Genomic DNA, 118,377 nt, shown 5'->3' with positions numbered 1-118,377 from the left:
TTCTCTCTCCCTCTCTCTCTCTCCTCTCTCTCTCTCCCTCTCTCTCTCTCCCTCTCTCTCTCTCCCTCTCTCTCTCTCCCTCTCTCTCTCTCCCTCTCTCTCTCTCCCTCTCTCTCTCTCCCTCTCTCTCTCTCCCTCTCTCTCTCTCTCTCTCTCTCTCCCCTCTGCAACCCCCCCCCCCCCCGATCACTCCTAGCGCCCCCGAATCTTTTCGCCCGAGTAGTCGGTTACTCGGAAAAAGCGGTGCTCGAGTGCAAAACGTCCTAAACGAGTACGTTCGCTCATTTCTAGTAGCAAACAAACTAAACAAAACTGACAGAAAATAAACGGACCTGAATCAGCAAGACACCAAACACACAGCAAGCTGCAACAGACAATGATTCTTGACTGCTCACTCTGGACACTAGACAGACACTGACAGGAGCTGGGTATATATGTGCGCAAAGACCCAGGAGATTGGCTAGCAGAAAGTCACCACACTAAGCAGCTTAATCATTCACCACCTGTGTAGCTGTGCTGCTAGAAACCATAGTACTACAGGTCTAAGCAGCACAACGTAACCCTTTACTGAAGTACAGTAGTGTATTAGAAGAATGATAAAAGATGCTGACATTAAAGTGCCCTAGTGGGACAAAAATGAAAAGTTAAAGTATAAAAAAAAATAATAAAAATTAAAATGTCAAAACCCCACCTTTCCCCCTTTTTTATTTTTTAAGATTACACATTTGTAATGACCCAGACAAAAAAGTTAGTACATCTATTTAACCCGCATAGTGCACGTCATGTAAAAGAAATACTAAAAAAACAGAATACAAAGTGATCAAAATTTCGCAAGGATCATCAAAAAATGATTGCAAAAAAAAAACCCTTTCACATTACCATTAGGGAAAAAAAGAAAACTGTTAGTGCAGATCTAGACAAAAAATGCATCAAAAAAAAAAGTTAAAGCACAAAAAAAAACCTATATAAATTTGGTATTGGAGTAATAGTACTGGCCTACAGAATTAGGGCTTATATTGGCCACGTATCACGCCGGCCTATGTACGTCGTCTCTCTCTGCAGGGGGAGAAGGCTGGAAGAGACGGGAGCAGTGCTCTGAGCTCCCGCCCCCTCTCCACCAACTCTCCGCCCTCTGCACTATTTGCAATGAGGAGGCGTGACGGGGCGGAGCTAATTCCCAGAACTTAGCCCCGCTGCCTCTCATTACAAATAGTGCTGAGGGGCGAAGAAGAGGCAGAGACAGGGCGGGAGCTCAGAGCACTGCTCCCGGCTCTTCCAGCCTCCTCCCCTTGCAGAGAGAGACGCCGTATATCTGCTGGGCGTGAAAACCCGGCCGATATACGGTCATCTGAATGCGCCCCCTAAGTTAACATATTTATACTGCAGGATGAACGCCAGAATTGTAGATTTTGTTGATTCTAGAAGGAAAACAAAAAGCAATTGAAACGTTATGTATTCCCAAAAATTAGATAAATGAAGACGAGATTTCTTCCTGTAAGAAACAAGCTCCAATAGAGCTCCGTCGATGGAAAAATAAAAAAAAAAATTCAATGGCTCTTGGAATGTGGCAACTTAAAAGCAAATGTTTAAAAAAAATGGGGTTTTTTGTGTACAAAAATGGCAAAACCTAAAACTATCAGTTTGGTATCCTCAGAACCATGCTTACCCAGAGAATGATGTTATCACATTATTTTGCACACTGAACGCTATAAAAATGAAATGCAAAAAACAATTTGCAGAATAGTTTTTCCCAATACCCCTAAAAATTGTTATAAAAGTTATACAATACATTATATATACCCAAAAATGATGCCCTTGAAAAATACAACTTATCCTGCAAAAAACAAGCCCTCATATGGCTGTGCCAATGGAAAATATTAAAGAGTCATGGCTCCAGGAATGTAACGATGATTAAAACTGAAAAAATAGTGGTCATTGAGGCACAAACGGGCTTGGTCACTAAGGGGTTAAGTCACTCTTGTTTATTTACTTGCATTTTAGCCTGTTATGTACTAAAGGTAATATTCCTCTGTGTAGCAGGCAGGGATTAATATTGGTAATGTTGTGCTTGATTGTAAAATGGCGTTTTCTCTTAAAGGCTCGCGGAAAAGTCAGTGAAGTGATTAAGAACGCAATTGTTCACTACAGGGATGATCTGGATCTGCAGAATCTCATAGACTTTGGACAAAGAGAGGTAAGCTAACCTGTGAAGGAGCAGTCTTATATATCACCCTTGTACAGGTTTCTGGTTGAGTTTAGTTGTATAGAATCGTACTATATCCCAATACAAAATATCTTGTAAGTTAACCCCTTCTCGGCCATCTCCTGAGGTGCTGGATATTTACCGTCCTCTCTTCCCCAGTCATAGCTAGCTTCCAGCTTCAGGGAAGTTCCAGCTATTAACCCTTTCCAATCCACTGTCTGACTTCTTCCAACATTCTGATTGGAGCCTGTGCAGCTCCGATGTCAGAAGACATCCGATAGGGTATTCTTACTGTATATAACTGGCCGCTCTGTTGTCGGGGGGCCTCTCCAGCATGTCACGTACTGCAGTACTGGCTCTAGTCGGCAGATGGCGCCATTGTAAAATAGCCGAAAGAGAGAGCCCCCTAGGAAACCTTGAATCCAAAATTGGATTGCAACGGGTTAAGTATTAGTATCAGGTCCTACTTCATCCGAGGATATAATAATATTAAAATCCAAAACTTTATTCCAGAAATATGTTGAAAAAACGGCGGCCACCACACCATACTTCTCTGACGCATTTCTGGTGCATACCCGCGCCCCTAGTTGTAGCCGGGTCTTAGTAGTGAGACTTCCACTGCTCAGACTTTTATCACCTATCCTATGAATAGCTGATAAGTCTGTCTTGGTACAACCACTTTTAAGGGGTTTTCCTATCACAACAAGTTATCCCTTATCCACAGGCTATGTAACAACTTGCTTATTGTTGGGGTCCAGTGGTTGATAAGCAGAGACTCTGTATTGCATTCATATGTCTTAACCCCTTAACGACTGCCCCATCAGGAAACTACGTCCTGCCTAAGTGGGCTTTAATCCTAGAGGACGTAGTTTTATGCGTCCTCTTTGGATTAAAGCCCTGCAGGCTCTGGACGTGACAGCTCCATGCTGTCGGTGCCCGCAGGTAGCTGTCATCCCGGGCTGCGGGCAGTCCCCCCCCCCCCCCCCCCCCCGGCTAGCGCCAATCGCAATAAAGTAAATAAAACAGTGTAAAATGGCAGATATTCAGCTGCCCTGATGAATCGGATCCATCAGGGCAGCTGAAAATACTCACCCGGCTTGTCTGCGGTGTCCCCCGGAGATCTGGTCCTCCCGGACCCGCCCGCGGCCTTCTGCGCATGCGCGCCAGACGATGACGTCACGCGCAGAAGCCCGGGAGCCTCGCGAAAAAGTTTTTAAAAAGTAAAGTTTCACCTCCCCTCATGGATCTGATCCATGAGGTGAGGTGAAAATACTCACCTCTGTCCTCCCCGAAGTCCCCGTCTGCGCATGCGCGCCCGATGATTGACATTGGGCGCGTGCACAGAGGGGCTCGAGCCCCGGGAAATTTAAAATCCCTCTGCTCCAGGCTGCCATGTGTAGCCAGGAGCAGAGGGATGTCACTGGGGACATGAACACTGTTATCCAATGGATGACAGTGATCATGTAAAGTAAAAAAAAGTGTAAAAAGTAAAAAAAAAAGTTAAAGCTTGCGTTTCATCTCCCCCCACGGATCATATCCGTGAGGGAGGATGAAATGACGTACCTAAGGCCCGTGGGTTTATCCGCGGACATTACCCCAGCTTCTGCACACGCGCCTGTCGCCAAAATGGCAGGCGCATGCGCAAAAGCTGTGGTAATTTAAAATCTCCCTGCTCCTGGCTACAAAACTTAGCCGAGAGCCTGGAGATTTCACAGGGGGCCACGGTGAGCGGTTCCTGATCACGTGTTCGCTGTTATCCAATGGATAACGTTGTATACGGGCTGCGGGTACCCGGGTCATCGCTAAGCGCGGTGCGGGAAATACAAACAACAAAAAAAAATATACTGCCCATGACCGCCTGTGTGAGTAGGCAGTTATGCACAGTACATTACGCGGCCGTACGCAGGGTCACGGCCGTCTCACAGCTGGGATCTGCTGCGGGCCTCTGCAAGCGGATTCCACCTACGGCCGTGTGAGCGTTATTCAGACCGCTACCTGTAATCCGTATTTTACAAGAAGCCCCGGGAACGCTTGCCTTCATGCAGTTCCAGGAGCAGCTTGTTGAGCGTCTTCTGTGCGAGACCGCCGCACCTCAGCAAGCTTACGGAGACTCACAGAGCGCCACTTTTTACACCCCATACCCGCTACTGAGGTCACTAAATACCCCCAAAAAGTATGAGAGGAGGGGGGATACACGGTTTTATTGCCCCATGTACCCATCCAAACCAGCCTCCGTAATTACCCCTGTCTTTGGAAATACCACACAGTTCACATTATTACTTTTATCTAAGATCTGGGGAACACCGAAAAGGTCGCGGAGGGGGGGGGGGGGTATTTTTAGGGAGTCAATTTTTATTCCGTACAAATGAGCAATGGGGCCTTGAATTTATTCAGTTGTGCCCTGCAATCCAACGGGTGTTCCCTCCATTATAGACCTTGCCATGTTTCCTGTAAGTAGATTAGGGCCACAAGGGGTATGTTTTTGAACACGGGACAAACGATCCATTTTGGGGTGAACGTCTTCATTCCTATGTACACTGTACAAAAAAAACCAGTTTTTAAATTGACAAAATTGCCAAAAAAATGAAAATCGTAATTTTTTCCTTCTGCTTTGCTTAGATTTATTCAAATACTGTGTCAAATACGCAGTACACCCCTAGATGAATTCGTTAAGGGGTCTAGTTTTTAAAATGGGGTCATTTGTGGGGGTTCTTTATCGTTTTGGACGCTCAATGGCTCTACAAGTGGGCAATGGGGCCTGGAATTTATTCCGTTGTACCCTGAAATCCAACAGGTGCTCCTTCCATTATAGGCCTAGCCATGTGTTTTTTAAGTAGATTAGGGCCACTAGGGGTATGGTTCTGAACACGGGACAAACAGGGGTATCCATTTTGGGGTGAAAGTCTTCATTCCTATGTGTGCTGTACAAAAAAAGCAGTTTTTAAAATGACAGAATTGCCAAAAAAACGAAAATCACATTTTTTTCCTTTTGCCTTGCTTGAATTCATTCAAAAACTGTTGTATCAAAATGGGCAGTACACCCCTAGATAAATTCGTTAAGGGGTCTAGTTTTCAAAATGGGGTCACTTGTGGGGGTTTTCTTTGGTTTTGGCCACTCAAGAGCTCTACAAAAGTGCTATGGGGCCTAAAACGCCTTCAAGGAAAATTTATGTTCTGAAAACCACCGACTACTCCTTTCGTTTTGGGTCGCGTTGTGCATCAGACATAAGATTAGGGCGACAATGGGTATGTTTCTGAACACGGGAGAAACAGGGGTATCCATTTTGGGGTGTAAATCCTCACTTTAAAATGACATATTTGCAAAAATATGAAATTTTATTTTTTCTCCTCTAAATTGAATTAATTCCTGAAAAAAACTGGTGGGGTCAAAATACTCATGACACCCCTCAGTGAATACATTAAGGGGTGTAGTTTATAAAATGGGGTCATTTGGGGGGGTATCTATTATTATGACACTCATGAGGCTTTGCAAACTTGCCTTGGTGCAGGAAAACAAAGTGCTCCTCAAGATGCTGAAAAGTAATGTTAAATTTGTACGTCCTCTAAATGGTTAAAAAAAACACTATTTTTTTAAGTGTGCATTCAGAATAAAGTAAACAGATGGAAATATATATCTTATCAAAAATTTGTACAGTATGTTTGGACATATTTGAGATATTACGGTTGAAAATGTGAAAAATGACAATTTTTTCAAAATTTTCCCAATTTTGCCGCTTTTAATAAAAATACACAAATTATATCAGTCTCTTTTTACCACCTAAATGAAGTACAACATGTGTTGAAAAAACAATGTCAGAATCACTTGGATATGTAAAGCCTTTACGGAGTTATGCTACGTTGAACGACGCATGTCAGATTTCCAAAATTTGGCTCCGTCACTAAGGCGCAAACAGGCTTCGTCACTAAGGGGTTAATAGACATTTTGTCTTGTGTTCTTTCTTTACCAGTTTAACTGTTGTGGGGGAATCTCATATAAAGACTGGTCCCAGAATATATACTTCAACTGTACCTCAGAAAACCGAAGTGGAGAACGTTGCTCTGTACCGTACTCCTGCTGCCTCTATAGTGAAGATGAGGTAGGAATCTCCCTACGTACATTGTGAGGACTTTGTATCATTAACAAATCAATGTAAGGAAAAAGAATCTCATTGCTTTGCAACAATGAAAAAAAATACATCCCCGTACACTATTTACAATGCAGTAGCGTATAGTAGTTTTGTTCCATCTGAAGGCCACGTCTAGTGTGTGTCATGAACACATCTAAGAGGACATTGCATATTGTGTGTAAGGATCAGACCAAACATATGAGGTCAGAACATGCTCAATTAACCCACATCTGACCTCTTTACTTTATGAAGACCATGTTTAACCCCTTCCCGCTATAGGACGTACATTTACAGCCAACACCTTCCGGCAACACCTCCGATCAGCCGCATGCTGTCAATTCTCACAATGGCAAATAAATCCCACAAACGATGTTCAGTGGTCCCGTACGTCCCCACCGCGATGAGATTGCAGGGAGTCGTGTGGGTGTCATGGCAGCCGGGGGCCTTCTGAAAGGCCCAAGGGCTGTCCTGGCAGAATGCCTATTAAGCCATCCCCATGGGGTGGCTTGATAGATTGCCTGCTGATACCAGTATGATGTAGTGCTATGGCATTACATCATACTGTAGGAGTGATCAAAGCATCGCAAGTTGTTGTTCCCTCTGGGGACTAAAAAAGAAAAAGTAAAAACGAGCTCAATAAAGTTTTTACTAATTCTAAAAAAAAAAGTAATAAAAGTTAAAAAAAAAAAAATTGTTGCCATATTTATAATGAAATAATCTAAATCATAAAACAAAAATACATATTTGGTATCACTGCATTGATAAACGTCCGTTCTATCAAAGTAACGCATTATTTACCCCTCGTGATCAATGTCGTCAGAAAAAAGGGGGGGGGGGCCCAAGAAACGCACTTTTTTGGTCACCCGGTCTCCAAGAAAAATGCTATAAAAAGTGATCAAAAAGTCATAGGTATTCCAACGCAAACTACAGTGCGCCCCACAAAAAATAAGCCCTTGCACAACTACGTCGACGGAAAAATAAAAAAGTCATTGCGTGCAGAAAATGGCGGCAGGAAATAATTTTAAAAAATTAAATGTCTTTGAAAAAAAATAAGTAGTACAGCAAACAAATAAAAAACTATATAAGTTTGGTATCGTCGATGGATAAATAAAGGAGTTACAATTTTTTTAAAAGGGGAAGGAAAAACAAAAAGGGGGGAAAAAAGGCCACGTCATTGTCGGGTTAAAATATCCAAAGATTTGCAGTTGCCTTTGCTGAAGCTATTTTGCAAGGCCTTGCTGCAGGTCGCTAATGTAGCATGTGCAAATGTATGTACACTTGTAGTAATGTCTAACTATTTGTAATCCTAGGGCCTTCAGGAAAGTCACTGCGCCATTTAATACACAATCCAGACAACATCTCAGTCATCTCTTGTTCCCACCAAGCAGTAGGGTGAGGACACTACACATATCAGGATGTGAATAGCAATAGATGACGGGGCCATGTTCTGTATCTGAAAGGCTCTTTACTGTGCACAAGGAGGGCATCATTGGTTTTATGAATGTCAGGAGTACTGTGTAAATGCCCGTATGTTCTCTTGTAGGCGGTCGTGAATACCATGTGTGGGTATGGTGTGCAGACTCTGAATTACTTAGAAGCTGGAGAGTTTATACACACTAATGGCTGCATTGACAAACTGGTTAACTGGCTGCATAGTAACCTTTTCTTACTCGGAGGGGTTGCACTAGGTCTGGCTATCCCACAGGTAACTTATATGTACAACCTCTTACTTATTCACTCACTCTGTGGATATGATTTTATATTAAAGACAACTTGATATGAGTTCTTGGCATCACAATTGTCTTAATGTCTTAATATAATCTATACCACGAAGCTTTGGTGTTTTGGAATGTCCTTTAGGCCAGTTTAAGATTGGTTTGAGTTGGCAGTTTACACACAGAGACCTTTAGTGAAAGTTGTCCTCCCATCACAGGAAGTGACGGCACATCGTTAGGATATGCCATCACTTTCTAATCCGTGAAGGTTCAGCTGCCAGGTTTCCCACTGATGCCGAGAACGATAAGATATGCAGCGTTGCTGTAGCCCTTATTTAACCCTATCTTTGTAATTCTTGTCTGTGTTCTTTTCTTTCTTTCGAAAAAGCTGGTTGGAATTCTCCTTTCACAAGTTCTGATTAACCAGATCAGAGACCAAGTCAAACTCCAAAGTTATAACCAGCAGCACCGGTCAGATCCCTGGTACTGACAGAAGGGTGGGCGTTTACGCCCAACACTACTCTGAAGGGCAACAATGCAGCAGGCAAGGAAAAGCCACACAGGAACCGGAACACGGCCTGATAATGGAGCAGAATGCAGCAGAGACAAAGCAGCAACAGAACATTTTTTTGGTTCGGAAACATAGTATTGATTGTCGTATTTCGTTGTTACTGATATGAAGGACTTAAATCAGCTCTTGAATACAAGCCTGTGTACTATTAGAATGATCTCACGGAATAGATTACATATTGAAAGGGATTCTCCCACTTGTAAGTTATTGATGAACAATTCTCAGAATAGGTCATCAATTGCAGATCAGTTTAGGTCTACTGCTTGGGACCCCTGGTGGTCAGTTGTTACCTGGGTCAGTGCCTGTGTGTATCAGAAGCAGACAGCTCTGTACATCACACAGTGGCCGCGGCTGGTATTGCATGCTGAGTCTCATAGACTCGGCCTGCAGCTCCAGCTGGCACCACTGCACAATATACAGAACTCTCTATGGAGAAAAATGGCTCCATGCACACTGGCACTGGTGAAACAGCTGATAGCTGTGGGTCCGGAGGGCTGGACTCCCACTGATCTGTTAGTGATGAGGATAGTTCACCAATGACTTACAAGTGGGAGAATCCCTTTAAATCAAAGACCGTAGAGCTTTTAGAATGAAAGTGTTCTTGACTTGCTTGTAGTGTAATTTTGATATTGGTATATGCTTTGCTGCTAAGACAAAGTATTAAGGGTATATAGATCACTGCCTTAAAACTCTATATTCTTCTAGGGACCGCATTCAATGAGTGCTGCTCTCCAGTGAAAGTTGCTGAATGACCAAATATAACTTAAAAATTAGTCACATGAAGATGTGTGCTTTGTACTTTTAATCATTTGTAAATGCAGAAATTCCCTTTCTGTAAGTTCGAGGGGTTGCATGAACAACCGCGATGCATAGACAAATGAGGAGAAAACCAGTGAGGTGACTTTTTCCACTGTTTCTGCTCTGCAGTCTATGGGTGCACCTCCATCAAATGGACAAAGTAGACGCATCACCATTTCTGGAACACTGCCTAATTAAAGTAGCCATATGTAAGGGCTCGTTCACATCAGTGTTATTGACTTCTGTTCTGCTGTCTCATCAGAGGAGCAAGCAGCCCAACAGAAAAAAAAGTTCCCTTTGAGTCCCCATTAGCTTTAATGACCTTTTCTAAACTTCTGTTATATTCAGTTCCGTTCCATCTGCTTAAGGCTAACTGAACGCAGGCAAGCGCGAAATCGGGCCTAGAATCCCGTGCCAATGTCGCGCTCTTCAACGTGCGTTTTACCCACGGATGCGAGGAGATTTTTAGGTTAAAACTTCTCGCTTCTGTCAAATTCTGATCTTTTCATGCACAATAGGGGATTAGAAGTGTTTCCCATTGATTTCACATTCGAATGCGACAGCCATGTAATATATCTAAGGTCCTGTTGAAATGAAAGAGTGATGTGTTCAGAGGACCGCAAAAAAATAGAACATGCCAAGATTTGTTGCAGCATCGCTGTGAGCGAAAACCTCACTCGTGTGTATGGCTCCATTCAACAGAATGGACTTGATATTCGTCCAAGTTGTGGGAGGGTCATAACGCACAAAACTCGTGTGAGATTGGCTCTTGTGGGAAACTGGCCTTAGGGTGGGGGTTAATGATGAAATAAAAAAATAGCAAGACTCTTTAATTTTTATTATAGTATGGGTGATGGAGCTGAAAGGAAATGTTTCCATTTGGTTCTGTTTTTGAGCATGGGCAACAGGGAAGGAAGACAAAGCAGATCTATTAGAAACTGATGTCTAGGAAGCAACATGGAAACCTACTGATAGAAATAGTACCATTTTTTACAGCTTTGTCTATTAGGTCCATTAAAAAAAATGGAAACTTTTGTTTCAGTTTGGTTCCGTTTCATTTTAAAAAGGAGCCGTTAGTGGACAGCAAAATGTTGATGTAAACGAACCCCAAGTGACGGAGCCGGTACTTTGTAAACTTTATCATGAGTTCCCCTTCAGCAAGGCAGCATTTTACTGGTGAGTGTTGTTCTGATCGGATTTATCTCCTATGGTTTATTGTTTCTTGACTGTTAAATTATTTTCTTTATGTGCACAATAATCAGCGCTCACGGTCAGATTTTATTGAGCCTTTTAAAAAGTAGCCACAGATTTGTATCTACAACAGACACTAGAAAAGTAGACTGTTCTCTGAAGGTGATAACTTCATGGTAATCACTATCTTTAAAGTTAGTATTTTGCCACGTAAAACTAGGATTTGTGAAATTGTATGACATTTACCATAGTGTAACTAAAATATAAGTAAGTGTGAATGCACTGTATTCTCTGTAATTGTCGGGATAAGCCGTGAGATTCTGGAAAGTTAGAAGGAGCCAAAAGTCCCCCCTTCCCCACTAAAGCTGTGAATTACATACAGCCCTTTGTCATTTTGGTGAGACAAGATGATTTTACACTATTGGAAAACAATTGAACTACTGAAGATCATAATGCTGATATTTTATTGTTGCCTACAAAAGTACAATTGCTGTGACGATTTATTCCCATAGAATTAAATGTGAAAGAAAGTGATTAGAGAAACGTTGCTACATTGTGGATACGATAAATCACTATCTATGCCTTACCCCATAAGAGAGGACAATAGAATTTTTTTTTTCTGCAGAACCTGTTAATTTTGAGGGGACCTACCAACAACCTAATGTCTGTGGGGACTCCCTAACTGGTAAGGGGGCAACCAGGTTAACTATTTTGTCATTTTTGCGATAATCCGTGCAAAAGACGTTTGGCAACTTAAGTAGTTATCAGTCACAGTGCCTTTCTGCCCAGTCAGCCTATCAGTGTGTGGCTTAGGGTTTTTATTCCAGCTCCTCTGTCCAGAAGACACTGGTTATACTTCTGTATACTAATCCTAGCTTGACACAGTGGAGTGTTTCCTTTTGGCACTTCTGATCTTTGGCTTGCTAGTAGTTGTATCCTCACTTTAGCCTACATGTCTGTCTCTGTTTTTCTGTCTTTCGTTTTGTGTCACCTGCCTTCCCTTTTTGTGCCTGCTGCATTTGGATCGCCTGGTTCCTCTCACCACCTAGGGACTTACAGGGACTCTATTTAGGTTCCAGCCACTGTTGCCCTTTTCAGGGTGGATATGCTGCTGTTATGCAGGATCAGTGTAGGTAGTATTACTTTCCTGTCTCTTGTTGTGTACTTTGTTGGTTACCCCATGTCTTATTCGTTCCCCGTCTTGCCCTTTCTCTTGTCTTTGCTGTATGCTGTTACGATTGGACTTTACTATTGTTACATTATCTCTCTCATCCCCATACATCCTATTCAATAAACCACATAGCTTCAATATCCATACATATTTATAGGGGAATTAGTGCTGGTGGTTCTCCTGACTGTAGTTACAACCCGACTTGCCTTAACAACTGAAAACTCATTTAATTCCACTTAACTCCCATTTTTAACACTATATATGTAATAAAGAGGCTGAAATATCAACAGCATGGTTCTCATACTATAGAGCTGCTAATTAATGAAATTAGGGATGAGAATTTTAAAACCTGTTTTTAGCTTTTCATTTTGTGTAGTGTCACTATTTTACTACTCAGGAGAATTAAAAAAAACTCATCTGAGCTGAGGCAGATTGGCCATACAGGGAAATCCCAATAGGCTGGTCAGCTTATGGCCAGTTTGGTCAGGCAGGGTTGGTGTCAGCCCCTGGGCAGGTGCCAGGGCCCGCTGCACTCCAGTGGGCTTATTACAGCTACATTGAGGTTGATGCGAGATGGAGCAGTCGCTACAGAATCCGCTCTCTCGTTGGCTCAGCGGGCACAGGTAGCAGCTGAAGGCTGGCTGTGGTGAGACCTCTTATTACAGAAGACTGTGTGGCTGTGTTGCATTAACCTGTATCATCATCGGGGAGCTGCGGCATCTCTTCCAATTTAAACATCCCCCTCAGCTCTTTATCACAACTCTGCAGTGCGCTCAGCTCATCCAGGCCCAGAGGAACAAGCAACGAACGGATAACCTCTCAAACCACAGATCCAGCCTCAGGTAATACTTGTATGGGCCTGTTAAGCTAGTGATTTGGACCCACCTACAACATGAGGCCCCTTTTTAGATTTTTTTTCCAGGGTCATTTTTAGTTCCTAGTCCAAGCTTGTCTGTGAGCAACAGCTTTATAGCATGAAGGCCAAACAACTCCCTGTATCTCAGCTTCACTTCAATGTGACATCTTTAATGGAGCCCCCACCATTTCTAATACTGTTTCCAGAGCGTCATCCCGACGGCCCCATTACATATGGAGGTTGCCCTCTGACCCAGGTAGGGACAGGAAGAGTTTAAAAGCACCTCCCTTTCCACCCATGCTTCAGTGTCTTCCTGTCCCTACGGTGGGACAGAGGAGCAGCTCCAGAGCTGCAGGAGATAGGAAGCTGCGGAGGCAAGAAGACTTACCGCAAAGAAATACTTACCGCACGCTGTGCGGCCCCCCTGGAGGGGTAGAGGTCGGGGCCGCACACTCAAGAGTCCCTGCATCCCCGACCTGCGCTGCCGACGGAGCCGTCAGTCGCCCAGTAGCGCTGGTCTCCCTCGCGCGGATCGCATGTTCGGGCCGCCGCTGCTGTGATGGGATAGTTCCTCCTGGCAGGGGAACGGCAGCGGCGGCCTCCCTGGACCTCGGGCGCATAGCGGTGACGTCATCCGGCGTGGTGACGTCACGCGCACAACGTAGGGGGCGTGGCTACCGGCGAAAACCCGGAAATGGCGCCAAATTTGAAAATCCTCCCCATAAAAGCAGGCTAAACTCCATGGAGGTTCCTGCTGACTGCCAGACAAGTGTATGTGAGTATGTCTACCCGCGACAGCTCAGCACGTGAGGGAGAGATTGACACCCTACCAACTGTAAGTAGGCTATACGCCAAAACATGCGCAAATGGTCACTTGTACAGCGGATGCATATATGTTCCCTTTCTTGTCTCCCCTCTCCCCCACTTTCATGGGTAGATGGATAAGGAGGGTCCAAAGAAAATGGACCCGAGGAAAAAATCGAAAAAATGCGTCCTCTGCAACAAAAGGCTCGAGGAGAGCTATAAAAAACCCCTATGCGAGGAGTGAGTGTATTACCGCAAGTAATGCTCCTGAATCCAACGCTTGCACTGCTATAACAGTGAATTGCTCTGCCTTCACAGATGCACGGGGAAAATTCTCGCAGAGGAGAAAGCAGCATTCAAATCCGATATCCGCTGCATGATAAGGGAAGAGCTGCAGGCTTCCATGGCGTCCCTTCCCCAGGCCCAGCCAGGTCCGTCACGGGTCCCTAAAAGACCTAGACAGACCGAGTCGGCGAGTTCGATCTCCGGTGAATCGCTGGAGCTCCTATCCGAAGGGGAATTAGAGGACCCACCGGTTCCCATAGAAGACGAGAAGAAATATTACTTCTCATCAAACGACATTGCGCACCTCATCAAGGCGGTGAGGGAAACAATGCAAATTGAGGAAGATAACCCGCCGAGAACAATCCAGGATGAGATGTTTGGCGGCCTCCGATCTAGAAGAAAGATCATGTTCCCAGTCAACCAGACGCTGCAGCAAGTGATCATAGATGAATGGCAGGAACCGGAAAAAAGGATCACTGTTCCAAAAGAGATCCGAAACCGGCTCGCATTCGCTACCGAGGACGTCCGCCTGTACAGGGAAACCCCCAAGGTGGACATCCAGATCGCAAAAGTGGCCAAGAAGACCCTCTTGCCCTTCGAGGACACCTCCCAGCTATCCGATCCGATGGATAAAAAAATCGACGGATTAATGAAGAAAGCCTGGGAGGCAACATCCCTCACCATCGAGGCTAACATAGCCTCAACCTCAGTGGCTAGATCCATGGCGCTCTGGCTAAACAGGCTAGAAGCCTCCATAAAGGATCGGGCCCCCAGAGAGGAGTTGGCCAGCTATCTCCCCCTCTTAAAAATGGCTACCGCCTTCCTGGCTGACGCATCAGCGGAAACGGTAAGATACGGGGCAAAAACCGGAGTCCTCAGCAACTCAGCGAGAAGGGCACTATGGCTGAAGACTTGGGCCGCAGACATTACATCCAAAAATAAGCTCTGCGCCATCCCCTTCCAAGGGGAATATATGTTTGGGCCCGTCCTGGACAAAATCCTGGAAAAAGTCGGCGACAAGAGTAAAACCCTGCCTGACAGACAACCTTTCAGGAAACCATCCTTCCCGAAGAGGATGCGCCAGCCTCCTCCCGAAGTTAAAGGGAAAGGGAAGACTGGAAGATGGTCGTACCCCAAGGGAGGTCGGGGTAAGGAAGTCCAACCCTCCCCTGAACAAACAGGGGGTAGATTAGCGGGCTATCTAAGCCAGTGGCAAGGGGTAACGTCTAACCCCTGGGTACTCCGAATAATCGAAGCAGGGTACCAAATTGAATTCCACTCGCTACCCCCTAGGAGATTCCTTATAACCTCCCCGGGGTCCCTACAGGAACAAGGGAACCTCATAAAAGGCGTTCAGGAACTTAAGGACCTAGGGGTCATTACACAAGTCCCCGATTACGAAAGGGGTGAGGGATTCTATTCCCCCCTATTTCTAATAAAAAAACCGAATGGTTCCATTAGGACTATATTTAATCTTAAAGCCCTAAATCAATTTATCTCGTACAAAAAATTCAAGATGGAAACAGTAAGATCCATCGTCCCACTAATAGATCGAGATAGTGTAATGTGCACCATAGATCTTAAAGATGCATATTACCATGTCCCAATAACGGCAGCCCATCACAAGTACCTGAGGTTTGCTCTGCGGGAGGGAGACAAGATCCAACATTACCAATTCACGGCCCTTCCATTCGGAATCTCCACCGCCCCTCGGGTATTCACGAAAATCGTTATAGAGATGGTAGCCTACTTCAGGCGGAATCAGATCCGCATATTTCCGTATCTGGATGACTTTTTGTTGGTGTCAAGGACGGAGAAGACCATGCGTATAGACCTATCCATGGTCTTATCCACCCTAAACAGTTTAGGGTGGATAGTTAACAAGCAGAAGTCCGACTTGAACCCTGGTACACAAAAGGTGTACCTGGGAGTATTACTAGACTCCCACATCCAGGAATCCCGGCTTCCATCATCTAGGAAGGAAGACCTCACCCAAAGAGTAAAATCCTTCTGTCAGGCTACGGCGGTTTCCATTAGAGAAACAATGAAGGTGCTGGGCATCCTGACGGCTTGCATTCAGATAGTCCCATGGGCACAGGCCCATACCCGGCAATTACAAGGATTTATCCTTGCCAACTGGGACAAACGGCAGACATCCCTGGATAAGAAGGTGAGCCTGTCCGTCCGAGTCAAAGAGTCCCTACGCTGGTGGACCTCACAGAGGAACCTAAGCAAAGGTACCTCTTGGTCACAAGAATCTACCGTACCCATCACAACAGATGCCAGCAAAACGGGATGGGGAGCCCAAGTAGCCGACCAAAATCTACAGGGGATTTGGGACCCCCAAGTAGCTAAACGCTCATCCAATTTCAGAGAACTAAGGGCAATCTGGGAAGCCCTTCAGGCGGCAGAACCCCTTATAAAAGGAAGGCATGTCAAAATCCTAACCGATAATATGACAGCTCTGTCATTTGTTCGTCACCAGGGGGGAACGCGACACCCGCACCTGCAACGACTGGCAACAGAGATACTCCGCTGGGCGGAATCCAACGTGCTGTCCCTCTCAGCGATCCACTTAAAAGGGTCCACAAACGTCGCTGCCGACTTCCTGAGCAGACAGAGCATCCATCCAGGAGAATGGGGACTGAATCAGCGAGTCTTCGACCAACTAATCTGCCAGTGGGGAGAACCGCAGATAGACCTGTTCGCCACGAAGAGAAATTCAAAGTGCCAGGACTTTTACTCGCTGAACCCCAGAGACAATCCACGCGGGGTAGACGCCCTGTCCCAAAGCTGGGACATGGACCTAGCCTACGCCTTTCCTCCCTTCCCACTGATCCCCCGCACCCTCAGGAAAATCCAAACCAGCCGGGCGTCAGTCATACTAGTTGCCCCTATGTGGGACAAAAGGCCCTGGTATCCCCTGCTAAAAGCCTTGGCGATCCAGGGTCCATTCCTACTACCAGCCGTAGAAGATCTTCTCCTCCAGGGCCCACTAACATACCCAGGGGTCGAGAAATTGAAGCTAGCAGCATGGATGCTGAAAGCATGATACTGCGTGGGAAGGGACTCTCCCATAATGTAATTACTACCCTAACAAAAAGCCGTAAACCTATCACGATAGCCATCTACGATAGGATATGGAAAAAATTCACAGAGTTCTGTAAAATAGAGCCAGGGAAAATCCCAGGAATTGACATTCCCGTAATCCTGGAATTTTTGCAGGCAGGCCTAGAAAAAGGCCTTAGTCCTAGAACCCTTAAAGTCCATACAGCAGCACTAGGGTCCTATCTAGATTTTCCCTTGGCAGAACACCGCTGGGTGCGTAGGTTTCTCAAAGGGGCAGAACGGCTTCGACCCTTTGTTAGAGAAACCTTTCCTACCTGGGACCTAAATATAGTCTTAACTAGCTTTTGCCAATCCCCCTTCGAACCCCTCTCACAACTCTCCTTGAGGCTGCTCACACTAAAAGTTACCCTTTTAGTTGCCATAACATCGGCTCGGAGAATAGGGGAATTGCAAGCATTACAATGTATTGAACCATACATGGTAATACAAGACGACAGGATTACCTTCAAACTAGACCCAGCCTTCCTTCCGAAGGTAGTGTCAAAATTTCATAGGGAGCAGACGATCACTCTGCCCTCCTTCTGTCAAAATCCCCGTAACGAGAAAGAGAGAGAATTTCATAACCTAGACGTTAGGAGAGCTGTTCTAGCGTACCTAGAGGCCACCCGCTCTTTCCGTAAAAATAATAACCTCTTCATTCAATTTCAGGGGCCGGCAAAAGGAAAGACGGCAACTAAGAGCACCATCGCGAGGTGGATCAAGACCGCCATCCAAGAGGCATATAAAGCCAGGGGTCTCGACCCTCCGGGAAAAATTAGAGCTCACTCCACTCGCTCTCTTTCCTCCTCTTGGGCAGAAAAAGGCCAGGCGTCTGCCGAGCAGATCTGCAAGGCGGCGACCTGGTCGAGTATACATACATTTACCCGACATTACAGGGTTAACGTCCAGTCGGACAAAGACCTGAGTTACGGACGTAAAGTCCTTCAGGCAGTAGTCCCACCCTAGGGCCACGTATAATTTGGTATACTCCATATGTAATGGGGCCGTCGGGATGACGCTCTGGAAGGACACGGATTACTTACCGGTAGTCCCTTTTCCAGGAGTCATCACGACGGCCCATAGTTCCCTCCCCTTTAAGAATAATTTATGTTCTTCAAATGTAAATATGACCGAATAAAGGTAAAATTTGGTTTAGTAAACATTGTCCACCGTAATGATTTATAAGTCACTGAAGCATGGGTGGAAAGGGAGGTGCTTTTAAACTCTTCCTGTCCCTACCTGGGTCAGAGGGCAACCTCCATATGTAATGGGGCCGTCGTGATGACTCCTGGAAAAGGGACTACCGGTAAGTAATCCGTGTCCTTTTGTTTTTTTGAGACAGAGCTGTTTTTGGGCACGGGTGTTACTTCTGTCTCTGAGTGCACTATAGCTATGCCCTTGCAGACTGGTATTTTCAGGGTTTGGAGTTTTCCTTTATTACGGACCAATGGACCAAATACCATTTGAAATAAGCTTAATTTGTGTTCTAATTCTTCAACACGTGCCTCTGTATGTTTAGCTGATATGCAGTATTGTACCTTGACGTTTTCTAATGCTTCCATGAAGTATGTGCTTATCCAGCGGGACTACAAAATAAACAAATCATTTCAACTAAAGGCCCCAAATCTTTCCTTTTTGTTCTGTGTATTTTTTTTTGTGTTACAAAACAAAGTTGCCTATTGTGTTAGTTTAAAGCTATGTTTGTAACTTGGAACATAAGGCCCCCTGTCCACGGGCGTTGCAAAGTCCCGTGGCGAATCTCCGCCGCAGGAGCCGGCAGAGGAATTGCCAGCCACGAGTGGAGAATCCCAATGATTCTCCGCTCGTGGACACGGGGGGCTGCGCTTTCCATAGCAGCGCTATGGAAAGCTTCAGACGGCGTGATTTGCCTGCAAATTTACTGCCAGCGAAATCGCGTCCGTGGACGGGGCCTTACTATTTAAATATTCCTTCTATTTGGACTATACTTTCTGTAGAAACCTAATTACTGATTGACATATATTCCAATATGGTGTAGTAGCATTATTTACCTCACTGGTATATGCTTGACACATGAAGGTGTTTACTATAGAGAGTTAGAATAGGATGCTCCTCCATATTAGGGTTTCTACCTGGAATTCCCAAGCACAGCTTTTACATCCAGTGTGAAACTCTGACAAGGATAGATACCGAGACATAGACCCAAAGGTCTCCATCTCATGTATTTATCTGTATGGGGCCATTCTGCCCAGTAGTTGTTTGAATGGGTATTGCAATCTGTGATGGAACCCTCACTGGATGAAGCAGTGCAGTGTGAAAAAACCCTAACGCAACCTTTAAATGGACACTATCCATTTTTTTAATACCTGATGCAAGTCATAATGAGGTACGTAAAGTACTATAGCTGATAGTCTAGTTGGGTGATGAACAGCATGCAGCTTTTGCACTGAAGGAAGTGGCGGAAGAAGTAAAATGCGGCTAAGTAACTCCTACCAATCCCCACTGCTGTGCTTGACTATTATGGACATATGATGTCATCAGTATAAATATGACATCACCTGATTGGAGAGGGGACAGTTTAGTGAGTGAAAGACCACTCAGCAAATTACAGTAGTCAACGTGAGAATTGGAGCAGGGCAAAAATAGAGTTTTTGCTGTTTATACGGTAATAAAAGCGCAAATTCTTGAGATATTTTGAGGTGCAATTGACCTGGGCATTCAAGTAACTGAATATAGAGAGTAAAGAAGGATCAGAGTCAAGTATACCTCAAGGTAATAGGCATACTGCCCAGCAGTTATGGAATCACTACACTCTGAAATGGAAATGTCAGGATTAGGTAGGTTATTAGATGGTGGAAACAAGAAGTTCAGTGTTTGAAATATTTAGTTTCAGCAAGAGAGAGGACATAAAATTAGTGGTGGTTTGCAGTAGTGCAAGGGTTATAACTAGAGAAGAGAGTATGATTGGGTGTCATCAGTATAGAAATAGTAATATAGTATGTAAGGCTGAAAAAAGAAAAGTCCATCCAATTCAGCCTATAAACCCCCCTCCTCCTCCCCAATGTTGATCCAGTGAATGGAGAAAAAAAACTTTAATGAGGTAGAAGCCAATTTTCCTCATTTAGGGGGAAAAAAATCCATCCTGACTCAAATCTGGCAATGGGAATTATCTCCGGATCAACAACCCTCTGAAAAAGAAATTTGATATCTGTCAAATAACAGCTGTGAGGATAGAAAAGAGGAGAGGACCGAACCCTAAGGAACCCCAAGAGGAAAAGTAGAGACGGCAAATGATATACTGAATGAGCGGTGGCAGGGAAACCATGAGAATACAGAATCCTGAAGCCAATACAGCAGAAATCGTTGAGCTATGGTGTACAACTCCACAGAGAAATCCAGAAGAATCCGTGGGGAGTAGGAGCCATTAGAACTAGTCATCAGGAGGTAAGTTGATGCTTTAGTAATGGTGAAAATGCTGGAACAAAAAAACTCCAAAGCTGATTGTATTGAAAAGTGTTTTTATATCATTGGTCCAAATTATGCAAATAATATTTTCCCAGAAGACAAACAAGTTGACTGAAATTCAATAGAGTTTTTCAGTAGCAGTTCAACCTCTAGAGGGCACTAGCACCTCACAGAGAGACAAAATGCAGGTTTTCTCTTGAAATTGAGGCCTGCTCTTCCTCCCGATCCTGCAGGTTTAAAGAACACTACATGAGTCACACAGGATGAGACGGGAGGAAAAGCAGGTAGCTGGCAGCAAAAACCAAGGGCAAGGCAGGACAGGTTTAAGTCATGTTATGCACTTTCCTTTTCTGCTGTCTTCTGAGCTTCTAGTGACTTCTTACAATTTCACTTTCCCTCTTTTTAGGAAAGCCTTTTCAAACAGTTTGTTTTTATTTGTTTTTTTTTTCTTTTTTAGAAAGCCAAAGCCAGAAGTAGATCTAAATGATCTATAAAGGAAGGACTTCTCCCTTCTGCTGCACCAACTTCTTACTTTGTTCAAAGAACTGCAGAAAACTGTCTTTAAAAATAAAGAACTCTGAATGAAACTACCCTATACTACTTTAAAGGGGTTGTCTACTGCTAAGTCATCAGTAGTTGATGGACAGGTGGCTGCTTGGGCCCCCCACCCCATACACTTGCTGATTGTCCACCCTGTGTCCAGCAGAGCGGCTCGGCTGTTGTCATAGGCAGACAGGAGAGAAAGTGCCAGCCCCAAGTTAATTCTTATCATGACATATCCAGCCTGACCAGAGGAGAAGCAGAAAGTACTATAACGGCACAGCGCTCCCATTAATTTCAATGGGAATGAAGCCAGCGTCCCACTTCCTCTATCTGCTTGTGACAACGTCCAGCCCGCTGTAGTGAACCGGAAGATCAGCGTAAAAGAGGAATCGTCTTTTTTTTTTTTTTTTGCTCCTCGCAACCAATCACAGCACAGCTTTAATTTGTCAAGAGTAGAATCTGAAATAAAAGCTGCACTGTGATTGGTTGCTATAGGCAACAAAGGTAGTTTCTCTTTTACACCGGTTTCTAAATCAACACTGCACACAGTGGGGGAAAAAAATCAGTTTTTTTGCCATATATGGTGATGCTATATAAATCTGTGAATCTGTGATTATTTTTTTTTTTTGCTGTGAGTGCAGTGAGTTTTGCGAGAAAAAGCACTGCAAGAGCCTATTGAAATAAATGGGCCTGCGTAAATGCACACCACATATGCAGAAAACGTATGTATTCGCTGCGCATTTACACACAAAATCAATGTGATTTTGTGCACACAAATACAGTGAAAGTGCATTTCAGTAACACTTAACACTCCGTATTTGCATGGGTGAAATGCGCTTACACCCATGTGAGCGCGGGTTTAACCGCCAGAACAATACACTGTATGGAGGAGCTCTTACCATTAATTATTTAAGAAAACCTCACACATTACAGAAAAGACCAAAGGTTACTTCACAGCAGCCAAACCTATATATTCCCGGATGCACATAATATTGCTAGAGGTGATCTTGTATTTATTAGTATATTAATCACATCGACAAAACTGAGCGCTAGAAACACATTCCCAAATGAGGAATACTACAGCGAGGGCCTCCTGCCTGTGAATGGACTCCTAGGCACTCTATGCGCTGCTCAATGGTGCTTCTTAGAAAATCAGAAGCAAACCCAGGTACAGATGGCAAAGTTTGGCTTAACTTTCGGGGTACATGCATACGGACGTGTTTTCCATCAGATTTTGGGCGAAAAAAATTGGTGCAGAATCAGCCCCATTGATTTGGATGAGTGCATTCACATGGCCTTTCTTTGTCCAAGTAAAAACAAATTGCAGCATGTCCTATTTTCGGCCGACAGTAGTACATGTCATTGGGTGGTGTCCCGCACATCAGTCAGCACACAGGCGGGACGTCCATGTGCTCTCCCATCAAAGTTGAGCCTGGGAATCTCCGGTGCCACTTTTTACACATCCGTGTCCAGGTACTCATAGGATATATTTACAGGTCACTGATTTGCTGCAGACTTTGGTGCAGATTTCATCATTCGATTAGAAGGGCACAATCTGCTACAGATCCACACGAAAATCTGCGACAAAATCAGCAGCAAATAAGCGACATGTAAACGTATCCTAAATGTGCTCACATCATTATTTTTAGATAACGAAGTAGGTTAAGGGATGAAAATAACATCTATTGGTTTAAACAAGAGTGTGAAAGGGCAAGGTGTGTAAATAACTAGTACCAGGAGAAAGAAAGAAAAGTTATAGCCATAGCTCCTACGAATTATTATTTGACTGAAGACTAGGATGCTACCAGAATGGAAAGTAGGAGGGCGCCTTCACACTGGCGATTAAATCGCACCATTTCCCAGCACTGCGAGAAATCACAAAATTATGAAGCCAATGGCTCCATTTACATGCGCAATGTTTTTATGCTTGCGATGCAGCGTGAAGACAAAATCACAGCATGTCCATCCTTTATGCGATCTTGACCATTGACCATTATTTCCAATGGGGCCAACAGCAGCAGCGCTGGCCCCAATAGGAGAAGCTTGCGATCCTCTGCACTGCTGTGGCAGGGGACTCACCACGGCGAGGATTTTTGGAGGGGAAAAGTGTCAAATGACCTTATGACGGTCAAGTCAAAGGGCGACTACTCCCTACTAATCCTCCTTGACCTCTCTGCTGCATTTGACACTGTTGACCATGACCTCCTTGCTATGCTTCGCTCTATTGGCCTAAAGGACACTACTCTTTCCTGGTTCTTCTATCTCTCTGACCGTTCTTTAGCGTCTCCTTTGCTGGCTCTACCTCCTCTCCATTTTCTCTCGCTGTTGGGGTCCCCCAGGGCTCGGTCCTTGGTCCTCTCCTCTTCTCTATCTACACAGCCCCAATCGGACAAACCATCCGCAGATTTCGCCTCCAATATCAACTCTACGCTGATGACATCCAACTATACACCTCTTCTTGCAACATCACAGCACCATTCCTCTAAAACATCACCGACTGTCTGTTGTCTCTAACACCATGTCCTCCCTTTTGGCCTTAACATGCCACCTGCACCTCAGAAATATTTCAAAAATATGTCCATTTCTCACAACAGACTCGCTAAAGACACTCGTCGCCTTCATCCATTCCTGACTCGACTACTGCAACTCACATTTCTGCACCAGACTCTCCTCTCCAATCCAAGCTAAATGCGGCAGCCAGACTCCTCTTCCTATCCAGCTGCTTCTCAGATGCCTCTGCATTATGCCAATCGCTGAACTGGCTGCCCATTTTTAACAGAACTAAATTGAAACTCCTCACCCACAAAGCTCTCCATGGCGCTGCGCCACCATATATCGCCTCCCTCCTTTCGATAAATCACCCAGCCCGCACACTCCGATCAGCCAACACATTGATATTAAATGCCCCTTTAATTCGATCCTCACATGCTCACCTCTAGGACCTGTAGAGCAGCATCAGTCCTCTGGAACGCTCTACCCCAAAACATCCCGATGATCCCCCAACGCAAGGAATTTCAGACGTGCCATAAAAACGCACTTCTTCAGGGGGGAATACCAAATCTTCTGATCTAATCCCCCACCCCCACAACATGCCCCTGCCCCTCCCTATGGCTCCCCACACTTGCCCATCATGTACATCTCCTACTCCTGTACCTCCTTATCACCCCCTACCCATTTTGTTTTCTAACAATGAAATACCAGACAGAATCGTCGTACTGTTTGTGTTCCCCTGTGCCTCATCTCCAGCCCCTGCACCTCCCGTATCACCCCCACCCCATCTGTCTCCAAATAATTGTGTACAACATGTAATTATCATATTGTTTGTGTCCCCCTGTGCTTTGCAGGCAATGCCGAATAACTTAGCGCTGTACAAATAAAGATTATTATATATTACCTCACGTCGTGCCATTCCTCTGGCAGGTGTTGAATGGTCGATCTAGGGCAGTGTTTCCCCAACTCCAGTCCTCAGGGACCGCCAACAGGTCATGTTTTCTGGATTTCCTCAGTATTGCACAGGTAATGTAATTATTGTCGGTGCCTCAGACATTGCCACAGGTGTTCTTACTATAGGATATCCTGAAAACATGACCTGTTGGAGTTTGGGAAACATTGGTCTAGGGTCTCTAATGGGCATGCAAACATCCACGTTCTATTGTTACAAGATGTCAATTCCTACAACAACATTACTTCGGTTATCAGTAGACTCACAGCAAATCCTCATTTATATGCAATTTTTATGTCTCTAAGTGTTGTGGTGACATGGAGCAGTTGATGTTTCTGCGCCAGAGTTGCTGCAGACTAATCTGTTTTGATAGATAATGGGTCCATTTTCCTGGCCGACTCTTAGGAGCTTTTCCTTAACATGGAAAAAGTGAATATGGGCCAAGATATCTCTGGGTATATAGTCTGCCAGATGTTTAGGGCAGGGGAGTCTGTGCGCTCTATCAATTGAGATCCTGCATGGAACAATTCGGTAGCAGCAAATAATGCGTCTGCTCTGAAGCTGAATTGCTCTGAACTTGATATTATTGCAGCACGATCTGTCCTCTAGGTCTGCCACTTTATTTTGAAGTTTCTTAAGTTCTGATTCCAAATTATAATGTGAGTATTGTGTGATGATGCCAATTCTGCCATTTTTGTCTCCATATGGGTAAGTCTATTTTCTGTTTCAACGATTGCTGAGTTAAGGGGTTGAGTAAGTTGAGCAAAATTAGATTGGAAGGAAATTTTGTAAGGCTTTCAGCATCGTTTTCAGGACTGTATCCATGACTGATATGTCATTGACAGGAATACCATCATATACATCAATGATGGCGAGTGATACAGCTTTAGAAAAGGTTGGTCCTTGCATCTGTTTGTCCCTTTGGAGAGCTCATCCTTTGTTTCAGTTTCGCTGGGCTGGCCGAAGGAGAAGAGGACGCATCTGCCACGTGGTCGGGGAGTTGATAATGATAACCAAGTTGTTTCGAGAACTTTCGCGCAGCTTTCGTGGCATTTTCCCTTGGCTTTGTGAGCAAATTTGCGAGTTGTAGCTGCAAGTTCTCATCCACCAATGGTTCGGAGCTGGATCCTAGCCTTAACCCTTCAGATTTCACAAGCTCGGGTGATTGCTCAGCAGACTCAGACACAGGGTAGCTTTCACGTGAGCTTCTGGCTGCGCCATCTTGAAGGCAGAGAGGGGGCGGGAGCTCGGAGCACTGCTCCCGACTCTTCCAGCCTCCTCCCCCTGCAGAGAGAGACGCCGTATATCGGCTGGGCGTGAAAACCCGGCCCATATATGGACTTCTGAATGCACCCTAAGGGAATTTACCTTTTAGGCTGCCTTCACGCATGGCGAAAATGCAGCCGAATTTCCGCTGATGGAATCGCAGTAGAAATTCTGCAGCATTTATAGTACAAACTACCGTAGGCGCTTCTACGCTCACTGTTACGGAGCGTAGCTAGGCCTGAACGAGGGGAAAATTCTTCTCCCTCACCGGCAGTTCAAACTCCATGCTAGAGCGCAGGAGCCTGAAAAAAGAGGGGGGAACACAGCGTCTGCCCGAACTTTCTCGCATGATTATTCACTACGTTGCAGTTCCTATCTTTTTTCGGCTGTACAAGAGGTTGTGAAAATGAAACCACTGAAATCCCATTGAGATCAGTGGTTTTATGTTGCCCCATCATACAGCTGTGATTATCACAGTAGTATAGGGGCATGAAATCACGCTTGTCTGAATCCGCCCTACATGATGAGGAAAATTATGCACAAAAAGTCTGCAGTGTTTTTTATGTCTATTTATGCTGCAGCTTGAGGGCTTATTTAGACGACCGTATATCGGCTCGGTTTTCACGCCGAGCCGATATACGGTGTCCTTGTCTGCAGGGGGGGGGATGGAAGAGCCAGGAGCAGGAACTGAGCTCGCGCCCCCTCTCCACCCCTTGCCACTATTTGCAATAGGAGGGGGTGGGGCTACCCCGCTTAGCTCCGCCCCTCCCATTGCAAATAGAGGCAAGGGGCGGGAGCTCAGTTCCTGCTCCTGGCTCTTCCATCCCCCCTCCCTGCAGACAAGGACACTGTATATCGGCTCGCCGTGAAAACCGAGCCGATATACGGTCGTCTAAATAAGCCCTTATCCTGTGTAATTAAACCTTTGAAATACGACAGTTAAATCTCGTAGCATTTCCAAAAATTAAAAACGCAGCCGTATCCACACTATGTAGGTGCAGATTTGGCTGCTGCAGATTTCCAACATAATTGCTTCTGCTTTCCTATTGGCACTGCCCCACAGAGATCACTTTGTGTCTGAAGACGCCTTTAAGGATTAGGAGTCAATACACTGGGAATCTGAAGCCACACTTGAGGGCGGCTTTCCATCAGCAAGTGCGCAAAAGGCACGCGATAGCGCAACATTTATACGCCATGAACATCGCACTATTGCGTGAGTATCTGCACATTTTACTGTACTTTTCTCACTGACCGTGCCCTGAATTAAAAGGCTATTTAGCCTAATTAGTTCTGGTGTGTTCTTTTCCCCGTGAAATTGCGCAGCGTATTGTGCGCAGGTGTTGGGTGTTCATTTACGGAACCACTCCTCACCCCATATGGGGTCTATGGTGCGCAAATGCACACTAAAATACAGCAAGCTACAAAATGCACAGGTAAGACCAAGAATGACAATAAACCCATTGAAAACACTGGGTTCTATTCTCTGCGCATTGTGCGCGCAAATACGCCTCTGTGAAATTGCCCTGCATTTAATGGGTTCATTTATATAAGTGCATTTCGTGCGTGCAAAAAGTATGCAACATACTCTCTTTTCCTGCAAATTTTCCTACCAAAATAGCACATATTGAACTTAATTGCCCATTTCAATGAGTGGCAGCGTGGTTATACACACGATTTATGCACACAAGTAGTACAGTAAAACACGGTCATGCATGCAGAAATATACAATGCCCCTTGCACAAATCTACGGCGCAAATGCACGTGTTAATATGCTTACGCCCGTGTCGCACTGGCCTTGGGGCTCCTTCACACTGATAAAGGCGTTATCGGGCCATGAATCATGGCCAGATATCACATTTGCCAACATGCAAAAACCCCATGGATTAAGAAAATCTCTGCAGTGGTTGTCACAGCTGCAGCAGAGTATTGCAGAGTTCTCCCATTGCTTTCAATGGGACTGGTGCTGCTGCAGAAAGATAGGACATGCTGCAATATATTTTCCACATCGCATCATGGTGCCATGCAGGAAAACATCGCTAATGTCAATGAACCCATTCAAAGGAATGAGGTTCATATTTGTGCGTCTTGCAAACCACAAATCTCATGTGATTATTATGCCAGTGCGAATGTAGCCTGAGGCCGCCTGCAGACGGGCAAAAATTCCACGGTGGGATTTCCCATGAATTTCCGCCCGTGGAAGCTGCCATAGGATTGTGTTAACAAACGCAATCCTATGCAGACGCCCGCGATTTGTCCGTGCGAAATCTCGCGCGGCAAACAAACCGCGGCATGCTCTATTTCTGTGCAGGGCTCTGTGAGGCTCGCACAGAAATCTCACACCCTGGCCGCCGGCTCCGGTCTGCGCATGCGCCGGCAGCCAGCACATCAAACAACCGGGCCCGCGGGAGCAGGTGAGTACACGCTGCTCTCTGCAGGGGCTCGGGTCGGGTCTTGGTGCGAGAATTCTCGCAGCCAGATCCGACCAGGCCGTCTGCAGGCGGCCTAAAGGGAGCATTTAGGCGGCCTGCAGATGGCCGGGTTGGATCCTGCTGTGAGAATTCTCGCAGCAGGATGCGGACTCGTGCCACTGCACAGCGCTGCGGCTCAGGAGCTGGCCCGTCACCACTGACATTTCTGTGCTGGCCTCTGCGAGACCTGCACAGAAATAGAACATGCCGCGGACAAATCGCGGCTGTCTGCCTAGGATTGCGTTTTCTAATGCAATCGTATGGCAGCGGCTACTGGCGGAAATTCTGTGGGAAATCCCGTCGCGGAATTTCCATCCGTCTGCAGGGGGCCATACACAGAGAAACATTATAGTATTGCATTGGAAAACCCTGTGTGTTTTTGCCACAATTTTGTTGTGTTTGCGGAAAATACCTGCAAAGGCAGAAAAACCACAATAAATACACACACACGTTTTTTCGGATGCATATTTGCCATATCCAAGCCGCCCCATGTGAATGCCCCCCTGGTCAGTATATACAGTAATTTAGCTAGGACCTTGTCCAGTGCTTTCATTTCTACAACTCTTCTCACCTGGGTCAACAAAATCCTAAAGACTACACTTTACTGAGGGTTGTAGTTTCCTGTAGCTCTCTTGGCACCTACAAAAAACAACCCTCATCCAGCTATATGCATTTTTTAGAATGGGAGAAGAGATATTTGCCAGTGCTGTATGCAAGTGATAGCTGTGGATAAACTATAATATAACAACTGCGAAGGTTCCAGTCATTCTACAAAGTTATTTATATAAATGTTTCTTATTCAACAAAGAGTTAAAATATTGCAACATGCCTTAACTGTGAGGGTGGGCAGCGGGCCTGTGAGACAGGAGGAGGTACATGGGAAGGGATGCAGCGCAGACCACACACAGCCTCCTGCTTTTGGTCTTAATCCTGTATGCTTGGAGCAAGCAGGGCAAAAAGCAGCCAAAAGAAGGGAAAAGAAAAACACCCATGTTACCCCACACTGCCAGTGCTGAAGAAACGCGCTTTGGGTCGACTTTCACCCTCGCAAATGGCAAGAATGTTAGGAATCCTGCACAGCGAGCAGAAAACAGCCGTGCATTATTATAGATGAATGTTTCTTAGCACCAGGTACACAAGAGAACACGGGTTTAACATTCAGCATATTTCCCACAATGCATCATGCATATCATGAGAAATGTGCGTTGATGTATGTCCCATGCACAGAGCATTCAAACCTTTTGCAATTAGTAATCAGAGCGTCCGCCCTATTGTGGGAGATCCTTACATCTATGGCCGTACAAGCATCCCAATAATGTCATTGTCACACAAACTGGGTTCATGTCTCTATGATCATAGCAGCAAGGGTTGTTAGGCCGGGTTCACACAGGGCGGATTTGTTGGTTTTTCTGTTGCAGTTTTGCCGCAGAAGAACTGCTTCTGCGTCAGAACCGCTTCAAAGCTTATTTTTGTCTTGCGCATTTTCTTGCGTATTTTCCATGCGGAAAATCCGCAAGTGTTTTTTTCCGCAGCGCTTTTTTACTTTTGCAGCGGATTTTGCTGTGTCTATAGAGGTCTATGGATCAAAAAGCGCTGCGGAAAAGTCAAAAGAATTGACATGCTGTGTCTTGAAAAACTGCACCGCAGCTGCATTTCCGCACTGCGGCAGTGCGGAAAAAATCCATCCTGTGTGAACAGCTTTTTGCCCAAACCCATTTGTACTGCATTGCACTGCAAACTTGCAAAATTCCAGCATTTCAAATTCACTGCAGATTTGCCACAGCAGAAAATCTGCACCAGATGTTGTAGATTATGGTGTGGATTCGCCATGGAATCCGTGATGTAGCATAAATTGACATTCTGTGGATTTCCCAGCTCTGGTCGATTTCCATTGCAGATTTTCTTTGAAGCATTTCCTACAATCACATGCACGCTGCTTATGTTGTAAATGCTGTGAATTTATCTTTGGGCATTTCCAGGGAATGCCTCACTCATTGTTTTCAATGGGGCCGGAAAAAACATATGGCGTGCGAGGTGCGCGCAAGCGCAATGCGATGCAAGCTTTCCATTGAAAATAATGGGGAACCATTGCGATCCTCTGGGGCAGCTGAAAGCTACACTGAAGGATCGCTACTTTACCTAAAGTGATAGGAGGCTTTTTAAAGAAAAACACCTCACATCCGCACGTTCCCCAGCGTGTTATCGGGCCAAGTTTCACAGCCCAATATTGCACTCGCCCGAGTGAAATTAACCTAAGAGGCCCTCCGGTCCACAGCCTATTTAGAGTGGTGTTAGGCTGGCTTTCCACGGGCGAGTTGTCATTGTGAGATCTGTGGTGATAAAGCGCATGCGAAGCTCCCATGCCACGCTTTTCATAGGAGAACTATGGAAAGCGCAGCCTGACATCCAGGAGCGGAGAAGCATAGCGATTCTCTGCTCAAGTGATTAAAATTGCGGCAAGCCGCGATTTGCCGCAATTCTCCACAGTGAGCCTATCTTTAGGTGGGCTTATCGCTGAGACTTTTTAGTGCTTCCCCCTCCTCCCCAGCAGCGGAATATCGCTAGCAATATTCCTTCCCGGCCATGGACAGGTTTTAACCCTTTTCTATATTAAGGAAGTGAAACATTCGCAAAACTAGTACAGAAATATAATACATTACAATTATCATAAGCGTATAAACAGGACGGTACAGCGTGTAGAGGAGAACATGTGCATTCATACTGCGAGCACAAGCTAAATGACATGAGATAATGAACTCAATCAAGTGATGGTAGGCAACAGCCCAAGGCCTCATGTCCACTTGTACATACGGATCCCACTACTGAATCCTGCAGCAGAATCCATGTGTGTCCGCGGCCATGGACATTAAGATACAGTTTCTTACCTCTCTGGATCCAGCGGTGATTTCCTACGTGCCGGCCGGATTGTCTTTCTTCAGCATGGCGGATGCATCTAGGAGCGCCGGCTAACACGCCGGTTGTATGACATAGAATGATGCAGTTCCGCAGAGGAGGATGTCCGAAACCTTTTACCTCAAACCTCAGAGAATTTCTCTGCATACTTCCTTTTCCGCTAGAACTATTTGTCATGGGGAAGCATGGAGTTCACAAATTGGAGAGTGCGAGAACACAAGGTGACAAATTGGCAATTAATTTCCTGGCATAGTAAAGGCATTCCGTATGAAATATAGCCGTATATCTATTTTACGTATTTTTGCCCAATACAAACGCCGACAAGTGTCACAACGTTTTTTTTTTCCTCCCGGTGGCTTAACAACCTGTGTAAAAAAAAAAACACAGTAAAATGCAGTATGATGCGTGTAATTGCGTAATTACTGCATTTTTTTTACACACCCTATTCATATCAATGGGCGATTTATGCATAAAATATGTGCTAAAACGTATAAAATATGTGGCGCAAAAACGAAAGTGCGAGAGGCCCCATTGAAATATATGGAGGTTTAGTGCTGCATATTTCATGTGTGTGATATGTGATTGTTCCCAGCAAGAGAAACCACGTAATCTTGTAGATATGATACCTTTTAATGGCTAACAAAAATACATAATGTTACAGCGAGCTTTCCAACCTACGTAGGATTCTTCCACAGGCCTATGTGAGGGAAATACACAGCAAAAACCGCTTGTGTTACAGTGGTCTTATACATTCATTTGCAATAGCCCCTAAATGTAGAGACTGATACTGATGCTAAGGACTCTCTCGCAGGACTGTTTTTTTGGCAGCACACAACGCGTGTATCTTCTGCGCGGGTGCACGAGACAATACACAATGCATTGCATACTTGCTGCGTGCCGACAATCCCAGACACTATCTTGACGTGTGTGTGTGCGTAATACACGCTAACATAATGCAATCATTTTTGCACGCACATTTCGCACACTTTTAAGAATGGTACCGTGTATTACATGTGCAGAACCCACATGTGTAAGGCGCTCATGTGAGAGAGCTCTTCCTGGATTTGCATGTTAGATCTCTTTCCTGTACAGGCCTTTATTTTTAGTTCTAATTGTTCCATAAACTAGTGCTGTGGGGTATAATACACGGTGCTTTTCATAACATTCCCATTCGGTATGATGAATCTGGCGTGTGAGACATTCCATCACTCCTACACTTGGAACTACTATATATATTGCATCTCTGGTAGGTCTATCAGGGTGTTCCTGGCAACACACTTTATGACAGTTCACTATGTCTTGATGCCAGAACTTGCCAAGCTGCTTTTGAGTGTTGGCTAGAAAACACAGCCCCCAATGTTCCAGACATGTATGGGTGTGGTTAGTACTCTGAGGTGGTTAGTTGTCTTTTTTAAACATGCTGAAGGCATCATTTCTGGATGAGACCTTGAGTAGTAAAGTTTGCATACTTGGGGCCATTTTAATGGCTGAACTTAAAGGGAATCTGTCACCAGGTTTATGCTGCCCTACTTGAGGGCAAGCTACAGAAACGACGGCCACCCTGTACAGAGGTGTTTGCTTTCAGCAGTTTTCAGCCACTGTTTATCAGGTGCAGCACAAGCAGAGCGTTATGTAACTCATATTCGAGAGCGGTGGACCCCCCTCCCCTCCCCGTCCTCCCACTACTTTCTTCTTATACTGAGCATTGGGAGAAAGCTGTCAACCGGCACTGAGTGAGCAGAGGAGCTGACAACTCATCGAGGACACCTGAGTGCGCTTAGCTCTCCTGCAGCTGATAGGCAGTGATTTTATCAAAATTACTGCAGGAAAATAAGTGACACCGTGCTATAAAAAAGTGTCAGTGACTTCTTTATGCTGTCCTTAGATAACGCAGCATAAGGCCAGCGTCCGTGCGGAGAATCCGCAGCAAAACGCAGCCATTCAAAGGCATGTACTTTCACTTTTTTGCTCACACTCGCAGATACGGCTTGCGTATTGCGCGAGTGGAGGAAAAATCGCAGCATGCTTCATTTTGCTGCGGACTCCTCGCAGACAGCCTCCATTGAAGTCAATGAAGACCATCCAACCCTGCAGCCAATATGTGTGAGCTCACTTAAGCCTGGTGACAGATTCCCTTTAAGGAGGTTTTCCACAGAGGGGTAATTTTTTTTCAGTTTTTATTCATCTATTGGATACATGAAAAATGACATCTTTTGATTTCAACAGGAAGTAAGCATGGCATGTCTTTCTGCTGCATTAAGTTTCCTTGGCCGAATACAGTCGTTAGCGGTTTCTTTGTGCTTCTTCAAAATAGCTTGAACAGCACATCTTGAAATTCCAGTCAGCTTTGAAGTCTTTGCCTGGGAGATACCTTGCTGATGCAGTATAACATAACTACCTTGTGTCTTATTGCTGACTTGTCATGGTGTATGACCTGTGACATGCAACTGTCTTCCACAATCTCACCGTTGTTGCTGAGTTTGGCTGTTCCTTACTCCGTTTCAAGCCTCCTACACAGCTCTTTCTGTTCCGGTGGATGACTGGGTTTCAACCCACACATGAAAATAGTGAACATTATCACCTGTTTGGTATAATTGGTTAATCATACACCTGACTATAATCCTACAAAATCCCTGACCTTGTGCAGGTGTACCTATAAGTATTGATGCTGGTTTGAAGGTAAAGGCTGGTCACACCAACGATAGGTTTGTTTTAAATTTTTGTTCTCTTTTAGGCCGCCTGCAGATGGCCGGGTCGGGCGCCTGCAGAGAGCAGCGTGGGCACTCACCTCTCCCATGGCCCGGGCTCTTTCATCTGCCGGATGCCGGGCAGCCTGCGCATGCGCAGAGCGGGGCCAGCGGCTGGTCAGTGACGTTTCTGTGCGAGGCTCACAGAAATAGAGCATGCCGCGATTTGTTTTCCGCGCGATATTTCATGCGGCCAAATCGCAGCCATCTGCATAGGATTGCGTTTGTTAACACAATCCTATGGCAGCTTCCAGGGGCGGAAATTCCGCCCGTCTGCAGGCGGCCTTATTCATTCACCTTGCATTTTATTGACGGAAATAAACAATTAACACTTCTACTTTTCAAAACATTCTTACTTTGTAATATTTTTTTTCACATCTGCCTAAAACTTTTGCACAAAATGCATGGAATTTTAACAGCTTCCCGCCACAGGGTGTAACAGTACGTCCTGGTCAGAGGCATAACTTAAAGCTCCCGGGCCCCAATGCAAAACCTGTAACAGGGCCACCAACTATAATGCTTTATTCATAGTACTGGGCTCCCTATATAGAGAAGAGAGGCCTTATGGGCCCCCTAAGGCTCCTGGGCCCGGGTGCAACCGCATCCCCTGCATGCCCTATAGGTACGCCAATGGTCCTGGCAGAGGGCTACTTAACGCAACAGGATGTACAGCTATGCCCTGGGGATAGCACGAGATCATAAGAGATCCCACGCTATCTGGCATTGGGAGTTGGGACAGCAACCCCCGCTGTTATGCCCTTCCCTGTCGTGATCTATGTAGCGCGCTCCCTCTGTGACGTCATCGGACTCTCGCAATGTAATCGCAGAGAGCCCGGCAGATTGCAATGGCAACAGGACACCAGATACAGGTGTCCAGAATTGCCAGTGCCTATGATCGCTGTAACAAGCGATAAGGCATTGCAGGACATAGGTCCTGCAATGCCTTATCATAACGATCATAGGTGATATTGTACAAGTCTCTTATAGGGAATAAAAGATGAAAATAATGTTAAAAAAAAAGCAAAGAAAATCCTTTTTTGTGCTTTTTCCCATATTAGCATTTTTTAAAAAAATTAAAATCCCACATATTAGGTATCGTTGTATCCGTGATGACACGTGCAATAAATTAAACATGCTTTTTATCTTGCACGGCAAAAAGCGTAAAAAAAACCCTAATAAACTGCGGCAAAATGCTTATTTTTTTCATTTTGCCTCCCAAAAAACACAATAAAAGTGCTCAAAAAAGCCGTATGTATGATGAGTTGCAATGCAATGTTGCAAAACTGGGGTCATCGACTTAAATTCTTGAGTGTAAGTTTCAAGATAACAGGCACAGCAGCTAATTACTATAGGGCCCAAAAATTAAGGGGGCTTATTTGTACTCAGACATAAAGCGACGAGAACAGAAGGGAGCATGTAAAATTGAAAGTGGCCCAATGCATTATCTTCTCCCTTCTATATGCCATTAATTTTTGCATTATTCTCCTGCTGTCACATCTCTGTATTATCCTTGTACAGTGGCATCATGTGTGCATTATGCTGCACCAGCATGTGACATCATTGTATGTGTTCTCTCTTCTGTGCTGTGAGACCACAGGTACACGATGATCTTTTTTGTGTGCATTATCTGTGTGCTATGATACCATGGTTTGCATTACTTCTGTCCTGTGACATTAGTGTGCAACTAATCCCAATATTGTGACTTCACTGTACCGTGACATCACCGCAGCCATTATCACTCTCCTGTGACATCATTGTGTACATCATCCCTGTACTTTAGGGGGACCGAAATAATTTCATATTCTGGACATGCTGTTGAAGGTCATGTAGTAGTAAACGTTTTTTCAAGTTTTGCTATGCCCCCCCTCCCCCGTCCCCCTCCATGCTTACTTATTATATACCAGCTAAAAAATGAATGAGGACAAGCCCACCAAAAAAGCTAGAAGGAGCCCTGGGAATAACTTTTTTTAGAAGACTGGATAGTTATACCAGGGGTGTCATGTTTTAAAGAAGCAGGCAAAAAGTACCTCTGAAATTCTATTATTACAGGACCCCAAGTAGTTAAGCATTTGCGGCATGTGTGATGGGCCTGTCTCTGTCTATAATCTAAATTCAGCCCCCCTACCAATATTTTTTCTGACTTTTAGGACCTATACAGCTTATATTATGTATAAAATGTGTTTATTCCATTGATAATGTAGTTCAATGGTGCATGCATACTATCGTCTACAGCTTACAGTTTTCTCCCCTAGAAGGACTGCTTTCTAGGGAAATTTGGCACCTAGATGAGATATGGCACCCAGTAGGGAACAATTCTGCCTGCAATACAGAGTGCCATACTGTTTCGTAATGTGCATTGTCTTCTGAGATCTACAGTGAATTCTAGGAATTGACTAACTGTAAACTGCAGATTATTAAAAAATTTTCAAAAATAAATTGCAATACTTATAAAAAGTTTACAGTTACTTAGAAACAACCTCTCAGTTTGCCATCCCACTGCATTTGGTTGATCATTGTGGATCTCTACTTTCACACCTCCAACAAGCAGCTGATTTTGTTAGGGAAAGAAGCAGATCGCAATGAATGTTCCTTGTAGGGAGAATGTTTTATTACATGGTTTCCATCCAGTAGAACGGGGGTAGATCAGCTCTGCGTTCTGACTCGATAAAGTCCATGAGCCCTAATATGGCGTGTAGATAGAGGCTTTCTTCATGTGACAACCCCCTTTAATCAACACATAGCAGAAATCCCATGAATAAATGGTCATATCTGGTTCATTATAAGATTATCGAGCTCCTCTGGGTTTTCACAATACTTGACCATATAGCTCCTGTGCTCTCACAGCCTAGTGTTATATGTACCAGGGCAATCAATCAGATCTTTTCATTCATTCATTCATTTACCTCTACTAGAAAAATGAAAGGTGCACTCTGGTTCCTATGAAACCAAATACCCTTATAATAACCAATATCAGAACCCCTGTTGTCATGAAGTACAGGGAACTTCTCAGTTGAAGTCGGTACCACCAGAAATAAGTCAATCCTTTATATTTGTTAACAGATATAAAGCAATGAATTGAGAAGGGTAGTCTGCAGTTGTGGTGGAAGTGCCTAACAATACATGTACTGACAAGGCTAGTGTTATGTGTGGATCTTCTCTGAAGCCCTGCTTTTTCTCAAACACTGACCTTAACAAAGGAGAATGGAGGCGTTCATATCTGTCCCTAAAATGGTCACGGTTTCATCAAGAATATTGATGGAGGTCTAAACAATCTGTGGAATGAATCCAAACTAACTGCTTGTGTGTCCTGTTCAAATACAGACTTCTGGGGGATCTGAAAGGGAAACAGACATCATGTTTTATGTACTATTAAGTGAATCAGAAACCTCACACGCTAATCATAAAAAAGGCCAACAGATCAACAGAGCCAATGGGGCTCATGCCAAGTCTCTGACCTTTCAAATGTGAAACACAAACAGTTTGGTTACAGTGAAAGTCAGATTATCAGAGGTTCCCACTTACTAATGAACTCATTTTAAGGTCAGGTTTCCCAACCGTAGACCTCTAGTGCTTATTGTAGGTTGCAGAATACAGCACTGGTGTAGAGTTATGCATCGCTTTGTCTCTCCCAGTACCAAGCGTCTTTGGGGTTGGGACAAGAAATGATAAAAAGATAGAGAATCACTGTAGGGTCATGAACTCAGTAAAACTCCGGTGCACTTCAATTATAGCCCATCCAATGAGTTTACATGCTATTTCCAGTGGTGCACCACCAACAAGGGATGACACTACTTTGGTGGCCAAAAGTGGGACAGAGGGCCTTTTGTATATTGGCATAGTAATGTATTTCATATAGCAGAATGAAAAAAATAAGGAAGATCTTAAGCTGCTTTCACATCTGCTTCGGCAATTCCGTTTTCCTGCTGTGTTCGGGGAGTAGGAAAGAGGAATCCCTTGGCTGATTGGATCTGTCTTATGACGGAAACAAATAGTGCCAAATGGACCCTATTGACTATAATGGGGTCCGTTCGGTTTCCACTCAGCTGTCCGCCATTTTACCAAAAGAAAAAGCGCTGCATGCAACGATTTTCTTCCGGTATCTGTGCCGGATATGCGATGTGAAGCACAGATGTGAAATTGGCCTTACTAAGGTATAGTATAGACCAGGGATCCCCAACTCCAGTCCTCAGGGACCCCCAACAGGTATTGTTTTCAGGATATCCTATGGTAAGAACACCTGTGGCAGTGTCGTGAGGACTGACAATAATTACATCACCTGTGCAATACTGAGAAAATCCTGAAAACATGACCTGTTGGCAGTCCCTGAAGACTGGAGTTGGGGAACACTGGTATAGACCTTTGGTTCCCAAACTTTTTCAGCCATGGAGCCCTTTTTGAAGGAAAAATTTCTTGTGGAGCCCCAAAGCGGGACATAGGGTGTGGTCAGGGGGCGTGGCTTATAACAACTTATTATTTTTTACCTCCATCGTTATGAAAAGAACAGGGTTGTTTAAAAAAATAAAACTGGTAGTAAAGCTGGAGCACTAGATGGGCTATATTATATTTAAAACTAACATGCTCTGGAATTAAATCCTGCACCACATGTTAATATCCTCACGGGTTTTGTGCAGGTTTACTCCACAGCGTGTGGATGAGATTTTCCAAATCTTATCCACTTTGCTGCTACAGCTTCTGTAAATTCCAGCAAATCTGCCCCGTGCAGTAATAGTGACCCCCTATATTGGCCCCAGTAGTAATAGCGTCCCCCACAGTGGCCTCTGTAGAAATTGGGACCCCAATAGTAGCTCTAGTATTAATAGCGTCCCCTTATATTAGCTCCAGTAGTAATAGTGACGCCCACAGTGGCCTCGGTAGTAATAGCATCCAGCAATTCTTCCTGGTCCCCGGCACTGGTCTTCAGCTTCTCTTCTGGTCGGGAATTGAAAAATCTCTGCCTCCAAGAAGTGCTGGCTGTGATTGGCTGATTCAGGCTACAAAACATCGCTCATGTGAAAGAACCCATTGGAAACCATGAGCTTCACATACATGTGTTTTGTAGCGATGACTTTGTAGCGAGATATTGTAGCTCATGTGAAAGAGGCCTAATAAATCTAGAGCACCTTATGACTTCTCTCAGCCACACCCCTTTACAGAACACTTTTTTAAACCATCTAGTGAAGCAAAAGAAAGTGTTTAAAACATAATAAATTTGGCAGAAGACTTTTTTGGTGCAATTGTGTCATATTTTGCTTGGGGCTTATTCACATGGGCATAAAACACGTTCATATGTTGTCCATGTGTTCAATGGAAAGTGAGTCGAGTTTTTAATTCCCAATCATTGCTTTAAAGACCCGTCTAAAAGGTCGGACATTGATTTGCAGGAATGCTGGCATCCAATAGGTGGCGCTGCAGAGGTATTGTTTCATCTTCCTCATTTCCAACAGACAGCACATATAAGGCCTCTTTCACGTGAGTGACAACGATATTGCTAATACAAAATTGCTGCAATATCGCTGCTATGTACACACAATTTTGTGTCATCCGTGATGCTTTTTTCTTGGGAAAAATGTAGCACTGCGTCGCTGCTACCCGCGCTATTCCTGCACAATAAAATTGCACGATTTTGTAGCGAGAAGGCTAATGGGACTTTCTAATGTTAAACTCACATGGCATAGCATGAAAATCTCAAGTTCGTGCGATGCGATGGAATAAACAAGGAGGCTCCATAGGGAAACATGGGCTATAAAATATAGCAAATCGCGGCAGTATAGAACATGCTGCGATTTTGTAGTATCGCAATGTAGCAGCCTACAAAACATCACTCGTTTGGAAGAGCCCATAGGGAAGCATGGGCTCTACATAAATGCGATTCATAGCACTATCGCATCGCTACAAATTCGCGTGAGAAAATCGCCGATGTGGATGTGGCCTTAGGCCTCCTTCCTACTGGTGACATGGCATCGCTGCGAGAAAATCACAGCAATACGGCATCGCTGGTCCGTGCAATATTGCTGCGTCTTCTGACTGCAATACCGCGATTTTGTAGGGCTACAAAATTGCATGTGGCGCTACAAAGTCGCGCGCCTTTGTAGCACCACATGCGAGGATTTCCTCCGGGGGGGAAAGGCTTCAAATATAAGCCCAACTCTGTAAAAAAGCCCTAACTGCAGGGGGAAAAAAAGTATACTTCACCTAGAAGCGCTGTCCAGGGCTCCGCTGCAGCTTCTTCCTGCACTCAATGAATGGCAGTGATTGTTTCATCGAGCGCTGGCTGTGATTAGCTAAGCGTCAGCCAATCAGAGGAAGTGCTTCCAGGAGGCGGGGATTTTTCAATCCCTGATCAGAAGAGATGAAGGAGAACAGTGCCAGGGACCCGGGGAGAAGACGCGCCGCGGATGACAGCTCTTCTAAGGTGATGTATACTTTTAAAAAAATTTTTCTTACAGCTAGGGCTTAGGTTAGGGCTATGACAGTAGAATTTCCTACTGACAAAGTTGCATCGCACCACCTGAAAATCGTGTTTTCATGCGATGCCACAAAGAGGAAGGCTTCATAGGGAAACATGGGCTACAAAACCTCGCGGGTTGCTTGTATATCATGGGACCCACAAGATTCTTGTGTCGGGATGTCGCATGCTGCAAAACATTGCAGGTGTGAAGTAACCCATAAGAAAGTATGGGCTTCTCATACATGCGATTTGTAGCAACTTGACAAAATTGCGCAACTGTGTGAAGGAAGCCTTAGGGCTTAGACAGACAGGCCGATGTGCTAATATGCTTGCCGCCACTGAGCATATTACCGCTTGAACCAGGTAAATTTGAAAAAAACAAAACAGGAAGTTAGGTCCTGCCCTGTCTTTCCTGCACTTTGAAAAACTACATGCGAGAAATATAGGGCAAGTCCTTTCTTTTCTCATGCGTGGTATTAACGTGCAAAAATCCCTATAGGGAGAATGAAACCATTGAAATCAAAGGCTTCAAAAACTGTTAGGCCTCATGTCAACGGGCCCACACGTTTTCCCTATGCAGAATCATGCAGCGGATTCCAGCGGGCTCACGGACATGAGGCCAGAAAATACAATATACTTACCTGTCCGGACGCTGCGGGGCTCTCCTCCGTGCAGGCCAGATCTTCTTTCTTCTGCATGGCGGATGTGCTTGGGACGCCGGCGGCGTGTCGGGTGCATGCGCTGGGCCATCTTTTTTCTTAAACTCCTGCTTTCCTGCATTCCGTGGCACGGACGCAGTCACAGCTGTGTCTGTACCGCGGATCCGGACGGCCTCCATTGGCTTTAAAGGAAGGCACAGGAGCTGTCCGTGCGGGAAAACCACACAAAAATGGAGCATGCTGCGGTTGTTCTCCTGCGCATGCGAGCCACACGCCAGAGGAAAATGACATCTGCAGGTATTTAATTACCTGCGGGTGCCCGATGATTTCCTACGGGCGTGGATAGCATGCATGGGAGACCCGCACGGTTTTTAAAATTTAATTTTTGCCGTGGACATGAGGCTTTAGGGCTTCTTCACAGGTGGATGTTTGCGCACGCAATGTACAGAGAATATAATTAATTGATTTCAATGGGTTTATTCTTACTTTTGCTTTTGTGCATGCATTTTGCACTCAAAAACACTCACAGCATGCTCTACTTTGGTGTGCATTTGGGCACAAAATGCACCATAGTAGTCTATAAGGGTACATCCGATACCCGCACAATTGTGCAATGAACTGCGCAATTTCATGGGGAAGACAACACACTAGGGACTAATTAGGATGGACAGCCTTTAAAATCATGGAGCGAATGAGTCCTGCGCCGATGTGAACGGTCCTCAGTAGCGCAAAAAATACAGTAAAATGCACAGATAAGGAGAATGACCAAGGCTGGGTTCACACAGGACAGATTTGACAGAATTACTGTGCGGCAAATCCGCCTGCGGCTCCTAATCCTGGGATTAGTCACTCATGTGGACGAAATTTTGCAAATCTCGTTCACACGAGGGCAGCCAATCCGTCGCTGCAAAGCCAGGCAGAACCAGCAATGTGGCGTGGAATTGACAGCCGCAGCATGTCAATTTTTTTTTCCATTGCGGCCTCCTTCCTCTCTATGAGGAGAAAAAGGCGCAACGGAATGCGGGTTGCCGAACCGCTCGAAAACCCGCGTCGAAATGCCGCGGATTTTGAAGCAGTGGCTCTCCGGTGGAAATTTTTTGCGGCTTTTCGGTGCGGCCAAATGGCGAGATTTCTGCGTGATTTCTGTCCCGTGGGAACCCAGCCTTATACAGCTGAAGGAACGCTTTAACACAGAACAGCAGTCTTTCTCCAGACCTCCTGCATCCATAGTGCTGAAGCCGCTCAGTATGTAGAACAACTCTCAGCTGACAGTGTTGTAAACATTGCTGCACTCCTGTAACCACTTACTGTACAAGGAAGCAGTCCATCACAGCCAGGGCGGGGTGGGAAATCAAAATTACAAAGCAGCCCCATGTTGTAGGTGGACCCAAACAAGTAGCAAGTGAGGCGAATACGAGTCAGCAAATCACCTCCCGCAGCCGCGAAGGTGGTAGGAGGGGAGAAGCCTATGCGGTGTGCATAGCGTGCCGCAGCAAATTTAGTCCTCTTTCACATGAGCAACAGCAATATTGACGATACAAAATCGCGGCGATATTGCAGGTTAGCTCCAGTGATTTTGTGGCATCAGCGATGCTTTTTCTTGAGAATAATCTCACACCACTGCCGCCCGCAATAAAATCGTGCGTTTTTTTTTTCTTTATCGTAATAGGAGTTTCTAATGTTAAAATCGCATCACACAAAAATTGCAAGTTCATGCAATATGATACAATAAACAAGGAGGCTCCATAGGGAAACGAGAGATAAAAAAAAAAATCGCACATCACAGAAAGATAGAGCATGCTGCGATTTTTTTTCTTGCAACATCGCATCAGTGAAAACATCACTAATGTGAAAGAACCCATTAAAAAGCATTGGTTTCACACACATGCGTTTTGTAGCGCTGTCGCATCGCTGGAGAGTTGTGTGATTTTTGTAGCCCGTGTGAAAGTGGCCTTACTATGAAGCACAGGACATGTTAGAACTGGAGGTATATATTAAGGTGCCGTCTATCTCTAACCCGTCAAGCCTTGATGACGTAAATGACATCATAGACTAGATTGTCTTTAGCTGCTCTGACAGACATAACATATGTCCTGCACCCACGATCCCTACATTGATTGACAGCCGAGCTCTCGCTGTAATGGCAAAGATCAGAGAGACTGTGAGCCCTGTCATTTAGCTCCCTAGATGCCACGGTCAATAGGGACCATGGTATCTAGGCGAATAGACAGGAGCTTCCTCAGTCCCCATCAGCCCACCACAAATGCAATCGCAGAATGCCAATGGGAAACCATGGCAGCCAGAGACCTAGGAAAGACACCCAGGCATACCACAGCTGTATGACTATTAGGGCTTATTTACACAAGCGTATATCGGCCGCCGTTTTCACGGTTGCCGATATACTCTATGATCACACAGGCGTATTCCCGCGGCGTAAAAGTGCCCAGACGGCCAATATAGCCCCGGGCGCTTTTACACCAGGCAGCAAAGATAGTGCTGGAACTATCTTTCTGCCCGGAATACGTTGGCTGCTGCATAAACTCTTATGGGAGCCAATAATAGCGGCCGGAGAAGAGAGGTGGGAGGGAGTTTACCAGCGAGACCTTCCTTTGAACCCCCTCAAGCGCTACCACTTCTTTCCTGAGCACCGGAGTCCAGAACTGTACGCAGTATTCCATGTGAGGCCCAACAAGTGCCTTATATAATGGGAGAATAATGTTCTCATCCTTCGCCCCTATATCTCTTTTAATGCACCCCAAGACTCTATTAGCTTTTGCAGCAGCTGACTGGCATTGGTTGCCCCCAGGTCTTTTTCCATATCACTTTTCCCTAGCAGTACCCCATTAAGTGTATATAGGTGACATCCGTTTCTCCTGCCCACGCGCATAACCTTACATTTGTCAATATTGAACTTCATTTGCCATTTTTCTTCCCCAGCCCCCAGCTTATCTAGGTCCGTTTGTAGCTGCACATTGTCCTCCATTGCATTGATTATATTGTATAATTTTGTGTCATCTGCAAATATTGATATTTTACTGAGCAGTCCCTCTATCAGGTCGTTGATAAATATATTGAAAAGAATGGTACTGAGTACTGAGCCCTGTGGCACCCCGCTAGCAACGGTGGCCCGATCAGAGCATGAACCATTTATCACCACCCTCTGCTTTCTTTCTCTGGGCCAGTTCTTTACCCAGATACACACTTTTTCGCCAAATCCGAGCTGCCTCATTTTATATATCAGCCTATTATGTGGCAGGGTGTCAAATGCTTTTCAGAAATCCAGATCTACTTAGATCGCGGCAGGGAAGGGGTTAACAGCGGGGGGGGGGGGGGCGCATCACCAATGCCCCCTGCTGTCGCAGCGGGAGGCCGTCTACTAGTGACAGCCGTCTCCCGCTGCGGAATAGCGTGCGATCTGCTATGATCTTGCGTTATCCCTATGACATAAAGGTACGTCATTTTGCGGGAAGTACTCCGCTCCCACGACGTACCCTTACGTCATGGGGAGGGAAGGGGTTAAATGGCTCTGCACTTCCTCCTGTGTTAGGCATGCAATATTTAGTGGGGGGTCGTTTTATTCCCCTGCATCTCATGTGACATTTCTTTTTCATTCATGAATACACTTGAAAAGAAACTATTTAATAGATTTGCCTTTCTCCAATTGTCTTTTATGGTTTCTCCTGCATTATTTGTTAAAAGGTCAGTGCCTTCAATGCAAATCCATTTGCTGTTTATATAATTGAAGAATAGTTTAGGGTTATTTTTGCCCTTTTTGGCAATCCGTCTTTCTGCCTCCTCCTAAGCAATTTTGATCCTTTCTTTACATGATTTGTTTTTTTCCCTGTATGGTTTTACCTATTGTTTTAGTAGTTTGAATGCTTTCTTTTTTTGTGTGTATTGCCCCCCTTACCGTCTTGTCAAGCCACATTGGTTTCCTTCTACTTGTAGTTCTTTTATTTTTAAATGGTATGAACTGCTCACATGAGGTGATTAGGATGTTTTTAGGACAACAAAGAACAAGATGGCTAGATACAATCAAGGCCACCACGAAAATGTCAATAGCGAAACTGAAAGAAGCAGTGAAAGACAGGAACGTGCGGAGAACATTGATCGATAGAGTGACCGAAGGTCGGATGCGACTGAACAATTATCATCATTGTATTGTGAGGTTGAACATTGGCCAGTGTGCTCGTGGCAAGGCGACATAAATTCTTTGAGTTTAAACAAAGCGTGATAGTGGGTGCCAGAGGGAAGGAATCCATAACCAAAGTTGCACAGGCATTTAACATTCCTCGATTTACAGTGTCATGTCTGTACCAAGAAAATCTCGTTAAAGGCATTACCACCCACACTAGATAGCACAGTGGCTTAATGACAAGGATTATGACTGGTGGTGTCCAGACAGAATTGTCTGTGGAAATGTAAAACTTAGCAGGCATAAGTCAATGATGTGTTATGGGGACCGTTGTCACTGTACACATGTGACATTGTGGATTGAAGAATGTTAAATGCCAGCATAACTTCTGAAAAGGTGTGTCCCATCCATCTGTTACTCTCTATTATGCCTCCTTCGAACTCCAATAATTCACATAATCTTGCCATGTGCATGCTCGTCAGTGTTCAACCTCACTCACAACACCTAACAATTTTGCAGAGGTGTGGGCATTCTGAGCCCATCACCTGAGGTAACGACCCTTCATAATCAACTTATATACTGCTATCCCATGACTTTTGGAACATCATTGTATAAGGAGTATACATTTAGCTTTTAAGCACCCTCTAGTGGTCAGCATGTTATCTTTTTAATCTATGTCTGCGGTGAATTTAGGACTGTGTATCAGAAAAACCAAGCTCCAACCGCTATAAACCTTTACTTGAAAAATTAATCACTATAAAATATTAACCTAATTAGGAAAGGCAGCAAAAAGCAAAGAATGGTTATCTACTTTAAACTTTTCATGGTTCTGATTTTATGATGAAGCTTCATAACCCCCACAGTACCTAGTTGTAGCCTCTCCCCAAAAAGCCCCATCCATGTGCAGTACCCCAGAGTTGGGTACTATGGCGCTTTTATTGTCTACTTCCTATAATTAGGTGTATATACCTTTAAATGGTTTAAATTTGTGTATTCCTGCAACTAGTCTGGTAAATCACCCTAACTCTCTGTTTTGTCTGTCGATTGCCCTTAGCTGGCTCAGGGATTGGCTAGTTTGCTAACTAGTTGCCAGGGTCCCTGTGATTGGGGGGTAGTCCCTTAACACAGGTTGGCTGAGAGAGAGGGTATAAAAGGTAAAGGGGGAATAGCTAAGTCAGTCTGGTCTGGCAGAGTTGAGGAGAGTCAAGGAAGAAAGAACATCTTGGATCAACCAGTGCAGTGGGAAGGTGGAACATTAGGTGTGAGTACCAAAGCAAAGTTAAACTTGTTGGACAGAGAGTCAGCAAAGTGGAGAGACAGAGAAAGGGAGAAGTTGAGTCAGAAGAAACAGCAAAAAGAAGTTACTGGGAATAAGCAAGAAAGAAGCAAATAATCTGAATGGTCAAGGCCAGAGAAGTGAAGCTGGAGTGTAAAATCAGGAGGACAAGAAGGGAAAAGTCAACCCTAAATTCTAAAAAGTGTTTCTCTATCTCAGTTGTCATCATCTGCTCAAAAAATTCAACTTATGTACCTTCTGCAAAGTAAGGTACTCCCCCTCTCTCTGTTAATAAAGTGTTAACATGTTTAACCATCTAAGCCTGCTTCCTAGAATCCCTTCTCACCATCTACAACATCTGCACTGAGGTACCACACAACACCCTCCAGGTGCATGGACTACTACCTCCATTTTTGTTAAGTTCTCCACTTCTTGTAAATTATTATTTTTGTTTGGAACGGGTCCCCACCCGTATGCAGACTGGCCAAGTAATGAAAAAGTTTTTTTAAAAACTGCGCTCTAGGACTATGAGAGAGATCTCAAGACCCATGGGTCTAATGGTTAAATAACCGTATTTATTAAATCACTCATGGAGAGGAACAGCTGTACCACCATGACTACCATAATTTCGCTGCCCCTCTTCTCAGTCTGGCCCACTGCACATACAAAAATCAATTATTCTAACAGTGACCACATAGCCGAAAGGGGCACTTTGCTGTTTATTTTTAATAGCAAATAATCTGCAGTGCTGTATAGATAGTGATCACTTATATTGGGGCTCTCCATCCAGATTCACATATTAGTATGTTTTTGGAGTGTAGGAGGAAACTTACAGAAAGACAGGGAGAACATACAAACTCCATGCAGATCCTTGGTTGGATATAAACCCAGGACCCCAGCACTGGAAGGCAACAGTGATAACCAGTGAGCCATTGTGCTGCTTTTGGAGAGTCTGTAGCTTGAAGGTGTAGTCCAAACTGCAGGCATCATGTTACATGGGGAAAGATACAATATAACTTGTATTTCATTCATTTACATCTCTGCATTCTGAGCTGAGCCGTCCTTCTATCTGATTGGCAGATATCTTTATATGACTGTAGGTACCGGGAAGGCTGTCAATCACTGATCAGAGTTTACACAGACATTGTTTCATTTTTATCGCCTGCGCAAATGTTCAGTTGAATGATGAGCAAATTATCGTTGGTCATTCAGGCGGTCACTGGCAGCCTTTACACTGGACGATCTTTCAGTTTTGCATGATCCAGCAAGAATCTGAGCTATCATTGTTCAGTGTAGAAGGGCCCTTACTCCAGTTTCTTTAACTGACAGTCTAGCTCTTGATAACAATGTACTAAGGGGCCCCCTTTTTGTAGTTCTCAGCAGGCAGCCCTCATCCCCTCTTATCCCTCTTTAATCAGAATCAGGGTACATATGGACACTAGACCCGTATTTTTCTTGGTGCATGCACAAAGCTCTAGACCCTTTTGTAGCTGAGAAGACGGGGAAGAAGTATGTGATGCAAAACTTTGGAGGCAGAGAGTGGAGGAGGAGGAGGAATCAGGAGCCGCACAGCCATGGCTGGGATCAGATTACATTCTTCCACTCCTCTCCCTACAAATCCCTTTCCTGTCCCATGGAGACTGGTCATCTCTATCTGATGAATATCTTCAGCATATTGCTGTGACTCATCTTTAAACTTCAGGATATTTACTAACAAATGTATCAAAAAAGACAATTGTTGAAGGGGCTGGATTGAACACAGTGATGCTATTGAATACAGATACATTTCAGGATGAGCCCTAATCTGGACCTTTCCTGGCACATGTGATGTTCTATGAATTGGGCACCGGGTCTCTTTGTGGCTGAGAAGACACTTTCCAAAGTGTGAAGAAGTGTGAGATGTAAGGAGGCAGAGAGTGGAGGAGGAGGAATCAGGAGCAGCCATAGCCGGGATCAGATTACATTCTTCCACTCCTCTCCCTACAAATCCCTTTCCTGCAAGTTTTCTCCATGGGCACAGAAGAAAGCTGTAGGAACTTATCTCCATCTTCATCATCTTCCAGGGATTCGTGGGGGCGTTGAGGACAACTTGGCTGGATCTAAGTTTTACTCCTGAAAGTTGTGGTTTAGGATCGTCTGCACTGAATGAGAAGAGAGCAAAATGGAGGAGGGCAGGCGGCAAGAGAGGGGGATAGCCGAGCACCCATCCTGCTGAAGAGGAGACAAAGCGGAGCAGCGCCGAGCAGTAACCGCACAGTGTGCAGAATCCGCGCAATAGCCGCACAGTGTGCAGAATCCGCGCAGTAGCCGCACCGTCCTGCGCAGACTTCCCCTTCTCTGATGAAGATGTCCTCCGTGGTGCTGTGGATGAGCCTCGTGCTGGGGCTCTGCTTTCCCGATGCCATTTGTGGATCTAGAGGGGCTCAGTTCAATGAGTCTTTCTACACGGATCGCTGTAAGAAGACCACCACCTGTGAAGCCCTCCGCTACAATGTCTGCCTGGGCTCCACACTGCCCTACACACTGACGTCCACCGTCCTGGCCGAGGACTCCGGCTCCCAGGAAGAAGTTCATGATAAACTCGTGCTGTGGTCCGGTGAGTAGCGGGGCGGCCGCTCCGTGCAGGACAGATGTGTGCGGGGACGGCTGAAGCTACGGATGGCATGGGGGGCATTTATCAGGGCCTCAGATGCTGGCAGCAGGGAGTGGGTACACTTGTGTATATTGGGGTGTACAGTTGTGTATATTGGAGTGTATACTTGTGTATATTGGGGGTGTATACTTGTGTATATTGGGGTGTATACTTGTGTATATTGGATGTACAGTTGTGTATATTGGAGTGTATACTTGTGTATATTGGGGTGTATACTTGTGTGTATTGGATGTACAGTTGTGTATATTGGAGTGTATACTTGTGTATATTGGGGTGTATACTTGTGTATATTGGAGTGTATACTTGTGTATATTGGGGTGTAGAGTTGTGTATATTGGATGTACAGTTGCGTGGAGTGTGTAACTTGTATGTAATGAGTGTGTACAGCTGTATTTAGTGATGGGTACAGTTGTATGTAGCGGGTTCTGTATAGTGCGTGTGTGTAGAGAATGTAGTGTATAGTGTAGTATGTACAGTTGTATGTAGTGTATACAGATGTGTGTAGTATGTACAGTTGTATGTAGCGAATTCTGTATAGTGTGTGTAGAGTTGTCTGTACTGTTGTAGGTAGAGAATGTGTACAGTTGTGTGGTGTGTACAGTTGTATGTAGTTTGTACAGATGTGTGTAGTATGTACAGTTGTATGTAGCGAGTTCTGTATAGTTAGTTTGTGTAGAGAATGTGTACAGTTGTATGTAGTGTGTAGAGTTGTATGTAACAAGCTCTGTGTAGTGAGTGTGTGTAGAGATTGTGTACAGTTGTATGTAGTGTATACAGCTAGCTGTATGTAGTGTGTAGAGTTGTATGTTGTGTATACAGTTGTATTTTGTGTGTACAGTTGTATGTAGCGAGCTCTGTGTAGAAAGTGTGTGTAGAGATTGTGTACAATTGTATGTAGTGTATACAGCTAGCTGTATGTAGTGTGTAGAGTTGTATGTAGTGTGTACAGCTGTATGTATCGAATGTGTACAGTTCTGTATAGTGAGTGTGTGTAGAGATTGTATACAGCTGTATGTAGTGTGTACAGCTGTATGTAGTGAGCTCTGTGTAGAAAGTGTGTGTAGAGATTGTGTAGAGTTGTATGTAGTGTGTACAGCTGTATGTATCCAGTGTGTACAGTTCTGTATAGTGAGTGTGTGTAGAGATTGTGTACAGTTGTATGTAGTGTGTACAATTGTATGTTGTGTGTACAGTTGTATGTAGTGTGGACAATTGTATGTAGTGTGTACAGCTGTATGTAGTGAGCTCTGTGTAGAAAGTGTGTGTAGAGATTGTGTACAGTTGTATGTAGTGTGTAGAGTTGTATGTTGTGTATACAGTTGTATTTTGTGTGTACAGTTGTATGTAGCGAGCTCTGTGTAGAAAGTGTGTGTAGAGATTGTGTACAATTGTATGTAGTGTATACAGCTAGCTGTATGTAGTGTGTAGAGTTGTATGTAGTGTGTACAGCTGTATGTATCGAATGTGTACAGTTCTGTATAGTGAGTGTGTGTAGAGATTGTATACAGCTGTATGTAGTGTGTACAGCTGTATGTAGTGAGCTCTGTGTAGAAAGTGTGTGTAGAGATTGTGTAGAGTTGTATGTAGTGTGTACAGCTGTATGTATCCAGTGTGTACAGTTCTGTATAGTGAGTGTGTGTAGAGATTGTGTACAGTTGTATGTAGTGTGTACAATTGTATGTTGTGTGTACAGTTGTATGTAGTGTGGACAATTGTATGTAGTGTGTACAGCTGTATGTAGTGAGCTCTGTGTAGAAAGTGTGTGTAGAGATTGTGTACAGTTGTATGTAGTGTGTAGAGTTGTATGTTGTGTATACAGTTGTATTTTGTGTGTACAGTTGTATGTAGCGAGCTCTGTGTAGAAAGTGTGTGTAGAGATTGTGTACAATTGTATGTAGTGTATACAGCTAGCTGTATGTAGTGTGTAGAGTTGTATGTAGTGTGTACAGCTGTATGTATCGAATGTGTACAGTTCTGTATAGTGAGTGTGTGTAGAGATTGTATACAGCTGTATGTAGTGTGTACAGCTGTATGTAGTGAGCTCTGTGTAGAAAGTGTGTGTAGAGATTGTGTAGAGTTGTATGTAGTGTGTACAGCTGTATGTATCCAGTGTGTACAGTTCTGTATAGTGAGTGTGTGTAGAGATTGTGTACAGTTGTATGTAGTGTGTACAATTGTATGTTGTGTGTACAGTTGTATGTAGTGTGTACAATTGTATGTTGTGTGTACAGTTGTATGTAGTGTGGACAATTGTATGTTGTGTGTACAGTTGTATTTTGTGTGTACAGCTGTATGTAGTGTGTACAGCTGTATGTTGTGTGTACAGCTGTATGTTGTGTGTACAGTTGTATTTTGTGTGTAGAGTTGTATGTTGTGTGTACAGTTGTATTTTGTGTGTACAGCTGTATGTTGTGTGTACAGCTGTATGTTGTGTGTACAGCTGTATGTTGTGTGTACAGTTGTATGTTGTGTGTAGAGTTGTATGTAGTGTGTACAGCTGTATGTAGCGAGTTTGTACAGTTCTGTATAGTGAGTGTGTGTAGAGATTGTGTACAGTTGTGTAGTGACTCTTTCTCCGCCTGTAGTTGTGTATGCCCCATCCTCATATAATAGGGGATTCCTCCTGCTGGTGACATTTCCGGTGAAGGGGGCACTTTGTTTACTGTGAATCACAGCGACTTGTAGAAGCTTATCACTTATTTCACTTTGTAACTTGCACTACAAACTCTTGTTGAGTGGGTTTGGGCATTGTATGGCGGTCTGGTTTTAGTCCTGTCGTAGGGGGAAAGCAGGCTGCACCGTCTCTCAAAGTAAATGAATGGTTTACGAAAACTGCTTTTAATAAAGCACTTGGCAGTCTCTGTAGCATGACATCATCACGGGCATTACGTCATCATGACATATGTAGATGACCGTGGATTTGCAGTGGGAAGAATTTATGAATCTTTTATAACACTTATGACGGAAACCACAACAAATTTCTGGATCCATCACAAGATGGACACCTCTGGTATTTAACAGAGGCCGTAGAGCGAAACCTCCTTCAGAACTGCATCAAAGGTGCCATTCAGAGCCTCCGTTGCACACCATGTCAAAAATACTGGAGAAAATAGTGAAGCCGGCAGCTCTATTCTTGCTGGTAAGATGCCCAATACCAGAACAGAAAGCTGACAGGCCCCATTGCTGTAAATGGGGTCCATCAAGCATATGAGTGATGTGTCTCCCTGTCATTTTCATTGTTTTACTCCTAAAATGGAGCAGAACAACAGCAGTGGGACAGCCCCATACACATTAATGTTTTGTCATCCATACTTGACGGCCTGACGGTTTAAGGCGCGCTGGACTACTATCTAATGTGCATGGAGGCCACTCAGCTTTCCCTCAACAATGATGTCGGTGGAAAAAAAGAAGGATTTGGGGACGTTGAATTTCAACTCATGATCCTTTGGTTCCCAGGGGATAAGCTGCTGCCAGAGCTCTAGTGCTGGCTTACCTCCATAAACACATGAACTCTTATTGTTTAGATGGAACGATTGCACTGTGCAACAAATTTAAAAAAAACATTCATAACAGAAAGTAATTGCTATGTTTCTGTAAAATTAAAACCTGCGGATTCCACTGGTAACATTGAATACTCGCAGCACGTCTCACTTTCAAGTTACGAACCATTTCCTTTATTTAAGATGATAAATTTGGACGTGCCGTAATATTACTATTCTACTGAATTTGGTGTAAAATGGCGCTTGTATCTTGCTTCCTCCTGTAAGAAACATTACTTTTCCTCTGTAAGACCAGCAAAAGTCGCCCATCATAGTCGGATCGTACTTCCCTTTGTAACGGTCTTCAATGACTGAGGTGTTTTGTGGACGTAATACGCAGTGAATAGAACCCACTGATTTCAATGGGTTCGTTCACATGAGCGTAATTTTTTGCACAATGTACAACTGCATAAAAAATAAGCAGCAATACCTTGTTGGGGCGTATTACACACTGCAATAAGCAATTGAAGTGAATACGCAGTAAGTACGCAGGAAACCTGCTTATTTGCACACCACTTCAATGAGCCTGTCTACGTTCTTTTTTAATGCGCAAATATGCAGTGTATGCACTTAAAAACAGCAGGCGAAAAAGCGGGCATAAGTGAATTTTGGTCGTGCGCATATATATTGTATTTGCATGACTGAAATGTGCTTACATCCATGGGAAGGAGCCCTAATAATGACCCATATAGTAGCCCCAATAGTAATAGTGACCCCCATAGTGGCCTCAGTAGTAACAGTGTCCTCTATATTGGCCTGAGTAGTAATAGTGGCCACCATTGTAGGCCCAGGGATGCTGCCCAGTCAGAGGCCAATAGCAACCCTCCCATTGGATCAGGAATAGGTAATCTGGCGTCATGAGGCACAGGTTTTAGGGCTCCCACCCGCTGGCGATATTTTCTTTGTCGCGCTGCGAGAGCACGAGAAAAATCTCGCATCGCAGCGCAAGAAAGAGGCCGGTATAGAACCGGCATATCGCAAGTGCTTTCAATGGGGCTAGCGACAGCAGCGCTAGCCCCATTGAAAGCATAGGGAGAATGCCACGGACTTCTACCACAGCTGTGACAGCTGTGGCAGGAGTTTCCTTGATCCCCGCGGGGATAAAGCAATCTTCTGCCACAGCTATCACAGCTGTGACAGCTGTGGCAGAAGTCCACGGCATTCTATTCTATTGCTTTCAATGGGATCGGCACTGCTGCCGATCCCATTGAAATCAATGGTTTCAGCCAAGCCCCGCAGAATGATTATCGGGGAAGGGCTTGAAATATAAGCCCTTCCCCGATAATCATCAATAAGTGTGAAAAAAAAAAAAATAATACTCACCCTCTCCTGCGCTCAGCCGCGTCCTCCTGCTGGCTCCCCGGCATTGCTATGAAGCTCTTTCAGCAGTTGGGGATTTAAAAATCCCTGCCTCCTGAAAGGGCTGTGCAGATTGGCTGAGGGCTCAGCCAATAGCAGCTACTGCTTAGCTATTGGCTGAGCGCTCAGCCAATCACACATAGCCCTTAGCTATTCATTCATGAATAGATATAGCTATTAGCTAAGATATAGGTATTCATGAATGAATAGCTAAGGGCAATGTGTGATTGGCTGAGCGCTTTGCCAATAGCTAAGCAGTAGCTGCTATTGGCTGAGCCCTCAGCCAATCTGCACAGCCCTTTCAGGAGGCAGGGATTTTTAAATCCCCGACTGCTGAAAGAGCTTCATAGCAGTGCCGGGGAGCCAGCAGGAGGACGTGGCTGAGCGCAGGAGAGGTGAGTATAATTTTTTTTTCACACTTTTGGCAGATTATCTGGGAAGGGCTTATATTTCAAGCCCTTCCCCGATAATCATTCTGCATGGCTTGCAGAAAGCAGTGCTTTCAATGGGATCGGCAGCAGTGCCGATCCCATTGAAAGCAATGGAATAGAATGCCGGGGACTCCTGCCACAGCTGTCACAGCTGTTACAGCTGTGGCAGACGTCCCCGGCATTCTCCATCTCTTTTCAATGGGGCTAGCGCTGCTGCCGCTGGCCCCATTGAAAAGACTGGTGATATGTCGGCGTGATGCCGATTTTTTTCTTGCACTGCGATGTGAGACTTTAACTTTAGAATCGCATCGCAGTGGAGAAAATATCGCCAGTGGGTGGGAGCCCTTATTGCAGAAGGTACATCTGGATACAGAATTTTATCTTTTTGTTTACTGGAGACACCTTTGGTATTTGTCATGCAGAAGTAGCAGTCAGTATGGTGGTCTCTTTGTTCTCGCTGTACCATCGGAATGGCGAATGGCGTTCTACTCTCGCCTTTCATCCCCTGTGTAAGATGAGTGTTACATGACACACAGATGATGTGCGGCACCTACTTCTTATCTTGATCACCAAGCTTTATTCTGAAATACTTGTGATAGGCACACTTTACCAAGGATGTTATTTTCCTCTGCTGTGTCTTTGTTGTGAACTGACATCCGCGCTGCTCAGCCATATTGTTATTACATTTTGAAAAATAGTCCCTTTCTAACCAATAAAAATACATTTAATTAATTACAACTTACTGGTGGATGATCCGCAGCGTTTCCACCACATGAAAAGATACCCTACATGTTACAGAAACATATCCTTATAGTGTTCAGTCGGCGCCTTGTGAATTAAAGGGGTTGTCCCGCGCCGAAACGTTTTTTTTTTTTTCAATAGCCCCCCCGTTCGGCGCGAGACAAACCCGATGCAGGGGTTTAAAAAAAAAACGGATAGTACTTACCCGAATCCCCGCGCTCCGGTGACTTCTTACTTACCTTGCAAAGATGGCCGCCGGGATCTTCACCCACGGTGGACCGCAGGTCTTCTCCCATGGTGCACCGTGGGCTCTGTGCATTCCATTGCGGATTCCAGCCTTCTGATTGGCTGGAATCGGCACACGTGACGGGGCGGAGCTACGAGGAGCAGCTCTCCGGCACGAGCGGCCCCATTCAGAAGGGAGAAGACCGGACTGCGCAAGCGCGTCTAATCGGGCGATTAGACGCTGAAATTAGACGGCTCCATGGAGACTAGGATGCTAGCAACGGAACAGGTAAGTGAATAACTTCTGTATGGCTCATAATTAATGCACGATGTACATTACAAAGTGCATTAATATGGCCATACAGAAGTGCTGAACCCCACTTGCTTTCGCGGGACAACCCCTTTAATTGTATAGGCATATTTCCAAAAAATAAAATACAACTTCAACTGGATTACATTATTCACCATAACTGGAAAACCTTACGGGGTAGAAAAAAACCGGATGTCATATTTGAATTAAGTGCACTAAAGTTACTATGAGCCACCTATCTGCTTATCTGTTACAAAAATTGTGTTACACAGTGTAATCATTCACAAAATCATCCAAATGAACAAAAGTGAACAATAATCGTTGTGTTTAAACATGAGCCAATGACTAAACAAGGAACGAGAATCATGAGGTTCTTGCTTGCTGTTCAGTTTCAGCGGGCATAAAAATCAGTGCCAACTCGTTCACTTGTCATGCAGGTTAAACACTGATCGTTCCGCTTTTCACATAGGAATGTGAAACACTCAACGAGAACTGCATGAATTTCAACGATAATCGTGCAGTCTAAATAGGCTGCACTAGCGTTAATGAGCTCGTGATGACGTCTCCAGCTCGTTTGCTCAGGCAAACAGGAATCAGGCACTTCTCATTATGTCTAAAAGGAGCTTTAACTGAGTCAAACATTCATGTGTATGGGAGAACTGAGGAAAACAGGTGCTCGCTGATTAATCTGTCAATGGACAGCTGTTGAAGGTGTATGGGCACCTTTACAATGTGGTCCATCATTTAACAGAAAGAATAATGCTGCATGTGTCGCTATCCTACCTATCAAATCTTTTGGGGCTGCCGACAGGTTCCAAGTAGAGCCTCTGAGGGCAAGCGTAACACCACCCAACTAACACCTATGGGGAAGTTGACTTTTTTGCTGTATATCAGAAGTTAAAATCCATACAGGAAAAAAAAACAAGTATGTAAGGAAAAGATCAAAATTGCCAAGGATGAGGCAGAGAGACTGATTGCCAAAAAGAGCAAAAATAACCCTAAACTATTCTTCAATTATATAAACAGTAAAAAGATTTGCACTGGCCCTTTAACAAATAATGCAGGAGAAATCCTAGAAGATGATGGGGGAGAAGGCAAATCTATTAAATAGTTTTTTCTCAAGTGTATTCACAGAGGAAAAAGAAATGTCACACGAAATGCAGGGGGATAAAACGAACCTCCGCTAATATCACCTGCCTAACACAGGAAGAAGTGCAGAACTGGCTAAAAAGCTAAATATCACCTGTCTAATGCAGGAAGAAGTGCAGAGTCAGCTAAAAAAGATTAAAATCGACAAATCACTGGGTCCAGATGGAATACACCCAAGGGTTCTAAGTGACATGATAGACAGGCTGCTATTTCTTATATTTAGGTACTCTATTAAAACCGTGAACATACCACTGGATTGGCGCATTGCCAATGTAGTTCCAATATAGAAAAAAGGGGTCAAGAAGAGAGCCTGGTAACTACAGGCCGGTAAGTCTCACTTCAATAATTGGAAAAATATTCAGGTTTTTGAGAGATGCCATCCTGGAATACCTCAAGGGAAACAATGGTATAACTCCTCATCAGCATGGGTTCATGAGAGGTCGATCCTGTCAGACTAATTTGACCAGCTTCTACAAAGATCTAGGCTGGACCTGGGAGAGTCTATTGATCTTGTATATGTGGATTTTTCTAAATCATTTGACTCTGTGCCACATAATAGGTTAATATATAAAATGAGATAGATCAGACTGGGTGAAAACGTGTGCAGCTGGGTAAAAAACTAGTTCGAATTTAGAAAGCAGAGGGTGGTAATAAATGGTTCGTACTCTGATTGGGCCACTGTCGCTAGCGGGGTGCCACAGGGTTCAGTATTAGGCCCCTTTCTGTTCAATATATTTATCAATGACCTGATAGAGGGACTGCACAGTAAAATATCAATATTTGAAGGCAATACGAAACTATACAAGATAATACAACGGAGGATAATATATGGCTGCAAATGGCAAATGAAGTTCAATATTGACAAATGTAAGTTTATGCACATGGGCAGGAGAAACGGATGTCACCAATATACACTAAATTGGGTACAGCTAGGAAAAAGTGATATGGAAAAGACCTGGGGGTACTAGTGGATTGTAGATTTAACTGGTGCAATCAATGCCAATCAGCTGCTGCAAAAGCAAATAAAGTCTTGGGGTTCTTTAAAAGAAGTATAGGGGTGAGGGATGAGAACATTATTCTTCCACTATAAAAGGCACTTGTCAGGCCCCACATGGAATACTGTGTACAGTTTTGGACACCGGTGCTCAGGAAAGACATTGCAGCGCTTGAGGTGGTTCAAAAAAGGGCAACTAAATTAATAAACGGAATGAGGGGACTGGAATACCCAGAGAGGCTATCAAAATTAGGATTATTCATCCTGGAAAAAAGACGGTTAAGGGGCGATCAAATAACTATGTATAAATACATGAGGGGACAATACAAGGATCTCTCCCATGATCTGTTTATACCCAGGACTGCGACTGTAACAAGAGGGCATCCTCTATGGCTAGAGGAAAGCAGGTTTCATCACCAACACAGAAGGGGGTTCTTTACTGTAAGAGCAGTGAGACTGTGGAACTCTCTGCCTGAGGACGTGGTGATGGCAAAATCAATAGAGGAATTTAATAGGGAACTGGATGTATTTGTAGAGCGCTATGATATTAATAATAACAATAATAATCTTTATTTGTATAGCGCCAACATATTCCGCAGCGCTTATATAGACAGGGGGAATACAGAAAGACAAAAGTACAAAAATTACAGAACCACGGTTACATAGTAATCAGTTGATGGAAGCAGTAGGGGTGAGGGTCCTGCTCCAATGAGCTTGCATACTACAAGTAATGGGGTGATACAGAAGGTAAAGGGGCTGGAGATGTGCACAGTATGGCGAGGTGGAGAGTGAGGGATATTACAGGATATAGACATTAGGTAAACAGCAGGGTTGCTGTTGTTCCGGGTCTTGGAGTCAGGTAGGAGGTATCAAATGTTGATACAGGGATTATCCTGACTACCATTATGGAATCGGAATAGAAATTTTCCCTCAAATGGGCTAAATTGGCTTCTGCCTTAGGGTGACTACCCACTACAGTTTTTTTTTCACTGCGAAATTCGCAGCGTTTTTTTTCTGCAGGGGTCTAAGGGACTTGTAATGTTAAAATCGCGAAATCGTGATTTTGCGCGATCACGATTTTAACATTACAAGTCCCACAGACCCCTGCAGAAAAAAAACGCTGCGAATTTCGCAGTGGAAAAAAAACTGTAGTGGGTAGTCACCCTTATTGTTGTTTTTTTCCTTCTTCTAAATCAACAAGGGGGGTAGAAACAGGCTGAACTAGATGGACATTGTCTTCTTTCAGCCTAACATACTATGTTACTTTACTATCTCCATACTTCAAGGCATTTCTTTGTAGTTTAATATGCTCTATTGTTCCCTGCTATCAGCAGTTTCAGTCTGCAAAAGACTGACCAAGGAGTTCTTCAATAGGATTTTTGACCAAGAAATCAAAAAATCACCTCCTCCAAGATCACAACTTTATCTTTAGATATCTCCACATCTGAGGCCACCATATGTACCATGTTTCCACAAAAATAAGACCCTGTCTTATATTAATTTTTGCCCCAAAAGAGGTACTAGGTCTTGTTTTCGGGGAGTGGATTATTTTACTTACCTAGGCAGTCAGGGTCCCTCCCACTGTTCTCTGAGGTTCCGTATCTCCGCCATGTGTCCTGCACTCCTCGGCCGTCAACAGAACATCACTTGTTAGTCGTAGGAATGATAAGTCACGCCTCCAGGAAACGATGGGTCTGATTGGTTCAGCGAGCGCTGCTCTCAGCCAATCAATGCAGCGCTTGCTGAACCTATGCGACAGCTGTGATTGGCTAAGAGCAGCGCTCGGTGAACCGATCGCAGCCGTTGTGTTGGTTTAGCGAGCGCTGCATTGATTGGCTGAGAGCAGCACTCGCGGAATCAATCAGCTATCGCTTCCTGGAGGCGGGATTTATGTATCCCACGACTAGCAAGTCATGTTCTGTCGGCAGCCGAGCAGTGCAGGACGCATTGTGGAGCTCCGGTACTTTAGAGACCAGCGGGAGGGGCCCGAGCCACAGCTGCTAGGTAATGTATTTATTTTTATGTAGTCTTGTTGGGGCTTATTTTCAGGGTTGGGCTTATATTTCAAGCCTCCACGAAAATAGACGAAAAATCTGGGTAGGGCTTATTTTCATGGAAACGCAATAGTTAAATCATACTTACCTACTTTCCTGATTCGTCTGCAGCGGAAAAACTCTGAGCAGAAAGGTATGTGTTACGTATTTGATTCCCTTCCATACATGATGTAAATTTCTGCAGCAGATTTTTTCCACTGTAGAAATGACACATGTGAATCCACCATTATCTGCAATAGGCCTCATGCACATAGGCGGATTTCAATTGTGGAATCCTTGATTGGCACCTGTGCAGAACATCCGTAGTTCAAGCCGCCCATAGGAAGACATGGAGCGTCCGCACCTCCATGCACGCATACAGATTCGTTTTGCGTACTTTTTTGTGCGGAAAAGAAATCGCAGCAATGCTCCATTTTACTGCGGATTCTGCGCAGATAGGCTCTGTTGATCTCTATCGAAGTGAGCGATCCGTAATGTATCCGCAATTTAATTGCGGATGCATTGCAGTTTTCTAGGCACATACCTCTCTAGTTGCTTGGAGACCAAACAGGGAGGTGGCGAGCAGGGTAAGGCAGTCACTCTGGGCCGTGATTGCCGGCAAGCATTTTAAAATCATTTCCGCACTGACTCGCATGAGGCCTTAGGCTGCCTGTCCACAGGCGTTTTTACATTGCATTCCCCACGGCAATAATCCGGCCGCGGGGAACGCAATGCACACTTTCCATAGCGTTGCTATGGAAAGCGCAGCCCCCCTGTCCATGAGTGGAGAATCATTGTGATTCTCCATTCGTGGTGGGCAATTCGCAGCATGCAGCGAATTGCTGCGATTCCCCGCGGTCAGCCTATCTGTCAGATAGGCTGACCACGGAGATCCGTCTGCAGGCACCTGCTCCCGGGATACCGCAACGCCCGTGGACAGGTAGCGTTAGGCTCAGTTCAGGGTTCCCATCACTCTGCTCAATTTTTGGAGGAGAGAAACTGAAATAAAACAGAAAAAAACTGATCAGCTTTTTCCCCCATTGATTTCAATGGGGCTTTAAAAAAACGGAAATTAGACGGGAAGCCTTCCATTTGCTTTCATTCCATCAGGTTTCCATTTTTTTTTTTACAGAAAAATAATGCAGACTGCACTATTTTCAGATCCAAAAAAAGGAAACCTAATGGAATGGAAGCCAATGGAAGGCTTCCCGTCTAATTTCCGTTTTTTTTGTTCAAAATTTCAGTTTCTCTCCAAAAATGGAGCAGAGAGGCAGAAACCCTGAACTGACGCTAACGCAGGTGTAAAATCAGCCTAATTTACAAAAAGCAGCAGAGATGGTAACAATGGAGCTACAATGGTGGACTAAGGCTGGGGTTACACAGGACGGAATTCCAGCGAAATTCTCGCAGAATGGCCTCACCGAAAAACTGCGAGAATTCCGCTGGAAAAGCACAGCTTCAAAACTTGCGGCCTTTAGCCGTCGGCATTCCGCTGCAGCTTTCTCTCCCCATGTAGAGAAGAGAGAGGCTGCTGCGGAAAACAGAAAATAATTGACATCCTGCGGAACTGAATTCTACGCCACATATCAGTTTCAATGCGGCTTGGCAAACTCCTGTGTGAGGGAGACATTGTAAAGCCTGTCCAAAATAAAATCTGTGTTGCCCATAGCAACCAATCACAGCGCAGCTTTCATTTTACCTCAGCGGTATAAGGAATAGCAACCAATCACAGCACAGCTTTCATTTTACATCCCCGGTATAAGAAATGAAAGCTGAGCTGTGTTTGATTGTTATTGGCAACAAAAATTCCAAGGTAAGCCGGTGAGTTTTTGATTTTTAATTTCGCCAGTATTAGTCACTCATTCAAAATTTTACTCAAATCGGACCAGAACTGTGGGTTTGTATATGATACAAAGAAACAGATTTTATGTTTTATATATAAGAAGATACAATGATCATGGACCTCCATAGAAGCATTTCTAGGAACTTTCTCTAGAACTGCTGCTTTAGGGCTTATTCAGACGGGTGTATAGCTGTATGGTTTTCACGCCCGGCCAATATATGCTGCCCCTCTCTGCAAGGGGAGGAGGCGGGACGGGAGCTAGTGCACTGAGCTCCTGCCCCCTGTCTGACCCTCACCATTGTTTGCAAGGGGAGGGGAGGGGAGGGGCCTGAACTTAGCTCCGCCCCCACCCCAACGCTCCCGTTGCAAACAGTGGTTTCATTTTCACTAGCTCTTTTCTCGGCCGTTAATTGTACATAATAACATAGTACAGTGATACCTTGGGTTAACCCCTTAAGGACCAAGCTGTTTTGTACCTTAAGGACCAGACACTTTTTAGGGATTTTACCCATGTGGCGGTTTTACTGCTCTATTTTTTTTCCTTTAGCTACCAAATTTATTTTTACTGCATTTTTTTCCGTGACATATAGGACTATTTTTTAATATCTTTTTCACTGACTTTTTCCCCCCATTGTTTAGTTTTATTGGGGGTAAAAAGCTAAAAAAATCATTTTTTTAACATTTATAGTTTTTTTTTTAAATTATTTTTATATTTACACTAAAATAAAGTATGGGAATGGGTTCCTCTATTTATTTCGGATGTTTTGATATATAGTATGTATGGTTTTGGTTTACAGGGCGCATACGGCGACGGTTTTTGTTGGCGTCTGCTTTGTGTTATTCTCTTTCTTTTGTATGTATTGTTGTTTTATTCTGTTTTGTTTTACTTATTTATGTAATTGTGTATTTTACTCTCTATGTCCCCCATGACGTCATATAAGACCTCTGGGGGACATTCACATAGTTTTTTTTCTTTATTTGACACTTTCCCACTGTAGCTGGGGTGTCCATAGGAGTTACAGGGGAAAGCAACCCCTGTGGTGACATTAGTCACTGGCAGAGCTGCCAGGGTCTAGTCTGACCCTCCAGCTCTGCAGTAGCAGGGAATCCCAGGAGGTCACATGACACCCCCCCCCCCCCCCCCCCGCCCGAGGCATGTGAAACCGTATTGAGGAGCTGGGAGCGGCCAGTGTGTGAGAAAGAAGGACCAAATGTATCAGACTGTCTTAACACATGGCAGGAATGCGGCGCAATTTCTGCAGTCGGAATCGAAAACGAAAATCTGCAGTATTAAGATAAAGTTACGCAAATAAGGAAGATGGAGCTTGCATGGCCTTATAAGTCTCCTCACTTACCTCTCAGATGTCTTCTCACACCCCTACTGGGTGCTCTCCTTGGGGAGACATGATGCCCCCCCTCCGACCCGTTAACCCTCTAAGTTTCTCCACACACTTTTTGGGTGCTGTCCTTAAAGGAGATGTCCCGAGGCAGCAAGTGGGTCTATACACTTCTGTATGGCCATAATAATGCACTTTGTAATGTACATTGTGCATTAATTATGAGCCATACAGAAGTTATAAAAAGTTTTATACTTACCTGCTCCGTTGCTGGCGTCCTCGTCTCCATGGTGCCGACTAATTTTCGCCCTCCGATGGCCAAATTAGCCGCGCTTGCGCAGTCCGGGTCTTCTGCTTTCTTCTATGGAGCCGCTCGTGCCAGAGAGCGGCTCCGTGTAGCTCCGCCCCGTCACGTGCCGATTCCAGCCAATCAGGAGGCTGGAATCGGCAGTGGACCGCACAGAAGAGCTGCGGTCCACGAAGGTAGAAGATCCCGGCGGCCATCTTCAGCGGTAAGTATTGAAGTCACCGGACCGCCGGGATTCAGGTAAGCGCTGTGCGGGTGGTTTTTTTAACCCCTGCATCGGGGTTGTCTCGCGCCGAACGGGGGGGGGGTTTAAAAAAAAAAAAACCCGTTTCGGCGCGGGACATCTCCTTTAAGGAGAGACAACACCCCTCTTGAACCATTTTACAGGCCATCCCCACTCCCCCCTTACTGAAACAGCTGTCTGTGTATGGTTTTCAGGCCTATTCCCAATCATTGTTTTACAGACTTGTTAAAGAGTCATATATTGATCTGAAGGAATGCTGCCATCCAATAGGTGGTCCTGTAGAGGTATTGTTCCATCTTCCTTATTTGCATAAATTACCCAGAGGAGTGTGCATGGCCTTATAAGTCTCCTCACTCACCTCGAAGGTGTCTTTTCACACCCATTCTGGGTGCTTTCCTTGGGGAGAGACAGTGCCAGTCTCTGACCCACTCACCCCCTAGGTGTCTCCATTTTGGCTTTCCTTCCATCTCTGGAGCAGAGAGGTGAAATAAAAGTGATCCGTTTTTACCACCATTGATTTGAATGGGTTTTTTAAAAACAGAAAGCAAACGGAAAAGTTTTAGTTTGCTTCCGTTACATTAGGTTTTCGTTTTTTAAACAGAAATAATTGCTAAGTCAACAATGCCAATTTAAAAAATGGAAACCTAACACAATGGAAGCAATCGGAAAGCTTTCCATTTTTAAAAACCCCATTGAAATCAGTGGTGCTTAAACAGATCCGTTTAATTCCGTCTCTCTGCTCCAAAACCAGAATGCCAAAATGGAGATTAAATGCTGGTGTGAATGAGCCCCAAATGGTGCAGATTTTGCCCCTGCAGTTACACGCCATATGAAGGCGCCCCTAGTTTTTTCACTCCCGAACAATCTATGAGTGCGCACTGCTTGTGTAATAAAATACAAACTTGTTTTTGTTTTTTTTCATCAGGGTTACGGAATGCTCCTCGCTGCTGGGAGGCGATACAACCCCTGCTGTGTGCTGTGTACATGCCAAAGTGTGAGGCGGGCAAAGTAGAGCTGCCAAGTCAAGGCTTGTGTCTGGCTACTCGTGGTCCTTGCGCCATTGTGGAGCGTGAGAGGGGCTGGCCTGATTTTCTAAAGTGCTCCACAGATCGATTTCCCGAAGGGTGTCTGGTAAACTACTTTACCGTATAAAATCTACTTACTGCATCTGTGTGTCCCGAAAAATATTTCATTGTAAAAAAGCAGTTTTTGCTAAACAATTTTCATAACACACAGACAACGAACAAAATAAAATGACACAATTTAATGGCCAGTTATACAGTAAGGTCGGCCTCACACAGGGAGATGTGTGCGTTGCGAGACACACAAATGTCGCACATATATAAACCCCATTTTTTTTAAATGGGGTCATACACACAAGTGTTTTTAAATTTTTTTTTCCCCTCATCGCACTGTGATGCGGTGCGGGAAACAAATCGCAGCATGTCCTATCTTTGGGCGTGCTTTCGCATCGCAATGCCCATTGTTTTCCATGGGGCTGGCCGCAGCAACGCACCGGGATGTGAGTTTTCCCATTGAAAACAATGGGAAATAGCCATTCTCGGCTACAGCGGAGGTTCACTACTTTCCCAATGTGATGCGAGGCGGTTTTGATATAAAAATGCCTCACATCCGCAGTGATATCTCATGTTGGCAAGCACGATATCGGCCCATGATTCATGGCCCAATATCGCACTCACCCGTGTGAAGATAGCCTAAGGCTGCCTTCACGCACACTTTTCTGTGTTTTTACCCAAAAACTGCTTTTTGGGCAGCATTTTTTAATTTCTTACGTTTTTTTAACATACTTTTTTCTGGAGTTTTTCCTATTGAGAAGCTTATGCAAACAGAAAAAAGTGAGAAACCTACAGCCTGAGATAGATAAGAACACTGCTGACCCAAAAAGTGCACATCAGGTGAAGAAAAAAAACACTGCTTGTTGCATGTTTAATATTTCCCTGTTGATTTCCAGCTAATATCTAGTCCTGGCATTTTTTTGCCAAAAAATAAGGGCAAAAAAGTGAAGAAAAACGCCACATAGAGTGTGTAATTTTTCCTAAAAACACTGTGTGTAAAACCAAAACTGTCAGATTACAAGAACAATAGAGTAATATTGAAAAGCTGCTGTCAGTCATACCCCTAGCAGTCTTCAGCATGGAGGCTGTACAGCTAGTTAGCACTGGTTTTCCCTGCACATGGGCACTTTGGACCCCTGCTGCAGGATGGCATCACTCACATGAATGTGGCTGTGCTGCGCAGTCGGGCGGCCAGGAGCGCTGCTGTGCGGGGTAAACAGTGAAGGACACAATAACATTGCAGGCCTTTCATTTTCATGATTGGTGGGGTCCCACAGATCATAATGTGATGGCATATGCTAGCGATATGCTAGAATGCTGCCTTTCAATAGGTGGCGCTGTAGAGGCATTGTTCCATCTTCTTATTTGCATATTTCCCAGAGGAGCATGGATGGTCTTAGAAGTCTCCACACACCTTTAGGCGCTCTACCTAAGGAGAAATGATACCCTTCCTGATCCTTTATAAGATGAGAAACATCATTTATATCAGTCCGTATACATTTGTTCAGTGTGTTAGCGGGTTCCGTCTCTTACATGAAAAGCGGTAACTGATGTGTATCTCTCAGAGTATCCAATATTACCAATCACCTGTCAATCTATCCATTGATTTAGTTCTAAAATGTTGCTGAAATCTATCTATGTGCTGGTCTTCAATTCCTTTGCAGAATGAGGTACAAAACATCAAATTCAACAGCTCAGGTCGTTGTGAGGCACCATTGGTCCGCACGGACAATCCTAAAAGTTGGTACGAGGATGTGGAAGGCTGCGGCATTCAGTGTGAGAACCCACTCTTTACTCAGAAGGAACATCGGGAGATGCACGTCTACATTGCAGTATTCAGCTCTGTCACTATATTCTTCACCTTCTTCACTCTGGTAAGCCGGGGGCAGTGGGGCATGCTGGTTTTCTGAGATCACATTAAGGCCATAAGGCCTCTCTCACACAGGAGCTTTTTACTGCAATTAATGCAGGGTTTTGAACCCCGCAGTAATTGCGATATAACGTTCCCATTGAAATCAATGGGCCCTCACAGACATACGTATGATTGCGGCGCTGGCATGATCTGCTCTATCTTTGGCCGTTTAGCGCACCTTATCATTCGTCACAATGATGGGGTGCGCCAAAATATGCTGTCGGCCGCAAGAAGCTGCGGACGAAAACAAAAGTAAAATTGCGGCACTTTGCTGCACTCGTGTGAGAGGACCCTAAGGCCTCATGTCCAGGGGGAAATTCGGGCCCGCGCGGATTTTCCATGGAGAATCCCGCAGCGGGTCCCTCCTTTCCCACACACATAAGGCCTAAAAATAACATTTTACTTACCTGTCTGGACGCTGCGAATCTGCCCACCATCGCGGCCAGATCTTCTTTCTTCGACCTGGTGGATGTGCTTGGCACACCAGCAGCATGCCGCGCGCATGCGCTGTGCACTCTTTTTTTTTTTTGAACTCCTGCGCTCCTGCGGCAGAACAGAAATTCAGCTATGGGTGTGCTACGGATCCTGACGGCTTCCATAGGCTTCAATAGAAGCCTGCGGGAGACCCGCACTAAAATGGAGCATGCTGCGGGTGTTTTCCCACAGATGCAATCCGCGCCTCAGGGAAAAATTACATCCGCAGGTATTTCATTACATGCGGGTGTCCAATGCATTCCTATGGGGCACGGATCATGCGTGCGGGTTATCCGCTGCGGATATTTCCCCGTGAACATGAGGCCTAAGGACGGTTTTAGGCAGCCATAATGTGGCTGTAATTTTGGGCCTGTTTCCTACAACAAGTTCTGGACCCACTGAACCACGCTTTCAGGGCTCCTTCACGTGAGTGAAATTACGCAGCGTATTATACATCTCCTTGCGTATTGTGCACACATTTGCACCCTCTCCCCATTGACTTTTAGGCCTCATGTCCACGGGGAAAATCAGATCCGCTGCAGATTCTACATGTAGAATCTGCAGCGGGTCCCTCCTGCCCCGCGGACATGAGCGCCGAAAATAAGAATTTAAAAGTATTTACCATCCGGCGCGGGCGGAGAAGATCAGCTGTTCCTCACGGCCGGATCTTCATTTTCGGCCGGCGGATGAATTCCTGACGCCGGCGGCACGTCGCCGGCACGTCGCCGACGTGCCGCGCGCATGCGCCGGGCACATCCGCCGAGCCGAAGCAAGGAAGATGCGGCCGTGAGGAACAGCTGACCTTCCCCGCCCGCGCCGGATGGTAAATACTTTAAATTCCTATTTTAGGTCTCCCGCGGATCCGGACGGCTTCCGTAGGCTTCAATAGAAGCCCGCGGGAGCCGTCCCCGCGGGAGACCCGCACGAAAATGGAGCATGGTCCGGATTTTTCCATGCTCCATTTTTTTTTAAATCCCTTTTATTGACGATCCGCGGGTATTTATCTACCCGCGGGTGGTCAATGCATCCCTATGGGATGCGGATCCGCACGCGGGAGATCCGCTGCGGATCCTAAATCATATTTTCCCCGTGGACATGAGCCCTAAGGGCTCATGTCCACGGGCAAAATATGATTTAAGATCCGCAGCGGATCTCCCGCATGCGGATCCGCATCCCATAGGGATGCATTGACCACCCGCGGGTACATAAATACCCGCGGATCGTCAATAAAAGTGATTTAAAAAAAAATGGAGCATGAAAAAATCCGGACCATGCTCCATTTTCATGCGGGTCTCCCGCGGGGACGGCTCCCGCGGGCTTCTATTGAAGCCTATGGAAGCCGTCCGGATCCGCGGGAGACCTAAAATAGGAATTTAAAGCATTTACTCACCCGCAGCGGACCGCGAAGCTCTGCTCTTCCTCACGGCCGCATCTCCCTTGCTTCGGCTCGGCGGATGTGCCCGGCGCATGCGCGCGGCACGTCGACGACGTGCCGGCGACGTGGCGTCAGGAATTCATCCGCCGGCCGAAAATGAAGATCCGGCCGTGAGGAACAGCTGACCTTCCCCGCCCGCGCCGGATAGGTAAATGCTTTTAAATTGCTATTTTCGGCGCTCATGTCCGCGGGGCAGGAGGGACCCGCTGCAGATTCTCCATTGAGAATCTGCAGCGGATCTGATTTTCCCCGTGGACATGAGGCCTTAAGGGGACCTTTGGTGCCCAAATGTGCAGAAAAGTAGAGCATGCTGCGTTTTTGTTTCTTTTTAATTGTGTGACCAAAATGCGTACCAAAATGTGAATAAACCCATTGAAATCGATCGGTTTTTATTCTCTGTGTATTACACTCACAAAATTTAGCTAAAAATGTTTGTGTACCTCTTGTAGCAATTCAAGCCTGCTGACTTTCCCCCCTCCAACAGTAATTTAGGGACCATAAAACTTTCACTCCGCTATCAGTGCCTAGACAAAAGTTTGTTTGCTGTTGCAGAATTCCTTTTACGTGCAAACCAATCACATCCATATCTGTGCCTTGTCATAAGTATGTATGTTATAAGTGTGTATAAATATCCATGCCTCTTCAGATCCAATCCATAAACCTGAAGAAGAACCCTGCGTTGGTACGAAAGCTCGCTATTATTACATCATGTATTTTTGTTAGCCATTAAAAGGTATCATATCTACAAGATTACGTGGTTTCTCTTGCTGAGAACAATCACATTTTACTCACAAAATTTGCGTGCACATTATGCAGAGAATAAAATGCATTGATTTCAATGGATTCATTCGCATTTCCGTATTTTGCGTGTGCATTTCGGTCAAGCAAAAAAAACCAAAAGTGCAGTATGCTCTACTTTTCTGCGCATTTGCGCACTAAAGGTCCCATAGAAGTCAGTGCGGAGTGCACACATGTGTGCACAATACACAAGGAGATGCGTAATACACTGCGTAATTCCACTGGAAGAACACAAATGGAACTAATTGCCATTTCATGCGGTGCATCATTTTTGTCGTGCGTAAATGAGCATGCTCTGCTTCCAGAATAAGTAAGGTAAGATACTCTGATACACGCTCAGATAAGGATCGTTCATTCCTCAAAAATGCAGCGCTCATGTGGAGGAGCCCTTGTGGTGATCTAACTTGTTTCTGTAGAACGCTGTAAGAGGGTCTTCATATGGCTGTAATGCGGGTGTTAAAGGGTTCTTCCAGGGAGAATACTGTTGATGACCTATCCTCAGAATAGGTCATCAATAGTTGATCGTCCGGGGTCCGTCATTCAGGACCCCGACCAATTAGCTGATCGTGCACCTGCTGACTGCGCCACAATTACAACTCACATATATAGAAAATCCAAGAGCAGCATACATTGTGCAAACACTGGCATGAATTATGATGCACCTTTATTTCTCCACAACATAGACTGCAACGTTTCGACCTTGTGCAAAAGATCTTTATCAAGCACAAGGTCAGAACGTTGCAGTCTATGTTGTTTGCACCACATATGCTGCTCTTGGATTTACTATATATGTGAGTTGTGTTTAGATCCAGGGTTCTGCTGATCAACTACTGTTTATTGGAGCTCTACAATTACATAGAGGTCCACGCGACTCTCATTAAAGTCAACACAAACCGTTCTTGCAGTTACAAATGCTGTCCACTTTAGAGGTCAGAGCAGAGACTTCTGCTCCAACCCTGTGTTTTTGCGGTGCGGTCAGCGGGTGCACAATCAGCTGATCGGTCAGGTTCCCAAGCGATTGACCCCAGCCGATCAACCATTGATGATCTGTCCTGAGGGTAGGTCATCAATAGTATTCTCCCTGGAAAACCCATTTAAATGTGGCTGTAGTACAGCTGTGTGAAGCCGGCCTTAGTCATGGTTCAGATTACCAGATTTCTTTTGCACATTGTAGTATGCATGGTTTTCATTGAGAAGGATATTCCTAATTTATATCACTTATCTCTCTTTTGCCAGGCTACATTTCTTTCAGATTGGAAAAATTCCAACCGATACCCTGCTGTCATCCTATTTTACGTCAATGCCTGTTTCTTCATGGGCAGCATTGGATGGCTAGCACAATTCATGGATGGCGCCCGGAATGAAATAGTTTGTCGTGGAGATGGCACTATGAGACTCGGAGAACCCACGTAAGCTTTGTTAATGTTGTAATATATTTCAGAAGTTTTCTAAATCAAGATATTCACAACTGAAAATGATGAGCAATCTGCAAATTAAGGCCCTTTTCAGGCAATCGCAGTATAGGCTCAATTCTACTTCTGTATTACGGCCGCAAGTCCTGTTCCAACCATGGGTCTACTGACCCAAAAATGACAGCAGCATAGGGAAACTGACCTAACTGTGATGGTTATGCTTAACACATGATCACACCAAGAAGCAATATTTCACACGCTTAGGGCTTATTTAGACGATCGTATATCGGCTCGGTTTTCACGCTGAGCCCGATATACGGTGTCCATGTCTGCAGGGGGGTGGGGGGGAGGATGGAAGAGCCAGGAGCAGGAACTGAGCTCCCGCCCCTCGCCACTGTTTGCAATGGGAAGGGCGGGACTTAGCTCCGCCCCACACCCGTCTCGCCCCCTCCTATTGCAAATAGTGGCAAGGGGCGGAGAGGGGGCGGGAGCTTAGTTCCTGCTCCTGGCTCTTCCATCCCCCCCCCCTGCAGACAGAGACACCGTATATCGGCTCGGCGTGAAAACTGAGCCGATATACGATCGTCTAAATAAGCCCTTAGATGCACTTCTTTAGATGGATTGAAGTTTGCCACATAAAATAAAAACAATAAAACAGGTGGTACAATACATTAAACGCATCTGTCTTATATTAATTTTTGCCCCAAAAGAGCATTGCTTGATGAACTAATCACAGGTACTGCATTGCTTCAATGAGCGCTGCATCGATTGGCTGGCAGCACTCGATGAACCAATCAGAGCCATTGCTTCCTGGAGGCGGGATTTATGAATTCTGGAACCAGGAAGCGATCTTCTGTTGGTGGCTGAGGACTGCAAGCAAGCACGCCGGAGCTCCGGACACCATTGGGAGGACATGGACCGCGGTTGTTAGGTAATGTATTCTTTTTTTTAATGTAATTCAGCAAGGGCCTATTTTCAGGGTAGGCCTTACATTTCAAGCCCCCTAAAAATCAGAATAGGGCTTATTTTTAGGGTAACGCGGTATGTATAGTACTTTCTGCGAATCTTCCTAGCTACACCCTCTTTTCTAAATATGTTTCTAAAGCATGAAGAACAGAAGGTGTTCCAAACACGTAAGCGTGACTGATGTAAGACCGCCCATGTAGCAGCATGCTTTTATTATGTGATCAATAAAGAATGAATTGCATCTGGACTTGTTCGGCTTTTTTTAATCTAACGCCAAGCTCATGCTCGTTATCCTTTCTGCTGTTCTCAGGTCAAATGAAACTCTCTCCTGTGTGATCATATTTGTCATTGTTTACTACTCCATGATGTCAGGGGTGATCTGGTTTGTCATGTTGACATACGCTTGGCATACGTCCTTTAAAGCTCTGGGCACCACTCATCAGCCTCTCTCTGGCAAGACCTCATACTTCCATTTGATCACTTGGTCCATTCCATTTGTGCTGACTGTGGCTATCCTAGCAGTGGCTCAGGTAAGAGGTCTAGATAACATGTCTGATCTCAGGAAAGCTGGGTGGCTTCCATTGCAGCTCACCATGTGGTGTTGACAGCTCCACCCAACCACTCAGTATATAGCTAGAGCTACCGGGTGACTGGCTGGTACACACGTGTGCGACCAGAGATCGTAATGTTGCCCTTGCTGCAAGCTGAGAGTTGCAAGACATCCAGCAGGTTGGCATTTCTTGCAACTGTCAGGTCAGGGCAGCGTGACCACATGCACTTACATTACTTGTGTTGCAGAAAAAGCAACACTGCAATCCTTGGCGATTTTGGCAGCAGCACATGTCGAATGGCCATGTAGCTCTAGCCTACCTCAAACACCCGTACTAGTGAATATATTTAGAAATGTTGTCGTTTCTAACTTTGACACTTTTATCTTCTTTCCATGAAAATATACCTGGTATCATCTTTGGCAATGTTGGAAACTAAAATAGTGCTGCCTGTGTTCATTATTAGGCTGGGTTCCCACATGGCGTATTGCTGGCGGAAATCTCGCGGTTGGCCGCAGTGAAAAACCACGAGATTTCCGCCAGGAAAGCGCTGCTTCAAAACCCACGCCACTTAGCCGCGGGTTATGGGGCGGCTTGGCCACATGCTTTTCCGTTGCCATAGAGGAGAGCGCAGCCATAATGGGAAAAAAAAAAAGAATGGACATGCTGCGGCCGGCGAATCCGTGCCGCAGCACCGGCTTTGCCGCGACGGATTCGCCGTCCCAGTTCTCAGTTCTGACTAGCTCAGATCTGCTTGGGGGTTTTATATTCATTTTCTGGTCAGTTTCTCAGTTTGTGTGATGCTGTTACATTGATCCTATCACAGAATCTGCAGAGAAGGGGACACAAGCAGTCCTATCACAGTTACTGATGATGATCACACAGCTCCTGTCACACAGTTATAATAGAGGAGATCACAGCTCAGCTTTCTGACTGTATGCTTATGGTCCGTAGCTTATATAGGTGAATATGAAAGGTCATGATTATTAAACTGTCCCTCCAGCAGGTAAAAATGCTGTGTTGATGCATCATAGGAATGATGGGACTGAATGTGAAAGTAAAAAATGTCACTCTCAAGATGGTGCCTGATAAGCATTAACCAAGGCGCTACACTGCAGGGACATGGCTGCAATACAAAGAGGCGACCTCCAGAGTGTGACAGGCAGTCAGCTGAGGGTGGTAGGCATGTAAAAATGTGTTTTCACCGGAGTGGCCCTTTAAACGATGACAGTGTAAGTGGCTTTAAGAGCGCTATTACTCCACCTACTGGTGAATCAAATACTTTTTCAGTAGTTACCGCCATTTACTGTAGTTGACATGCATTAAGTTTTAATACTATGTAGGCAGTAAACATCTCATACAAATATGTGCAAGCATATGTTAGTGAATTGCAATTTGGTTCCCGACAGTTTGAATGTGCCAGATTGGTGGCCCCCACTGCTTACTGTCCATTGGTGATTCAAACTTGACTGACAGTGAGTGGTGGAGACCACCCAAATATATTTCACTAGTTTCACAAAGGGTAAGGCTATGCTTTAAGGGAAATGTATTCTCCACAGAACTTTCTAAACATTAAAAATGTAATACAGACAAAAGTTAAGTGGTTACATTAATTTACTGAACACATTTATATAGTGCATACATATTCTGTAGCGCTGTACATCATAGGGTTTTGTCCCCACTTACAATCTAAGTTCACCTATTGGTATGTTTTTAGGCTGTGGGAGAAAACCACACAAACACAGGGAGCAGGTACAAACTCCATGCAGATGTCCTTTGTCAGGCTTGAACCCGGGACCCCAGTGCTACAAGGCAACATTACTAACCACTGAGCCACCATGCTGCTCATAGCAATTTAAATAGAATCTAATTGTCCCTTTTCTAATATACCGTATATACTCGAGTATAAGTCGAGTTTTTCAGCACATTTTTTTGTGCTGAGAAAGCCCCCGCAGCTTATATTTGAGTCAGGGAAGGGTTAAAAAAACAAAACTCCATACTCACCTCCCAACCAGCGTCTGTGTCCCCGGCGGCGGCGCGGCAAGCTGCTAGAATCCACCCCGCTGTCCTCTCTGCTCGGCTCTGTCATTCCCGCCGTCAGCGCTGTGATTGGTCGGCGTTCGATCCAATCACAGCACTTCCTTTAACAGCGCTGACAGTGGGGGATTTGAAAGCGGAGCAGGGTGATGACAGCCGTGGGGGACGCAGACCTCGGCTGGGGGGTGAGTATGGAGGGTTTTTTTTTACCCAGCATATACTCGAGTATAGTTCAGCTTATACTTGGGTCAATAAGTTTTACCAGTTTTTTTTGTGGTTAAACTTATTGACTCAACTTATGCCCGGGTCGGCTAATACTCAAGTATATACGGTAAGTAAACAGTGCATAATTGGTTTCTATGGGCATCTCTTCCAATTTTTTGTGTTTTTACGTCTACACAGTGACCACAAGGTGGCATTTTAGGACCATGACTTAGAAATGAGTACACAGTATTAGGCTTCATCTACTGTACATGGCTATATATAGGATCTGTGCAGTATTGCATGCACCCTAAATAAGGCCTATATAGCAGTGTTTGCTCCATGGGAAAAAGAAGTCCTAGTGTGGTCCGATGCATGCTGGATTGTTGTGTACGCTGCATTGCCATGTATATGAGGCCTTGAAGCCTCTTTGTTGTTTTTTATATACTTTTGTACCTCTGATGTATACTGTATTACTATACTCAAAAAAATGCTAGGATTAAGTTAAAAAAAACAAAAAAAAAACACTTAAAATATTTCTGTTTGTGCCTTAACAGGTGGATGGTGACTCTGTGAGCGGGATTTGCTTTGTGGGATACAAAAACTATAGGTATAGAGCCGGCTTTGTCCTGGCTCCAATTGGGATTGTCCTGATTGTTGGAGGTTACTTCCTTATCCGAGGTGAGAATACGTGAAACAGAATAGGTGAAGCTGTTAAAGATTTCATTATATACGTGTATGGCTGAACAAAGGGCTGTGGTGGGCTAGAATTCCAGGCAGCTTTTTATATGCTATCTGTACTATTCAGTTATTATTTTACTGTTATGGTTTCTTGATCCCTCAAAAGTTGGTTAATAACCTAAATTGATGCTATTACCTCTCATGGAGGCCAATATACCCAGCTATGCAGTGATGTGATGGCAGGGAATAGATCCCTGCACTTTGGCCAGTCATAAGGCCGGATTCACAAGAGCGTATTCGCACGCAATCTGCAGATAATGGAGCCATTGAGTTCAATGGGTTTGTTCACATGCGTGTATTTTGCGTGCTCATTTTGGTCATGCAAAAAAGTACGCAGTGTGTTCTATCTTCCTGCACAGTTCGCAAGGGAAAGAGAACATTTTAAAGTCATGAAACTAATTGTCCATTTCAATGGCTGAGAGCAGCTTTGCATATTTTTTCATACGATTTGCGCATGTAAAAAGTGCAGTAAATAACGCAGTTGTCTGTGCAAAAATGCAACGATCGACCAAAAAATCATGGCGGCAAATGTGCACGCAAATACACATACATTTGTGTGAATCCGGCTTTGGGGCTTATTCACACGGGTACTGGTGTAATATGTCTTCACCGGAACTTTGGGTGGAGACATGGGTTGGCCGGGCTCAGTGACGGGACGGGCAGGTCACGGCACCAGCTGCGGATTGGCTGCCGCGGTTCACTACAGATGCAGCACCTTCAGCACTGTGGAGTCACGGCACCCATGGGCCCAGAGGAGCTGCTTCCCTACAAGCTGCAACAAGAACTTGTCTAGATGGAGGAGGCAGCTGATCTGGGGCCGGAGGAGCGTCTTCCCTGCTAGATGCTCCCACAGCTTGTCGGGACAGAAGAACTAGCAGATGGGGGGCTAGAGGAGCGGCTTCCCTACTAGGTGCTCCTACAGCTTCTCGCCACGGAGGAGCCAGAACAGCAGCAGACGGAGCTGGGGCTTCCCTACCACAACTTGTCGGGACGGAGGAGCCAGCCGAGCGGGGGCCGAAGGAGCTAGTTCCCTACAAGCCGCATCAACAGCTTGTCGGGGCGCTGGAGGCAGCAGAGTGGGGACCAGAGGAGCAACTTCAGAAGCTCCGGAGAGTTGGGCCGAAGGAGCCAGCAGAGTGGGGGCCGCAAGAGCGGATTGCCTACAAGCCACCTCAACAGCTTGTCAGGGCGTTGCCGGCAGCAGACCGGGGACCGGAGGAGTGGCTTCAGAAGTTCTGGAGAAGAAGCCGCTGAAGGTAAGTGCTTGTGTAGGTACTACTCCAGCAGCGCTGGCAGCCAATCCACAGCTGGGGGCGTGACCTGGCCATTCCCTGTCACTGATCCCGGACAACCCATGTCTCCACCCATAGTTCCGGTGGAGACATATTACACTAGTAGCATTCACACGTCAGTATTTTTCATCAGTTTTTGTAAGCCAAAACCAAGCAAATCTTTCCATTATACTTTCTCGCAGTACAAGTCACTTCTAGTTTTGGCTTACAAAATACTGATGAAATATACTGACATGTGAATAAGCCCTTAGTCTGGGAAAGCTTGTTGGCAACTGCTCTAGGAGCTAAAATGGGAGAATCAAGTGTAACTAAGAAGCAACTGGCGAAAAATTTGTAACAGTTTGACAGAGGGTCAGGCCGGGTGCAGACGGGCATATTTGCATTGCGGAACCCGGAGCGGGCGTCCACCTATGGTTTCTGCAGCAAATACCGCCCATAGCAGTATTATTTGTACTGCGCATGTGTGACAGCTCGCCATGTGGACCATCCGCAGTGCAGAAAAGAAGAACAGACAGGTCCGCAGATGCCGGCTGGGCACAGGGTCGGATTCTGCATGCGGGAGCCCGCATGCAGAATCCGACCCAGTCGTGGGCAGCCGGCCTTAATCAAGGACTGAAGCTGTATTTATATAGACATTTTTCACGCGCAGTTGCAAGATGGACAGAGCTCGCATGTAAAAAGAACTCAATATTTTCAATGGGTTTATATACATGAGATCGAAAAATCAGGGAAAATCCTGTTTTTTGAGTGATTCTTGTTTAAAAATCGCCCATTATTTCCTATGGCAGAAAAAAAAATGCATTGCACTCGCATGCCGTGCAATTTGATTCTGAGTTTCATGCATATTTTAACTACAGGAACCACATGTGATTTTTTTTTTTTGATGCACATGAAAAACAAATGTACAATGATGCAAATCGGGCATTTTAGGGCTCAGTCACACGGGCGCATAGGCACTCGTACACAGGCGCCGATGCGCCCGTGTGACTGAGCCCTCACTGCAGGAAGAAGACGGCCGTACTTCAAGACGGACGTCTCTCTGCAGCGCTGAAGAAAGAACACATGACCGGCAATGAAAGCGGTCACATGTTCTTTCTCCCGGCGCTGCAGAGAGACGTCCCTCTTGACGTACGGCCGTCTTCCTCCTGCAGTAACACGGGCGCCGATGCACCCATGTAACTGAGCCCTTAAAGAAAATTGCAGAAAAACTAGTGCGATGTAGGTCCAATTTTCTCTAACCAGAATCACACTCATCCATGTAAATACGGCCATACCAGTATATTTACTGTTGATTTTTTTGTAAAAAAATACTCTGTAATCTTTGATGGACACAGTGGCGTAGGTATAGGGGTCGCAGTGGTCGCACTTGACGCCCGGCTCCAAAGCAAGTGGCTTTGGGGCCCACAGGTCCTCCTCACCACAGACTGCACAGTACTACTCACTTGCTGGGGCTGGCATTGCGGCAATCATACTGAACCGCAGAATGATGTGAACATGTCCTTTTTAGAATGCCATAAAAAACCCACAAAGAACAATCCCGTTTCACCCACTTTTAAAGTTGCAAAAGTTATGGATCGCAGTCATGAAGAATAGTTGGGGGGGGGGGCGAAACTGAACTTTTGCACCCGTGCCTATGAGTCTTTAGCTACGCCCCTGGATGGAGAGAACAAACAGTAACTTTAAACATATCAAGTTTCCAATGACTCGTAGTTGCTAGAGATGAGCAAGCACGTTCGGATACAGCAGTTACTCGAGCGAGCATCGCTCTTCCGAGCGTGCTCGGGGGGGGGGGGGGGGGGGCGGTGGTGAGTGGCAAGTGGCAGCGGGGGGGAGAGAGATCTCTCTCTCTCTCTACCCCCCGCCACCCCGAGCACGCTCGGACCAGTAAGCAGTTACTCGAGAAGAGCGATGCTCGCTCGAGTAACTGCTGTATCCTAGCGTGCTCGCTCATCTCTACTAGTTACCTGCCGCTTGATAAACGGTGTGGGGCTATCCATGTGATAATTCTGCTTTACTAAACATGTAACTTTCTTGTAGGTGTGATGACACTGTTTTCCATTAAAAGCAATCACCCCGGACTACTTAGTGAAAAAGCAGCCAGTAAAATCAATGAAACCATGCTGCGGCTAGGTAATGCTTTTCTATTCAAATTCAATTAATATAACATTAGTGAGGTTTAGTCTTCTTGTAGGAATGTGGTGTCAGGCGCAGAACACTTGTTATATACAAGCAGCTCATCCCTCTAAGCCCTCTTTCAGATGAGTATATTTTACCTCTGTACTTGGTCCATGTTTTGCAGACCGTAATATAGAGCTAATGTAAATCTATGTATCTAATCACATGGCCATATTTTTCATTGCCGTATTTTTAAAAAGCAGCATAACTTATTTTTCTCAGTTTTAGCCTCCATATTTGCAATCATTGGTATTATTTTCTGTTGGGCAAATACAAATTTGTACTTGCCTTGTAGAAAATATAACCAATAACGGTAAATACAGAGGCAAATACAGATCAAATGTTAATGACATAGGGTTGCAATGTCATCTGTATTATGGATCCCTATTATGGTCTGAAACTGGCCTGAAAATCTATACATTTTCTAATGGCAGTCAGTGGCAGACGTACATACTGGATGTATAGCCTACACATCAGGGGGGGTTTCTGCCACGGACACCAAGTGTAGGCCCTGGAAGCAGTGGGGATATCATGGAAACCACATTTGTATAGCTGTTGGGTAGCATTTTTGTAGCAACATTCTTTGCTTCTATTAAACCTTCTAACCTTGGAACTGTGCCAGGTAAATTAGACTTATTCTATGGAGCAAATGACCAGTGCGGATTGACTCTCCATATGGAGATATAACATTCAAAATGCATTTGCATCTGATCATCCCAGTTAAGCAGGCTTCAGTAATCCTGTACACATTTATGTAAGTCTCATAATGCAGAGGTAATACTGATATACCCAGCAAGGATTAGACTGTTAGTGCATTCAGATATATTACAGGCAAAATATACCAACACATGGCTGGCATAATGGTCCCGAGCCATCTTCAGACTCATCCCGTTGATGGTGTACAGACGAGGATGGAAGGAAGTAAAAAGTTAATTACCAACAAAGAAAGTTTAGTGATGGGTTTATCTGCCAACACCACACGCATGGTGATCTAGGGAGTGACTCTGATGCATTTGGATGGTTTATGGCACCATTAGTACGGGCATAGGGGTGCTGTGAAGTTGCCCCCATTATTTGCTTAAAGAAGTGCCTAATTCAGATCCGTGTCTCTGATTGTGATCTGTGAAAAAAACAATTTTTAATCTGTGTGTATGTCTGTGAGGCATCCATATACATTGTGTGTGTCCATATGTTGTCTGTGTGTCATCCTCTTTCTCGTGTGCAATAAAGAAAAATAGGAAGGTGGCCCATTTTTTTCTAGCATTGCTTAGCAATGGTCAGTAGAAAATGCAACACACATGAATGCCCTTCTCCTGCACTCCGTTGTTTTTTTGTTTGTTTTTTGCACACCTAATGACTTGAATGGATGACTGTTGGCAGAGAACTGGGACCAGTAGAGGACATGCTGTGATTTTTTTATAGTCTATGTATAAAAATTGCATGTCTGTATAGCCCCTTTGACTATGAGTCAGTGTGCTGTTCGTCCGCAGTCTGTTGCAAACACGAACAGCAGATCAACATGAAAATCACCGATGTGAATAAGACCATAGGAAGAGTATTTCTTCATATACAAGAGCAAGAGGTTCACAACGATATCACTCCGAGGGCTCCTTCACACTGGCGTATTTCCACACACGTGCGCAATACGCAGAGAATAGAACCCTTTGATTGAAATTGGGGTGTGGTAGTGTCCTGTGTGCAAAAAAACTCTTCTGTGCATGCGCAAAAAGTACAGTATAATGCACAAACACGTGCACAAATTTATTTAGTTCATAGCGCAAATACATTGTGCTGAAGTGTGTGCAATTGCGCAAACACCCGTGTGAAGGAGCCCTGAGAAGGCACTGATAGTCATGAACCAGCAGGGATGGTATTTGGAAGTTTGGTTATCTCCACATCATAGGGTAAGTATTACTGGAATGTACTTATATATCTCAGCATTGCCACATGATTAATGCTTTTCTTCATCATCTGCCTCAATATAGGAATATTTGGATTTTTGGCATTTGGATTTGTGCTCATCACCTTCAGCTGTCATTTCTATGACTTCTTCAACCAAGCCGAGTGGGAACGGAGTTTCCGAGAATATGTCCTGTGAGTATTGCAACTATCTAGTCAGTTCAGAGGTATTTGGGGGTGATGATAATACTTTTTAGGTGACTTCATATGCTATCCATTCTGTTTATATACAAATCTTTCCGTTGTACTGTTTCTCTGTAGGATCTGCCCCTGGTTTAGGCTTACAAATACTGATGAAAAACACTGACCAAAATACATAAGTATGAATGAGGGCTCAGTCAGACGAGTCTTTTTTTGCACGCACCTATGTGCGCAAAAAAAAGCACATCTGTTAGAACCATTGGTTCCCTATGGCACTGGCCAGATGTCAGTCTTTTACAGTTGCAAAATATGTGCACCTGCAAAATGTAGGACATCCGTGCCTCTCATGCGCAGCAGGGCCTAACTGTCGCGCATAAAGAATCCCCACGGGGAGTCCCTTCATCACTGAACACTGTGATAGTACTGTCACAGTGTTCAGTGATGAAAGGACTCCCTGCGGGGGTTAAAGAATCCCCTGCCACAGCTGTGGCAGAGGACCGCCATGCTATCCGATTGAATTCAATGGAGCTGGCACTTCAGCCGGCTTCATTGAAAGCAGTGAGATGCTGGCAACCCCTGCAGTGATTTTCAGGGAAGGGCTTGAAATACAACAGTACAACGGAAATACAAGCCCTTCCCTAAAAAGAAGCCCTAGGTGAAAGAAGAAAAAAAATTAATACATCACCTAGCTGCGCAGTCCGGGGTCCGGCGCGTTTTCTCTCTGTGAAGCCGCCACTGTCATTCAATGGCTGAATGCTGCCTCTGATTGGTCACAGCACTCAGAGGCAGAGTTTTCTTCTGGCAGGGATGTTTAAATTCCCTGCCAGAAGAAAATGCTTTATTACAGTGCCGGTTTCACAGAGAGAAGACTCGCCAGACCTCAGAAAGCCCTCATTCATTTTCATTACAAGTTGATAATAGCTTTAGCAGTAGTATATGCATCTCATGAATAATAATAATTTAAAAGAGTTTTTTAAGAAGCAAAAAAAAACTAAATTTGAATTGTTCATTCCCTCTGGAGTTCACGCTTTACTGTATTTCAGCATTAAAGTAACCTTCATTTCCATATACATTGAACAATGACTGTATTAAGAACAGCTACTCAATAATGGGTTAGTCCACCTTTGTGGGCAATCATGGCTTGTACACATCAAGGAACAGATTCCACAAGATAGCAAACATCCTCCATATGGAACTCAACCCTTGCCCGTTGCAGTTGGGGCACATTTTGAGGATAAGTAAAAGCAGATCTCACAACCATTTCCTGCAAATCCCAAACATGTTTAATCAGGTTACATTCTGGTGAGTTTGGGGCACATGGCAGCATGGAGAATTCATTGTCGTGTTCCTTCAACCACTCCCTCCTAATGATCCGAGCTTGATGACATAAAGCGTTGTCCTGTTAAAACAAGCCACTGTGTTTGTGAAAGACTTCGTAAAGATATGGGTGCAGATGGTCAGCTAACAGGTCCTTGTAGTGTTCACCACTCAAAAACTGGGGTATGATGTCAAGAAAACGATCCCCAGACCATAACACCTCCACGGCTAACTTGTTGAACCCCAACGATGCACCCATGGGGTATGGCTTCATGCTGTTTACGCCAGATGTGGACCCAGCCTTCCATATAGTTCAGCAGAAAATGGGACTTGTCACTCCAGATGACCTTCTGTCATGTGTCCAAGTACCATTGATGTTTTTCCTGGGCCCATGTGAGGAATTTTGGTGATGGTGTGGACTCATTAGTGGCACCCTTGTCAGTCTTTGGCTATTGAATCCCAATCGACGCAAAGTATGCCGCATGGTCATTGTCTAACTTTCCTGCTGTTATACTGTTGAGTCAGTTGATCCACTGTGGCACCTTTTTGCTGAGATACCAGATGTGCCACCCAACATTTGTCTCTAGTGTGATCTGCTGCTGGGTGATCTTCTGTCAGATGTCTGTTCATGGTTTTTCCAGTCTTGGTACACTCTTGATACTATCATTCGGGAAGGCCAACAAGTGTGACTATTTCAGAAATACCGGCCCCACACCTCTGGGCACCAATCTGCCTGTGGTCAAAGTCAGATAAGTCACCAGGTTTACCCATAAATGCCAAAGGTTTCCTTCTGCTGTGCAAAGAAGAGGTCAGCACATTGTCTGAGAGCAGATCATGATGCAGCCATCACGTAGCATCTCATTACTGATCATAAGATGTCAAACACCAGCTGTTCCTAAAGGTCCGTTTACACGCAAAGACAATCTTTCAAACAATTGAAAGACTGACAGTTTTAGCGATCATTTTGCATAAAGTGTTAATGGACACTGATGTCCATTAACACTTTATCACTTTCATTTGCATGTAAAAAGGCCTTTGGGAGCTGCTTGCAGAGCCCAGCATGTGGGCTGGGCTCTGCACACAGCTGCATTGTTCTCGCACAGGCTGTCGGCAAAATACAATGTAATCTCCGGCACCCGATGAGAACACAGCATGCGGGCTGTGTTACCTCTCTCCGGCTGAACAATGGATTTTAAGCTCACCTTAAAGTCCTTGTTTAGACGAAAAGTGAACGATGGCTGCGTTTACACGCAACGATTATCGCTCATTTATCATAGTTTGAACAAATTTTGTGTGATAATCGTTGCGTGTAAATGGGCCTTAAGCCAGTGATCATTCCGTGTAGAACATGTTGGATTGCTGCTCTTTTGTATATAAATCACAAAATGGCAATACTCAGTGAGTTATCTTTTGAACATGTGCTATGTATCTCTCCTGTTTTTCAGATGTGAGGCCAATGTGACCATTGCAGCTGAGACCAACAAACCAATTCCAGAGTGTGAAATAAAGAACAGGCCCAGCCTCCTTGTAGAGAAGATTAACCTCTTTGCCATGTTTGGAACTGGCATATCTATGAGCACATGGGTGTGGACCAAAGCAACAATTATTATTTGGAAGAGAGCCTGGTGCAGGTGAGGTCTGAGATCAGAGGTTCATTGCAACACACAATCATGTTGCAATTTCTCATGGTTTCAAAAATGATATCCCTCTATAATTAGCTCAAAACATAATATTAAGTGTATTTTCATTCCTGTGTACAGTGAAGTTGAAGCTTGCCCTTAACAGTGTTGCTAACATTTACAGACAATGAAAAGGGAAGGCTGTTTTATTGTATAGCAATTACCGATATTACATGGGCTTATTCTGTGTACTCAGACAGCCACATTGTATTATGGAGGAGCATTGCACATGTGCAAAATACTGATGGACAACGACGCACATACCTGACACATATTGAGGGTATTGGCTGCTTAGTGTAAAGGCCCATTTAGACACAACGATTATCGCTCAAAATTCGCTCAAAAGCCATCTTTTGAGCGATAATCGTTGCGTGTAACCGCACTGACATCGTGCAGTTTTCATTACCCCGTCGCTCATCATCGTCTTCCAGCATGCTGAAAGACGACAATGAGCTTTAGCAGGGATTCACAGTGGGATACAGCTGATACTATTGTTTCAGCTGTATCACGCTTCCTAATAACAGGCTGGGTATGAAGAACAGAGCAGTCCAGCTCCGTTCTCTATACCCGGCACGGGGCGCTCGACTGTATAACAGCTGGGCGCTTTGTGCAGAAACCATCTGGATGCAGAAGACAAGCAGGGACACCCCGCTTGTCTTCTGCATCCTCCGCCCCTAGCGCTCGCTGTATGACAGCCGGGTGCTTGGAACAGGGAACTGCTGGATGCAGAAGACAAGCGGGGTTACCCGGCTTGTCTTCTGCATCCTCCGCTCCTAGTACTCGGCTGTATGACAATCAGGCGCTCGGAGCGGGGAACAGCTGGAAGCAGAAGACAAGCGGGGATACCCTGCTGGTCTTCTGCATCCTCCGCTCGGAGCGCTCAGCAGTATAACAGCTGGGCGCTTGGAGCGGTGAACAGCTGGATGCAGAAGACAAGCGGGACACCCCGCTTGTCTTCTGCATCCTCTGCTGGCAGTGCAAGGTGATCGCTCATCTTGAGCGATCATCTTGCACTGTAAATGACACAACGATGATTGCTCAAAAGTCGTTTAAGCGACATCTTTTGAGCGATTATCGTTGTGTCTAAATGGGCCTTTATACTTGCAAATAGATAAGGCATACATAGGGTGCCAGCCCAACTGATATGTGTGGGGCACCATGCAGGCTTACAGCCTATTAATGACTGCACCTCAGAGGTGTGTCACACTAGCACTGCTATCCTCGGCTCCCCCAGCCAGACTGCTTGCTCCAAAAATAATTATATAAACTAATAAACACGAGGTATTAGTTAATATTTGGGCCAAAATATGGAAGCCTACAACCCACATAAAGGGTCCTCATCTTCCTGCAGGTCCCTGCACTAACATTACAAACAAATCACAGAAAGAGGACAAATCAATTCAGCCTGAGGTCTCTTTCACACGGGCGATGCGCTTTTTGGCTGTTGCGGCTAAATCTCGCATTTTTTTGCTCATTCACACGGCCAGGTGTGGCATATAGACACTGCAGCCCGCATATCCTTCAGCCAGCCTATGTGCTCAGCATGACTTCTATTTAAATAGAACCAGCTGACATGTTTTAGCAGCGCTAGCTCCCCCCCTGCCCCTCCCTTTGCCGGCAGCTCCCAAGACCTATCTTTTTTGGCCGTGTCAAAAAAATCGTCCAGCGTATTTGGCCGCAATGCCCTATTATTGCGACTGCGAAGTATTTAATTCAGCTAAAAAGCAGACAGTTGAATATATGCATTGTAATCGAATACTTCAGATAGTTACGATTTTCAGACGACGTTTCTATCACGGCAAATTAGCAGTGATAAAACGCTCCTATGAAATAGGCCTTAATTGGGTTGTGCTGGTTAAGGCTAAATTCACACGGGTGAGTTTTACATGCTGGTTCTGTGATAGAGACGGAATTCACATGTGAGAAGAACACATGTATTTTAATCTTTTTTATCCATATGAGCAATTTTTCTTTTGGACTGAAGACATGTCTTATTTTTGGTCAATTTTTTTTTCTCTTTTTCTGTGTCCATGTGAGTGTAATGCGAGTGAGATGTGATTTTTCTATCTTAACTATTGAAATAACATGCGATATTTACACGGGTAAAAACAGACATGAAAGTTGCAAGTTCAGCAATGTGATGCGCTTTTCTCACAAAACGCATTCTGAATGCACCCTTAGTTTTGTATAGAGACAGATAAAGTAATACATTACAGTGAACCTGTCGCCAGGTTTATGCTGCCCTATCTGGGAGACTAAACTAGTAACAGACCCTGAGCTGTCACTTTGTATGGTGCATTAGTGTTCTCAAAATACATGTTTGTGTGCTGGCGTGCAAGCTCAGCATGTATTCCGTGATGTTCATGAGTAGAGTTGAGCGAACGTACTCTGCCGAGCTTGATGCTGGTTCGAGTATTAGCGTACTCGATGGTGCTCGATACTTGAACGAGCATCACGCCGTGTTCGACCCAGCCCCAGTTTTTGTCTCCTCCCCACCATGACATAGCGCGCACAGGAGAGAGAAAGAAAAAAAGCTCGGGACCCGGCGTCACAGATACAAAAATGTTCGACTCTCCCATTGTAGTGAATGGGGTTCATTACTGGAGTAGAGCTCTCGAATTTTACGAAAAGCTCGACTCGAATAACGCGGACCCGAGCATTTGGGTGCTCGCTCATCTCTATTCGTGAGCTGTGGATTTCTTCCTATGCACAGGGGGTAGGATGAAAACTGTCAGTCATTGGTGGGAGGAAGGGATTGTCACAGATGAATAGCATGGACTAGACTGAGTGAGCACACAGGGGGCTACATGCTGAGCTCTCGCTGTAGAAACAGGGATTTTAAGAAAACTACTGCAACAAAGTAAGTGACCCTACGCTGCAGTCAGGGTCCTTGTTAGTAGTCTATTCTGCCCCCAAGAAGAAAAAAAAAAGATTGCGCAAAACAAACGACCTATTTAAATGCAATACATGTCAGTATGTGTGTGGGCTAGAGAGGATTAATAGTGAATTACAGGAAAGCAGTATAATGAAATGAAATGCATGTGGATTTTTATGAAGAAATTACAAGAACACCAAAGTTTAAAGCTAAATAACACGTTAGGAGGAAATACATGTTTTTTGTTTATTTGTTTTGTTGATTATTTTAGTACATTCTGCTAGTTTCATAATTTTGCTTTATATGTTGACCTATGCTTGTTAGGATTTTAGGGCGTAGTGATGATGAACCCAAAAGAATCAAGAAAAGTAAGATGATTGCAAAGGCATTTTCCAAACGGAAGGAGCTGCTTAACAACCCGGAGAAGGAGCTGTCCTTTAGTCTGCATACGGTATCCCATGAAGGACCGGTTGGTAAGTACAGTGTTAATTTAACCACTTAAGGACCAAGCTGTTTTGTACCTTAAGGACCAGACACTTTAGGGATTTTACCCATATGGTGGTTTAATTGCCCTATTTTTTTTTCTTTAGCTGCCAAAATTATTTTTGCTGTGTTTTTTTTCTCGTGACATATGGGGCTATTTTTGAAATATTTTTTTCACTGACTTTTTTTCCCGTTTTTTAGTTTTACTGGGGGTAAAATGCTTAAATGATTTTTTTAACATTTATATATATTTTTTTTTAATTAATATATTTATGCTAAAATAAAGTATAGGAATGGGCTCCTCATTTTGTTTCAGATGTTTTGATATAGAATATGTATGATTTTGGATTACAGGGCGCATACAGCAACTGTTTTGGTTGGTGTCGGCTTTGGGTTATTTTCTTTCTTATGTATATATATATATTTTATTCTGTAATTTTGTTTTACTCATATATGTAATTATTTTTTTTACCATAGATGTCGTCATACAAGACCCCTGGGGGACATTCACATGTTTTTTGTTTTTCTTTTTATTTGACATTTTCCCACTGTAGCTGGGGCATCCATAGGAGCCCCAGTTAAAGGGGAGAACATTCCCTGTAGTGACATTAGTCACTGGTAGAGCTGATCAGGGTCTGCTTGGACCCTGTAGCTCTGCTGTAGCAGGGAATCCCAGCGGTCACGTGTCTCCCGGCTCATGTAGTGGAAGTTACACTTTCACTTTTTAGTACATAGCACTCATTGAACGCTGTGTACTCGGGAAAGGAGAAGGCAGAAAGGGTTAAAACCCATCTTGCCTTTTCTTTCGGGTTATCAGCTGTGACTAACAGGTGACAACCCGACCTGCTTCTGATTGATTACAGAAGCAAAGGCTTTAAACACCCCCGCCGTATTTTTACAATCGACTGGGTTTAAGGCCCAGGACCAAGAGCCGTAAATTTATAGTGCTTGGTCCTATATGGGTTACAAAAGAAAAGGCTTCACCCCTTTATTTTAGATTGCATGGCAGGCCAGAAGGTTGTTATCCTCAGTAAATAAAATATAAAGTTACATTTGCTACATTTCTCCACAAAGGCCTTTTTAAACTATTTTATAATAAAAATATGGATTTAAAAAAAAAAAAAAGAGAGAAAAAGGCTCATGTGCCTGAAACATTTTCCACAGTTTAGCATGCTTCTGTCAGAGGTATATTTTGGGAGCGTATACCTCCGTACAATGGTGCGGGCACGGAGCCGTCAATACCAACCAAAACTGCTGCCTTTGCCGCATCCCAAAATTTGCTAAACTGTCTGGCCTCTAAGATGAGACAATAGCCCAGTACTGGTCTGATTTAACAACTTACTTATTATGTGGTTATATGTTTTCTTGTCCCATTTTTGTGTTGTATGGTTGAAATAACTGCAATCTTTTCAATCCCCAGCTGGTTTGAACTTTGATATCAATGAGCCATCAGCTGACATGTCTTCTGCGTGGGCACAGCATGTCACAAAAATGGTGGCCAGAAGAGGAGCTATTTTACCACAGGATGTGTCTGTAACTCCGGTGGCAACTCCAGGTACTAAACAACTCTTATTGGTGCTATTAGACTTTTCATTATCACTATTATCATGTGACTTCATGTGCCAAAAAGATGAATATGAAGATACATATCTTTCCACAGTTACTATTGCTGAACCTTTTCTGGGCCTATTCAAATCAATATTCAGTCTTAATCTCAGTCTATACTGTCCCATAAAGCAAGTAGTTGCTGGCAGTTTATTGGAACATTACAAGCGCAAATTCAGGCACTTACTAACTTAAACACTGACTGCACTCAAAGTCTGAAAATTGCATTCTAGTGTACGTTATCAAAATGCCCCAAACTCCTCATGGAGTTAAAAGGGGCCCAAAATCAAGAAATGTCCCAAAATCCTCATAAGAGTTAAGAAGTGAGAAATGGGAAGTTGCTGGTGGTGTCCGCAAACTGTGGGCAAAATATTGAGGCTGACACAAATTTTGTTTTTCACAAAGTTTGCTGCTTCCGTGCTTTTAGATCTTTTACTCAGATATTTCTATGATATACTGATATACAATTATAAGCATTTCATAAGCTTTTCAACATTTATTGACAAATACATCAAGTTTAGGCAAAGACTTAAAGGGGTTGTCCCGAGGCAGCAAGTGGGTCTATACACTTCTGCATGGCCATAATAATGCACTTTGTAATGTACATTGTGCATTAATTATGAGCCATGCAGAAGTTATAAAAAGTTTTATACTTACCTGCTCCGTTGCTGGCGTCCTCGTCTCCATGGTGCCGACTAATTTTCGCCCTCCGATGGCCAAATTAGCCGCGCTTGCGCAGTCCGGGTCTTCTCCTGTTCTCTATGGGGCTCCGTGTAGCTCCGCCCCGTCACGTGCCGATTCCAGCCAATCAGGAGGCTGGAATCGGCAATGGACCGCACAGAAGCCCTGCGGTCCATGAAGACAGAGGATCCCGGCGGCCATCTTCAGCAGGTGAGTATGAAGACGCCGGACCGCCGGGATTCAGGTAAGCGCTGTGCGGGTGGTTTTTTTAACCCCTGCATCGGGGTTGTCTCGCGCCGAACGGGGGGGGGGTTTGAAAAAAAAAATAACCCGTTTCGGCGCGGGACAACCCCTTTAATGTGTTCACCCTTTTCTTTAAGAATGTGTGATTTTTCAGCAATTTTTATCCTTTTATATTTCAGAGGTTAGAATAAAAGCCAGCACTATTTTCTTGTGTGTGGGGCTATTCACATCATGTTTTTCCTATACATTTAGCGTATACATAAAAAATGCATAAAAAAAGGATACCAATGTACACAATTTTAAACATATGTGTACATTTTTAGTATATATATTGAACATATAGCCATATGTTTCCATACATTTGCATCATTTCTGTCTCCTAAAAAAATGTACATAACTGTAAGGGTACTTTCACACAGGACGGAATAGGAAGCAGCGCAGATGTGGATTTTGGCAACTAGTGTAAATTCTGTTGCGTTCATAACTGCAGAATGTGTTCTGTGGAACATCTTGCAGAATTTATATTACAATTCGTCAAGAACAATTCCTCAAGACGATCTTAATTCCGCAGCAGAAAGCTTTTCCACTGCGAAATTGAATTTTACGGTTCTGAATTAAAGTTGCACAGATTTTAATCAGAATTCAAGCCCCATAGGGATAACATTGTAAAATATCAGCACAGACTAATTCCGTCCCATGTGAAAGCTCCCCTCAGGAGGTCAAACAGTCAAAAATATGCATTTTAGAACTCTGTTTGACCAATTATAGTCTATGGGTATGTTGAGCAATACACTTGATGGATGGCTAAGGCATGATGTGAACAGCCCCTTAAAGTGACCCTCTGGCGCTGGAAAAACAAGATGGCTGAACCCCTTGTCTGATTCCTGACATACATTGTGGATTAGTATGCATCTGTAGTGTAAGGCACCAAATTCTGATCTGACTGATCAATGCTGGTCAAACGGACCACACTGGTCAATCAGCGTCTTAGTCTACTCGTGTATACTAATGCACAGTGGGCATCAGGTAGTCATAGAAGTGCTTCGGCCATCTTTTGTGTGTCCAACATTTCTTAGTGTTTGCATTGTTCTTTCCTCTGTGTGTTAAACTGTCCTATATTTCATACAACCAACGATGTATAAAAAATTGTCATTCTCTAGTACCTCCTGAAGAGAGAGAAAGCATGTGGCTGGTAGAGGCAGATAATCCTTATGGCTTAGAAAAAAAGACGAAGAAGAAGAAAAGGAGAAGGAAGAAAGAGATCAGACCAATGGAGGAAAGAAGGGGTAGGGACAGCTATCCACCACAGATATCAACTGCTGTGCCACGTCTTCCAAAGCTTCCTGCTAAACCTGGTCTAGTAGCTAGGTGTAGAGAGCCTCAGGAAATAGAAGAGGTTCTTCCAGCATCATACAGAGAATTCAGAAGATGGCCCCCTCTACAGGGAAGTCTATACCATGCTGAGAACATGGATGACCGCCATGGATACAGAAGATATACTCACACTAATTTAATGTCTCATCCCTATTCTGTTGATGAGTTCCCCATTGCCGAACAGAGCAATGTACAATTCATCCCACAACCAAAGCGTGAAGAAACATTCCAACATTCAAATGGGCATCCCCAGCTGTATACCATGGGGAACGGGCACCGCACTGAAAGAACTCAAACTAGAAGAGCAGGGATCCCCCCAATGCATTCTAGGGCAAACCTGATGGATGCAGAGCTGATGGATACAGATTCCGATTTCTAGTGGCTAGTTAGACATGTTATAACCCTTTTTTGCTGAAGTACGGTAATATAGAGGCGATAATAGTTGCAGGCTGGGCCCTTTACATCCTTTTTTGTGCTGATTGACAATTGTCAGAGATGGAAACACATGCAGATGTCACATGAGATCTGAACATGGATATTTTAGAAGACTTCATGAGCTGGAATATGTGACAAAAGACAATCTGAAATCGGACAAAATCCCTTTTACTGTTCATTCACAAAGCAGCTATGCAGTGCACTCTTCTATGGCTGCTCTCACTTTGCTGGTCTATCTGATGGAAGATGTTCTGCTGGACAACTATTTATTATGTACAGAACAAATGTATTGTCACAGTTTAAATGGATTTTTTTGCATTTTTTAACCAACGATGGTATGCTAAAATCTGGATATAACGATTGCCTAATCATGGTACCAATCCAAATTCTGGTAAGCTGTCTGTCTGGAAATGACTTCTGGAACACAGAGCATTGCACAGAATGAGGGGGTTCAGAGCTAGTAGTCATATTTGGGCCCTGGTGTCTGAGGGGGCCCTAAAACACCAGTATTATATGTGGTACATGGTTGCTGAGAGGCCCTGTTAAAGATTTTATGCTTGGGCCCAGAAACTTTAAGATACACCCCTGCTCAAAACATGCTTGGTGCCTTTCATAGATCCTATTAGCCTTCACAGAGCAGATGATTATATCTGGCATTCTCTTCGTATCAGTCCTTTCACATATGCAAATGCGAGTGGCTAAAGAAAAAGCGTCTCAACATACCATCTTTGTGGAATGGAGGCCCACCTTACTTTTTATGTGCTTTTATGTTCTTCTTCAGGGATACAGAGAAGATAGAGAAGTGTTATACTGATGGACCTTTTGTTAGTAGCTGGCAAAGGGAACTTTGTGCCAAGTCATGAATCTTAGACTCTTCCTAAAACTGTTAAGTTTGGAAGTAACAAACTAGTGGTACAAGTTTAAACTTTGGATAACTGTTCATATTTACTGGAAATGTGTATGGTTGTATGCCTTCGCTATACTAAGACAGCAATACTTAGCTGCATAGTTTAGCTGTGTATTCATACATTTATGTGCCATATCACTGTACATCTTCTGTATACCACCAGGAAATATGAAAAGCCTTAAAGGGCTTTCTTTTTGACAATCCTTTCTAATTAAGCCCCTGTGTGAGTACTTGATCATTGGGAGGGCCTTACTATTGACTTCATATGTCATAATGGGGAAGAAATATGGAGAAGGATGGTCCAAAGCAGACAACCCTTTAAACTACAGGAAGTTATACTGTGCACTTCATGGATGAAGTCTTTGGCTGTTTATTCATCTTCTGTTGGTAAAAATGTTCTGTTGTGAAAGAATTGGTTAAATTCTTTTTTTTTGTGTAAATAGAGTAAAATTAGCTCTGCTGAGATACAGGCACACTTTAATTCTTCCATATCAGCAGCTGACTGAAGGTACCTTTACATAGGCTGATAGTCACCTGAATAATCACTCAAACGAGCAATTATGGGCGACTGTTGACCCATGTTCACACAGTCCCCAACAGGGCACTGAGCAAGAATTCGCTCAGTAGTTGCTATTCATTCCGTTTCAGTAAGCGAAATCTCGCCCGGTATAAACAGAAGTTGCTCAATCTTTGGCTCATTGCCTATTTGCAGTAAATTTGCCGAAAGAGATCTCTGACGCGCTCCACCCCCATTCTCTGACAGACTTGTCACTCCGGTGTGAAAGCACAGAAGCAATAATCGCAGGAGTCTTAGGACAAAGTTACTCGCCAGTGCATTGTGGGAGACTGTTCCATTATTTTTGTAGGTCTGGTTAGTTTACTTTCCTATGGAAAGGAAATATTGTCATAAACCTCAGATTATATTTTTTCCTATTACTAAAGTATAAAAGTATTTGCTATGCTGTAAAATATTTTTATGTGCTTGCTTTTAGGGTTTTTTTCTAGATTTTTTGTTACATACAGATATTTTACCTTTTAAAGGTACAGTAGTGGTCTTATGTAGGAATACCTGGTGCGTATTGGTCAGTCATGTCTATACTTCGATGTTTCAACCTATTCTTCAAATTAAAAAAGCTCTCAGTTACTTGACTGTTTATGTAATCCCAGCAGTTTTTATACCAATCAAAGTGAACCTTAAAGAGGTTTTCCTGTGCTCAAAACTATATAAAATCAACATACTCACCATGGCAACGGACCTCCGCTTTGGTGGTCTGCCTCCATGGCATCTGACAGGTGATGTTATCCAGCCTGAGGCAGGTTTACGGGATATCACTGATAACATTGGCTGCAGCGGTCACATGGGTAAATAACTCACATGACGGCTGCAGAGCTTGTAAACAGAAGATTGGAGGGAGTGGGAGTTGTTTTTTTTTTTTTTTTAATATACAATGTGTCCCCCCACTGCCACCAATGTTAGCGGTACTCAGAAAACCCCTTTAATATAGTCATAGTGGAACTACCAATCAAGAGGCTATTCATCTGCGGAAGTGAAATACAGTAATTTGAAGAAGCAATTGGACTAAGCCATCATAGACTCCAAGTAACCAATATGCACCAGTATGTTACCATGGAGATGCATAAGTGTAGATAACAGCTACAGACACAAAACAGTAGAAAATGTTTAAAGGGGTTGTCAAGTAACCAAACAACATTCCTTCTATAGCGTCTACTATGCTAATATAAGAAATGGAGCAGTATTTACGAATTCTCTGCCGCCGCAATTCAGCACTGCAGCCCTCTTGTGGTCCCGGTATTTGTTGTGGCAAATGATGTCACCAGACCGTTACAACCAATCAAAGGTTGCAACGTCACTGTTCCAAACTTCTAGCATCATGGCATCCCCCATCCTCCTCCTGCTGATTGACAGATTTCTCCATGTGCACAGTAACACAGATGGACCTGCTATTCAGGATTGTGTTAATGTATCTGAATGCTCCAGACCAGCAAACTGTCAAAACTTTTATAGAGGTGGTCACACTTGCTGATGATTAATTAACCTAGGTCATTTGATTAGGAGCACCTGGCTGCTACTTACCCTCTTAATTCCTATGTAAGCAGTAAAAGTGTACTTATTTTGCACACACTTCTTCTGCATTTTGATCTATGCATTGTTGAAGAAGTTTTCTGAGATCCCCTACCATTGCTGGCAGTGAGGGGATGCATATTATATTACAAAACAATGGAAATATCAATTCAAATATTTCATTTTCTAAAATAACATTCTAATTGAAAAAAAACAAACATTAGAGCACTCCTTGACTGGGGGAAGGAGCTTTGTGTCTATGGTCAATTTGTAGGGGGTCTTCAACTTGAACAAGCTCTACTTGTTAAAAGGATCCCTTGATAATAAACTGATCACTTGAGTGCCCCCTGCTGAGACAACTAATGCAAAAAGACTCAATTGATGTTTTTTTTTCCCCACTGTTTCCTGGCAGTGCACACACATGTAAAGGCCCATTTAGACGCAACAATTACCGCTCAGAAATCGTTTAAAGCCGTCTTTTGAGCGATAATCGTTGTGTAACTGCACACACATCGTGCAGTTTTCGTTAAACCATCGCTCATCATCGTCTTTCAGCGTGCTGAAAGACAACGATGAGTCTTATCAGGGATTCACAGTGGGATACAGCTGATACTATTGTTTCAGCTGTATCCCACTCCCTGATGATAGACGGGGTGTGAAGAACGCAGCTGTCCATCTGCGTTCTCCATACCCGGCACGGAGCGCTCGGCTGTATAACAGCCGGGCGCTCCATGCAGAAAACAGCTGGATGCAAAAGACAAGCGGGGCCACCCCGCTTGTCTTCTGCATCCTCTGCTCAGAGCGCTCGGCTGTAAAACAGCAGGGCGCTGATGGGGGAACAGCTGGACGCGGAAGACAAGTGGGGACACCCCACTTGTCTTCTGCATCCTCCGCTCAGAGCGCTCAGCTGTATAAAAGCCGGGTGCTCTGAGCGGGGAACAGCTGGATACAGAAGACAAGCAGGGACACCCCACTTGCCTTCTGCATCCTCTGCTCGCAGCGCTCGGCTGTATAGCAATCGGGCACTCGGAGCGGTGAACAGCTAGATACAGAAGACAAGCCGGGGGCACCCCGCTTGTCTTCTGCATCCTCCGCTGAGAGCGCTTGGCTGTATGACAGCCAGGCGCTCCCAGCGAGATGCAGAGAACAAGCGGCCCCCGCTTGTCCTGTGCATCCCCCTCTGGGAGCGCTCAGCTGTATGACAGCCGGGCGCTCCCAGCGGGAAACAGCTGAATGCAGAGAACAAGTGGCCCCCTGCTTGTTCTCTGCATTCTCCGGAGCGCACAGTGATCGCTCAACTTTTACCCGATCATCTTGCGCTGTAAATGACACAACGATTATCGCTCAAAAGTCTCTCAAATGGGCCTTAACATCTGTGTTCACAGTGAGGGGTTTTACACTCCCATAGACTTTCATGGGTGATCTTGGCATGTGAAAAAATAGGGTGTGCTGCTTTTTTGTATATAATCAGTCCCACATCTGAACACACCAATTTACTTTAATGAGTTGTGTGCTATCTGCATCTTCAGCCAGTAATAAATCTGGACAGCACACGAACGAGTGAAAACACCCGTGTGAATGGGCCTTAATACACGAAAGGTCCTCTAACAGAAGAGATGCTCTTTCCAGTTGCTCTTGAGCAACAAGAGATGAGGATCCAGAAAAGAGGACCCCTTTCTATTTACTAATAATTCCCTATTAGCTGATATGGAAATGGGTCCTCTTAATTGGACAACCCTTTAATGTACAGATATTTTGGCTAGTGCAACAAGTAACAATCTCAAAGGATAGCATTACATAAAATCTCAATAAGTCAATGTTATATGTTTTAGGGTTCTCCCACATGGCCGTAGGCGTTTTTACGTGCACCTGCCATCGCCATAAGAACACGTGAATGGGTGCACAAATCTAATATTTGTGCGCCCGTTCAGACAGCACAGCCCTTACGCATATACGCCGAGGCCACAATGCCGTTGGGCCTTCGCCAGCTCACCTCCTCTATCCTCCCCTCCAGCTGTTTGCAATAGGATGGGGCAGAGCTAAGCTCCTGCCCCCTCCCTGCCCCTTGTCTGCAGCCAGCAATGGGATGGGTCGGGACGGGGCAGAGCTTCCTCCTGCCACCTCCCATTGCAAACAGCAGAAGAGAAGGGGGAGGGAGTCCCTTCTCCGGCCGCTGTCATTGGCTCCCATAGGAGCCCATGCAGCGGCCCACATATTCTGGCCGGAAAGATAGTTCCAGGACGATCTTTCCGGCCCAGAGTAAAAGCACTAGTGCCGACCCAGCCAGGCACTTTTATGCTACGAGAATATGGCCATGTGATCTGATGCATCAGATGGTAGTGTATATCGCCCGGCTGTGAAAACGGCGGCTGATATACGCTCGTGTGAAAGAACCCTCAGAATGTAGAGTGGATCTCCAGCCATGTCATTTAATGACCTTGAGTTTGGAACTACAATGCTTTTTCAAATGAAGGGGCAGTGGGATATTATTTGGAGCTACTCCAGGAAACAAGTCACCCAAACATCTGCTATCTAGCCCTCTAGATACATTTACATACACTGCAAACACAAAGATAAAATACTGCTGTTACACACTTATGTTATTTTAAGGCAGAAGTGTAAAATGGTCTCAAAACTGTACATTAAAACTGTGCCTTGCAGCTTCAACATTGTACAATAAATGCAGTATTTGGTCTTCTTTTTATGTCTTTTGTAAAATTACAATATTTTGAAATGTGGAATGCAAGAATATTACCAAAATATTTTGTATCTTTATACTTGTAAATACAAATGAATAAAATGTGGCTCATTTTATGTATTCTGGACTATTTGTGGAATTACTATATTTTAGATTACAACTATAAAATAACTGAGGAGGTAAAATAAAGAAACATCCCATGCAAAGTTAACGCCTCCACTTCTTAAGAATAGAACTGCTGTTTTTAAGTAAATCTCTTTCTTGAAAACCTGTGTGACAACCCCGTGGTCACCCTTCTGGCTGCTACAGAGGTTGGTGGTGTAGTGATAGTGGAGCACGTGATGTGTCACTGCATAACTACAGTATGTAGATTCAAAACTATGGGGTGAATTTACTAAGCCCGGCATTTCTAACACCAGGCCTAGTATAATTCTTCCCGGGACACACAGGGCATCTAATACATGCAGAGGTGCGCGCCTCTTCATGTATTAGCTGCACCCCAACACCTCTGTGCACCTTCTAAGAATATATGTCAGGTACACTGGGGGCATAATTTATGCCAACTTCTGGCATAAATTATACATAAATCTGCAGGTCCGTGGCGGCCACGGAGGTCTCCCTCGACTTTATTTACATGTGCAGTCAATCAGCTACCACAGTGGTCACGTAACAGTACTGGCATCACCACTCAGTAATAGGAGCCATGATGCCAGCAATACAGCTGATGGCCACTGCCACTAATTGGATACTGCTGCCCATTCATTGTAAAGACTACTGGGGGACCACCGAAGCTTCAGTACTGGGGCAAAGAACAGATGAATACAGACTCGTTTTATCACATTTATAAGGATTTTACTTTCATTTTTATTTTAATTACATAACCCCTCTAAAAACTACTTTTTCAGCAAATACTCCCTTTGAAAACACCACTAGAGGTTCTCTTGTTGAAAGTGTCATCTGGATTCCATTGGCTTTAATTAAAAAGCCGTCCATGCACTAAAATAGAGCATGCTGCGATTTTTCCTCCACAAGTAGAAAATTGCAATTGATTTCCACTTGTGCACAAAAAAAACAAACGCTTTTCCATAGCTAATATGGATGGTATTCGCTGCAGAAGCCAGGGTCAGACGCCCAGCCCGGATTCTGCAATGCAAATATACCCGTGTGCAGGCGGCTTTATAACGCAAAGCTGCATTAACAATTCTTCTATTTACTATTTAGAAGAATAATGTAGACATGCTCCTTAGGGCTCCTTCACATGCGCGAGGGCATGAATCACAGCCTGGTATCGCCCTCGCCATCCATGTGAAAGCCCCAGTGATGTGAAGAGCTTTCATGTGAAAACAGCCTTGCATCACTCACTGCAGGGATGAAGGGAATCCCTGTTGCGGCTGTCACAGCTGTGGCAGAGGATTGCAGAGTTCTCCCATTGCTTTCAATAGGCCAGAGCTGCTGCTGCCAGCCCCATTGAAAACAATGGACGATATTGCAGGAAGATAGGACATATTGCGATGTGTTTCCTGCATAGCATCGCATCTCTGTGCCATGCAAGTAACAATCGATAATACCGTATATATTACCCCATTCAAATGAATGGGGTTCATATTTGTGCGAGATTTGTGCGTCTTGCAACGCACAAATCTTGCACGATTTTCTCAGGCATGTGAAACCGCCCTTAGTTTATATATCAACTATATATTTAATGCTCTACTGTCACATATAGCATTATTTCACCAGTTTCTCAGGGCTGGCTTTAGGAGTGTGCGATGTGCATAAAGCCCAATGTCCACGGCGGATTTGCTTTGCGGAATCTGCGCATGGCACCCACGTATTAGATCCGTGAATCAAGCCGCCTATAGGGAAGCATTGGGCTTCCGCACATCATTTAACACCTACGGATCTGTTTTTATTTGATTTGCGGATGCCATGCGCCGATAATAAATTGCAGCATACTCCATTTTACCGCGGATCACGTGCAGATGGGCTCCATGAATCTCTATGGGAGCTTACGGTTCACAGTACATCTGCAAATACATTTGCGGATTCACTGTGGCTTTGAAGGTTAAATTCAATTAGGAAGGTGGGGAAAAGGCTTGGAGGTGGTGTTGCGAATGCATGATCTGCAGTGCATCAGCGTACATCCACGCGGAAAAAAAACGTAATCCGCGATCTTCCGCAAGCGATTAGAAATCAATTAAACGATGACTCGCAGTGCCATCTGCTGTGGAAATCCGCATGAAAAATCCACCCATACTGTGGACATCAGGCCGAACACATTGCCTGTCATTACTGATGGGGCACCACTCGCCCCGATGGCCTGGGCCCCTAATCCCACAGAATCCAAACCTGTGAAAAGTCAGATGCACAGGATGTCAAGATTATGGATTGCCAAAGTGGTCAAAAAACACTGTCCAATGTTAAGGCCCATTTAGACACGACGATTATCGCTCAAAACTCGCTTAAAAGCCATCTTTTGAGCGATAATCGTTGTGTCTAATTGCACTGACATCGTGCACTGTTCGTGAACTATTCGTTCATCGCTGATTTCTAGCAAGCTGGAAATCACCCATGAGTGTTATCAGCACCGCATGCTGATTTTTTAAGCGGGCGGTGCTGATAGCATTCTTTCAGCTGGTATCCTGCTGGGACTTCTTAGCAGGATACGCGTTGAAAGCTCCGAGAACAATGCAGCTGTCAGGGCTCCTGCTGTTTCTCTGAGCCATTAGCTCAGCGGGATACCAGCTGAAATCTCTGAGAATAAAGCAGTTGTTTGCATATACAAAGCAGCTGCTGTTCTCGGAGCCATCCACAGTGTCCCGCTTCGCCTGCATTTAACTCTTTAAGTAGCTAATTGAATACTTAAGAGTTATGCAAAACTGATCGCTCAAAACTGTCACTCAAACTGAAATTTGAATGATCATCTTTCAGTGTAAATGCACCTTTATGTGGACACTGCAAAAAAAGTTCATCAGTAGAAGGTAATGCACCGGGTACCATCCATACTATTGCCAGTGCTGCAAAGAAGGTGTCATAAAACTATTTAGAAAATGTGAATATGGCTTTGTAGATTTTTTGCTGCTGATACTTTGAGCACTGGACATTAATAGCACAATCTGGAAGCAAAAAAAAAAAGACTATTTTAAGACTATTGCAATGCTGAGATGTCTTACTATAATGTAATAATAAAGAATGAACACTAGGTGGTGCTGAACTATCAAACAAAAGTATGGACACAATTTTACTATAGTAAGGCTGCCTTCACACTGGTGATAAAATTGTGCGATTTTCGTTCAATGAGAGAGTGAGTGAAAATGCAGAATTATGAAAGCCTTGCTTTTTAATGGTTTCCTTCACATTTGCGATGTTTTCACTCATGCGATGTTGCAAGAAAAAAGTCGCGGCATGCTCTTTCTGCGTTTTGCGTTTTCTTATCTCCCATGTTTCCCTATGGAGCCTTCTTATATGCAAAACTGGAACTTGCGATTTTTTGGGCTGTGCGATGCAATGCGTTTTTGACATTTAGAAAGTACTATTGATTTTTGCGCTAAACAATCGTGGACAAATTGCGTGAAAAAAACACGCAAGAAAATCGCAAGTGGCAGCGAGAAACAGCAGTGCTGATGCTGAAAAATCGTGGGAAAAAAGTTGCAGGAATATCGCGATCGCCAGTGTGAAGGATCCCTAACGCCGCTTTCACATCTGTGCTGGAACCTGCATATATACCTCCCTATATACCAGAGATGTATAAAGTATACCAGCTGTCCATAAATTATTAATTGTACATCTCCCTGTAAATAGTGATCTGGAGCATGTTGGTATAACCTGGGTATCTCCTGTATACAACTATGTACGTAGAGCTGGTATGCCTTATACATCCTGTATAGAGTGATATGAACAATGCTGGTATAACCTGCGTATCTCCTGTATATAATTATATATGTACAGCTGATATAAGTTATACATCTACTGTATATAGTGATATGAACAATGCTGGTATAACCTGGATATATACATCTCCCCAGAGGCATAACTTGAAACTTCTGGGCCCCAATGCAAAATCTGTAACAGGGCCCCTAACTATAATGCTTTATTCATACTGCTAGGCTTACTATATGGAGAAGATGGGCCTTATGGGCCCGGGTGCAACCGCATTCCCTATAGTTATGTCCCTGCATCTCCCTGTATATAGGGATATGGACCCTGCTGGTATAACCTGGGTATCTTCTATATATAATTATATATGTACAGCTGGTATAGGTTATACATCTCCCTGTATATAGTGATATGAACCATGCTGGAATAAACTGGGTATCCCCTACATATAATTATACGTATACAGCTGGTATGGGTTATACATATCCCTGTATATAGGGATATAGACCACTGGCGTACCGCTAGGGGTTGCAATGGTGGCCCAGACCCTTAGTGAACAGGGGACTTGTGGGTCCCAGCAATATACAGACTCACTGCCGCGGCCCGCGGGCTGGCTGTGGGTGACACTCAGGGAGAGAAGGCCGTTACTAGAGGAGCTGGCAGCAAATTCCAGGCTGTAGACTCCTTTCCACTGAGAGACTGCAGTTGTGATGGATCACAACTGCAGTCTATCAGTGGACTTCCAGCCACGTGATTGGTCCGGCCAGCCATGCACTGACAGGGGAGGGGAGGAGTAGTACATGCGGTGGTATGTACTATATATACTCAAATATGTATAAAATAGTATAATTTATAACAGCTGTAATAAATTATAATATATAGGAGATACCCAGGTTATACCAGCACGGTTGATTATCACTATATACAAGCTGTATAGCTTATACCAGCTGCACATATATAATTATATACAGTAGATACCCAGGTAAGGGCTTTTACCCACTTGCGTTTTTTTTCGCTGCAAATTCGCTGCGTTTATTTTTCCAAATATCAATGAGACTTTCTAATGTTAAATTCGCATCGTGCAAAAAGCGTAAAACCGCAAACTTGCATTTTTTTGTGCGATGCGAATTTAACATTAGAAAGTCCCATTGACATTTGGAAAAAAAACGCAGCGAATTTGCAGGGTAAAAGCCCTAAGGGTGGTTTCACACCTGCACTGGGAGATTCCCCTTTTCTGCTCCAGGAGCAGGAATGGGGAATCCCCACGATCAAACGGTGCCGTCTCTGGAAGAAACTGAACAGCAGCGGACAGACTCCATGGACTATAAGGACTTAGTCACACGGGCGTTCGTACGCGCGTATCAGCGGCGATCCACGGAAAAACGTTCGCACCTGTCAAAAAAAAAAGAAGAACATATGGGTGGCAATGGAGCTGGTCATGAGCATGTTTATCCATACGCGGTGCGGCATTTTTCCGTGCGGAAATACGCGCAGATCGCCGCCCGTGTGACTGAGCCCTAATAGTATTACATTATACTGCGATCTTACAGGCAGTTAGGCGTGGCAGCACTTGGAGCCTTCAGAACGGCACCTTGCAATCCTATCCCCTCCATACAAACCCCAAATCACCAGGGTGTAACTGTATGTCCGGTGTCCTTATGGGGTTAAAAGGGCTTTCCTGCCGCAGACAAATGTCTGGTTGCTGACAGTGTGCTGGGATATATACCAGCCGTCACTCCGGGGGTCCACTGATGCGTTTCATGTTCATGACTGGGATGAGAGAACAGCGATTCTTTCCATATGGAGTTATTGGGGGATCGTCATGCAGATGTGATGAAAGCATCAGTGGATCCGTTGTAATAATTATGGGGGTCCCAAGGTCAGACATTTATGCCATCTCTGTAGAATGATTATACAGGGTGTCCATGGAAAAGTAGCCCACCACCTCACTCCTATCAAAACTGTGTAAAAAAAAAAAAAATCTGTCTGTTGCCCATAGCAACCAATCACAGCGCAGCTTTCATGTCTTATACTGCTGAGATAAAATGAATGCTGCTTTGTGATTGGTTGCTATGGCCAACACAGATAGATTTTCACACAACACATGACATCACAGACATCACATGACATCACAGACATCACATGACATCACAACTGGTGTAGAATGTCCAGAGTTCTAACCAGAGCCATCTTGTGTCACTTGAGCTTGACATTGTGAAGAGGACGAGTGCAGGTATGCACAGGAAGGTAGAGGCATGTACAGGTTGGGTGCAGGCATGTAGACGACGGTACAGGTATGTTGAGAATGGATGCATCTATGTAGAGGTCAGATGCAGGTATGTAGAGGATAGTGCAGGCGTGTTGAAAGAAGGCAGGTAAACCTATGTAGAGGATGGTGAGGGGATGTAGAAGATGGGTGCAAGTATGAAGAGGACGGGTACAAGTATGTAGAGGGTGGGTGCAGGTATGAAGAGGACGGGTACAGGTATGTAGAGTGTGGGTGCAGGTATGAAGAGGACGGGTACAGGTATGTAGAAGGTGGGTGCAGGTATATAGAGGATGGTGCAGTGATGTAGAGGAGGGGTGCAGGTATATAGAGGACGGTGCAGTGATGTAGAGGAGGGGTGCAGGTATGAAGAGGACGGGTACAGGTATGTAGAGGGTAGGTGCAGGTATGAAGAGGACGGGTACAGGTATGTAGAGGATGGTGCAGGTATGAAGAGGACGGGTACAGGTATGTAGAGGATGGTGCAGGTATGTAGAGTGTGGGTGCAGGTATGTAGAGGACGATGCAGTGATGTAGAGGAGGGGTGCAGGTATGAAGAGGACAGGTACAGCTATGTAGAGGATGCGTGCAGGTATATAGAGGACTGGTGCAGGTTAGTAGAGGACGTACAGGTATGTTGAGAACAGGTGCAGATATGTAGAGGATGGGTGCAGGGATGTAGCTCCTGTGCTGAGGCCTTGTTCATACATTACGTAGTTTGAAAGGTCAGGGGGGGGGGGGGGGGGCGTAGGTTCAGCCCTGAACCATTTACCTTCTTTTCCCCCTCAAAAAATTCTCTTGCTGTGATTGTAAGGCCATGTTGAGACAGGGCAGATTTGCCACAAACTTTTGGTGCGGACCTTCCATATCGAAAATCCGCAGCATTTAGAGGAGCAGCAAAGTGGATGAGATTTTCAAAATCTCTGTTGATGTGGTGTTTAACACAGACTTTGGGGCAGAATTTACTGTGGCTTGCGGTGCGTCCTGCAGCCTATGCCGCTAGTAGTCAAAGGTCCATTGATAAGAGGTGGATTCCACATACTATTACTAACAATATAACTACTAATAACAATACTATTAAGGGCTCAGTCACACGGACGTTTTAACATCCCATTATTCGTGCGTTAAAAAAGATCACACTATATAGAACCAATGCTTTCCAATGGCAGCGGTCATGCGCATAACATTCGAACAGAAGAAAGACAGAACATATGGGTGGCAATCAACGTGGTCATGTGTCTTTTTAACGCACACAGTGCGAACTTTTTGACACACATAAAAACACCCATGTGACGGAGCCCTAAAGACAACAATACTACTACTATTAATAACGATAATAATACTACTAATAAGAATAATACTAATAACAATACCAAAAGGACTACTAATCGCAATACTACCACTAATAGTGACACTACTACTAATAATAATAATAACAATACTACGACTAATACTACTACTACTACTAACGATAATATTACTACTAACAACTGTACTACTAACAACAACAAGAATACCGCTATTACTAATAATGACAATATTACTACTAACAACATTACTAATAATGACAGTACTACTAATAATAATGACTACTAAAAATGATACTACTACTAATAATAATAATAATAATAACAGCAATACGTCTGCTAATGACAATGCTACTACAAATAACAATACTACTAATAATAATGATACTACTAAAAATGATGCTACTACTAATAACAGCAATAGGTCTGCTAATGACAATGCTACTACTAATAACAGCAATACTACGAATAAGAATGGCAATACTAATAATAATAATAATGACAATACTACAACTAATAAGAATACTACTGCTACTAATAACAATAATACCACAAAGAACAACATAACTACTAATAAGAATACTACTGCAAAAACAAGAATACTACTAATAATGACAATGCTGCTAATAGTAATTAATACTAATAATACTACTATTAATAACAATACTACTACCGTAATAATAATAATGACAATACTACTACTAACGATTATACTACTGCAATAACATCATTACTACTAATAATAATACTGACAATGATAATACTACTACAAAAACAACATTACTAATAATGACAATACTGCTACTAATAGCAATTAATACTAATAATGATAATACTATTATTAATAAAAAAATACTACTACCATAATAATAATGACAATACTGCTAAAAACGATAACTACTGCTAATAACATCATTACTACTAATAATGATACTGACAATGACAATATTACTAACAACAATACTACTACTAACAATAATGACAATACTACTACTAATTACAACAATATTGCTAATGATAATGACACTACTACTATTAACTACAACAATACTACTACTAACATTAACAACTATATTACTACTGTAATAACAACAATGCTAGTAATATTGAGATTACTACTAATAACTCTGCTACTAATAATGATAATCCTTCTACTAATAACAGTAATACTACTACTAAAAACAACATTACTACTAATAATAACAACACTATTACTGATAATGTCAATACTACTACTAATAATGACAATGCTGCTACTACTAATAACCATACGTATACTACTTATAACAATACAACTATTAATAACAATACTTCAACTAATAATGATTATACTAACAATAATAACACCAACACTACTAGCGATAGCAATAATACTACTACTAACAATACTAATAAAAACAACAATACTACTAAGGACTACAATACTAATACTATTAATAATGATAATACTACTAATAACAATACCAGTACTGCTAATAATGACAATACTGCTATTATCAATACTATCACTAAAACAATACTAATAATAATGACAATGAGACCACTAATAACAACACTACTAAGAGTAATGACAATGCTACCACTAAGAATAACAATCGTATTAATAATGATATTAATACTGACAATGATAATACTACTAAAACAACAATGCTACTCATAATATTGACAATTGTAATACTAACAGCAACAATATTACTAATAATGACTACACTATCAAAAAATACTACTAATTATGATACTATTACTGTAAATAACAATAATACTACTGATAATAGCAATGCTGCTACTAATAACAATGCAACTGATAATGGTACTACTACTAAAAATAATGATATTGCTTCTACTAATAATGATAATACCACTACTAAAAACAACAATACTACTAATAATAATGACTCTACTACCACTTTGATTAATAACAATACTGATAATGACGATACTACTAATAATAACCATTCTTCTAATAACTAATAATACTAACAATACTACTACTAACAATACTATTAATAATACTATAACTACTAATAACAATTACACTACTATTAATAACAAAAATACTACTAATAGCAATTATACTATTAATAACAACAATACTACTACTAACAATACTACTGATAACAGCAATGCTGCTACTAATAATGGTACTACTACTAAAAATAATGATATTGCTTCTACTAATAATGATAATACCACTACTAAAAACAACAATACTACTAATAATAATGACTCTACTACCACTTTGATTAATAACAATACTGATAATGACGATACTACTAATAATAACCATACTTCTAATAATTAATAATACTAACAATACTACTATAGATGAGCGAACGTACTCGGATAAGCACTACTCGTCCGAGTAATGTGCTTTATCCGAGTATCGCTGTACTCGTCTTGAAAGATTCGGGGAGCGCCGCGGAGCGGGGAGCTGCAGGGGAGAGCCGGGAGGAACGGAGGGGAGATCTTTCTCTCCTTCTCTCCCGCCCGCTCTCCCCTGCTCCCCGCCGCAACTCACCTGTCAGCAGCGGCGCTCCCCGAATCTTTAGTCCCGAGTACAGCGATACTCTGATAAAGCACATTACTCGGACGAGTAGTGCTTATCCGAGTACGTTCGCTCATCTCTAAATACTACTACTAACAATATTATTAATAATACTATAACTACTAATAATAACAATTACACTACTATTAATAACAAAAATACTACTAATAGCAATTATACTATTAATAACAACAATACTACTACTAACAATACTACTGATAACAGCAATGCGGCTACTAAAAATAATGATATTACTTCTACTAAAAATAGTAATACTACTACTAAAAACAACACTACTAATAATAATGACTATACTACTACTTTGACTAATAATAATACTGATAATGACGATACTACTACTACTACTAATAATGACAATGCTACTACTAACAACCATACTTCTACTAATAACAATAATAATACTAATAACAACAATACTACAGCTAATAATGATTATATTAATATCAATAACACCACTAATAAGAATACTACTAAAATAATAATTTCAAAGTTACGAATAATGATAATATTACTACGGATAATACTACTAACAACTATACTACTACTAATAATAATGACAACACTACTAATAAAAACAATACTACTTCTAATAACAACCTTAATTCTACTACTATTAGCGATAATACTACTACTAATGACAACAATACTACTAATAATAATGATTATACTACTACTAATAATACTACAGTGAAAATAATACTATTAATAATAATTAGAGATGAGCGAACCTACTCAGCCACGCCCCTTTTTCGCCAGAGCGCCGCGATTTTTGAGTACTTCCGTACTTGGGCGAAAAGATTCGGGGGGCGCCGTGGGTGAGTGGGGGGTTGCAGCGGGGAGTGGGGGGGAGAGGGAGAGAGAGAGGGCTCCCCCCTGTTCCCCGCTGCTACCCCCCTCTCCGCCACGCCTCCCCCCGCCCCCCGAATCTTTTCACCCGAGTACGGAAGTACTCGAAAATCGCGGTGCTCGATCGAGTAAATACTCGAAACGAGTATATTCGCTTATCTCTAATAATAATAATAATGACAAAGCTACCAATAGCAATATTATTACTACCAATAATAACAATACTACTGCTAAAAACAACTATACTACTAATAACGATAATACTACTACTGATACAGATACTACTACTAATAGCAATTATACTATTAATAACAACAATACTACTAATAACAATAATACTACTAAAAATGATAATACTACTAACAACAACCATACTTCTACTACTAATGACGATAATACTACTAATAACAACAATACAATTATTATTAATGATTATACTACTGCTAATAACAACAATACTGCTACTAATAGTGTTAATACTACTAACAACAATACTACTAAAAATGACAGTACTACGAATAAAACAGCAATACTACTGAGAAAAACAGCAATACTACTAAGGACAACAATATTAATACTAATAATAATGATAATACTACTACTAACAATACCAATACTGCTAATAATGACAATACTACTATTAACAATACTATCACTAACAACAATACTACTAATAATAATGACAATGCTACCACTAAGAATAACAATCGTATTAATAATGATATTAATACTGACAATGATAATACGCCGAGCCGATATACGCTGTCCTCGTGTGCAGGGGGAGGGGGAGGATGGAAGAGCCAGGAGCAGGAACTGAGCTCCCAGCCCCCTCTCCGCCTCCTCTCTGCCCCTATGCACTATTTGTAATAGGAAGAGGCGGGGCGGGGCTGAGTTCCGAGAATTAGCCCCGCCCCCGTCCCACCTCTCCCCATTGCAAATAGGGCAGAGGGGCGGAGAGGAGGCAGAGAGGGCGGTGGGAGCTCAGTTCCTGCACTTGGCTCTTCCATCCCCCCCCCTGCACACGAGGACAGCGTATATCGGCTCGGTGTGAAAACCGAGCCGATATACGTTCGTGTGACTTCACCCTAAATTACAGAAATAATACTACTGATAATAGTAATGCTGCTACTAATAACAATGCAACTGATAATGGTACTACTACTAAAAATATTGATAATGCTTCTACTAATAATGGTAATACTACTACTAAAAACAACAATACTACTAATAATAATGACTATACTACTACTTTGACTAATAACAATAATACTGATAATGACGATACTACTAATAATAATAGTGGCAATGCTACTACTACTAATAACCATACTTTCAATAATAAACGATGATAATACTAATAACAATACTACAGCTAATAATGATTATAATAAAATCAATAACACCACTAATAAGAATACTACTAATAACAATACTACTAATAATAATAATTACAAAGTTACTAAAAACGGTAATATTACTACTTATATGGATAATACTACTAACTATACTACTAATAATAATAATGATAATGCTGCGAATAAAAACAATACTACTTCTTATAACAACCTTAATTCTACTAGTAATAGCGATAATACTACTACTAATTACAACAATACAACTAATAATAATGATTACACTACTAATACTACAAACAGTGAAAATACTACTATTCTATTAACAATAATGACAAAACTACTAATAGCAATATTATTACTACTAATGATAACAATACTACTGCTAAGAACAACTATACTACTAATAACAATAATACTACTACTGATACAGATACTACTAATAATAATAATTACAAAGTTACTTATAACGATAATATTACTACGGATACGGATAATACTACTAACAACTATACTACAACTACTAATAATGACAACACTACTAAAAAAAATACAACTTTTTATAACAACCTTAATTCTACTACTATTAGCGATAATACTACTACCAATGTCAACAATACTACTAATAATAATGATTATACTAATAATACCACAAACAGTGAAAATACTACTATTAATAATAATACTATTGACAATAATGACAAAATTACTAATAGCAATATTATTACTACTAATGATAACAATACTACTGCTAAGAACAACTATACTACTAATAACAATTCTACTACTGATAATAATGACAGTACTATTTAGAACTACAATACTACTATTAAAAATACTGCTGCTACTAATAACGATAATACAAATAACTAATAAGAACAATACTACTGCTAATAATGAATATACTACTACTAATAACAATACTAAGAATAATAATGACAATAATACTATGAATAACAACAATGCTACTACTAATGATTATACTGCTACTAATAACATTTATGCTACTACTACTACTAACGATAATACTACTACTAATAACAGCAATGATACTACAATAATGACAATACAACTATGAAGGACAACAATACTACTACTAATAATACAAATGATAATGATAATACTACTACTAATAACAACAATACTACTACTAACAACAATGCTACTACTAACTATAATATTGCTACTAAAAATGATTATACGACTACTAATAGCAACAATACTACTACTAATAACCGTAATATGACTACTAATCACAACAATACTACTAGTAACAACAATACTACTAATAATGATAATACTACTACTACAAATAATGATAATACTACGGGTGCATTCACACGAGCGTATATCGGCTCGGTTTTCACGCCGAGCCAATATACGTTGTCCTCGTGTGCAGAGGGGGGAGAATGGAAGAGCCAGAAGCAGGAACTGAGGCTCCCGCCCCCTCTCTGCCTCCTCTCCGCCCCTCTGCACTATTTGCAATGAGAGGAGGCAGGACGGGGGCGGGGCTAAAATCCCGGAATTAGCCCCGCCCCCGTCCCGCCTCTCCCCATTGCAAATAGTGCAGAGGGGCGGAGAGGAGGCAGAGAGGGGGCGGGAGCACAGTTCCTGGCCCTGGCTCTTCCATCCTCACCCCTCTGCACACGAGGACAACGTATATCGGCTCGGCGTGAAAACCAAGCCGATATACGTTCGTGTGAATGCACCCTACTACTAACAACAGTACTACTACTAATAACTATAATACTAGTCATAGCAATGCTACTAATAACAGCAATAAAACTACTACTAATCGCAACAATGCTACTAATACCAATACTACAGCTACTACTACTACTACTAATAATAATGATGACAATACTGCTATTAATAACAATACTACTCCTACTAATAACGATAATACTACTACCAGTAAAGCGAATGCTACTAATAGCAACAATACTACTAATAATGATAATACTTCTACTAATAATCTCACTAAAAATAATACTTTAGCTCTGAGTCTCTCTAGTGATATTTTGTTTACAGGCCACGGTCAGACTATGATCTCCCATAAACTTGTTTTTTCAGCCAATCATAGAGCTCAGAAATTACATTATATTTTATAGCAATAATAAAAATAATAATTTAAATACTACCAATTACACTAAAACAGCACTACTAATGACTGTAATAATTACTGATGTTAATATTAGTAATAATGATAATTCTAATATCAATAACATTAATAGTAGGGATGAGCGAGTATACTCGCTAAGGCACTACTCGCTCGAGTAATGTGCCTTAGCCGAGTATCTCCCTGCTCGTCCCGAAAGATTCGGGGGCCGCCGCAGCTGACAGGTGAGTTGCGGCGGGGAGCGTGGCAGAGCGGGCGGGAGAGAGGGAGAGAGCTCTCCCCCGCAGCTCCCCGCCCCGCGGCGGCACCCGAATCTTTCGGGACGAGCGGGGAGATACTCGGCTAAGGCACATTACCCGAGCGAGTAGTGCCTTAGCGAGTATACTCGCTCACCCCTAATTAATAGTAATAATGATGATAATATCAATAGTAAATCAAATAACAATTATAAGCAATTGTATTATACAGCAATATGCAGCAGGACAGATTGGATCCAGGGTGATAGCCGATCGCCACATCTGGGGTCAGGAAGGAATTTTTTGCCCCCCTGAGGTAGAACTCTCCGGGGGAATTTTTTGCCTTCCTCTGGATCTTTGGATCCAGCGGCTCTCAACTCAGGACAATGGTGGACTCATCAGAAGGACCACAGCAAGTTCTGTGGTCTCTACCAGGCCTGACCTGAGGGTCACTGTGATCACTGTGTAATTTATTAAAGGGACGGTAATATTTCATTACAATGTTGCTTATTGCTATTCTAATAAAGAATTCTATAAATCTACATTGCGGTGTTTGTCTTTTGTCTAGATTTCTCCTTACATGGCAGCCATGATGAGAGTGATCGCTGCCACCCAATATTAAAGAAGTATATAATAAAGTGTATCATCTCCCAAAATGAAAAAGGTTTGGTACGGTGTTAGCCAGTAGGGCAAAATGTGATTGTTCTTAGTAAGAGAAACCAAGTAACCTTGTAGATATGATACTTTTAATAGCTAACAAAAATACATGATTTTATAGCGAGCCTTCAAGCCTACTTAGGGTAGTTCCTCTGGCTAAATGAAATAGATCCAAAGATTAAGTATTTACTGCTCTGCTCATCCTATTCTTGTATTTTTTAAGTGCAAATTAATCACACTATATCTGTGCCATGTCATATGCATATGTATATATAAAGGCCTTTTTGGATCTATTTCATTGAGCTTCAGGAAGCACCCTGAGAGGTTTGAAAACTCGCCACAACATCATGTATTTTTGTTAGCCATTAAAAGGTATCATATCTGCAAGATTACTTGGTTTCTCTTACTGAGAACAGTCACAGGGGGCTTCATATGGAAAGTTGAGAACATATCGCTCCACCTATAGTGGCGTCATAATGTCTTTTCCTGTCCCGAGTTTGAAGTGTTATGGGGTTTAGTTTCTAATTGGAGCCCTAACATTGTCTCCACAAGATACTGCCCAAAAGAAAACTAAAGACTGGGTCACAAAGATCAACCAAGTACAGAAGACACAGGGGGTCTTGTATAAGAATAGGAAACAGGCTAAAGTGACATCATTCACAGAAAGTGATAAGTAGCTATGGGGGCCCTATAACAAAACTTGAAAAGGAGTGCAGCCCAGCAATGACCGGTATTAGAGGTCAATACCTGACATATACTATGAGTTTATTTTATGCTGGCTCGCCAATCTTTTTAGTTCAATCAAATTTTATTAATTTTCAGAAAAAAAAACAACATATAGACACGGTATATCCACAGGAAATGATTGCACATGACCATATTAGTAGGATATCGATCGGCACTTGGCATCAAATAATAGGTATCGTGGATCAAAACAAATAACACATAATTATTTCCATGTCTCATACAAAGAAAAAATGAAAACTACACCTTGTAAAAATATTGAATCAGGAACGAAACTGGGAGGGGGGGGGGATATGGAGGGAAATGGGAAGGCGGGGAAAAGGGGGGCTAGGGGGTTAGGCCGACCTCGCTTACCAGCGTTGAGTAAAGTTTACTGAGCCAGGCGGCCTGATTCTAGCCATGATTTGAAGTAATCTGAAGCTCTCATCGAGATCCAGGGGCTCCAGAAATCATGGGAGGTCAATCGTTCTTGTTCGCTCTCGGCTCCCTCTTCTTCGTATCTCATTAAATAGGTTTAACTTCTCTGTCCATATTACATTCGATGGAGGAGTCATGGATCTCCACAGCCCAGGGATGGACATCCTCATTGCCAGGATAACCATCCTCAATAAGTCCGCCTTAATTCTGGTGATAGACCCAGGGAGCATCAGGAGAAGAGCCATCTCAATTGTTAGGGACATCGCCGACCTGGTCATCTCGTTGTATAGTGTTTCAACACTACTCCACAGGTCTCTAACTGGGGGACAATCCCACCATATGTGTGACATTGTTTCGGGGCCATCTTGACACCTCCAACAAGTTGGGGGAATCTGATTATCCAATTGATGCAGCCTCGACGGTGTCCAGTACCACCAAGACAGGATCTTGTAGTTCTGTTCCTGTAGCCTACCGAATTTAGAGCTTTTGTGGCACAAAAGGAATGCTCTCTGCCAGTCTGCCCTGGTTTGGGTCCTACCTAACTCTGTCTCCCACTGATTGGTGTAGCAGGGAAGCTCGTCCTGTCTCTTTTTCCAGCAGGATCTTGTATATAGTTGATATCCTGTGCTCAGTAGGTGTCGAGGACATGCATAGGTGTTCAAATGGCATCAGTTGTTTGCTGCTGCACCCCTCAGGCGCCAGGGACCCCACAAAGTCCCTCACCTGGAGATAACTCAGCCAGGCTCCCGGGGGCGGGGTAAAGTTCCCATGGATCTCTACTAGGGGCCTCATTCCAATTTGTGTGACTACGTCTCTAACTTGGCTAGCCAAACTTTTTGCAAAAAGTTTAGTTCGATCCAAAAGTTTACCAAAACCCCTAAAGCTGGTGCAGCACACTTTTTAAGAGCAGTAAACACCCAGCATAGCAATCTAAGAGTGTTATACAGGGCTTTATGGTCCATAGACAGTGTTCTACTGTTATACACCAGTGTTCAGGACCAGTGTTGAGCAAACCAAACCAGTAGAATTCTATTTCAGGTAGAGCTTGTTTCAGGTTTGCGCCAAACAAAACTTTCAGCAAAGTTCAACCTGGAAACAGGGTTCTTCTGGTTTGCTCAACACTACTCTTCTGGATGGGTAAGATTATGGGTGGGCAGTGACATGCCTGCAATGAAGGCAAACTATACAGCTGCTACGACCATGCAGTACCACTATTGTCCCACCCAGTTGTGCACAAGCAAAGTCAGAATGAAAGACATGTGAAATTATTAATTGATGCACCCACTGTCCAGACTGGTGCCTGTGCGCCCAGCTGCACTTTGCTTGCCATTCTGCTCCCTCACTCTGCTCAGTCTAGCTCATACTGCCATCTTTCTTGGACAACTGCTACCATTATTTGTGTACCAACCTAACTCTAGCTGATTATTTCTATTGGGGCCTTTGGTGTGTGAATGCACAGATAGATAGAGCAGGTCTGATTTTTTTATGCGCGTGCAAAATTGAGAAATGAGAACAAATCCATTAAAATCAATAAGTTCTATTCTCTGTGTATTGCTCGAGTAAATTATATGTGTGCAAATACACCTGTGTGAAGGGCCTACATTTGGGGATGTTTTTACTATAAGGGGGCCAGGTTTGGTGGCACTGTTACTAAAAAGGGGTCACGTTTGTGGGTGTTTGTACTGTAAGTGGTCATGTTTGTGGTCACTTAATAAAACAGCCACGTTGGGGGTCACTGTTTCTAATGGGGCTACATGTAGGAGCATTGTTACTAAAGGGGCCACGTTTGAGAGCACTGTTACTAATGAGGCCACTTTTGGGGAGGAAAATAATAAAATATGCTATACTCCCCTCAGCTCCGATCTCACTAGTGACATCATGGTAATAGGGTGTAGTCAGCTTGAATATGGGATATCAGAGGCTACTACAGCCAATCAATGGACTCAGTTTTAAAAAGCTGGGTTGCGTGATTGATTGCAGCAGCTGTAGTGGCTCAGAGTTGGGACCATCACAGCACCTAACTAGCTGCCTCATGCGGTGTGTCTATGTTTGTCTAGATCTCCATATATGTCTATGTGTATTAACCGATGTTCTGGTGTGTTAACTTTAATAGGTCACTGAACAGTTAATGTTCCTGTTTGCTTTGTCTGTCTCTGCATGGTTTTGCAGAATTCACCCTTTTGTCTGTCAAATCACCCCTAGCCTGGGTGGGGATTGGGTGAAGAGATGTCCCCAGCCCGAGATTGGTTATTGGAGTGAGGATATAAAAGACAGCTCGGGGGTAGAATAGAGGAGTAGTGAGTAGCAAGAAAGAGGAGGAAGATGAAGAAAGTAAGGAAGGGCGTGGTGTGTGTGCAAGAAGTTGGGGGAGCAACCAGCTCTTACAGCCCCTAAGGAGAGTGGAGTCTATTTCAACCCTGCCTGAAGGAACCAGAGACAAGACAGATCTCGCAGAAGCTGGACGGAGAATAGTCACTCAATTCATGAGTCTAATCAGTCCAAGCATAGTAAACAGTCGGTGTGCCGTTCATCAAGACTATGCTAGCTCCTCCATTCCGCCACCACCAATTACCCTTCTCAGCACTCAGATAACTAAGTCTTGCTGTCTTACCTTCCATGAGAAAGAGAGAGTTCAAGAATCCTAACGTGTTGTTTCATGCTTGTGTGAAGAATTGTTGAAGTTCTACACTGTCCACAAATACTACCCAGTGAACGTTAATTTGTCAAGTTACAAGAGTCAGTAAAAACTCTTTGCCTCTGGGTTTGCAAAAGCTCTTTTGGTCTGGACATTATTTATTTTCATTGTTACATCATACTCTGAGGCACTGGTGTCACGTTTAACTTTTATCACTGTTATTACAAGACATCCTTGTGTAAGCCGTCTATGCATAGGCCATCATTCTATGCAGAGGACCCACCACTAGGCCTAAGTTAGAAAAACCAATTGAGTTACTTCTGCCAAATCTAGCTCGCTGCACAGCCAGTGCCATCCCACATGCAGGCTGACTGAAATCTGTGAATAGAGCGTCATAGGGCAGCCAGAGTTGCCAGGACTGGACATGTGGAAAATAGGAAAAAAATATTTTGAACTCACCCAGACCAGGCAGTGAGGGAGGTTATTACAGGAGGAATAAAGAGCAGTAGTATCGCCTCGGAATGAAGTGTATACCACTCATCAACCTGCCATTCAGGATTCAGGGACAGCTGAGTTTAGATGTAATGGGGGTTTTATTACTTGTCACCCAGCTTTCCAGGACCCCTAGATGACATGTTTGACTAGTTATAGTGATGTATGTGGTATAAATACTTGCATAACAGTTGGCATTCAGGATCCTGGAAGAGCTGAGCGACAATGCAATGATGATTCCATTAGTTGTCACCCAACTTTTCAGGAACTCTTCATGGCATGTCTCATTATGGTGAGGTATGGGGTATACATTTCAGCACAACTAGGTACCAATCAGCTGTATCTACAGGCAGCTCTCCTGTTATGGAGCCGACAGCTGTGTAATAAGAAGGGAAGGAGAGCCGCCCATACAAACAGCTGATTGGTGGAGGCAAGAGAGCAGCAGCAGTTCCGTCCGGCGCTCACTAAGCAGCAGTTCGTATGGGCGGCTGCTATGGAGCGGATGTGCAATCATTATCACACAGTTGCTGGCTCTATAGAAGGGGGTAGGATAGCGGTACGAACAGCTGATTAATGAGAGCAGGAGGGAATTGCTGCTGCTCCCCTGCCTCCAACAATCAGCTGTTGGTACGGGGGACTCTCCTCCCCTACTACCTATGTGGTCCTAGCCGGCAGCTTTGTGAGAAGGAATTGCGATCATTTTCACACAGCTGCCGGCCTGGTTAAAAAAAATTTCGGCACAATCGCTTTATGGGACGCACTGACTTTTTTCACCCACTTTGGAGGGTATTACCTGGGTATCTCCTGTATATAATTATATACATACACCTGGTATAAGTTATACAGTGATATAGACTATGCCGGCATAACTTGGGTGTCCTGCATACAATTGCACACCTTTACACATAATTAAAAAATGTCCATCTGGCCATTACCATTATTTATTTGGTGTTCAAACTGGCTAGCATGTAGCTCTTCTGTGTATTCTTTCCATCTATTCTTGATTTTCTGCTGATCACCCAGTTCTTTTCCATTATGATCCCTGACTGTTCCTTTTCGGGCAGAGAAGCTGGATCGCATCATCTTTACGTCATCAAACATGGCTCTAGTATGTCCCCTCCCTTCTATTTGCCTCTTCTAGGTGTTGACATTGTACATCTAGCTGTCTTTTCTTGTCCTTCCTAGCTTCATGTTGGGAAACTATGCTCAGCTTCTTGGTTTCCTCCATGTTGCCCGTGGCTTTGGATACTCTTTGCTGATTGTGTCAGGATGGGTGGCTAACGGGATCGCTGTGCCCGCACGGCGGATGCTGTCGCCCCTGCTGCGAGTGCGCGTCGTAGGGGGACTCCTACGCTGGTCATCACTCCTGGCCGCCCAACTCCTACACGGCGCAGAGGTGCTAGGAGCATGGCGGCTGCTGCCCGGCGCCGTGTCCCTGTTTCCATGGCAGCCTGCTGCATCCCTACTGACCTAGTCTGGTCTGCTAGTGCTGAGGGAGGTTCTCCCAGCACTTTCTGATCATCCTGCTGCTGTCAGGTGCTCTGCGCCAATCAACTGCTGAGGCGGGAGCTCTGACAGCTTTTAAACCCTGCAGTTGCTTCCTGACACTGCCAGTGTTTGTTTAGGCTTCCTTGCACTCACCAGCGTTACCTTGGATTCTTGTTTTCTAGTGTATTGACCTCGGCTTTTCCCCTGACCTGACTTCGTCTCCTCCTTCTGTACTGTGTTTCTCCGGACTGACTTTTAATGCTTGACCTTGGCTTGCTCCTGGACTGGTTTGCGGTTTTGCCTTTGTGCTTTGCTGTGGTTGTCTGTTTGTCTGTCCATTTGTTTTCTGTTTCAAGGGATTGTGGATTTCCCCAGCATTCCCTTAGCCAGTGTAGGGACCGTCGCCCAGTTGCCCGCCTGGGGTTAGCCAGGAGTGGAGGCAAGTAGGCAGGGACAGGGGTTGTGGGCTACGTTGCAGGGACCCCTGACTCCTGCTT

General features: G+C 43.8%; 3 protein-coding genes across 4 annotated transcripts in view; all 3 read left to right on the top strand.

Annotated features, from left to right (window-relative positions):
* TSPAN33 (tetraspanin 33) overlaps window positions 1–9,221 on the top strand; it is a 27,516-nt gene extending 18,295 nt beyond the window's left edge. Inside the window, exons 4-7 of the mRNA XM_066592175.1 lie at window positions 2,019–2,194; window positions 6,172–6,300; window positions 7,874–8,035; window positions 8,434–9,221. Of these exons, the coding sequence (XP_066448272.1) occupies window positions 2,019–2,194; window positions 6,172–6,300; window positions 7,874–8,035; window positions 8,434–8,535 (569 nt within the window). The 3' untranslated portion in view covers window positions 8,536–9,221. The remainder of the gene's footprint in view (window positions 1–2,018; window positions 2,195–6,171; window positions 6,301–7,873; window positions 8,036–8,433) is intronic.
* Window positions 9,222–11,291: 2,070 nt separating this feature from the next.
* LOC136612076 (uncharacterized) lies at window positions 11,292–18,445 on the top strand. Its single transcript, XM_066592174.1, has 2 exons — window positions 11,292–14,869; window positions 16,207–18,445. The coding sequence occupies exons 1-2, from the start codon at window positions 13,813–13,815 to the stop codon at window positions 17,793–17,795; spliced, it is 2,646 nt and encodes an 881-aa protein (XP_066448271.1). The 5' UTR covers window positions 11,292–13,812; the 3' UTR covers window positions 17,796–18,445.
* Window positions 18,446–47,787: 29,342 nt separating this feature from the next.
* Window positions 47,788–97,004, top strand: SMO (smoothened, frizzled class receptor). Of its 2 annotated transcripts, XM_066592172.1 has the most exons (12): window positions 47,788–48,766; window positions 64,261–64,466; window positions 66,076–66,285; window positions 70,267–70,439; window positions 71,719–71,938; window positions 74,752–74,875; window positions 78,265–78,357; window positions 80,388–80,496; window positions 83,265–83,450; window positions 86,698–86,846; window positions 88,277–88,411; window positions 90,546–97,004. In XM_066592172.1, exons 1-12 carry the CDS (start codon window positions 48,511–48,513, stop codon window positions 91,136–91,138), a joined length of 2,454 nt encoding a protein of 817 aa, XP_066448269.1. In that variant the 5' UTR covers window positions 47,788–48,510; the 3' UTR covers window positions 91,139–97,004. The 2 variants fall into 2 exon arrangements, with proteins under 2 accessions (XP_066448269.1, XP_066448270.1); XM_066592173.1 differs by lacking the exons at window positions 47,788–48,766; window positions 64,261–64,466 and adding an exon at window positions 64,924–65,251.
* Window positions 97,005–118,377: the final 21,373 nt, after the last annotated feature.

This window comes from Eleutherodactylus coqui, chromosome 2 (genome assembly GCF_035609145.1).
Source record: "Eleutherodactylus coqui strain aEleCoq1 chromosome 2, aEleCoq1.hap1, whole genome shotgun sequence".
Lineage (NCBI taxonomy): Eukaryota > Metazoa > Chordata > Amphibia > Anura > Eleutherodactylidae > Eleutherodactylus > Eleutherodactylus coqui.
The sequence above is the reverse complement of the archived record's forward strand: the minus strand, read 5'-3'. Positions and strand labels throughout refer to the sequence as shown.

Bases quoted from the DNA above. Each gene is read 5' to 3' on its own strand.
- LOC136612076 (XM_066592174.1), top strand. From the start codon at position 13,813: ATGATAAGGGAAGAGCTGCAGGCTTCCATGGCGTCCCTTCCCCAGGCC. The intron at 14,870-16,206 runs GTAAGGAAGTCC...GTTCGTCACCAG, and splicing joins GTACCCCAAGGGAGGTCGGG to GGGGGAACGCGACACCCGCA.
- SMO (XM_066592172.1), top strand. From the start codon at position 48,511: ATGAAGATGTCCTCCGTGGTGCTGTGGATGAGCCTCGTGCTGGGGCTC. The intron at 70,440-71,718 runs GTAAGCTTTGTT...TGCTGTTCTCAG, and splicing joins ATGAGACTCGGAGAACCCAC to GTCAAATGAAACTCTCTCCT. The intron at 83,451-86,697 runs GTGAGGTCTGAG...TATGCTTGTTAG, and splicing joins TGGAAGAGAGCCTGGTGCAG to GATTTTAGGGCGTAGTGATG.